Below are 144179 nucleotides of genomic sequence, written 5' to 3'. Positions count from 1 at the left end.
TGCTTTTAGGTGGATGTGAAAGATCCAATTGCAATATTTGAAGAAAAGCAGAAGAGGTGTCCTGGCCAAAATATAAATCCCTGAATCAATAACATTAAAGTTTCTTATCGGATTGTTTATCTCAATGCAGATTGCTGGATCTTGCAGGGCACAAATTGACTGCTACATTTGTCTCTTCAAGGAGAGGAAACTACCTCAAGAGGTAGAAAACATTTGCAGGCAGTGGGAGAGATAATTATAAAGTACCTCTTGATGGAACTGGAGAAGTATCTCAGTAGCAGAGAAACCCCAAACTTTAGAAAATAACCCTTTGTTTTGTCAATGATTCAGGAAATCTTAACACTTCAAATACTAGCTTTTAAACTGGGGTGGCACAGTGGCCCAGTATTTAGCACTGTTGCCTCACAGCATTAGGGACTTGGGTTCAATTCCAGCCTTGGGTGACTGCCTGTGTGGAGTTTGTACATACTCCCCCTCTCTGCGTGGGTTTCCTCCAGGTGCTCCAGTTTCCTCCCAAAGTCTAAAGGTACACAAGTTTGGTGGATTGGTTGTGCTAAGTTGCCCCTTAATGTTCCAAGATGAGTAGGTTAGGAGGTTTAGCAGGGTAAATTCATGGGGTTTCAGGGATGAACCTGGGTAAGATGCTCTCTCAAAGAATTGGTGCACATTAATGGGCTGAATGGCCTCCTTCTGCACTTTAAGGATTCTATGATTCTAAGATCTATGAAACATTTGACCTGAACATTTAGAAACATAGAGGTTTGGATCTTATTAATTGGCTCAGATTTTGCATCTTTTTGTAATAACATTCCCATGTAGTGTCCAGAGATGGAGGTAGCACAGTGGTTAGCACTGCTGCCTCACAGCGCCAGGGGCCAGGGTTTGATCTCTGGCTTGGGTCACTTCTGTGTGGAGTCTGCACATTCTCCCTGTGTCTGCATGTGTTTCCTCTGGGTGCTCCAGATTCCTCCCACAGTTTGAAAGGCGTGCTGGTTAGGTGCATTAGCCATGCTAAATTCTCCCTCAGTGTAGCCGAACAGGTGCAGGAGTGTGGTGACTAGGGGATTTTCACAGTAACTTCATTGCACTGTTAATGTAAGCCTACTTGTGACTAATAAATAAAGTTTTTAAAAACTTAGACTAGATCAAAGCCACTACATAAATACAGGTTTTTGTTGTCACCTCATTTTTTTTAACCTTTTACTCTTCCAGGCTTTTGCTTTTCTTCATTTTTTTCTGGCCTTATTCTATTTAAACAAGGATGTACAAGGGAGTTACGCTGTCGTACAACAAAAGCTTGCAAATAGCTTCTGAAGCCTTATCACAGTTCCCCTCCAGGTATAATGGCCAGGGTTTTACCAGTAGATTCTGAAGCCTTATCACAGTTCCCCTCCAGGTATAATGGCCAGGGTTTTACAAGTAGATTCTGAAGCCTTATCACAATTCCCCTCCAGGTATAATGGCCAGGATTTTACAACCTTGTTCAGGCGAGCCTTGTAAAATCCTGCCCGAGGCCAAGGGAGAATTCCATTCTGTGAACCTCACCTGTCCTGATTCCAGAATCAGGGTGAGCAAGGAAGTGAAGTTCTGGCCAACATCTCCGAATACAGCAAGGCCTGGACAACATTCAGGCTCGGGCAGATAAGTGACAAGTAACATTTGAACCACACAAGTTCCAGATACTGACCATCTCCGACAAGAGAGAATTTAACTATCTCCCTTTGACATTCAATGGCATTGCCATCACTGAGTCCCCCACTATTAATACGCTATGGGTTATCAATGACCAGAAACTGAACTGAGCTAACTATATGAATGCTGTGGCAATAAGAGCAGGTCAGAGACCGAGAATTATGCAAAGAGTAACTCACCGTCTGATTCCCCAAAGCCTGTCCACCATCTGTAAGGCACAAGTTAGGAGTGTAATGGAATATGCTCCATTTGCCTGCATGAGTGGAGCTCCAACAACATTTCAGAATCTCAACAGCATCCAGGACAAAATAACTACACCACTCCACCACTGACGCACAGTAGATGCCATGTTTACCATGTACAAGATTCACAGCAGAAACTCATGAATGGTCCTTCGACAGCACCTTTGAAACCCATGACTTCTACCATCTCAAAGGACAAGGGCAGCAGATGCATGGGGATATTGTCACCTGCAAGTTCCCTCCAAATGTATGGGATTGGGGGTAATCTAGGTAATTGGAGCAGGAACTGGCTAGCAGATAGGAGACAGAGGGTGGTGGTTGATGGTAAGTATTCGTCATGGAGTTCAGTTATGAGTGGTGTGCCTCAGGGATCTGTTTTGGGGCCACTGCTGTTTGTAATTTTTATTAATGATCTGGATGAGGGTATAGTTGGGTGGATTAGTAAATTTGCTGATGACACCAAAGTCGGAGGTGTGGTAGATAGTGAGGAAGGGTGTCATAGTTTGCAGGGAGACTTGGACAGGTTGCAGAGCTGGGCGGAGAGGTGGCGGATGGAGTTTAATACGGAGAAGTGTGAAGTAATTCACTTTGGCAGGAATAACAGATGTGTAGAGTATAGGGCTAATGGGAGGACTCTGAATAGTGTGGATGAACAGAGGGATCTCGGTGTATGTGTACATAGATCCCTGAAAGTTGGGAATCAAGTAGATAAGGTTGTTAAGAAGGCATACGGTGTCTTGGCGTTTATTGGTAGGGGGATTGAATTTAGGAGTCGCAGCATCATGTTGCAACTGTACACAACTCTGGTGCAGCCGCACTTGGAGTATTGTGTGCAGTTCTGGTCCCCATATTATAGGAAGGATGTGGAGGCTTTGGAGAGGGTGCAGAGGAGGTTTACCAGGATGTTGCCTGGTATGGAGGGGAGGTCCTATGAGGAGAGACTGAGGGATTTGGGGTTGTTTTCGTTAGAAAGAAGGCGGCTAAGAGGAGATATTATTGAAACATATAAGGTGATTAGAGGTTTAGATAAGGTGGACAGTGCTAGCCCTTTTCCTCAGATGGAGAAAGCTAGCACGAGGGGGCATGGCTTTAAATTAAGGGGGGGTAGTTATAGGACGGATGTCAGGGGTAGGTTCTTTACCCAGAGGGTGGTGAGGGATTGGAATGCCCTGCCTGCTGCAGTTGTAAATGCGCCTAGTTTGGGGGCGTTTAAGAGATCCGTGGATAGGTTTATGGATGGAAAGGGACTGGTTTAGGTTAGAGGGTCATTGTTTTTTAACTGGTCGGCGCAACATCATGGGCCGAAGGGCCTGTTCTGCGCTGTAATGTTCTATGATCTATGTTCCAAGTCACTCCCAGCCTGACTTGGAAATATATCAGCGTTCCTCCACTGTTGCTGTTTCAACATTGTGGAACATTGTGGAACCTCCTTATTAACAGCTCTGTGAAGCTACATGGGCTGCAGTGGTTAAAGAAGGTAGCTCAATAACCACCCTCTTAAGGGCAATAAATGTTGCCCAAGCATTTGACAAACATTGAAAAGTTTTGAAAAATATTTTTTAAAAGGTTTTGCAGCTAAATCGAGGGATCTAAAATGAAAGATATGTTACCAAAAGAATTTAGTACAGAATTTGTAATGCATTTCAAAATATAGGCTGGAACTCTCCGGCCGTTCACACCCTGCCATCGCAGTGAGGACAGAGAATTTGGCGCTCAACCAAATCTCCATTCACTGCAGCGAGTCCGGCCTGAGAATCCCATCCATAGCATTATCATCTGCCTATTGAATTTAATATGCCACCGGTTAATTCTCATGGTGTCGCAAAGGACTAAAAATATTAAAATATTAAGATCAGGCAGGATTACCTTGCTGTGAATAATCGAACTCCAAAAGAAGAGGGCAAATTGTAGAAGGAGATGAAATGGGAGGAGGACTAATGGCAGACTTTGAGGATGAGAGAGGGAGAGGGAAAGCAGAGAAGTGGAAAGTTGTCAAACCGGTCTCAGCATGGTTATAGTGTGTTAACACTGCCGCCGCGCAGCATCGGGGAGCCGACTTCGGTTCCAGCCTCAAGCCACTGTCTGTGTGGAGTTTGCACGTTCTCCCTGCCACTGCGTGGATTTCCTCTGGGTGCTCCGGTTTCCTCCCACAATTCAAAGATGTGCAGGTTAGGTAGATTGACCATGCTAAATCGCCCCTTCATATCAGGGAGACTAGCAGGATAAATATAGAATCCCTACAGTGCAGAAAAAGGCCATTCGGCCCATCGTGCCTGCACCAGCAACAATCCCATCCAGACCCTATCCCTCATGTATTTACCTTGCTCATTCCCCCTGATATTAAGGGGCAATTTACCATAGCCAATCAACCTGACTCGCACATCTTTGGAATGTGGGAGGAAACTGGAGGAAACCCATATAGACAGGATGAGAATGTGCAAACTCCACACAGACAGTCACTCAAGGTTGGAATTGAACCCAGGTCCCTGGCGTTGTGAGGCAGCAGTGCTAACCACTTTGCCACCATGCTGCCCGGTGTGTGGTTACAGGGATAGGGCCTGGATGGGGTTGTTGTCTGTGCAGGCTCGATGAGCCAAATTTGTCTCCTCCTGCACTGTAGGGATTCTTTGATTTATATAGTGTCTGATTTAAGTTCAGTGAGAAACATGGAGAGTGCATTAACTTCCCCTTAGCGCTACTTTCTGATGAATATGAAGCTTACATTCCCACAGGTGTGACCAGCTTCTCAGTAAAACATTATCATGCTATTTCCCCACAAGCTGAAATAAGAATGGGTATTTATGTTGACCTGGTTACATTCTTCACAAATTGTCTTCTCAATGGAGGCTGACAAGCTTTACTCCCCAGTCTGCTTGATGAGGGACTAGGGGAGGTTACATTCTTCCAGACCTGATTATTCTTTCATTAATGCTAGGGAGGGGAAATAGGTTGGGATTGCTTACTCTATTATCTACTCATAGAAAGTGAGCAGTCTGTAATTGGTGACTAATTGATAAATGGGTCTTACTTAATTGGGGATTGACACAGCACAAAATGATTTCTTTTTCAAGATTGTCAGCATGACAAGGTTAAATTGGTTTTGGATTATTTCAAGCTGGTTTAGGGGAAATTATCTCATCTTTGTGATGTATGATTCTTTTCTGTCTAGAAGCAATGATTTGCTGCATCAAATGGTGGATGCCACAATGATGACAACATAGGTTGATAGATGAGAATGCGTTTTATGACGAATACTTTCATTCAAGTTTTTGCAGTGATAAAGTTTTACTTGCAACAATTATACTTCCAAGGAAAGACATTGGACATGACACATCATAGTCTACAAGGCACAAGTCAGGAGTGTGATGGAATACACCCCACTTGCCTGGACGGGTGCAGTTCCAACAACACTCAAGAAGCTTGACACCATCCAGGACAAAGCAGCCTGCTTGAATGGCACCACATCTATAAATATTCAATCCCTCCGCCACCAATGCTCAGTAGAGTAGTATGTATTATCTCAATACAGCAATTCACCAAAGATTCTTAGACAGCACCTTCCAAATCCACGACTGCTTCCATCTAAGTCAGGGATACCAGATAAATGGGATCACCACCACGTGCAAGTTCCCCTCCAAGCCACTCAGCATCCTGACTTGGAAATATATCGCCGTTCCTTCGCAATCGCTGGGTCAAAAACATGGTATTGCCCCCCCCTAACAGCATTGTGGGTCAACTCACAGAATATGAACTGCAGTGATTCAAGAAGGCAGCTCACCACCACCTTCTCAAGGGCAACTAGGGATGGGCAATAAATGCTGGCCAGCCAGTGATGCCCATGTCCCACGAATGAATAAAAAAAAGTACCGTTAACCCAAGGTAAAACCGAGAATTTCAGATTAACACCTCAACTCCGAGCCAAGCCAAAGTGATCTGATTGCAAAAAAACTCAAATAGAAACTCATTGAAGTGTCAAGCGTCATTTTTACCACTTTTTCATAAATCTCTTGGGGAAAGGACTGCTATTTTGAGAGACAGAAATGCAGGAGTGACTGCAGTGGGAAAACTGGATGAACTGTTTTGTGTTAACAACCAGGTTGGATGCCTTTGAGAATTCAGTTTCTGTTCAGAAGAAAGAGAGCAGATCACATAAGGTTCATGAAGATTTAAGGAATGGGAAGTTGTTGAGCTGTGTCTTGCCTGTGGCAGTCAGATCTCCAAAAATCAAGCAGGAACAATTGTTGAAGGACAGGCAGGGCAGTGAACCTATGCAGGTAAACTGGGTGCAACTTTGGGACTGTTTCTTTAATACTACATACCTACCAAAAGTGTGGCATTCTGTAAAAGGGTATTGTAAGGCATATTTCAGTTGTGCAAGTTAGTTACTACAAAATTTATCTTTTACTGTAGTATGACATGTTTATTGCCTCATTAATTGATGTTTGATAGACGTTGATTCTAGTTTGGTTGTTACAGTAAAAATCTTAAAGTGTGAAATCTTGTTCTTTCCATCAATAATTGAGAAATTTATCATTGGTCCAAGGGGATCTCAACTAAAGTTGGACAATCCAGCTTGGGACCAAAAATTGCAACCCATATATCTTTTAATAAATCTATATGCAATGTATTATAACAATTTCTTTAAAGGTTTGGCATTTGATGTAACAAATGTAATTTAACATATGCACAAGACCAGCCGACTTCTACATGCATAGAATGGGAGACGTGGGCTTTAGAGCTAAAACTGCAGAAGCCATTTACATTTTATTGATTCCTATTTCTAATTTACAGTTATTTTAGATTTACTAATGAGGCTCCGGTGTCATTGATAGAGATAAGCTGAAGGGCACAATGTTTTATTAGGACAGTACCATTATATTAAGGAGTCTATAAATATTATTTTATTTCTCATATAGTTCATATAGTAAGCTACATTATCTAATTCCTGCTACTATATCCTGAGGTCAGCTAAACCTGGTAATAATTTACTTAAATTTCCCAGAATCTTCCCTAACTCAGAAAAAACACCAACAGATACCTAATTTTATTTTTGAATGTATTGTTTTGAAGAGAATTTAGTACCCAAAGTATGATAAATGTGAGCTAACTGCTAGACTTTCATAGAATCATAGCCACTTGGCCCATCGAGTCTGCACCGACTCTCCAACAGAGCATCCCACCCAAACCTTAATCCTGTAATCCCACATATTTACTCCACTAATGTCCCCCTGGGACATTATTGGGCAATTTAGCTTGGTCAATCAACACCTTTGGACTGTGGGAGGAAACCAGAGCACCCAAAGGAAACCCACACAGACACGGGGAGAATGTGCAAATTCCACACAGACATTCACCCAAGGCTGGAATCAAACCCCAGGTCCGTGGCACTATGAGGAAGAAGTGTGAACAACTGTGCCACCATCCACCCTTGATATAATACATTAAAAATTGTACACATGCATGTATCTCTCCTGCTTAACTTATATAAATTGTTCATGGGATGACAGCATCACAGGCTAGACCAGCATTTATTGCCCATCCCTAATTGCCCTGAAGAAGATGGCAGTGAGCTGCCTTGTTGAACTATTGCAGTTCATGTGGCATAGTTATATCCACAGTGCTGTTAGGAACCGATTTCTCATCTCTCCATGTGTTATAAGCTGCTAGAGTGAATCATCTTGCATTGTATCTAATCAACCTTGGAGGATACACTAGCCATAGACCAAGCTGGATTCCAAAAGGACTGTAGTATGGAGGACCAGGCATTTACCTCAACACCCACATTGAAAATGGCTTTCAAAAGCATTTAAAAACTGGAATCATCTACCGCGATCCCACTGCAGCCTATGACACTGTTTAGCACAAAGACTACTGATCACCTTTCTAGGGTCCTACCACCCTGAATTGTTGACACCATCATTTCTTATCTTCAAAACAGACCATTTCAAGTCCATATAGGGCATAAAGACAGCACATGGAAGAGGTAGTGAAATGATTTACCTCAAGAATCACTACTTGCTCCAACCCTGTTCAGGTTGAACATAAATGACCTGCCAGTCACGTGCAGCTGCAAGTTCATCTTTGCAGATGACATCTGCATGCTTACCAAGCGCAAGATTTCATGGACGTTAATAATACTTTTAATGACGACCTTAGTAAACTCTCTATGGTCAAAACTGATGGCTCAAACCAAGGGCTGCTAACACTGCGTCTTGTGCCTATCACCTTGACAACGCAAAAGGTCACTAAGATCTTGTGGTTAAGTTCTTCCTAATACCTCTACCTAAACAGCAGTCATATCAAACACCACCCTACACCCACCTATCCTGGTGTCATTTTGGACTGCACTTCAACCCTCAAGCCAAACCTCCAAAGCTGAAGACTCACAACAATCACATCAGCAAACTAGCAGGAATCTCTTCAGCAACTAGCACCAGAACTTTAAGAGTTTCCTCTTTGATTCTCTGCTGCTCAATAGTTGAGTACTGCACTTCTGTCTGGGAAAACTCTGCACACTGCAAACTGGTAGGTGACCAGCTGATTAAGACAATGAGGAACACCTCAGGAGCAAACTAATCAACAAACACAAACTGGCTATCTTTGCTCTGTAACATTGCACTGCCACCAATCCTCCGTCAAGCCAGTACAGAACAATTGTTAAAAAGTGTGCACAAAAATCCGGACCTGCCACCGATAGAAAACATCACCCACCCAGCAAACGTCTCACCTCAAGGTGACTGGTCTGGACCAACCTGCCTGAGCCAGGCAGTTGTGCTGCAGACCTGTGGAAGGATCGGTGGCATAACACCAACAACACAGCCCTGAATCAGCACCTGGTTGATGACCCCAGGTTTCGACCTCCTGCATGGCGAATGGTGTCAAACTGAAAAGGCTTTACACTGGAGTCAGACCCTGTTGTCGCAACCTCTTCCATTGGGAACACTGTGACTCATCCTTGTGTAACTGTGGCAAAGTGCAATCCAAGGTGCAGGTAATCGACTAGTGCTCCGACCTGTGCTTCAGTGGCGATCACACAGCCCAACACCAGGCAGATTAGGAGGCTGCCAACTGAATGAAGAATTTTAAATTTGACATCTAGCTGTTCATTAGTGCATCTGATAGCAGTAGCAGCAATGGTCTTAGGGAGTGAGTTTGAAGACTTCGATCCAGTAATGATAAAGGATCTGCGATATATTTCCAAGTCAGGATGGTGTGTGGTGCAGAGTGAATCTTGCAGCTGGTGATGAACCCATGTGTCTGTTGTACATGCCCTTCTAGGTGATAGAGAACCCTAGTTTGGACAGTGCTGTCAAAGGATGCTTGATGTGTTGCTGCTGTGCATCTTGTATTTGGTATGCACCACTGCTTATTACCAGTGATGAACCGAGTGAATGTTTAAGGTGTGAATGGGGTGCCAATCATCCGGATTGCTTTGTCCTAGATGATGTGGGGCATTTTTGAGTGTTATTGGAGCCTCACATCCAGACAAGTTGAGAGTATTTTATCAAACTCCTGACTTGTAGTTGGTGGACAGGCTTTGGGGAGTAAAATGGTAAGTTCCTCACTGTAGAATTCCCAGCCTCTGACCTGCTCTTAATGTTAATGTAACTCGTCCAGTTCAGTTTCTGGTAATTCCCAGGATGTTGACAGTGAGGGGTTCAGTAATGGTAATGGGAGATGATTAGTTTCTCTCTTGTTGGAGATAGTCATTGCCTGGCACTTGTGTGGCATGTATGTCACTTGATGCTTATCATCCCAAGCCTGAAGGTTGGCCAGGTTTTGCTGCATGTGGGCATGGACTGTTTCAGGACCTGAGGACTTGTGAATGTTACTCAATAATGTGTACTCATCAGTAAACATTTTCACTTCTGATCTTATGATGGAGGGAAGGTAATTGATAAAGGAGCTGAAAATGGTTGGGCCTAGGACGGTACCCTGAGAAACTCCTGCAGTGATGTCCAGAGACTGAGATAACAGACCTCCAACAACCACAACCATATTCCTTTGTGCCAGGTATATTTCTAACCAGTAGAGAGCTTTCCCCCTGATTTCTATTGACTCAGTTTTTCTACGGCCTCTTGATGCCACACTTGGCCAAATGCTGCCTTAATTTCAAAGGCAGTCAATTTCACTGAATTCAGCTCTTTTGCCTCTATTTGGACTAAGGCAGTAATGAGATCAGGAGCTGTGTGACCCTGGCACAATCAAAATTGAGCATTGTTGGGGAAGTTATTACTGAGTAAGTGCTGTTTGATTACACTGCCGATGGCAACTTCCATTGCTTTACTGATGATTGAGAGTAAACTAATGGGCACTAAGTGGCTGAGTGGGATTTTTACTGCTTTTGTGAACAGCAAATACTGAAGTGATTCTCCAAGTGGTTGGGTAGTTTCTGATGCTGTAGCTACACAGGAAATGCTTGGCTAGGGATATAGCTAATCCTGGAACCAATTCTTCAGAGCTATTGCCAGAATGTCATCAGGGCCCATAGACTTTGCAATATCCAGTGCCTTCAGCCATTCGTTGATATCATGTGGAGTGAATCAAATTGGCCAAAGATTGGAATCCGTGGGCTTGCTTGTACAGGGAGTTAATTGGCTGTTAATAGACAAAAGATGGGGTTGACAGCCAGTCAATGCCATCGGAAACTTTGGCCAATATTGGTACTGTGCTTCAGGCTTGGAAAAATATTCAGCATTTGTTTGGGACTTGGTAAGTGTTTGGAAGTTTTGCTGGAGCCAGGTTGGCTGACTCCAGTGGGGGAAGTGGATGGGGGGGTGGGAGGAGAGGTAGGGAGAAGCTCACAAGGGCCTGGCAATTTTAGAGGGCATGGGGAGAGGGACCAAGGATAGAAACCGTCTCACCTATCCTCCAATAGGAAATTTACCGGACTGGGCATTTGGTATGGACCTCTCCCACCGTTGGTTAAATGCCAACAATGATGGGATACGGCCCTCAAGTGGGAATTGATTTGCCACTTAAGGGACTTAATTGATCCAATGATCATCAGGATGCCCAATGCTAGCCTTGCCATTGGTTAAATTGCAATTAGAGCAGGGGCAGTATGGTGGATGGATGTAGGCCACCCACTGGATTTTATGTGTCCGCAAGCATCAAGTCTATCAACAGGGTGGCTGTTATAAAATCTACCCGCTTTGGTGCTTGGGTCTCAGGAAAGAATTGTCTTGCTACTGCATGACAGGGATCATGAAATGAAGGGTAAATGGTTTCTCCCCATTTAATCTATTCAAATTCCTTATGATTTGAAGGAACTCCATCAAATCTCCTTGCCACCATCCCCTCTCTAAGGAGAAAGAACAGTCTCAATAACTCCAATCTAACAATGTACTTGGAATTCCTCACATCCAGAAACATTCTGCTGAATCCTTCCTGCACTCTTTCAAATACCTTCACATCCTTCCAAAGGGTGATGCCCAGAATTTGATGCAATACTCCAGCGGAGGCTAAACCAGTATTTTAAAAAGATTCACCATAACTTTCACAAACGGTCATCTGAACTTGAATCATCAGCTCTTTTCCCTCCTTACAGACCTGCTGAGATTTTACAGCATTTTCTCTTTTGGTTTCACCATAACTTTTGTACTCTGTGCCTCTTTATTTATTAAAGATTCCTGGTGGGTCACTGGAATCTACCTGGAGTGATACACCTTATTGCTCACCCCTGTCAAATTCAAATGTAAAAGCTTAGATCTAGGTTAACTTCATAAAACACCATGGAGTTTCTGATCTGGGTCTTAACACAGCTTACCTTCAAGCCCATGGCATCTGTTGATTTAAAACTACGACACTACATCATGGCTTTTGCTACTGCCAAGAAAGTGACATAGTTGCTGCTGGGTTACTGACCAACTTGAATTAAGACAAAGGGATCATCTAATTTTGTTGGGCTCAGGGGACCTTAATTCTATTCTTCTGCATGGTTACATATGATGCTGAAATGTAACGTGAATTCCAGTGTGTGGCTGTCATAACAGATTCTACCAGTAATTAATAAGAACTGTACAAGCAAAGAGGGCATCTAGCTTCAATATTACATCCGACTGAACTAAGGACAACCATACGACCATGCAAAATATGCAGTACTGGTTAGTAGACAGTGTTATACTTTGCTACCATCTATTTGGATTGAATCCACTGGCAAGAAAAATTACTATTCCATATAAACAAAACTTGGACTGATATCAAACAGAACTGTAGCTCAATGGCTCTCAAGTTTTCTTCATTGAAGAATCCCTTCCAAGTTAATTAGTATTCATGAAATCACCACCTAAATTATAATATGACATGACACTCATAACAGTAAAGTGTTGCATGTACAGTGTGTTTAGTAAAGCTTTTAGGAAAACCGAGGTGGGGCTTTCAATCAGAAGCCAGATGCTCGAATTATTTCCGTGTTCCAGTCCTGCACTGCTTTTCCACCTTTTCGCTAAGATCAAGCCCAAGATCAGGCAATATGCCTTTTCTTGTCAGCTTGGATCTTGTATGTCTCCCTCATGGGTACCATAAATTGGGTTCAATTTGAATTGCTTTTTGGAGCAGGTAAGGAGGTGGATTAAGGGTTTGCTCTGTCCACTCTGCACATTGATGTTGTACCTTTAAGAATGGAGTAGAATTTTTTAAAAGGTCCCAATCCTGCACCGTGTCAACGTCAATGATACAATATGATTTTCTTATTGGCCCAAAGGTGAGTTCGGCATCCAATTGATGGAGCTGGTTGCTGTCTGGAGACAGAAACTAGCTTTGGAGGGTGATTCTCAAAGGTAATGGCAGCTATCATTGCGATTGCTATTACCTGGATGATTGGAGCAGGGAGGAGAGTAGAGAGTCAGCAGCCTCAATATCTAAACAAGTGCAAAACTATTCACACATGAAGTACTTAGTCCACTCTGCTTAAACAATGTGGTCATGATGTGTTGCCATGGCATGAGTATCTCAATTTGACTATTTGATCTTTCAAGATTTTTGACCTTCAAAGGTCAAGAATTTGGCCTTTCAAGATTTTTTGATTTTATTTGATTTATTACAGTCCCATGTATTAGTATACAGTGAAAAGTATTGTTTCTTGCACGCTATAAAGAATATCACGTGGAGAAGGAAATGAGAGAGTGCACAATGTAGTGTTACAGTCATAACTAAGGGATAGAGAAAGATCAACTTAGTGCAAGATAAGTCCAGTCAAAAGTCACAGCAGCAGGGAAGAGCTGTTCTTGAATTGTTCTTGTAGTGACCTCAGACTTTTGTATCATTTTCCAATGAAAGAAGGTGGAAGAGAGAATGTCCACAGTGTGCGGGGTCCTTGTTTATGCTGGCTGCTTTGCCAAGGCAGTGGGAATCAATGGATGGGAGGCGGGTTTAAATCACCAGCCAAAATAAATAATGGTTCCCCATAACGATCCTATCAGCGGTGCATTCGCCTTTCCCACTATTATCTGTGAAAATTTACTTCTGTCCCTCTCCAACTCAATCACAAGCTCTTCAAAGAGCTTACAGCTAGTAAAGTGGAGTTGTGCAGGTTGCTGGGTCCCTGCCAACCACCTTACATTTCCTTTGAAAATTGCAACACATCATGGACGACACCATGCATCCAAGAACACTACTTTCAAAACAGGCCCACACATGATCTAACCCCACTGCACAAGCAACCGAAAAGCCAACCTCAGGTATTTACTTCGGGATATTGGTGGGTGGGTCTACTTCTCACTTCAGACTTTGTTTATCATTTGCCACATTTCAGTCCCGCCTCCCAACTCACACCAAGCCTGCCTCATTACAATTTTACACATTATTTTCACAGACAACTGCTCTAGATAAATATCCAAAAGTGGTCACATGAAGGAACCTTCACAAGTACAATGAGTGGCTACCGTTATTAGTCTGCACTTTAGTAGATCCACTCAGTTAAGCACAGGGCCTGGCACATGCCTTTTACATCCTGTAAACAAAAGCTTGGAAGAAATACCCCAATACATACTGAGTGAAAAATAAAAATCATTAAATGCCTTTGTTGTATTAGTTATCAGTCGTAGAATTAAATTCTCTTCCATTCTTCCTATTTTTCTTCTTTACTTTTTCTGGGAAAATTTTCACAACTTCAGTGTGCTCAGTTTAATGTTTATGTTGTTTCTTTTATCGCACATTTTCATCATCCTGTTCACACCATTGGTTTTGTTGTACGGTTCAGTTCTCACTTCCCCTTTTGAGATTCACCAAAGTTCAGTCCTAGCCCACAAACATACTGCCTGCAATGACAAGCTCCACAATTACCATTCTGCCAGGAAAATACAATCGCTGTTGGATAATGTGCTAAATCTGCTGTCAGGAGGTAATATAAATGTGGGTAAAGACAACAGCATGGAGACAATGTGATAAGGAAAGAAAGGAAAGAGACAGAGAAAAATTGAAATACTAGGATGTTTGACATGAAGAGAGAAAAATGATCTCTAGGTTCCACTGAAATAACATCCTTCACCTAACTCCTTTAAAGTGTGGAAATGAACTAATGCATGAAGGTTTGCAATTATACAGTGTGAATATTAATTTACATAAAGGTTAACACCAAAGGAATTTGATAGAACTGTATTAAACACATGCACCCTTATAGTCACACAACATAATTTCAAAAACAACAAAGAAAGAACGCTGATAATAGGATGAATTTTCGGTGCCAACACACGGGTTTCAGCAGTGGGTGAGGGGGGAGAGGGGATCAGCTAAATGTGCTAAAATTGACATCTCAGGAAGCTGCCTCCAACCCACTGGCTTCTGCTTTTAAACACAGTAAAAAGTCTGACAACACCAGGTTTTAGTCCAACCGATTTATCAGTAATCTCTAAACTGTCAGTGCTTTATATGCTCTGTCTGAGGCCAGAACTCTCCATTCACCTGACGAAGGGGCTAACCCGAAAGCTTGTGAGTTTACTATCAAATAAATCGGTTGGACTAAAACCTGGTGTTGTCAGACTTTTTACTGTGTTTACTCCAGTCCAACGCTGGCATATCCACATCGTTCTGCTTTTAACTGAGACATGTGAAAATGGTTGTTAGTAATCCCCTTTAGAGTGGCAATTTGTTAATTTCAATATGTTAATAACTTATTAAGAGCAATTTTAAAATGGATTTGGGGTGGCATAGTGGCACAATGGTTAGCAATACTGCTTCACAGCGCCAGACCTGGGTTCAATTCTGGTCTCGGGTCACTGTCTGTGTGGAGTTTGCACGTTCTCTCCATGTCTGCGTGGTTTTCCTCTGGGTGCTCCGGTTTCCTCCCAAGGTCCAAAGATAGGTTAGGTTGATTGGTCACGACAAATTGCCATTTAGTGTTGGGGGAAATATGTGGGTTTATGGGGATGGGATGTGGGTAGGATTGTTGTCAGTGCAGCCTCGATGGGCCAAATGACCTCCTTCTGCACTGTAGGTTCTATGATGATTCTATGATTCTATGACTTAACCATTGGTGCACAGGTTTCCCTATGCACCAAAACAGAGTAAGAGCATGGTGGCAATTGAGGGGGCTGGAGGAACAACCAGTCAAAAATTCCCATAAGTACTGAAACCTCACAGTTTGGGGGTGATCTTGCCAGAATTTGATTAAGTGTCAGATTTGGTGAGAAAATGCGTGGAGCTGTCCAGTTGCATGGATCAGTTTCACTGCAGATTTCCAGCCTGTTTAAAGAAACAAAACAAAACGACTGTAGTTTATACCATCACTCTGGCAGAGTGGGCCCTATTTTCTGGCACAAGGCTGACTATGCTTAAAAATAGGGCCTGGGAAAGTCACGATCACCTGGACAGCAGTTGTGACTCTTCCTACAGCCCCTCAACTAACATTTCCCTGCCCAGGTTCATGTCCGTTGCAGGCATGAACCTGATTACGTCGCTGGCAATCTCGTCAGTGAGATTCGCAATTTTAGGTTCTCTCCGGATTTTGTCCCCCTGCTGGTGACCTGATTGTGGAACGTCGAAGCTCAAGGTCCAGTCCTTTATTTCTTGAAAGGCTTTTTGCTTACTCGTTCTGGGAGGTAACCTATACTATTTTGGAGGCTTGTGCCTCCAATCTCCAGTTTGCAATTCTGACGAGGTCGGTGTGGGTGATGTTTAGGCTGCATTCACTTGGACCTCAGATGAGGAGAAAGATGTCCAGCCATCTTAACAGCACCAGCAGGAGTCCCAGCAGCAGGAGCAGCACCAGCCTCTCCTCACCACCTTGCCCAGGTTTGCTGACCTATTCAGTTGAACTAGTGCAATGACAACACACATGAGTCAGTTTATTGTTCTAATGTTGCCATTAACAAACTGATCCATCCCAGGTTCGATTCCTGGCTTGGGTCATTGTCTGCACGTTCTCCCCATGTTTGCGTGGGTTTCCTCCAGGTGCTCCAGTTTCCTCCCACAGTCCAAAAAATTTGCTGGTTAGGTGCATTGGTTATGCTAAATTTTCCCTCAGTGCACCCGAACAGGCACCAGAGTGTGACAACTAGGGGATTTTCACAGGAACTTCATTGCAGTGTTGGTGTAAGCTTACTTGTGACAGTAATAAATAAAAAAAAGCAGAGAGGGTCAGTTTATCAGTGACGACACAGGATGTATGGGTAGAGAGAGGATCAGCTTCTTGGACATTCAGAACATCAATGTCTCATTTGCAGCCCATTGGAACAATAAACTGACTCATGCACATTGTCATTGCACTTGTTCAACACAATAGGTCAGGAAACCTGTTACTCAACTGCAAAGTAAAAAGTCTGACAACACCAGGTTTTAGTCCAACCGATTTATTTGGTAGTAAACGCACAAGCTTTCGAGGTTTCCCTCTTCGTCAGGTGAATGGAGAGTTCTGGCCTCGGACAGAGCATATAAAGCACAGACAGTTTAGAGATTACTGATTAGAATGTCTAATCAGTAATCTCTAAACTGTCTGTGGCCAGAGCTCTCCATTCACCTGACGAAGAGGGAAACCTCAAAAGCTTGTGCGTTTACTATCAATTAAATTGCTTGGACTAAAACCTGGTGTTGTCAGACTTTTTACTGTGTTTACCCCAGTCCAACGCCGGCACATCCACATCATGACTCAACTGCAAAAGCAGTGGTTTAAAGAGCCACTGATAGATGTGCTGCATTTACATCTGCATTTTCCCCATGTGCTAACAGACATACCCCCTACCCCTCACGCCAAGTTAAAATTCTCTGTGACATTTCTGTGCACCACATTTTTTTGTCCCATTTGAAACCCAGCAGACTGAGAAAGTAAAACTACTTTGGACTTTGAAAAACATAAATTCTCAGGTAGACGATTTAATTTGAAATAGTGTTTACATTATACACAAGGCATCACGTTCAGTTCCAGTTTTAGCAGCTCACAATATCAAAGTCCATACCAAATAAAAAGTTTTACATTTTCCAAACTAATCACACTTTCCAAACCATTAGAATCTCTGTAAGACTGTATCTGAGTCCATGAAATAGCTGTCAGAGTGATATGAAATGTTATCCTTTCCAATGATTTAGCCATTACCTCATGGCAATAAAGAAATTCCTAGCTGTTATGCAGAAACAGAGTGCAGAGAAATATCCCCAAAGGAGTTCCATTAAACAGTTTAAATATGCTGCTTCCTTAATAGTGCTGATCTTAGTGGCAAAATGATTGCACTGGGAGCTCAGTCCATGAAAAGAACCCAGCAAGGGCTATCCTTTGAGAATTAATAGATTGAAAACAGGAAACATCTAAATGGCTAGATATGAAGCAGAAGTCTGAAGAGCAGACTGAGCTTGTGCTGTTTCCAGGAAATGGTGACTGGATTATTTTTACGTCGCTAAGAAAGTCTTGAATCTGCACGCATTTATAGCAATAACTCACACTCTGGGTTCCTAACTATCTTCATTCACTTCCAAAATCCTGACTCTACCCTGATGTGCTTTCAAACGATAGATCATTATAGCAGGAGATATACGTGAAAATGTAGAAACTATCGAGTGATTTTCATTTCCCATCAAAAAAATGAATGGACCACGGTTTTATTATTGTCATGCGACACCAATTATTTTATCAGTTTCTGTTAGCACAGCTAAATCAGATAGTGGGTACTTTGTTCCAGATTACATATTAATGACCTGGAGCAGACGCAATGTCAAATAAATAATTATAGATAATTTTCTTCACTTTCTTCCTCAGTCTGATACCTGACCTTTAGCCCCACTTACATAGCTCACCAAACAGAATCCTTTCTAATCAATCATTCTGAGCTTCACTCTTAAATAAATGAAGTGGGGCTATAAATCATGAACTAAATTGGAAATTAACACTGCACTAGGTCTGGACCTGAACATACACTGCACAGAAAAAAAGCATCTTTAGCTATAGATGCCTCCAATCTTTCACGTCGATTTTCAGAATTCTTAAATCAACCCTTTGTGGTTGAAAATAAATGTTTAAAAATTCAATAGCTAAAATATTCCTTTAAGTGGTAGTGGAATTCTAGTGAAATTCATTCAGTTGAAGGAGGTATTTATTGAAAGCGATCTTTGCTGACTGAATTATTGTCCATCCTTCTCTGGAGTGAAGTGTCTCCCCTCTTTATCTTATTCATTTACAGGATGTGGGAGTGGCTGGCTAGGCCAGCATTTATTGCCCAACCCTAATTGTCCCTGAGCAGATGGAAATCAGCTAGCTCCTGGAATCGTCGCAATCCATGTCATAGAGTCATAGAGACATACAGCACAGAAAAGGCCTTTCGGCCCATCAAGTCTGCATCAACAATAAGTGTGATGTGGATGTGCCGGCGTTGGACTGGGGTAAACACAGTAAAAAGTCTGACAACACCAGGTTTAAGTCCAACCGGTTTATTTGATAGTAAACTCACTAGCTTTCGGGGTTAGCCCCTTTGTCAGGTGAATGGAGAGTTCTGGCCTCGGACAGAGCATATAAAGCACAGACAGTTTACAGATTACTGACTAGAATGCGAATCTTTACTCCTTTCTTGCAACGTATCAGGTAGACAATGTTGGCCGAGTTGCAAGAGTATTTACCGTGTACCTGGTGGATGGTATTCTCACGTGTGATGATGGTATCCGTGTCGATGATCCGGCATGTCTTGCAGAGGTTGCTGTGGCAAGGTTGTGTGGTGTTGTGGTCACTGTTCTCCTGAAGGCTGGGTAGTTTGCTGCGAACAATGGTCTGTTTGAGGTTGTGCAGTTGCGTGAAAGCAAGAAATGGGGGTGTGGGAATAGCCCTGGCGAGATGTTCATCTTCATCAATGATATGTTGAAGACCCCGGAGAAGATGTCGTAGCTTCTCTGCTCCGGGGAAGTACTGGACGACGAAGGGTACTCTGTCCACTGTGTCCCGTGTTTGTCTTCTGAGAAGATCGGTGCGGTTTTTTTGCTGTGGCGCACCTGATACGTTGCAAGAAAGGATGTCCCGAAGCATGGTACACTGGGGAGACCATGCAGACGCTATGACAACGGATGAATGAACATCACTCGACAATCACCAGGTAAGACTGTTCCCTTCCTGTTGGCGAACACTTCAGTGGTCACGGGCATTCAGCCTCTGACCTTCGGGTAAGCATTCTCCAAGGCAGCCTTCACGACACACGACAGCGCAGAGTCGCTGAACAGAGACTGATAGCCAAGTTCTACACACATGAGGACGGTCTCAACAGGGATCTTGGGTTCATGTCGCACTCTCTGTAACCCCCGTGACTTGTCTGGGTTTGCAAAACCTCACTTACTGTACCGTCTGGAGACAATACACATCTCTTTAATCTGTGATCAGTGCTCCTTCCACTCACATTGTCGGCCACTTTAGGACTTGAACAGCAGGTTAGGTGTAAAGATTCGCATTCTAATCAGTAATCTGTAAACTATCTGTGCTTTATATTCCCTGTCTGAGGCCAGAACTCTCCATTCACCTGATGAAGGGGCTAACCCAAAAGCTAGTGAGTTTACTATCAAATAAATCGGTTGGACTTAAACCTGGTGTTGTCAGACTTTTTACTCTGTCGACAATAACTACCACTTACGTCACACTAATCCCATTGTCCCATATCCTTGAATGTTATGATATTTCAAGTGCTCATCCAAATATTTTTTGAAAGGTTGCAAGGTTTCTGGCCTCCACTACCTCCCCAGGCAGTGTATTCCAGATTCCCACCACCTGCTGAATGAAAAAGTTATTTTTCAAACTCCCACTGGATCTCCTGCTGTTCACCCTGAAACTATGTCCCTTCGTGATTGACCCCTCAACCAAGGGGGACAGCTGCTCCCTGCTCACCATGTCCATACCCTGCTCACCTTGTCCATGTGTGGCTGGGAAACCCAAATGCTGCAAGGGAGGGATGTGTAGTCTGGCACTGAAGGCAAGATGAGAATCCATGTGCCAAATCAGACTCACAGTCCCAACTCCAATCAAAGCTGTGCAGCATTAAATCGCCACACTAACATGCTGTGTCATTGCCTTAAATTGCATGTCTTAAATTTGAATATTCTGATTTGATTATGCATCATCTTGTTCAGGTATACGTGGTACAGAATTAATGCATCATTTCATTTTAACAAGTTCAATAACAAGTTGAATAACAAATAGGGAGTGGGATACCTTGATCTTGGGTTCAGACGTAGCTCGGCACAACATTGAGGCCGAGGGCCTGTACTGTGCTGTACTGTTCTATGTTCTATATTCTATGTTCTAAGTAACAGGATGAGGGGAAAGTTCCTTATTCATTTGCATTGCTTCAAATTGCAAATGCATCTCACCACATTTGGAGTCTTGTGTGCAGTTCTGGTCGCCACACTATCAGAAGGACATGGAAGCTTTGGAGACAGTACAAAGAAGGTTCACCAGGATGTTGCCTGGTCTCGAGGGCGTTGGCTATGAGGAGAGGTTGAGTAAATGAGGATTGTTTTCACTGGAAAGACGGAGGATGAGGCAAGACATGATAGAGGTCTACGAAATTATGAGAGGCATAGACAGGGTGGATTGTTAGAGGCTTTTTCCCAGGGTGGAAGTGTCAATTACCAGGGGGCACAGGTTCAAGGTGAGAGGGGAAAAGTTTAAAGTAGATGTGCGGGGGAAGCTTTTTCATTCAGAGAGTGGTGGGTGCTTGGATCGTGCTGCCAAAGGAGGTGGTTGATGCAGGCATATTAGCAACATGTAAGAAGCATCTGGATGGGTACATGAATAAGGAGGGAATAGAGGGATACAGACTGAGTTAGGCAGAAGGATATTTTTTAGTTTAGTTAGAGCATCATGATGAGTACAGGCTTGGAGAGCTGAAGGGCCTGTTCCTGGGCTGTACTTTGTTGTTTGTTCTTTGTTCAATGTAAATGCAAATTAATTGAGTTATTGAGGATTCTTAATTTACCTGATGTGGCATATCCATTGGTATTAACACCAAACAGTACTCTATTAATTTTAAGATGATTTAATGTCATCAGGTGTCCAATGTAGAAAATCATCTTTTTTATTTTTAACATCAGAGGTGCTCTCATTGGTTTTTATATTACATAAAAGAAATTATCTCAGACTTTTATGATGAACTGTATGAAGCAATTTCCTCCCCCAAATTCTTACATAATTCTGCAATGCTGGTAAAACAAAATAATGGGTTAACATTTGAGTGATTAACATTCAAGCATGGCTATGAAACAGCACTTCAATCTGATGAATAGAATAAGCAAAATAATCTCGAAAGTGCAGCAACTTTCTCAATGCCAATGATCACCTCAACTGTGCAGCTCAACACCACGTCCTGCGACTGAGCAAATTTTAAAATGTAACTTTTCCAATGCTCTGTGCAGCTATTTTTGATCAGAAGCTTTTTTTCTGGAGATTTCCTTGTTTTGGATGTAATTCTTTTCTCTAATTTTCTTCCCTTATTCCCCTCTTCTCTACATTGATGACTTATAGAGTGCAGCTCCAGAGACACTGGCTGTCCTCCAATGCCTCATTCGAGCAGCTATTTATCTGCACAGTCCTAGAAAATGAGTGCCAGTAAGCTGGTTGGTGCTGAGAAATGCCCTTTCTCAGCAGGGGTCATTGATCAACGTCAAGATTTCCTCTCTGTAGCCCAGGGACACAAGCCGATTTTAGCAACCACACAGATGGTGTAGCTCAGATCAGCACAGACCGAGGATGCTTCGATCCTTTTCATATTTTTCTTTCCCTTTCTCTCTTGTGTTATGAATGAGGCCAGAAACTCCAAAGTGTCTTATGAAGCCCACCAGGATCATAAGTTTTGCATCTTGAATTTGGCTAGGATAAGCACGATATGTTTCACTTCAGATATGATTCAAGTGACCCACTAGGGAGTTTTATCAAACAAAGTTTATTTAAAAATATAGTCAACATGTAGAGTAAGAAAAATAGCAAGAATGTTTATCAATTACAAACAAGAAACAAAACAACCACAATAACATATAACCCTTAATGAATATCTCTAATGTGTTCCAATTAAAATCAAAACCCACAGACAACAAAAAATCCTTTTCACAGGTTTAACACAGAATGGATTAATGCTCACTTGATATTGATATCAAGGCCATTAGTTGAATTCTGCAGTCCAATGTTCTTGAGACTCAGAACAGTGTGAAGGCAAGACAACTTTCTAAATTACCAGCCCTCAACAATAGGTTTTCTATTCCAGGAAGGCTCTGAGCTAAACAGCAGAGTTTCCCAAAACCAGGGAAAGAGAGAAGAGACCCTGCTTTCGATCTGATGCCCACTCCCTCCAAAACTAAAACTCAAACCTGCAGCTCAGAACTGAAAATGAAAAAAACAACCTTTCTTGTTACCTGACCTGCAAATCAGTTGTTTTCCTCTCCTAACAATGCAGAGTCATAAAACAAAACAAAATAAAAACAAGCAACCCTGTGAAGTCACAATAAGAGGACATCAGATAGACAAGCCGGTAACAATGACACCACTGAAACTGTGAGCTAAGAAACCACTGAAATTCTGAGGTGCAGAAATCATGTTTTTTCAAAAAACACTTTCTTAAAAGGATACTAATGTCACACTTGCCTTACCTGCTCCCTCACCCTTCATTTTTCCTCCATAAGCTGCACTTCAACAATATCATCCAAACGTATGCTTGTTTTCACAGGTATGCTGACAGCCACCTCACCACCATCTCTCTCGACTCCTCCACTGTCTCCACGTTATCAGGCTGCCTATTTAACATCCAGTCCTGGAGAAGCAGAATTTACTCTATTTAATGATTGGGAAGGCCAAAACAATTGTCTTCATTCCCCATCACAAATTTCTGTACAAAGTCACTCCAACTCTCTCCAAGCCTGTGCCAATCAACTGTTTAAGATTAGGGGTCGCCTTTACAGGACAGAGATGAGGAGAAATCTTTTCTCTCTGAGGGTTGTGTGACTTTGAAACTCACTGCTTCAGGAATCAGTGGAAGTGGGGTCACTGAATATTTTTGAGGCAGAGATATATTCTTGTTGGACAAGTGAATCGATGCTGATTGGTGGGAGATGGGAGAATGTGGAACTCAACACAAACAGATTAACCATGATCTTATTGAGAGGTAGAGCAGCCTCAGGCAGCCGAATGGTCTACATCTGCTCCAAGTGTGTAACTTTGTATGTTCATATATCTGATGCTGAATCAACCACTTCACAGCCTTTACGCCATGTTTCACTTTTTCAATCTTTTCCATCACATATCCTCACTGTCGCTAAGACCACCTATTTCCACGTCCATAACATCGCCCAACTCAGACTTGACCATGCTAACGTACTGCTAGCCCACCTGTCCTGTCCTGATCCCCCCATGCTGATACTATAGTAAAGAAAGCCCACAAAAAAAATCATGGCTGACCTTTTACTGTAATTCATTTTCCTGCGCTCTTCCCATATCCCTTGGTATTTTTAATATCACAAATTCTATTCACCTTTGACTTGAACGTACTCAATAACAGAGCTTCCAAAGCCCTCTGGGATAGAGAATTCCAAACAATCATCTCATAGAACATAGAACATAGAACATTACAGTGCAGAACAGGCCCTTCGGCCCACGATGTTGCGCTGACCAGTTAAAAAACAATGACCCACTAACCTAAACCAATCCCTTTTCGTCCATAAACCTATCCACGGATCTCTTAAACGCCCCCAAACTAGGCGCATTTACAACTGCAGCAGGCAGGGCATTCCAATCCCTCACCACCCTCTGGGTAAAGAACCTACCCCTGACATCCGTCCTATAACTACCCCCCTCTGAGTAGGATTACCAACATTCCAGAACTAGTCTGGAGTCTTCAGCCTGAATGCAATCCTGGAGAAAAATGGTCATTTTCTTTGAATAATTCTCTTTACTAGACATAAAAATATTGGGAAAAACGGCTGTTTGGCTAACAGTCAAGCTTCATCCAATTGGTTCAGTCTTGTATTGGCAGGCTGTGACTAGTGGAGCTCTGCAAGGCTCAGTACATTGGTTTCCAGTTGTAGGAAGACAATGAGCCTCAAGGATTGTTATGTTGGCACATTAATGGCTAGAGTGCGGAGGCAAAGTTGTGATGAACCTCCAGGAATACATTTTGTCACAGTTGGCAATCCTACCACTGAGTAATGAACTTCCTTCTTACCTCAATGCTTAATGCCCGATCCCTTATTCTGAGATTGTTCCCTTCCAGTCAAGGAAGACGCTCTTCCCTGTTGAACCCTACAGAATTTTGGATGTTTCAATGACGTCATCATTCATTTTTCTAAAATCCAATGAATACAGGGTCTGCTTCCTCAGTGTTTCCCCACTGGACACTCCGCCATCCCAGGAATTAACTTGGTGAACCTTCATTTCACTCCCTCTGTGACAAGTATGTCCTTCCTTATGTAAGGAGGCCAAAACTGTACAAGATATACCAGGTGCACTCTCACTAAGGTTCTATACAATTGCAGCAAGATATCTTTACTCCTGTACTCCAATTCTATTACAATAAAGGCCAACATAATTTGGTTCCCAAATTCCTGCTCTTGCATGTTGGCTTTCAGTGATTGGTGAACAAGGACACCCAGGTCTCTTTAGAAATCAACATTTACCAGCTTCTCCCCAATTAATAAATACCCAGAATTTCAGCTTTTCCCACATTGTTATACATTATATTCCATCTGCCCAATCAGTTCGTCTGTTGCATCCTCCTGATGACTCCCATTCCAATCTTGTCTTGTCTCATTGACAATCTTGGAAATGTTGCATTTGGTCCCCACACCCAAATCATTATATAGATGTGAATATTTGTTACCCAAGTACTGATTCTTGCAGTACACTACTAGTCACAGCCTGCAATGTGAAAATGACCCATTTTCCTATTGTTTTCTGTCTATTAACTAACCCTTAATCCATGCCAGTATATTATGCCAATTCTATGTGTTCTAATTTTATTTGCTAACTTCCTGTGTAGGACCTGATTGAAGACTTCTGAACAGGGGATTTGCACAGTGGTTTCATTGTAAGCCTACTTGTGACTAATAAATAAAATTTACTTTACATCCAAATGCATCAAATTCACTTGCTCCCCCTTACCTATTCTGTTAGTTACATCCTCAAAATGTTATAACAGGATTGTCAAACATAATTCCTTTTCATAAATCCATGTTGATTTTGCCTAATCCTACCATTATTTTCTAAGTGTCCATATATCATATCCTTTATAATAGATTCTAGCATTTTCCTACTATTGGTGTCAGGCGAACAGATTAGTAGTTTCCTGTTTTCTCTCTCCCTCCATCCTTAAACAGTAAGGTTACATTTACTACCTTCCAATCTGCAGAGGCCAGTCCAGAATCTACAGACTTTTAGAAGATGACCTCCAAAGCATTCACTCAAAGGAATGTTTGTTGTAAACCATGTACAATAGGCACAAAGAATTGAGCACTGCAGATAGCCTGGACAAATATAAGGAGTCATGATGTGGAGATGTCAGCATTGGACTAGGTTAAACACAGTAAGAAGTCTCACAACACCAGGTTAAAGTCCAACAGGTGTATTTGGTAGCAAAAGCCACAAGCTTTCAGAGTGCTCGCTGCTCCTTCGTCAGGTGGGCTGGAGTTCTATTTACAAACAGGGCATATAAAGACACAAACTCAATTTACAACATAATGGTTGGGATGCGAGTCTGCACAGGTAATCAAGTCTCAAAAGTACAGACAATGCGAGTGGAGAGAGCTTTAAACTCAGGATAAAGAGATGTGTATTGTCTCCAAACAGGACAGTTAGTGAGATCGTGCAAGCCCATGGGAGTTACAGTTAGTGTGACATGAACCCAAGATCCCATTTGAGGCCATCCTCATGTGTGCAGAACTTGCCTATCAGTCTCTGCTCAGTGACTCTATGTTGTCATGTATTGTGAAGGCCACCATGGAGAACGCTTACCCGAAGATCAGAGGCCGAATGCCCATGACCAGTCCCAGGCATTGTCTGTACCTTTGAGACTTGATTACTCTTAAAGACTCGCATTTCAACCATTATGTTGTAAATTGAGTTTGTGTCTTTATATGTCCTGTTTGTGAATAGAACTCCCACTTACCTGACAAAGGAGCAGCAAGCGCTCTGAAAGCCAGTGTCTTTTGCTACCAAATAAACCTGTTGAACATTAACTTGGTGTTATGAGAGATCTTACCAAATATAAGGAGTGCAGGGATGAAGTAAAAAGGAAATAGGGAAATCAAAGAGAGTGCATGAAAACGGATTAGCAAGTGAAATTGAAGAAAACCCAGTATATTAATGGTAAAAGGTTAGTTTAGGATAAAGTGGCATCTGTCAGATGAAGAGAGAACTTGTGTGTAGATACAAAGGCTGTGGGAAGGGTTTTAAATTAATATTCTCTCTCCATGTTTACAATAGAAAGGGATGATGCAACTTTAGTAGTCCAGGAAGAACACTGAGATATTGGTCGGGATAATCATAAAGAGAGAATAAGTACTTGAAGGATTGGAATATGGGCGGCATAGTGGCACAGTAGTTAGCACTGCTGCCTCATAGTGCCAGGGACTTGGGTTTGATTCCCGGCTTGGGTCACTGTCTGTGTGGAGTTTGCACATTCTCCCCATACCTGTGTGGGTTTCCTCCCACAATCTGAAAGGAATGCTGGTTAGGTGAATTAACCCGGACAGATGCCAGACTGTGGCAACTTGGGGAATTTCACTGTAACTTCATTGCCGTAACTTCATTGCACAAGTAAGGCATTGTAAGCCTTACTTGTGACTAATAAATAAACTTTAACTTTAGGAACTCTTGAGTTAATAAGTCGTCAGCGTCAAATGGATTGTTTCCGAAGCTGCTGAAGGAGGTCAGGGAGGCCTTATATTTTGGCCTTGGAGGGAGTGCAGAGGAGGTTTACTAGGCTGATACCGGAGTTGAGGGGGTTGAGCTATGAGGAGAGGCTGAATAAACTGGGCTTGTACTCATTAGAGTTTAGAAGAATGAGGGGAGATCTCATTGAGACGTATAAGATGATGAATGGGATGGATAGGATAGAGGTGGAGAGACTCTTCCCGCTCAAAAAAGACAGTAGGACTAGGGGGCACAGCCTCAAGATAAAAGGGGGGCGGTTTAGAACGGAGTTGAGGAGGAACTTCTTCACTCAAAGGGTGGTGAATCTCTGGAATTCTCTGCCCGTTGAAGTGGTGGAGGCTGCCTCGCTAAATATTTTTAAGACGCGGGTTGATGGGTTTTTGGTAAGAGAGGGGATTAAGGGTTATGGGGAGAGGGCGGGAAAGTGGAACTGAGCAGCGACAGATCAGCCATGATCTTATTGAATGGCGGGGCAGGCTCGAAGGGCTAGATGGCCTACTCCTGCTCCTATTTCTTATGTTCTTATGTTCTTATGTTCTTATGAGGCGATAGCAGATGCTATGAGGATGATTTTCCAATCCTCTCTAGATATAAGGGAAGACTGGAGAAATGCAGATGTAGTTCCATTGTTCAAAAAGGGATTGAAGGAAATGCCAAACAGTTAAAGACCAGTTAGTCTTACATCGGTAGTGGGCAAATTAGTAGATTCAATCCTGAAAGATAGAATTAACATCATGTAGAAAGGCATGGACCAGTCAGGAATGGTCGACGTGGATTTGTTAAAGAAAGGTTTTGTCTCACAAACTTGATTGAATATTTTGAGGATGTAAAAGGTAGGGTTGGTGAAGGTAGTGCAGCGGATGTTGTCTACATGGATTTTAGCAAGGCATTTAACAAGGTCCCGCATGGCAGATTAGTCAAAAACATAAAAGCTCATGGAATACAGGGTATTGTGGCAAACTGGATGAAATGTTGGCTTGGTAACAGAAAACAAAGGACAATTGTCAATGGATACCCATGAGAATGGAAAGATGTTTCATCCACTGTGCTCAGTGTTGGAACACTTACAGTTTGTATTGTATACTAATGAATTGGACACAAATGTAGGGGCCACATTAGATATGACAATGCCTAAGCATTGTGTTGTAAAGAAGCCCCTAGGGAAGAGTGACCATCTATTATAGTATGGTCGCTCTTCCCTCGGGGCTTCTCCACAACACAGTTCTTAATTAGCTCTTTCTCATTATACAACACTGGTTCTAACAGAGCCCTTGTTAGTTCCTGAATACTGTTGTAGAAAACCATTCTGCATACATTCCAGGAATTTCTCCTCCTCAGCATTAGTGTGAATTAAGTTTACCCAGTCTGTATGTCGATTGAAGTCCCCCATGATTACTCTGTTACCCTTGTTACATGCACCTTTAATTTCTTGGCTTATTCTGTGCCCTATATTACCACCGTTGTCTGGTGGCCAATAAACAGCTCTCACCAATGATTGCCACCCCTTGGTGTTTCTTAACTCCATCCAAACTGATATTACATCTCGATCTTCCAACCTAGGGTCCCGTCTCAATAATGTCCTTTATTAACTGCACTACCTTACCTCCTTTTCCTTTTATTCCTAAATGTTGAATGTCCTTAAACATTCTATTGCCAGCCTTGGTCACTCTGTCGGCACGTTTCCGTAATGGCAATTAGATCTGTAATGACTTCAATCAGGCCATTGATGTTAGCCTATTGAAATATGAACTCCCTGATTAAGGAGTCAATTGATGGGCAAATCAGGGTGCCTTTCCCTTGTATTTAACCAGGAGGGTCAGTTCTTCTGGGACTCTTGAAGGTAGACTGTTGACTGATAGCACTCTGTGTGTGTAGCTATTGGAATTGTTAATACAGGGATCTTGGTGAAGGGATATCTGCCTCCAAAGATTTATTACAAGTTCTTAGCTGTTTACTTTGAATTGTGTCATCACTTCATCTACCTTGTTGTGAATGCTGTATGCATTTGGATAGAGTGTGTTTAATTCTGTTTTTATTAGTTTAGCAACCTGTAGCCTTACCTTAAGTTTGTACACTCTGCTGCTTCCTCCATACTCAAATTATCAATTTCCTTATTGCTATCTTACTGTCTTGCCTTTTTTCTTTCTTTAATTTAATTTATCTTGTCTATTCTCACTTGATTCCCTGCAGCTACTATCTAGTTGAAAACCCTCTCTATTTATATGACTCACCATAACACTAGTTGCAACACACTTCAGGTGAAGACAGTCCCACATGTATAGTTCCACATTTCCCAGTACCAGTGTCAGTGGCCCAGAATTGAAACTCATGTCTCCCATACCAATGTTTGAGCCACTCATTTAACATCCTAATCTTATTAATGCTATTTCAATTTGCTCATGGCTTGGGCAAGCATCCAGAGGTAATTAACCTTAAGACTCTGCCTTTTCATTTAGCTCCAGCTGCTCATACTCTTCAAGCTGAACCTCTTCACTATTCCTACCTCCTCTTTCCTGTTTTTTTAAGGTGCTCCTGCCTGTCACTGGGTTCTCCTCTCTCCCACTCTTTTAGTTGCTGCTATCTGTCTCTGGGTCCTCCTCTCTCTCACTCTTTTAGTTGCTGCTATCTGTCTCTGTGTCCTTCTCTCCCCTACTCTTTCGGTTGCTACTGTCTGTCTCTGGGTCCTCCTATCTCCCACTCTATTAGTTGTTATTGTCTGTCTCTTGGTCCTCCTTTCGCCCACTCTTTTAATTACAGCTGCCTGTCTGCATCCTCTTCTCACGCACATCTTTTTCTCACTCTGCCATTATTTCTTCATTCCTCTTTAATTTTAGATTACTATGCAAGTGTAAATGCCACGTAAGCATCATAATTCCATATTCATGTAGGACTGAGGAGCAGTGAAGTACTCTAAGCTCTCAGGTATCATATGTATGAAGGCACATTGTGAACTAGAGTCCAGTTCACAGATCAAAACACTGATGATGAAACTGAAGCCAAGCTTGAATCCTCAAATGTGCAAGGAAGAAATTAGGAGATTGCAAGTTTAAGTTTTGGGACATTTTTGAGATTTTTTGGGACATTTTTGAGATTCCTCATTTGTTTTCCATTTTTTACATCAACAATGTGCCGAAGTGATTCTACAACGACTCTAAAAGTTATTGTTGAGGTTGAACTCGTTTGAATCCCGCCACAGCAGATGGTGGAATTTGAATTCAATAAAAACTATCTGATATTAAGAATCTACTGATGACCATAAAACCACTGTCGATCGTCAGAAAAACCCATCTGGTTCACTAATGTCCTTTACGGAAGGAAATCTACCGTCCTTACCCAGTCCGGCCTACATGTGACTCCAGAGCCACAGCAATGTGGTTGATTTTTATCTGCCCTCTGAAATGGCTTAACAAGACACTCAGTTCAAGGGCAACTAGGGATGGGTAATAAATGTTGGCTCAGCCTGCGACACCCATGCCCCATGAATGAATAAAAAAAGAGGAACACCCAAGCTTGAACCAACAAGTGACAGGTAACACTCATGCCACATAAGTGTCAGGCACTAATCATCTCCAATAAAAATACAGCCAGCCATTATGCCTTGATCCTCAACAGCATTGCCATTCCCAGGTGATCGCAGGGAGCTCTACTAGCCAAAAGCTGAAGTGAACCAGCTTAACAGAAATGTGGTGACAAGAACCAGGCTGAGACCAAGTATTGATCAATGTGTGATTCATCTCTTGACAGAATTTCAATCATACTAACAACATGATTGAAATTCTACCTATCTCCCAATAACCTGACTACTGAATACTTAAGTCAAGTATTCCTATAGTATAAAGGAGTACCATAAACTCTGTGGGGTTCTACATTATCTTGTAGATATCTTGTAGAATGGTATCCACAAGGCACAAGTCAAAAATGTACTGGAATACTCACGTGAATGGGTGCAGCTGCCACTATACAGAGAGATCTCAACACCTTCTAGGGCAATGCAGTGTTGACACTCCTGTCATTGGACCTAATATACATCTCCTCAACCACAGGCACACTGTGGATGGACTAACTCATGTTGCAATGAAGCAATCATCAAGCTTACCTCAAAAGCATCTCCTAACCCTAAAACATCTGTGCTGGGAAACAATCACTTCCAAATCCCCCTTCAAGTCACTCATTATCCTGAGATGGACAAATATTAGCATCCCCCACTATCAAAATGCTGGAATTTTCTATGTAACATCATTATGGTGTGCAGCAAAAGGAGGCCCATCAGCACATTCTCAGGGTAATTAGAAAGAACAATGAAAGCAGCCTAATGTGCAACCCAATTCCTAGGACAAATTAAAAAAACAAATGCTTTCTAATTGGCTGCTTTATTGTGAAAATAATACTAAAACGTTTCATGTCTGATGGATTAATTCATTATTTCTATATCTAACAGATATGCATCCAGATGCAAAATCCAATTTATTTTGGTAATATTGAATGTGTAATTAGTATCTTGAATACATTTTTGTTATACAAAGCTCTTGAGACATTCAATATCGCTGCTAACCTTTTTTGAAAAATTTCTGTATTCCTCCGAGAGTTCTTCTATTCCTAGGAAGATTTGTCTGCTGAGACATTAATCCAAGGCCCCATCCATCCTCTCAGGCAGACAAATATGATCCCATGGCCCTACTTCACAGGAGAGTGGAGAATTTCTCCACAGTGTCAGCCACACAGGTGAACCGCTTGTTGTCACATTTCTGTTCGTGGGATCTTGCTATGTGAAAATCAACCGTCACGTTTCCTACATTAGAATGGTAACTGCCCTTCAAAAGTATTTCATTGGCTGTTAAGCACTTTGGAATGTCCAAAGGTCATGAAAAACATTAGATAAATACATTGCTCTTTCATGATTTTTCTTTCTTTATTGGTCTCAGCTTAACACCGGATCCATTTTGTCAACTCATAGAATTATAGAATTCCTACATTGCAGAAGGAAAGCATTCAGCCCATTGGGCCTGTGCCAATAATAATCTTATCCAGGCCCTATGCCTGCAACCCCATGTATTTACCCTGCTAATCCCCCTGACATTAAGGGGTAATTTAGCATAGCCAATCAACCTAACCTGCACATCTTTTGAGTGTGGGACAAAACCGGAGCACCTGGAGGAAACACATGCAGACACAGGGAGTCCATGCAAACTCCACACAGGCTTCACCCGAGGCCAGAATTGAACCTGGGTCACTGGTGCTATGAGGCAGCAATGTTAACCACTATGCCAACATATCCTAACGTTCCTCCCTGGTTCCCCGATCTCTCATTGTAAGTCTGGTGAAGACGTTCAGAACTCTACCCCTCTGCCACCGTTACTCCTCCCCCACCATCCAGGAGATACCTGCCAACTACACCATTTCTCCCAGTCTCCTGCCAAATTATAAAGGGAGTTGGAAAAACCCCTGCAAATTTCAATACATATAGCTTAGTTTTGCTTGTATTTATCTTGAATATTCAATGTACAATTTTAAAAATGGTTCAAATCTGTTCAACTAAGATAATTTCCAACAATAAGATCCCATTATTTTCTATTAGTGCATTATTGATACCTTTGAATTTTTTCTTTAACAAGGTATAAGACCTGGATTCCACAGGGTCATTTATGTTATTGTTATGTAACTCAGCCAGAATGTTCATTTGCTGATGCTTTCCAATACTGCAAGCAAATCAGGAAACAGTTATGCTTAGACAGCAGAGGAAGCTACAGATGCCAACAAAGACAAATCCTATTTGCAGTTAACAGAAGTGACACAATGTTTTCTGCTGCATGATGAACTTATCCTACTTGGAAATATGAAGGTCATACCACACCACCACAGCAATTGCTTTGAAATAACTCATGGTCCATTTGGCTCACAGACAATACACAAAAAGCATTACCATCGCAGATAGTCCATTCAGATATTCCAACATCCATTGGGCAACCTGGATACCCATTAAAGATATGACGAGGAAGAAGCTGGAGCACAAATTGATCTGTAAACACAACATAGTTAAACCATTCCGTATTGATAGAGGCACAGCAACGTGAGGAATCACCTCATCACAAAAATTACAATGATCACTTGACTTCAAAACATCTTATATGACACATGCTTCCAAGAATTCAAGATATTTTTAATTCTTGCACAACTTTGCAACATCGTTAGTTAGGCCAGCATTTTTCACTCATTTTTAATTGCCCTTGTGAAGGTAGTGTTGAGCTGTCTATTTAAACCATTGCAGTTCCTGTGGTTAGTACTGCTGCCCCACATCGCCAGGGACCTGGGTTTGATTCCAGCCCTGGGTGACTGTCTGTGTGGAGATTGCATGTTCTCCCCGTGTCTGCACTGCTTGGGTTTTCCCCGGGTGCTCCAGTTTCCTCCCACACTCCAAAGATATGTGCGTGAGGTTGGTTAGCTATGCTAAATTGCCCCTTAATGTTCCAAGATGTGTAGGTTAAGGGTATTGGTGGGGTAAATGCATGATATTGGGCCTGGGTGGGATGCTCTGATGAAGAGGCAGTGCAGACCCGATGGGCCAAATGATCTCCTTCTACATTGTAGGTAATTATACCCACACTGCTGTTAGGCAGGAAGTTCCAGAATTTTGACTCAGCCACAATAAAGGAATGGTGTTATATTTCAAGATGGTGAGTGACTTGGAAGGGAACTTGCAGTTGCTGGTGTTCCCATCTATCTGCCACTCTTATCCTTCTAGACAGCAGTGGTTGTGGGTTTGGAAGGTACTGTTGAAGGAGCCTTAATGAATTTCTGCAGTGCATCTTGTTGATGGTGCATACTGCTGTCAAATAGGTTGTTTTGTCCTGAATAATGTCAAGCTTCTTGAGTGTTGATGCTGCACTCATCCAGACATATGGAGGATGTTGTTTCACACTCCTTATATCTGCCTTGGAGATAATGGACAGGTTTTGGGGAGTCAGGAAGTGAGTTCCTTACTATAGAATTCCAAGCCTCTGACCTGTTCTTGCAGACACAATGGGCGGGATTTTCAGGCCGTTCCCACCAGCAGGATCTTCCAATCCCACTGACGGTGACTTCTTGTCAGAGATTCCCCAGTGGTGGAGGGTCTGAACAATGAGAAACCCATTGACCGCGGTGGGACTCGAAGATCCTGCCACAGGCCAATGGCAGCCCACCTCCACAAAACACACAGTGGGAAGGAAAATCCCACCCAATATTTATGCAGCTGGTGCAGTTGAGCTTCTTGTCAATGATAATCTCCACGATGTTGATGGTGAGGGAGTTGATGATGGAAATGCTATTGAATGTCAAGAGGAGATGATCAGATTCTTTCTTGTTAGAGAGAGTCATTGCATGGCATCTGTGTGGCATGAATGTTACTCACCACTTATCAGACCAAGATTGGATATTGTCCAGATCTTGCTGCATATGGACACAGGCTTCTTCAGTATCTGAGGCGTCATGGGTGGTACTGAATATAATGCAATCATCAGTGAACATCCCCACTTTTGACCTTAGGATGGAGGGAAGGTCACTGATGAAGCAGTTGAGCCCAGTACACCATCCTGAGGAACTCTTGCCATGATGATTGACCTCCAACAACGATAACCATCTTTATTTGTGCTGTGTGTGACTTTAAACGCTGGAGGGTTTCCCCCAATTCCCATTGACTCCAGTTTGCTAGGGCTCCTTGATGCCACACTTGGTGAAATGCTGCCTTGGTTTCAAGGGCAGCCATTCTCACCTTAGAGAGAGTTCAGCTCTGTTGTGCATGTTCAGAACAATGTTGTAATGAGGTCAGCAACTAACATTTGTCAACAAGCACTCTCGCCATTCCAAACAATACTGATGGACTTGGCAGACCACCAGACATCACACAATCAGTTTAGACAGCAATATGAGCAGTGATCTGAAAAGCCACAAACATCTTCAAGGGACTGAATGCCACAAGAAATGTCCATTACTGATCCTGCTGTGAACAACAGGATCAGCTCATTGACATGTTTCCTGATGATGCGTTATTGCTCATTTTGTGTAATGTGAGAGTACTGTCTGGGGGGAGCTTGGAAATTACGAGTGCAGCTTTTGACAAGTCAGGAATGGCTTAATATTGCAGAAGCAGCCTGAAGGAACTAAGTAACAAACTATCTGCCAAACTGTGGTAAAGGTATATGTTATAAGAGGCTCATGTGAACATGAGCATGGTTTCAAGCATAGAATTTGGCACAGAAACATTATGAAGAGAACATGGTGTTGCAAAGAGGCACAGACGAAGAGCCAGATATTCAAAGAGCGGAACTTACAGCCCCCTTAGGCAAAATGCAGCCAAAAAAAGGCAGATTGCTGCGTGCCCATGGGAGAAACCAGCTTAGAATACCTTGTGGTGGGAGGTAATGGTGGTGTTGTGTGCTAACTTGGTCCCAGAACTTCAGATCATTGAAAGAAAGGCTTCCATTCATTTAGTGTCTTTCATTACCTCAGGGCGTACCAAAGCATTTTACAGCCAGTGAAATGTTTTTGAAATGTAGTCACCGTTGTGGGAAACGTGGCAGCCGATTTTTGCACAGCAAGGAACATTAAACAGCAGTGGCAATGAACAGATAGTCAATTGGCTTTATAATGATGCAGGGTATGGGATAAACACTAACCAGAAGAATGGCCCTGTTCTACCTTAAATAGTGTGAGAGAATGGCTTCAGGTTAATGTGTCATCCATAAAATAGCTCACCTAACCATGCAGCACTCCTTCTCCACAGCACTGAAGTTTCATACTTCAAGATGTTTTAATTTAAGCCTCTGCAGTAGGACTCTAACACACATCTTTCTGACTCAGAGGCAAGGGTGGTATTACTAAGACAAAGGCTAACACTTTCCTAGATCAAGTTTGATGACCTGTTTAGGGCAAGCTGTGTAGCATACCAATCATATCAACATCAAACTCAGCGGTCTGGCAGAATCTGTTGAGAAATAAACAAGAGTTTTATGTTTCAGATCAACAACCTTTCATCAGAACTTAGTTCATTAGGACATTGTGTTATGATGGAAGCTCAATGATCTAAAACATTCACTCTGTTTTTTTCTCCACAGATGCTGCCAGACCTGCTGAGTATTTGCAACATTTGGGTGGAGATTCTCCCATTCCACTGTGCTATAAAATCAGTGCAGCAGGCCGGGAGATTTAAGCGGGGCCCAATCCGCAGACTCCATGCTGGACGTCCCACCCCAATAGCATCACCCAGCATCAGATTTTCGGCAGCATCAGCCGAGGGGAGGCACATAAGTTATTTAAATAGGCCTAATTATATTTTAAATATAATTAGCAGGCCAGGGACTGAAACCTCTCCCCCTCACCAGTCTCAGCATTTTGACAACCTGCTTGAAAGTGCTATTTTCTAAATAGCCCATCTCAGGATGAGGACATGCCTTTCCCTCCTTTTCCCCAAGACAGTTGGGCAGCGTAGGGAATTTTTCCAACTTCTCCTACCTACCTCAGGGACAGAAATCCAGTCCAATATGCCAGTGAGGGAAGTGGTGGATATCAGGTGCGTGGATCAGGTGCTGATTGAATCAACTGTTTTGTCCTTAATGATGTCAACTTGTTGTCGCAATGCATCCAAGCCAGCAGAATGTTTTCAACGCACTCCTCACTTGTTGGAGAGACTTTGGAAAGTCACGTGTGAGCACACAACACCCACCCAGGCCCTGTTCCTGTCACCGCACAAATTTATCCTGTCAATCCCCCTAACCTACACATCCTGGGACACTAAGGGGCGTTTTATTATGGCCAATCAACCTAACCCACATATCTTTGGAGTGTGGAAGTAAACCGGAGCACCTCGAGGAAACCCATGCAGACACAGGGACACTCCGCACAGTGATCCAAGCAGGGAATTGAACCGGGTCCCTGGCGCTGTGAGGCAGCAGTGTTAGCCACTGTGCCACCACTTTGCTGATTACTGGGAGATGGTTGATAGGCTGGTCATTGGCTAAGTTGAGTTTGGCTTGCTTTTTGTGGATAATGCATGCTTGGACAATTTTCCAGATGCAAGTTTTTGCCAGTCTTATAGTTATACTTTAACAGCTGAGTCAAGGGTACTGCCAACTCTACAGCCAAGGTGTGTAGGAGGCAATAGCCTTAATACACAGTCACACAGTGGACAGGCAGTGTGAGTCAGAGGGGGTGAATCAAAATGGCTGAAGATTAGCATCTGTGACGGTGGGGACCTCAGGAGGAGGCGGAGAGCAATCATTCATGTGATGTTTCTGCCTGAAGATGGTTGCAAACTCTTCAGCCTTAGCTTTGCAATCACAGATTGCATCCCACCTATTTTTCAAGATAAGGGTATTCATGGAACTTTCTCTGTCCATTTCTGTTTAATTTTCCACCGCTATTCACAACTGGATGTGGAAGAAGTTGCAGAGTTTTTGCCAGTTCCCTGGGTTGTGAGATCACTGACCTCTGTCTATAGTATGCTGCTTCTGCTGTTTAGCATACTCTCTGTATTGTAACTTGGCACTTCATTTTTCAGTATTTCTGCTTCTGATTCCAGCATGGTCGCCTGCATTTTCCGTTGAACCATGATTTGTCCCCTGGCACAATGATGATAGACTGAGGGATGTATCAGGCCATGAAGTTACAGATTGTAGTACCGTGCAATTCTCCTGACGGTGATGCTCCGCAGCATCTCACGGATGCTCAGTTTTCTGCAGTAAACCTCCTTTTTAGTGTATTTCAATTGGTAGTGCTACATGCCCCAGTGGAGAATATCCTCAGTGTGAAGACAGGACTTGGCCGCTCCTGCCAATGCTGTCACAGGCAGAAGCATGGGTGACAGGTAGATGGATGATGATGAGCTCAAGCAAGTAATTCCCTCATTGGTTCTTTCACCTACCAATCTGGCAGCTACGCCCTTCAGAGCTTAGTAGTGTTACTGCTGAACCCTCTTGACGCTGGATATTTTAGTTACTCACGCAGAGTAACATAAAGCAAAGTTATTTATTTGTCACAAGTAGGTTTACGTTAACACTGCAATGCAGTTACTGTGAAAATCCCTTAGTTGCCACACTTCAGCGCCCTTTCAGGTACACTGAGGGAGAATTTAGCATGGCCAATGCACCTAACTAACACGTCTTTCAGAGGAGAAAACCGGAGCACCTGGAGGAAACCCATGCAGACACTGGGAGAATGTGCACTCAGTCTGTCCACACAAACAGTGACCCAAGCCAGGAATCAAACCCAGGTTCCTGGCGCTGTGAGGCAGCAGTGCTAACACTGGGTGGCTTTACTTCCTAAAAATGATGTTCAAAATGGAGGAGCACTGGGTCGGGTAGGTGATAAATAGATGGCTTCCTTGCATGTGTTTCACCTGATGCTAGTCACCATTGACAACTCCCATGACTACTCCCTCCCAGTTGTATATCAGTGTACCCCCATTCTGGGGTGGTGCCCATACAGAAGAAATATGCAGGGACGGTGATGGTGGAATTTGGGCATTGGCTAATGGGTATGATTTTGTGATTATGTAAGGTTATTTTATGACTAGTCTGTTAGACAACTCTCCTCATTTTAGCTACTAGACAGCAGTCAAGATTGTAGCGACCAGGGCTTTGCAGGATCATATGGGCGAGGTGTGTCTATGTCATGCCATGATCTGATGCCGAGTTCACAGTATTCAATTGGATCCATCCACCCCCACTCTTGCCTCTGTTTTTGTGCACATTGATACACCTCACAAAGCAGCTAAGAGTCAACTGTGGGATTGTGAAACCTGAGTCATATACAGGCGGGGCTCGGCAAGGAGAGAGGTTTCTTTCCTTGAAGAGCATTAATGAACCAAGTGAATTTATTACAACCCAACAGCTTTCTGGCTACTTTCCAACATCAGATTTCCAGATTTATTTATTTTTTCTAAAACTGAACTCAAATTCTCAAACAACTTTGGTAGGATTTGAACTCATTCTCCCTGGGGTATTAGTAACACTGCTCTACTGTAAATGTGATTTTTACGGCTTGTACATTTTCTAGGCCAGTGATAAACAAAAATGTGCAAACAGTGCGAATGAAAACCAGAAATATTTTAATAAGACCTACAGCATTGAAAAAGAGAATAAATATGTGAGTTTTTCAGTAATAGCTTCTTTAGAAATCTGAGTGTGACAAATGGCCAGCTTCCAATAAACTAGTCCTCTTTTTTTCTGACGCTGATGAACCTGTTATGCATTTCCAATGTAATTTCAGTTCTTTGTGTCATAATTACTCAAAAGGCTTTTCTATTGAACATACTAAGATTAAAGTGTCCGATCTCTATAATAAGCAGACAGTGTATGAACATACTGTCAGTATGAGGATGCAAGTCGAAGCTGCAAACCTGACTATCATTCAAACTGGAGCACCCGGAGGAAACCCACACAGATCGTCACCCAAGGCTGGAATCGAACTCGGGTCCCTGGCGCTGGGAGGCAGCAATGTTAATCACTGTGCCTAAGAGGCATAACTGAAAAGTTGTTCTCTTGTTGTAAACTATTCCCAGCATGCATCAGTCTGGTCAATTAGAAAATTACTTTCCATTGAGAAAACTAAGTGAAAGATTGTTCTTAAGTATATGTCCATCAAGCAGATGGAAAAAACATGGGGGAGAAGATGAAATAAATCAACCAGAATGATCAGATTGATGCCAAGCATAGGAGTCTATGGATTGTGAGAAGAAGAGATAGAGATAGAGCAAGTTCTCCCATAATTTGTCAGAATTTCAGGCTCTAATTGATAATCTGCTTGTATCTCTCCAGATACACTGCCAAGTTTTCAGACCAAATCTTGAGCCATTCTGACAAAAGAAATTGGGGATATGGTTTATGCCATTAGTCTGGAGGCTGACAGAGCCGGCAAAGCCGACTTCACAGAAATAGGGCTCCATCTTTAACGGGCAACCCGATCAGCGCTGAAGTTAAACCTTCAACCATCACATTGCCCCTTCGCGCAGGTTGACACTGCCAGCTTGATTCTGTCAGTGCTAACCTGGCAGTGCCAACCTGTGCCAAAGGGCAAAGCCAGGGGCAGTGCAAGGACACTGCCTGGACATGTCCCTCCCTCCCCCCAGGAGCTATACTTATCTTCGCACTGCTAGGAGTTTCTACTCGACTGATTCACGTTTTTAATTAGTTTTAAATCTCACCAACATGACCGGCAAGGTTTGAATATTAATAGTGAGGTGGGGGGGATCCTGTGGTGGGGGTCTGGGTAAAAACATGAAAATGAGGTTCTCACTGTTTGCAAGTGTGATACACCAGCAAGGGGTGTGGAAAATCAGGAAACACCATTTCACATTTTGAATCATATTTCCCAATCGTCACTGTATTGTCAGCTCACATTGCTATTCTCACTGGCGTGTAACATGGGCTGAAAATCACTCCCTTAGGATAAGTTGTGGTATAATTCCCATCTTTATCTCATTCACCCTTCATAGGATAATCAAAACTAGACTGTGGCCATTTGAGACAATGCCTGAAGACATTTTCAGCAAGATAATTCTGTGTTCGTTACAAATAATTCCACAGTTTTTAGTTTTCAGCGAAGAAAGAATTAAAGCTGGTGGAATGTATCTTAATTCAGCAAAATGGGATGCAGGAAGGAGGAAAGCAGACATTGGGCAGGATTCTCCAATCTCATCTGTGCCCATTGCCATTACAAGTGATAATGGAGAATTTGGCATTCCAGCAGCATCAGCAGCACCGGGGAATCCCAGTCATGGACGAGGACAGAGAGTTACAGCAATTGTCTCCTACAAAAGCTATGTTTTTATTATCTGCCATTAATAGTTTCTCATTGTGCTTGAACTAGCTTAGTTCAGATCGCACAATGATATGCAATCATGGTAGGTCACTTACTGTAAATTATATGGTATACCCTCCAGCTTATCCCTATTTCCCCTGATGGCAGGAAAACAACACACTGCTGGACCACAATTTCTCTCAGAGAGTCACTTGTCTCTGGAATTCTCTTCCTCACCCCTTTGATGTAGTTAGAATTATAGAATCATAGAATTTTTACAGTGCAGGAGGCCATTGAGCCCATCGAGTCTGCACCAACCATAATCCCACCCAGGCCCTATTCCTGTAATTCCACATATTTACCCTGCTAAGCCTCTGACACTAAGGGGCAATTTAGCATGGGCAATCAACCTAACCTACACATCTTGTGGGCGGAAAGCAGAACATCCAGAGGAAACCCACGCACAGACAGTCACCCGAGGCCAGGATTGAACCCAGGTCCGTGGCGTCTTGAGGTAGCAGTGCTAACCACAGCGCCATCATGCCACCCCCAGGGGCAGAGTTAGATGGATTCTTGACTGGCAAGGGAGTCAAATGGTATCAGAGGCAGACAGGAAGCCAAATGGGGGACAGGCTCAAGAATCCATCTAACTCTGCCCCTGGGGGTGGCATGATGGCGCTGTGGTTAGCACTGCTACCTCAAGACGCCACGGACCTGGGTTCAATCCTGGCCAAGGGGCCAAATGGTCTATTCCTGTCCCTAATAGGCTACAAACTATCAGTCAAGAGTTATTTACTATTGAAACCAATATAATACAACAAGATATGATAACACTTAAGGCACGAATGAAAACTAGTCTGCAAGTTACCATGCCCTCATTTGATAGCCAATTCTCCAGCAAGCAGTGACAGCTTTGAATGAAACAGATGGCTCTTTTCCCTGCCTTTGAAATGTCACAATCGCACGTGTCCTTGGAACCAGGAAATATTTTGCCACAGTTAAAACCCAAAAATTGGAACTGTGATTATATCCTAGGAACTTCTTTCATTCAGACTCATTTATTTCAAAGTAAACAAACAACGATGATGCCCTGGCAAAGTGGGGACCAATTTGCAATTGCTGGCCTCTTTCACAAACTACCACTAGATTGAGTTTCACATGAGGTCTGTTCATTAAACTGCTCACAGCAACATTTCAATTAGACCTTTCCAGTTACCAACGCAACATATTTTGCTTATTTCTGAACATTGCCCCACTATTAGCACACTGACCACTTCCTGTCTTCTATTCTTGAAACTTAGCAGAAATAAAGTTGCCCCTTTAACTCCAGTTATTTTCAAAAAGCTCTACAAGCTAAAGACAAATGAGAACTTCCTCAGGATTCTCCCAATTGGCTTCAGCAACTTTGGTGAAAGTTTGATGGAATTTCCAGATAAACTAAATACCTGAGGTTTTCATTAATCATCTTCTAAGCTGACCAATCAGGGGAACCTCCCCCTCCCCCACTCCCTCCTCCACCTAACCCCACCCCCCCCCCCCCCCCCACCCCCACATCCCCCCACCCCGACCATCCCAAGAATATTGCCAGTGGGAAATTCTTATATTCATTACAAACAATGTCAAAGCTTTCAAAAAAGTAAAAAGTTTATTTATTCATCACAAGTGAGGCTTACATTAACACTGCATTGAAGTCACTGTGAAATTCCCCTAGCCGCCACAGTCGGGTCAATGCATCTATCCAGCATAGAATATGGGAGGAAACCAGAGCACCTGGAGGAAGCCCCCCCAGACAACATGCAAATTCCACACAAACGGTGACCCAAGCCAGGAATCGAACTCAGATCCCTGGCACTGAGAAGCAGCAGTGCTAACCACTGTGCTACCATGCTGCCCAAGTTCTCAAAAAGAATGAAGAAGAGTTGGAGAAAATGGAATGAACCTAAAATTCAACAAAGTGAAAGGCAAGAAGATAGAAAACTGAAGTTGGCATATAATTAAATACCATGCAACATTTCTGGAGCTTAAGTGGAACTTAAGAAGAAAATGCAGGGTCAGTATCTAGAACAAAGAACAATACAGCACAGGAAACAGGCTCTTTGGCCCTCCAAGCCTGTGCCGCGCATTGGTACAACTAGATCATTCGTTTGTATCCCTCCATTCCCAGGCTGCTCATGTGACTATCCAGGTAATTCTTAAACGATGCCAGCGTGTCTGCCTCCACCACCCTATTTGGCAGCGCATTCCAGGCCCCCACCACTCTCTGCGTAAAAAACGTCCCTCTGAAATCGGAGTTATACCTCACCGCTCTCACCTTGAGCCTGTGACCTCTCGTGATGATCACATCCGACCTGGGAAAAAGCTTCCCACTGTTCACCCTATCTATATCCTTCATAATTTTGTACACCTCTGTTAGGTCTCCCCTCATTCTCTGTCTCTCCAGGGAGAACAACCCCAGTTTACCCAATCTCTCCTCATAGCTAAGACCCTCCATACCAGGCAACATCCTGGTAAACCTTCTCTGCATCCTCTCTAAAGCCTCCACGTCCTTCTGGTAGTGCAGCAACCAGAACTGGACATGGTACTCCAAATGTGGCCTAACCAGCGTTCTATACAGCTGCAACATCAGACTCCAGCTTTTAAACTCTATACCCCTTCCTATGAAGGCAAGCATAACCATATGCCTTCTTCACCACCTTCTCCACCTGTGCTGCCACCTTCAGGGATTTGTGGACTTGCACACCTAGGTCCCTCTGTGTTTCTATACTCTTGATGGCCCTGCCATTTATTGTATAGCTCCGCCCTATATTAACTCTTCCAAAATGCATCACCTCGCATTTATCTGGATTAAGTTCCTTCTGCCATTTCTCCGCCCAATTTTCCAGCCTATCTATATCCTGCTGTATTGTTCGACAATGTTCATAGCTATCTGCAAATCCAGCCATCGTCGTGTCATCTGCAAACTTGCTGATAACACCTTCTTCCAGATCATTTATATATATCACAAATAGCAGAGGTCCCAGTACAGAGCCCTGCGGAACACCACTGGTCACAGACCTCCAGCCAGAAAAAGACCCTTTGACTGCTACCCTCTGTCTCCTATGGCCAAGCCAGTTCTCTACCCATCTAGCCACCTCTCCTTGTATCCCATGAGTCTTAACCTTCTTGACCAACCTGCCATGAGGGACTTTGCCAAACGCCTTACTGAAATCCATATAGACGACATCCACGACCCTTCCTTTGTCAACCATTTTTGTCACCTTCTCAAAAATCGCTACCAAATTTGTAAGGCACGACTTCCCTCTTACAAAGCCATGCTGTCTGTCACTAATGAGATTGTTCCGTTCTAAACGGGCATACATCCTATCGCTAAGAATCCTCTCCAACAACTTCCCTACCACGGACATCAAGCTCACCGGCCTATAATTACCCAGGTTATCCCTGCTACCCTTCTTAAATAATGGTACGACATTCGCTATCCTCCAATCCTCAGGGACGTCACCTGTGTCCAGTGAACAGACAAAGATTTCTGTCAGAGGCCCAGCAATTTCATCTTTTGTCTCCCTGAGCAGTCCAGGTTAGATGCCATCAGGGCCTGGGGATTTGTCAGTTTTAATGTTCTCTAAAAAACCTAACAATTGCTCCCTTGTAATGGAGATTCTCTCTAATGGGTCAACACCTCCCTCTGAGACACCCCCAGTCAACACGTCCCTCTCCTTTGTGAATACTGATGCAAAGTATTCATTTAGGATCTCCCCTATTCCCTATTCTAAGCATCTAAGCATATCTTCCCTATTCTAAGCATAATTCTCCTCCTTCGTCCCTGAGAGATCCGATTTTTTCCCTGACAACTCTTTTGTTCCTAACATATGAATAAAATGCCTTAGGATTCTCCTTAATCCTGTCTGCCAAGAACATTTCGTGACCTCTTCTTGCCCTTCTAACTCCCCGTTTGAGTTTTTTCCTACTCTCTCTGTATTCCTCCAGACACCGTTTGTTTTCAGTTGCCTGGACCTAACGTATGCCTGTCTTTTCTTTTTGATCAGCTCCTCAATTTCCCTGGTTATCCATGGCTCTCGAATCCTACCTTTCCTATCCTTCCTTTTTACAGGCACATGCCTGTCCTGTAGCCTTATCAACTGTTCCTTAAAAAACTCCCATATGCCAGACGTGGACTTACCCTCGAACAGCCTCTCCCAATCAATGGCCTCCAATTCCTGCCTAATCCGGCAATAGTTAGCCTTCCCCCAATTTAGCACACTACCTGTAGGACAACATTCATCCTTGTCTATTACTATCCTAAAGTTAACAGAATTGTGGTCACTATTTGCCACATGTTCTCCTACTGAAACTTTGACGACCTGACCGGGCTCATTTCCCAGAACTAGGTCCAGTATAGCTCCCTCTCTAGTTGGGCTGTCAACATACTGTTCCGATGAACCTTCCAGTATGCATTTTACAAATTCCTCCCCATCCAGGCCGCCAGCCCTAAGCACTTTCCACTCTATACCAGGGAAATTAAAGTCTCCCACTACAACAACTCTATTTTTTCTGCACCTGTCCAGAATCTCCTTACACATCTGTTCCTCCACTTCCCACGGGCTGTTGGGTGGCCTGTAGTACACCCCCAGCATAGTGATTGCACCCTTCCTGTTTCTGAGCTCCACCCACAGCGACTCATTACATGACCCCTCTAAATTGTCCACCCTCTGCACTGCTGTAATACGCTACCTAACTAATATCGCTACTCCCCCACCTCTTTTAGCCCCTCCTCTGTCTCACCTAAAACACTTATACCCCGGAATATTCAGCTGCCAGTCCTGTCCTTTTTTAACCAAGTCTCCGTCACTGCAACCACATCCAAATTCCACGTAAGCATTAAGGCCCTGCTCAAAGACAGCAAATACAGCATCTTGACAGCATAGCAACTAGGAAAGGTCACTGAGCAACCAGGAGTTTGACGAATAGGTAATCATGAAAGCAAATCTCACAGAAGTGGCAAGCTTCAAGGGCCAGATACTGCAGTGAAAAATAATAGAATTGATGCACTTCCATTGATGGTGCTGGCACAGGCTGGAAACCTGTGATAACCCCCATGAAATCCATGGAGAATCATTGATTGATTTCCCTGTGGAGTCACTGAGTATGCATTCCTCTGATATCAGGCAATGGCTTGCCCAGCTAAAACTCATTACCTGAGCCTTTTATAAGGCAGGCCCAGGACTAGGCTTACTGAATTTCTTGTCCCAGGCAGGTATATCATGATGGTGGGTTTACTTCACATTCTGTAAATAAACAATGTTCCTTTCCAGTCAGCTTCCTGAGTTATTACAGAACCCATTATTAAATGGAGAGAGATTGCAGAACTCTGAGGTACAGAGGGATCTGAATGTCCTGGTCATGAGTCAGGAAAGGTTAGTCTATAGGTACAACAAGTGGAATGTTGTTGTTTAAGGCAAGAACAATGGAATATAAAAGTAGAGATATTTTACTACAGTTGTACAGGATGTTGGTGAAGCACATCTCATGGGGAATGACCCTGGTTAGGTGGTTAACATTTCAGTAGGGAAATAGTTAGGGAACAGTGATTGCAATTCAGTAAGCTTTTGTGGTACTGATAGATAAAGATAAGCATAGTCCTCAACTGAAGGTGCTAAATTGGGGGAAGGCGAATTACAACAATATTAGGCAGGAACTGAAGAATGTAGATTGGGGCCTGATGTTTGAGGGCAAATCAATATCTGACATGTGGAAAGCTTTAAGGTGTAAGTCGATAGGAATTCAAGACCAGCACATTCCTGTAAGGATGAACGATAAGTATGGTAAGTTTCATGAACCTGGGATAAGGAGAGATATTGTAAGCCTAGTCAAACAGAAAATGAAAACATCTCATCAAGGTTAGGAGGCTGGGAGCACACAAAGCAAGCGTGGAATTCAAGGAAAGTAGAAAGAAACTTAAGCAAGGAGTAAAGAGCACTAAAAGGGGTCACAAAAATCATTGGCCAGCAGGATTAAGGAAAATCCTAAGGCTTTTTATACATCTATAAAGAGCAAGAGGGTAGCCAGGGAGAGGTTGGCCCACTCAAGGATGGGGGTGGAGGAAGGGGTGGAGGGTGGGGGGGGTGGTGGAGGAATCTATGCGTGGAGCCAGAGGAAATGGGTGAGGTATTAAGATTGCTTCATGTCATTATTCACCAAACAGGAGGACTTGGTGGATGATGAGTCTTGGGAAAGTGTGAGGATGGTTGAGTCATGTTGAAATCAAAAAGGAAGTATTGGGGGGTCTTGAGAAACATTAAGGTAGACAAGTTCCCAGGGCCTGATGGGATATACCCCAAAATACTGAGAGAGGCAAGGGAGGAAATTGCTGGAACCTTGAAAGAAATCTTTGTATCCTCATTGGCTACAGGGGAGGTCCCAGAGGATTGGAGAATAGCCAGTGTTGTTCCTTTGCTTAAGAAAGGTAGCAAGAATAATCCAGCTAATTACAGGCTGGTGAGTTTTTATCAGTGGTAGGGAAATTACTGGAGAGGATTCTTTGAGACAGGATTTACTCCCACTTGGAAATAAGTAGATGCATTAGTGAGAGGCAACATGGTTTTGTGAAAGGGAGGTCGTGTCTCTCTAACTTAATCGAGTTTTTTGAGGAAAATGACAAAGACGATTGCGAGTAGGGCAGTGGATGTTGTCTACACGGACTTCAGTAAAGCCTTTGTTAAGGCTCATCGTGGCAGATTGGTACAGAAGATAAAGTCACATGGGATCAGAGGTGAGCTAGCAAGATGGTTACATAAGTGGCTCGGTCATAGAAAACAGAGGGGAGGATGCATTTCTGAGTGAGGGCTGTGACGAATGGTGTTCCTCAGGGATCAGTGGTAGGACCTTTACTGTTTCAATATATATAAAAGATTTGGAGGAAAATGTAACGAGTTTGATTAGTAAGTTTGCACACAAGTTGGTGATTTGCAGATAGTGATGAGGACCATCAGAGGATACAGCAGGATATAGATTGGTTGGAGGCTTGGGTGGAGAGATGGCAGAAGGACAAATATGATGTAATGCATTTTGGAAGGCCTGATAAAGATAGAAAATATACAGAAAATGGCAGAACCCTTAAGATAGGCAAAGGGATCTGTGTGTACAGGTACACAGGTCACAAAGTGGCAATGCAGGTGGAGAAGGTAGTCACAACGGCATTTGGCATGCTTGCCTTCATTGGCCGTGGCATTGAGTTTAAAAATTGGCAAGTAATGTTGCAGCTTTATAGAACCTTAGTTAGACCACACTTGGAATATAGTGTTCAATTCTGGTTGCCACACCAACAGAAGGATGTGGAGGCTTTGGAGAAGGTACAGAGAAGCTTTAACAGGATGTTAAAGCCATAAGGGCTTTAGCGATGAGGAAAGGTTGGAGAAACTTGGTTTGTTCTCATGGAATGATAGAGATGAGGGGTAACCTGATAGAAGCCTACAAAATTGAGGGGCATGGACAGAATGGATAGTCAGAAGCTTTTTTCCAAAGTGGAAGAGTCACTTATTAGGAGACATAAGATTAAGGGGCAAGGTTTAAAGGAGATGTACGAGGTAAGTTTTTTACATAGAGGGTGGTGGGTGCATGGAACGTGCTGCCCAGGAAGGTAGTGGAAGCAGATACGATATGAATTTTAAGGGGTGTCTGGACAAATACATGAATGGATGGGAATAGAGGGATATGGTCCCTGGAAGAGTAGGGAGTTTTAGTTCAGATGGGCAGCATGGTTGGTACAGGCTTGGAGGGCCAAAGGGCCTGTTCCTGTGCTGTAATTTTCTTTGTTCTTTGTTCTAGAGTACTGTGTACAATTTTGGTTTCATTAAGAAAGGATATAAACTTGTTAGAAGCAGTTCAGAGAAGGTTCACTTGGTTGATATCTAGAATGGGGGGATTATTTTACCAGGAAAAATTGAACAGTTTAGGATTGTTTCCATTTTCAGTTTAGAAGGTTGAGAGGTGATTTTTATTGCAACATATAAGACCTTGAGCGACTTGACAGAGTGAATACTGGAATGATGTTTCCTGTTGTCAGAGACTAAAACTTGGGGGCACAATCAAAAATAAGGGGCTCCTGTTTAAGGTCGAGATGAGGAGAAATGTTTTCTCTTAGAGGGTTGTGAATCTTTGGAACTCTTTTCCTCGAGCATGGTAGAAGCAGGTTCCTTGAATTTCTTTAAGGCAGAAGTAGATTGATTCTTGACTGGAAAGGGAGTCGAAGGTCACTAGGGAAAGGTGGAATGTAAATTATTCTCCAAAAGTGAGTTAGTTTGTGGGAGAGGGGTTTCATGACCTTTATCAATCCTAACCTTTCAATACTAGACCATTGACTAGATCAAGGACCCATTGTTCCCTCTATTCTTGTAAACTGCTTTGAGTGCCTTTCTGTACATAGGAAGCAACATAAAATTGTAATGGACAGTGAACCCTGACCAGCTCTTCCCTAGGGGCGCTAACTTCACTTATTGTTCCACAATGCTGTTACACCTCAGCAGATTCAGAAACCCTAGTTTCCTATCTGTACCAGACCAGGATTTACATAGGTAAATACCTGGTATGGTGCAGATTAGGAAACCTAAGGAGTACCCTAGCTCCTATGATGTTTTTAAAATGGCATATCGCTATATATTAATAAAAAAGAAGTTTTAAGTTGTAAAGGTTGAATCGGTTACTCTATGCATTTTTCCTTGATTATTTATTAATCGAAGAATAATATCCATTAGTATTACACAGGATGCAATAGTAATAATATACACTCCCTTAACATAAGATTGTACTTCAAATGTTATTTATATATAAAGCTTCTGACCAATTTGTTGAAATTAAATGAAGGCAGAGAACATTTTTGTGGCCAGCAATTTCAAAATTTCTTACTGTTAAATTATTTTCATCTTATAAATTCACCAAAGAGCAATTCCATTGTAGGAATTAAAAACAGCATGCATTAAAGTGGAGGGATTATTGTTTAAAACAATCTAATTGACCATTTTGAGGCCACTATTAATAACATTGACAATACAGAACAAATAGTATAGCACAGGAACAGGCCCTTGTGCCACCAAGTCTGTGTCAACACAGATGCCCCTCTAACATAATATTTTCTTGCCTCTACAAGGTCCATATCCCACTATTCCCTATCAATTCATGTATCTATCCAGATGCCTCTTGAATGTTGTTATAGAATCTGCTTCCACTATCTCCTCTGGCAGCGCGTTCAGGCATTCACCACCCTCTTGCCCCTTACATCTCATTTAAACTTTCCCACTCTCATTTTCAACTTATGCCCCCATGTAATTGACCTTTTGACCCTGGGAAAAAGACTATCCATTCTATCCAAGCCTGTCATAATCTTATAAACCTCTATCAGGTTTCCTCCTCATCCTCCAATGCTCTGATGAAAACAATCCAAATTGCAACATTGTTTCGATGGTATACAATTCCTTATAGGTTTTCTTTGTAGCCTTAGTACCTAGGCTCTTAGCTGTTTCATTAAATGCATGAGAGAAAATAGTGTTACACGGAAAACTATTTCATTGTTTGCCGAAGTGCTATTTGCTGTATAAGTGTTTGCAATGGTTCAATTAAATAAATTATAGATTTATACAAATAAAGCAATAATTAGTGCTGGTGATGACATTTCCCAGCATCGTGCCAACAGGCGCTATGGTTTTGTTCAGTCTCTTTCAAAACAAAGTCACTGTGATTTTTCTCAGCTTCCTTGTTTTATCATCATGCTCAATCTTATTGCCCCCAAAGCTTTTCCACGGTCCTGCTAAATCTGCTTTCACCTAAATTCTGCCACCAATTATCCCGATAAAATGTTCCATTTAGTGGGTTGTAAATGAACAATCATTTTTTAAAAAATTATTTCAAAGGATGTGGGTAACATTGGCTGGGCAAGAATTTATTGTCCATCCGTAATTGCCCTTGAGAAGGTGGTGGTGAGCTGCCTCCTTGAGCCACTACAGTTCACGTGGTGTGGATATAACCACCCACACCATAGGTGCTATGCTTGATTTTTCTAGCTATTGTTTACTTTATTTACAAATTCTTCATTTCCTGCTTTCAGCCTCTCTGATTTCCACTGTTTTCTATGTATTCCATCTGGATCTTCTTCAGCTGGAATACTGTCTCCATTTTCACAAGGTTATGTTCTAAGTCAGTATCAAATCCCAGCTGACCCTTCGAGTTCCTAACACTAACTCCCATATCTTTGTTGCACCGTCATGTAGTCCAATTGAATTATTCCCGTATTGGCATACATTTTCTCCATATATTGCCGCCTTTTATGATGTCTAACCTCTATCTACTGTTGCGAGTCCTGTCCTTCTGCAAATCTTTTGGTCAAGATCATATGGTTCTACTTTTTGTTATATCGTCCTCCTCCAACAATCCTGTTCCAATCTCCCATCACAATCCCAGAGCTTTCTGCACTTTCTTGTCCAATTAGTTTTTCAATTCTATCATACATTTTATTAGATCCACTTAACCGACACATCTTTGGACATCGGCAATTTGCCATGGCCAATCCACCTAACCTACAAATCTTTGGATGCCAAGGGGCAATTTAGCATGGCCAATCCTCCTAACCTGCACATCTTTGGATGCCAAGGGGCAATTTATCATGACTGATCCATCTAACCTACATACTTTGGACGCAAGGGGTGATTTAGCATGGCCAATCCACCTAACTTGCACATCTTTGGATTGTGGGAGGAAACCAGAGCACCAGGAGGAAGACATGGGGACAATGTGCAAACTCCACAAAGACAGTTAAGGCTAGAATTGAACCTGCATGCCTGGTTGTGTGAGGCAGTAGTACTACTCACTGTGCTATTGTGCTTTCTAAGAATTGGATCAGCTTGGAAGATTAGACTTTTTGACTCCAAAAGCAAAGGAAATCAGTGGTACTTAGCATGAAGGATAGAAAACAACAGCAATAAAGAGCAAGAAAGGTGTTTTATTAACAAATCCTGAAGACATAATAAAAAGATGGAAAGAGATATTGAAGAACCAAATGCAAAAAATGAAAAACTTGAAATGATTGAGCTAGAAGAATTCTATTGACATCGATTTTATTGGAACAGAAAGGAAACTTCACAGTAACTTCATTGCAGTGTTAATGTAAGACTTACTTGTGACTAATAAACTTTTGCTTTAGAAAAACTAGAGAGTGAGAGAAAAGTAGTAATAAATAAGAAGAGAAACAGGAAACATAGCTGGGATAGGTAAATATCAGCAGAGTTTATTAAGAACATGGGAATAAACTTAGCATCAATGTTTACTAAATTGTGCAAAGATATTTATTTATCAGGAGAATTGGCCAAGGACTACAGACAGTGAGGATCACCCAAAGAAAGAAGTAAAAGGTATGCCTGTCTTCTGATGTCTTTACAATTAGTCTGGCTGACTGTGTATCAGAGGTTTTGTTGAGAATTGTAACAAAGAGAATGGGTGGGAAGGCACAAAATTAAATCAGAGATGACCAGTTTGGATTCCAGAGAGGAAGAGGGACAAGAGAACCAATCAGCATTATTAATGAGTGAACACAGTTTAAACTTTGCATAGGAATTGTATGTTTCTAGTTGTTTAGCAGTACAGAACTCGAATATTATTGAATAAAGAACCAACCATATAAACTTTTTGTCTTGCACTCATCAGGAAAGATCATTATAAATTACCAAACTGTAATGGGGGACACCAATTTAAACTGTAAGAGAATAGAGTGCAGATTGGTTGATGGCAAGTGACGTCTGAGTGGTGAGGCACCTCCACATCATGATGAGACATTGTCATAGGGAATGCAGCATGGAGCAGTTAGTGACCAACTTTGGTCAAATTTAAGCTGGGCAGGTTGACTCTGATTGGACATGGCATTCCATGAACCAGGGAATGACTGTCTCTAATCTTTTGTTTAGCTGAAAAAAGCACACAGCATAGACATGCTCTGCCTGTCTGTAAAGATGTGGGTATGCCGGCGTTGGACTGGCGTAAACACAGTAAAAAGTCTGACAACACCAGGTTTTAGTCCAACCTATTTATTTGATAATATACTCACAAGCTTTCGAGGGACACCCTCTTCGTCAGGTGAATGGAGAGTTCTGGCCTCAGACAGAGCATATAAAGCACAGACAGTTTAGAGATTACTGATTAGAATGCGAATCTTTACACCTAACCTGCTGTTCAAGACCTGAAGTGGCTGATAATGTGAGTGGAAGGAGCACTGATCACAGTTTAAAGAGATGTGTATTGTCTCCAGACAGTACAGTAAGTGAGGTTTTGCAAACCCAGGCAAGTCACGGGGGTTACAGATAGTGCGACATGAACCCAAGATCCCTGTTGAGACCGTCCTCATGTGTGCGGAACTTGGCTATCAGTCTCTGCTCAGCGACTCTGCGCTGTCGTGTGTCATGAAGGCCGCCTTGGAGAATGCTTACCCGAAGGTCAGAGGCTGAATGCCCGTGACCACTGAAGTGTTCGCCAACAGGAAGGGAACAGTCTTGCCTGGTGACTGTCGAGCGATGTTCATTCATCCGTTGTCGTAGCGTCTGCATGGTCTCCCCAATGTACCATGCTTCGGGACATCCTTTCTTGCAACGTATCAGGTAGACAATGTTGGCCGAGTTGCAAGAGTATTTACCATGTACCTGGTGGACGGTATTCTCACGTGTGATGATGGTATCCATGTCGATGATCCAGCATGTCTTGCAGAGGTTGCTGTGGCAGGGTTGTGTGGTGTTGTGGTCACTGTTCTCCTGAAGGCTGGGTAGTTTGCTGCGAACAATGGTCTGTTTGAGGTGTGTGGTTGTCTGAAAGCAAGAAGTGGGGGTGTGGGGATAGCCCTGGCGAGATGTTCGTCTTCATCAATGATATGTTGAAGACTCCGGAGAAGATGTCGTAGCTTCTCCGCTCCGGGGAAGTACTGGACGACGAAGGGTACTCTGTCCACTGTGTCCTGTGTTTGCCTTCTGAGGAGATCGGTGCAGTTTTTCGCTGTGGCGCATCGGAACTGCCGATCTATGAGTCGAGCACCATATCCTGTTCTTATGAGGGCATCTTTCAGGGTCTGGAGGTGTCTGTCACGATCCTCCTCATCTGAGCAAATCCTGTGTATACGGAGGGCTTGTCCATAGGGAATAGCTTCTTTAACATGTTTAGGGTGGAAACTGGAGAAGTGGAGCATTGTGAGATTGTCTGTGGGCTTGCGGTACAGTGAGGTGCTGAGGTGACCGTCCTTAATGGAGATGCGTGTGTCCAAGAATGCAACTGATTCTGGGGAGTAGTCCATGGTGAGTCTGAAGGTGGGGTGGAATTTGTTGATATCATCATATAGTTGTTTCAGTGATTGTTCACCATGAGGCCAAAGGAAGAAAATGTCATCGATGTATCTAGTGTACAGCATCGGTTGAAGATTCTGTGCAGTGAAGAAGTCTTGTTCGAACCTGTGCATGAAGATGTTGGCATATTGAGGTGCAAATTTGGTCCCCATGGCTGTTCCATGTGTCTGGATGAAAAACTGGTTGTTGAAGGTGAAGACATTGTGGTCCAGGATAAAGCGGATGAGTTGTAAAATTGCATCTGGAAACTGGCAGTTGTCAGCATTGAGTACTGAGGCAGTCGCAGCAATGCCATCGTTGTGGGGGATGTTGGTGTAGAGCGCCGAGACATCCATTGTGACGAGGAGTGTCCCTGGTTCAACTGCTCCGTGTGTGCTGAGTTTCAGTAGGAAGTCCGTAGTGTCGCGACAAAAGCTGGGGGTTCTTTGTACAATGGGTTTCAGGATGCCCTCGACGTAGCCGGAGAGGTTCTCACACAGAGTTCCATTGCCCGATACGATGGGACGGCCAGGTGTGTTTGCCTTGTGTATCTTTGGGAGGCAGTAGAGATCTCCAATGCGGGGAGTACGTGGAATGAGAGCACGGAGGGTGCTCTGAAGGTCCGGATCAAAGGTCTTGATCAGATTGTTGAGTTGACGAGTGTGTTATCCCCACACCCCCACTTCTTGCTTTCAGACAACCACACAACCTCAAACAGACCATTGTTCGCAGCAAACTACCCAGCCTTCAGGAGAACAGTGACCACAATACCACACAACCCTGCCACAGCAACCTCTGCAAGACATGCCGGATCATCGACATGGATACCATCATCACACGTGAGAATACCGTCCACCAGGTACATGGTAAATACTCTTGCAACTCGGCCAACATTGTCTACCTGATACGTTGCAAGAAAGGATGTCCCGAAGCATGGTACATTGGGGAGACCATGCAGACGCTACGACAACGGATGAATGAACATCGCTCGACAGTCACCAGGCAAGACTGTTCCCTTCCTGTTGGCGAACACTTCAGTGGTCACGGGCATTCAGCCTCTGACCTTCGGGTAAGCATTCTCCAAGGCGGCCTTCATGACACACGACAGCGCAGAGTCGCTGAACAGAGACTGATAGCCAAGTTCCGCACACATGAGGACGGTCTCAACAGGGATCTTGGGTTCATGTCGCACTATCTGTAACCCCCGTGACTTGCCTGGGTTTGCAAAACCTCACTTACTGTACTGTCTGGAGACAATACACATCTCTTTAAACTGTGATCAGTGCTCCTTCCACTCACATTATCAGCCACTTCAGGTCTTGAACAGCAGGTTAGGTGTAAAGATTCGCATTCTAATCAGTAATCTCTAAACTGTCTGTGCTTTATATGCTCTGTCTGAGGCCAGAACTCTCCATTCACCTGACGAAGAGGGTGTCCCTCGACAGCTTGTGAGTATGTTATCAAATAAATAGGTTGGACTAAAACCTGGTGTTGTCAGACTTTTTACTGTGTCTGTAAAGGACAGAGCTGTGTGTTTGAATGTATGTGGCTTTAGCTCTGTGTAAGTGAGTCACAGTAAGGGCATGACTGATAACCTTAAATTGGTTTTCAGTGTAATTTTTAACACAATCAGGATTGTTTATCAGGTGTTGTCCAATCATGGAATCATATCTAATGTTGGACACGATGAGCCAAATTTTACATTCCTCCCAGGTGGGTTCTGAAGAGTTGGGGGGAGCAAAAGTTGCATGGATGGAATTTTCCCTCCCCAAGGATCCCACCTGTCCGACTCAGATGCAATTTCATGGTTAGGCAGGCAGGGCCTCAGGTGAGAAACCCACCCACATCACTATTAAGGCCCTTAATTGGGCACTTAATGGAATTCACACAACTCAATCAGCAAGAGATATACATTCATATCAAGGAAACATCAGTTGGTCCACAAGTTTCCAGCCAAATTAGTTTGATAGCTAAGATGTAATCAGGCACCAAGATGGTGCCTGATTACATATTTATTTATTTGGACTGCATGGAGCTCCTAATATTTATCTTGATGTAGTATGGAAATTGAAATCAGCAAACCCAATTGGCACCAATGTTTACTAACAATGGAACAAAGCAAAATTCAAAGTTCCTAACATTGATCTGCCAGAAATTATATTTCAGAAATATTTGTTAAATGGGCACACAGGGTGGCATGGTGACAGAGCAGTTAGCACTGCTGCCTCACAGCACCAGGGTTTGATTCCCGGCTTGGGTCAGCCCCGTCTGTGTGGATTCTGCACACTCTCCCACACTCTGCATGGGTTTCCTCCGGGTGCTTCAGTTTCCTCCCACAGTCCAAATATGTGCTGGTTAGATGCATTGACCATGCTAAATTCTCCCTCAGTGTATCCGAACAGGTGCCGGAGTGTGGCGACTAGGGTATTTTCACAGTAACTTCATTGTAGTGTTAATGTAAGTCTATTTGTGATACTAATAAATAAACTTTAACTTTACTTTAACACTTTCAAGGAAAGAGAACAACAATTTATGAACAAAAGGAGAAAAGAACAATATGAATATCAAAAGTGGGACAAGAAAATGTTAATCATATGTGATGTAACCAGCATAAGACCATTAGGTTGAAAGTAATCAAGCCATGAATATTCTTCCCAGAACCGGAAGTAAACTAAGAAAAAGATCAATAGCTAACACCTACTGTTTCTAAAAATAGTTGGTGATGGAAAACAAATTCATCAACTTGGCCCAGTTAGCATCTTTACTTCTGAGTCAGAAGACCATGCATGGATTCAAGCAGTGATCCAGGGTTTAAGCACAGAAACTAGTTGCCATTTCAGTGCAGCAATGGAAGAATACTGGATTGTTTGAAATGCCACCTTTTCAGGGCACCACATTTTAGGAAGGATGCCAAGGTCTTAGAGAGGGCGCAGAAGAAATATAATGGAATAACACCAGAGGTAAGGCACATTGGTTATGCGAAGAGACTGGGGAAGTTGGGGTTGCTCTTCCTAGGGCAAAGAAAGGATAAGGATGTCCATTACTGATGGAGAAAATAAGGAGAATCTATTTCTAGTGGCAGAATGGTCATAACCAGAATTCACAGATTTAAGCTGATTGGCAAAAGAACCAGACTCAATGAGAGGAAGCATTTCACGCACAGGGAGTTGCTGTGATCTGGAATGAACTGCCTGAAGCTAGCGTGACAGCAGCAACTTTCAAAGAAAATTGGATAAATATTTTGAAGGGAAAGAAATTACTGGTTTCGTTTGAAGGAGCAGTGGAGCAGGACTAATTCCAAAATTGCAGCATTGACATGACGGGCCAAATGGCCTCCGTTTAGGCTGTGTTATTCTACGATTTTAGCTGACCCATTAAACTGTCGACCCTACTCAAGTAATCATAAATGCCACCCACCACTGCACTATTCAAAGAAGTGCAGAACATTTTCTTGGACTAGAAGTTCACTACCGACTAACATGAGCAAAATAAAATTAACTGGTCATCGCATTGCTATTTGCTCCACGTAATTAGCTGCCTACACAACAAAAGAATCTGTTCTTTTAAAAAAAGTAACGAGGAAATGATAAGGTATTATATAAATGTTTGCTTTCTGCCTTTTGTATGCATATCAAAACAATATAAAAGGTGGAAATTCGCCTCGAGCAATGTTGCAGAACAAGCAGTATCAGATCAGACCCCCTCGGAAACACGGCCAATCCAATATCGCCCGTTCTGCTCCACGGACTGAGACCAATTTCCATCCCGAATTAGATACGTCTATAAAAAACACAATGCTCAGCAAAGTCTGGCTGAAATTTATTATTTTAGGACAAGAAAATTGTAGGAAAGTAGGGAGACGAGAAAGGCCTATATTAAAACTGACAGACGAAAAGACATTCTCTGGGAATAATCACGTTACCTGCACACCATTATAGTGATTTGATTTCTGGGGATCTGCAGTGCCTTAAAACTCACTGTCAGGCAACAACCATCCAAGTGGATTTTAGTTGGTACTTTCCACATTCACCCTTACAGTGAGCAGAAATGAACTTCCTGGTCCAACATTAATTATATTTTGCATGTGGGGTTCTACTCCATGAACAATAAGCATAAAATAGTGACGAATCGTTGAGACATAACACATGAATAGCAAAGCTATTCAGCGTCAAAATGTACAGTAGTTGCTGCAGTTGGTTCAAAGCCAAAACATTTAATTTTAATATCTAAAATGTTATCACGCATTCCACTGGATTACTTTGAAAGTGTAACGTCAGCAGAGGTAGCCCAGTTCGTCAGTAATGTTTAAATATTGGCAGCATTTTTGGGATGCTGGTTAACACAGTCCTGACACTGGATTAGCATGGACTTGGTTTATCTAAAGTAATAACAGTGAGGGGCCGGCAGTGCGAGGAAGCCGCTGGTTCAGGTTGCTTCGAGCAGGTGCTGGGATATACAACCTGCAGAATAAAAGCTCAACCACTGTGGAGCAACCTGACATGGCTTGGTGGTGAAAACAGTAAGGTGCAACAAGGTGAAGACGGGACATGTCTCTTAGCGCTAACGCGGAATTGTTACGACGAAGTAGGAGGCCTTTCGGTCCATCGTGCCTGTACTGTCCCACTGAATGCCCATTTCACCGTCCCTGCACATTGTTTCTTTTCAAATAATCACCTAATTCCCTTTTGAGCATCCCGATTGAATCTGCTTACAACACACTAAGGAGGTGCATCGTCTTAATGAATACAAAGCAGACGTAATTCGTCGATGTAATGGGTACAAAATACGGATATTAAAGCCATGAAAAAACAGTGTCATTATCCTGGTACACTGGCCCTTTAAATGGCCATGCACATGCGCAGAGTGAAGGGTCCCAGCCTGTCAATGATGTCTGGAGTACGTCGCCAATACGTGCTGAATGCTGCATGGCATTCGCACTGCCCCATGGGAGTTGTAGTCACATCCAGCCGCAGTCTCCCTGCATCAAAAGGGTTAATGTGAGAGGCGTGGACTACAATTCCCAAGATGCCCCTGGTGGGCGGCCGGACCGGAAACAGCGCAGGGCCCCCGTCGCTGTGCGATCAGCCTTCTCCCCGTGCGCCATATTGGCTCTGAGGCAGAAACATGACAGGACGAGCGGCTGGACTGGGATCGTCCTGAGGGGAAACAAGAATGAGAACTCAGCTCGGTCACCTTTCCGGAATATGAAAGGGACGGCGTAGAGTTCCTGATTGTGTCAGTATTTAAAGTGTCGACTTCACTGTGAACCGCCTGTGTGCATTTTTTGAAAAAAAAGGATATCCCTGTCTACTCTTCACCCTGCCCCCTCCGCCTCTCTCTAACTTAACGGTGGGAGCAAGTTGGTGCTCGGCTTGCTTCGCAGTTGAGACGATTCGGCACATTTTACAACTTAAACGAGACTCCGCTTCTCCTCACCGGGCATCTCTCCCACCTTTTTCCTCAGCCCTTTTGGCTTTGCCTCTTAACTGTGAGCTGAGCTGCCACTGTCAAGAAGGTTGCGGTTGCCTGAAGAACAGAACTCGTGTGGCTGGCTCCGAGTTTCTGTTTGTTTATTATTTTCCCCTTTTCTGGATTGAATTCCGCCCCGTTGCTGTGAGGGAGCTTGGAAACTGACAGGAGGGAGGCTGCGGATATCCCTGATAGTGGTTGTCAAATAGATAGACGGATACAATTAAAGATGTCAAGTTGTATACCGGCGGACATGGTAAGAAACATGACGCGGATTTTATATATATATATATATTCTTCTGACTGTTTGTTCCACTGAGTTCATTAACCGCAACCCTACATCCCACCTCCACAATAGTGGAGGCATTGCAAAACAGAGGCAGTTACTAAATGGTGGTCGCAAAGGAAACGTCTGCATTACATCTGAGGGAGATTTAACTGAAATAAAACAAAAACTCTTTGTAGCTTCTGTAATGACTATCGTTACTTTTCAACTGCTAAAAGAGCTAGTTTAATTAAAAGTTAACCGTAAACATGTTAAAGGGCTATGTTTATGAATGGGAGCTCTCATTTCAAATATTCCGGATCTTATCTAACAGGAGATTAAACTAGCAGTAAACAGGGTTTCCCGGGGGCAGTTATTTGCGGGATGCACATTTTTATTTGTTCCTGTACTTTTGATGGGTGTCGGATAATAATCAGTGAGTGTTTGGCTGAGTTGTGTTTCTTAAAAATTCATAATGTATTCCTAATGCACAAATAGATTTTAGGTACGAATGGTATCGGGATGGCTCCATGCTATGTATGTTTGGTTAAGCCAGCGTTGAGTAAAATGTAACAGAACCGGTTTTCCTGTGTTCCTCGCCTTTGATAACGTAAATTCAGTCTAATTTATCAACCATAACAAGTATGTTTGTTTCATGCACCATTGCAATGACGTTGCAGTTGCCCACACAATAATGGCCCGCTGGTTAAAAGATAATTTAAAAATGGATTTTATTGTATGTTGAAGCAACATTTTAATGAAGTGAAACCTATGAAGAAATGAACCATCACTAAGAGTTTCTGAATAATATTTGGCTGCAAACAGAATCAGTCTCAACTGGCTGCATTTGATGTTTCTTTGAAGAAATGAAATAAAGATGTATAACGCTAAACTTCCAATTTTCTAAAACAGTAATCACAAGTAATATAGGTGATGGTAATATTTTTAATTGAATATTATTTCATTAATTTTAACCAGTAACTCTGGTAGTACAGAATTTGAGTGTTGCTGGAAAAGGTATGTCAAAGCACCAGTTGGTGGTGACTGACAGTACACACATTGCGCATGTTTCAACTAAACAAAATTAGTGATAGCCGTGTGTTGACTCATTCCTAAGGACAATGCCTTGACCAACCAGGATAAGAGCCTGGTGTAAATTTCAAACCATGCTTGGAAATTAACTGTCGGGCTTGAAGCAGGCTCAAAGGGCCAAATGGCCTACTGCACCTAGTTTGATTTTTTTTAAATGTAAGTCACCGTGCATTCTCCATGGCAATGCATCTACCAATCAGAGTCCATTTGCCAACTAATTAACACGGTGTTCTTGGGCAGTATAAATTGTTGTTTTCCCCTTGATATTGAAATTTAGCAATATTTAATGCTTTTCCCAAGCTGCTTCCTGTGCTATATAATGTTTTCACAGCTATCTAATATTCTATCCATAACAATGCTCTAGCAGGAATAAATAGCATGTACAAAGCCAGAACAATACATATTTGTGCATGTTTACTAGAACAGTTAATTTCACCTACAGCAGTAGAGTAAGCTTTAACTCTTGACATGTTACTAGTGAGTGGCATAGTTAGGGAAGAATCTAGTGAGCAGTGCAGATAAGGGAAGGTGCCTTTAAAGAAGTATGAATAATTTGGCAAGGGTTACTGTCCTTATGAAGAAATATTTGGTACATCCTTTTGTTTGAGAAGATTACAAAATGTATATGAGCACTTTAGTAACAATCTTGTTTGTATGTAATTTGTGCCAACTTTTGATGTGTTTGGGTGTAATTAACACTGCACTGTAAAGTAAATGGTTTGTCCTTTTGTTACTGACAGAAAATGCAGCCTATGCCATTTTAAGCCAAAGTGGCTAAAGAGGGTGACATACTAAAAATGTTACATTTTTGAACAGACTACATAAAATTTGGAAATGGAAATAAGAAGTAGTCATGTTTGTTACATTTCTATTTCCTGTGTGGAAAAACAACTTGCATTTGAATAATGTCTTTCAATATCTTTGGACAGCCCAAGTGCTTTACAGCCAATTAAGTACTTTTTGGTGTGTAGTCAATTTTATCATGTAGGAAATGTGCTAGCCAATTTCTGAGCAGCAAGGTCTTGCAAGCAGAATGGCAATAATCTGTTTCAGTTATGCTGATCACACAATTAAATATTGGCTAGCACACCATGGTTAATAACTAATAGTGCCTTGAGAGTTTTTAGGTCAACCTAAGAGGGCAGACAGGGCCTCAGTTTGTGAAAGTCAGCACCTCTGGTGGTGGAGTGTACTCAATATGTACTGAACTGAGAGTCTGGATATTGTGTGTTCACGTCTCTGGTTAAGACTTGAATTGCTAACTTTTTGACTCAGGCAAGAGTGCTTACCAGGGTTTCAAGGGCGATGCCCAGTAATTCTACAGTGCTGTACTGCGCTCAAAGATGTAGCAAGTGGCCCCTTTAAATTGCAGGGTGGTTTCTCCAGCAGCCAGATGCACGTTAAAATCACTGCAGGATCTTCAAGTTACTGTTTGTAACCATTTGCCAAGAGACATGCCATAAAAAAATCAATTCTGTTTCAGTGATGTTCTAAAGAACTTTTAAATCAATTGAATTGTAAAGGCAGTGAAATACAGTTTTAGTTTTTGAGACCTGACAATAATTTCTTACCCCAACCTCATTTAATATGTAAATTTATTGATTATTAAAATATTTTGATTCACTTAAATCATTTTTTGAAGTTCTCTCTTTGGTACAGTGTGGAGATGGGGACGAGAGCGAGGAAAATTTGTCAACAGCGCTAAATGCCTTTCAATAAGGCAGCAGAAAACTTGACATGAATTCGAACATTGTTTTTTAGGAGCTAAGGTTGAATGCAGCCTCTAGACAAGAGATTCAAGTGTCTTTCTGATATCTGTGACAATCCTGTTTTAATTAAGACTGGGCAATTGGAGTCTTTGCTGTGTACTTAGCTGATCCTAATATTATGTCTCCCGACCAATCCAAATTGTGGATCTTTGGGGCCCTTCCCCTTACAGCACTGGTAACTGGAAGACTCAGTGGTATGAGGATCAGGCTAAACTATTATATATACAGAGCAAGAAAAGAATTCATTAGTAAATGAAAAATCAGTTTTTTGGTGTCTTTTACGGTAGGAAATCTGTAATCCTTACCTGATCTAGCTTAAATGTGACTCAAGCCACATTTGTGGTTGACTCTTAACTGCCTCTGCAATGGTCTGGCAAGCCACTCAGTTCAAGGGAAAATAGGGACGGACAATAAATGCTGGCTTTGCCAGTAAAACCCACATTCATGAAAGAATACATTTTTAAAAAGTGACAAAACACTCAGAATATGGCTTACTGGAGAAGGAATTGTCTGCCCGTTGAAGTGGTGGAGGCTGCCTCGCTAAATATTTTTAAGACGCGGGTTGATGGGTTTTTGATAAGAGAGGGGATTAAGGGTTATGGGGAGAGGGCGGGAAAGTGGAACTGAGCAGCGACAGATCAGCCATGATCTTATTGAATGGCGGGGCAGGCTCGAAGGGCTAGATGGCCTACTCCTGCTCCTATTTCTTATGTTCTTAAATCTTTATAAGAACTGTACTAAATGTGTTAAATGTATATGCAATGGATGCTCAATTATATTGGTATGGCAGAAAGTTATTGGAAACTCAGCTGTGCTCATCTTAAAGTAGGTCAACTAGTTTGTGAAGGTTGGAAATATTGTTGAGCATCTCATCCTATTTGTGCTTCTGTTATTTTGTTATAAGAACATAACATAAGAACATAAGAAATAGGAGCAGGAGTAGGCCATCTAGCCCTTCAAGCCTGCCCCGCCATTCAATAAGATCATGGCTGATCTGTCGCTGCTCAGTTCCACTTTCCCGCCCTCTCCCCATAACCCTTAATCCCCTCTCTTATCAAAAACCCATCAACCCGCGTCTTAAAAATATTTAGCGAGGCAGCCTCCACCACTTCAACGGGCAGAGAATTCCAGAGATTCACCACCCTTTGAGTGAAGAAGTTCCTCCTCAACTCCGTTCTAAACTGCCCCCCTTTTATCTTGAGGCTGTGCCCCCTAGTCCTACTGTCTTTTTTGAGCGGGAAGAGTCTCTCCACCTCTATCCTATCCATCCCATTCATCATCTTATACGTCTCAATGAGATCTCCCCTCATTCTTCTAAACTCTAACGAGTACAAGCCCAGTTTATTCAGCCTCTCCTCATAGCTCAACCCCCTCAACTCCAGTATCAGCCTAGTAAACCTCCTCTGCACTCCCTCCAAGGCCAAAATATCTTTGCGCAGGTGCGGCGCCCAAAACTGCACACAGTACTCCAGCTGTGGCCTCACCAATGCCCTATACAGCTGCAGCAAGACCTCCCTACTTTTATATTCAATCCCCCTCGCTATGAAGGTCAGCATCCCATTCGCCTTCCTGACCATCTGCTGCACCTGCAAGCTGGGTTTTTGCGACTCATGCACAAGGAGCCCGAGGTCCCTCTGCACCGTCGCCTGCTGCAGTTTTTCGCCCCGTAAGTAATAGTCCTTCCTACCATTCTTCGTACCAAAGTGGACCACCTCACACTTGCCAACATTAAATTCCATTTGCCATTTCCTGGCCCATTCGCCATAATTTACTAAGTGAATGAGAACTTACTTAAATTTCAGTGTCTTCTATATAATGGGTACTTAACATGTTCTGGGAGTGTATTAAAATCAATAACTTACATGGGTGACTTAATGCTACATATTAAATATCTGATCTTGGTTTTACCTTTGTGGATTGTGTGTCACTTTGAGTCACACATGAGGGGACGAATTTGTAAGCTAAGTGATATTCAAGTGCGACATCGAAGGAGAGCTATATTATATTGTTGGGTTGCCAACTTTAAGATAAGATATCAAACCAAACTTCTAAGTGGGTATTAAAGATACTATGGCATTTTGAAGAGGGAGGACTTTTTTTAATGTGCTGGCTGCCATCCATGATTTTTTTTTGAATGGCAGGGAAGGCTTGTGGAACCGAGTGGCTTGCTTCTGATCCTAATTCGTATGTTGGTATCATTGCTCCCTCAGTTGAAATTACTAAAAATATAACAGTAATTTTATGCATGGCACATAATCCTGTGTTTTCCTACATAAGCCACTGTGCTTAAGAGTTAATTAATTGTGTGTTTAGATCTATAAAATATTTTATGGAAAAACAAGTGCTTTTTTTTATCATGCAACCTAGATTATATTTGAAGTATTTTTATGACAACCACTTCAGTGTCTTAGTTTCTGCCTATTTGGCATCTTTTTAATCAGTTTTCCATCAAGGTGTAATGAAACTAGGTTCACTGGGAAAGGAAATGTTTTCTTTAATTACTTGACAGGAAACAGTAGCACAGTGGTTAGCACTGCTGCTTCACAGCTCCAGGGTTCGATTCCAGGCTTGGGTCACTGTCTTTGTGAAGTTTGCACATTCTCCTTGTGTCTGCATGGGTTTCCTCCGGGTACTCTGGTTTCCTCCCACAGTCATGATGTGGGTATGCCGGCGTTGGACTGGCGTAAACACAGTAAAAAGTCTGACAACACCAGGTTTTAGTCCAACCTATTTATTTGATAACATACTCACTAGCTTTCGGGGTTACCCCCTTCGTCAGGTGAATGGAGAGTTCTCTCCATTCACCTGACGAAGGGGGTAACCCCGAAAGCTAGTGAGTATATTATCAAATAAATAGGTTGGACTAAAACCTGGTGTTGTCAGACTTTTTACTGTGTTCCTCCCACAGTCCAAAGATGTGTGGGTTAGGTTGATTGGCCATGCTAAGAAATTGCACCTTAGTGTCTAGGGATGCGTAGGTTAGAGGGGTTAGTGGGTATAATATGTAGGGATATGGGAGTAGGGCCTGGGTGGGATTGTGTTCGGTGCAGACTCGATGGGCTGAAGGGCCTCTTTCTGCACTGTAGGGTTCTATGATTCTAGAAAATGCAATGCATTATTTTCTAAAGGGTAATGATACACTTCTTTGTGCACATTGTCTTAACTGATGACAAGTAATGAAACTTTGTGCAATTTTTTTGTGTAATTGAGATTCACCAGGCTTTTCAGTTTTATTGTACAGCTTTATTTACCAGTATTAGCACTGGCCTAGAGTATTGCCACTTGACTAATAATCCATAGACCCAGGGCTCTGGGGACCTGGATTCAAATCCCACCATGGCAGGTGGTGAAATCTGAATTCAATTAAAAACATCTGGAATTCAAAGTCTAATGAGAACCATGAAAATCGTTTTTGAATGTTGTAAAAACCATCAGGTGCACTAACATCCTTTGTAACCATTTGCCAAGAGATGTGCCACACAAAAAAAATTTCTGTTTCAGTGATATTTCGGGAAGGAAATCTGCAATCCTTACCCGGTATGGCCTAAACGTGATACCAAACGCATAGCAATGTAGCTGATTCTTAACTGTGCCCACATCCCATAAAATAATTTCAAAAAACCTTATGGAAACCTGTTTACATATAATCGTGCACATATTTTCATTAAAATTGCTTGCGACTCCTGTCCCCTTGTTTCCTGCAACCCCCTTATAAAATGCAAATTTTATAGGACCTTGCAATATTATACACTTGTGCATATTCTTCCTTTCTCACTGCTTTCTTTTTTAGACAATTCTGTATCAACTCTTTGTCAATATCTTAATTGATTCCTCCAGAATAACAATTAGCATTTCTTTTGTTCATTTTGATGTAGCAAAACAACACTGAGCAATTCAAAAAAATGCTAGGATTGGGCACTGATTTGGAGACTTGCTGCAGGAGAGATTTAGAATGGGAGAGGAAATACCATGGTTAAACACAAGCTATGGTAATTCTGCCTTTGGTACAATGCATCAATAACTTACATGGGTAACATAATAAAGCAACATTTTAATTTCTCTAACTTTGATTTTGCTTTTATGGACAGTAAACCAGAGTTAGAGGGGAGACAATGTAATGCGACTTTGGGCTGGAGAGGGTTGCAGGGGTGGGATGGACCTTGGCCACAAAGGAATTTGTTTTGATGTCATAACTTTGGAAGAGTTGGAGGGTGATAAAAGAGAGTGCCATTAGCATTGACAGGTGAAGGGAATTTAGTAAGTGTGACCTCAGATGATTCTCTCCTGTTATTTTTATATTTCACAAGAAGGATTTTCTTCCATTATGCAGCAGCTTTCAATATTTTGATTAGGTCAGAAAGCCAATGTGTTTCTCTCAATGTAAGCCTTATGCTGCATTCTCAGGCATCTGTCAGTTTTACTTGAAGGAATTACTGAAACTGAAGCCAACTCAAATCCACTTTTGATCGTCATAGCCAGATTAAGCACAGCCAAGAACACTGCTGCATATAATACTTTTTATTCATTAAACTGCTTAATTAAATGTTTTGTCAAATTTTAAGCAGAATTATGCATTGTGAACATCTGTCCCGTCGGGTTTTACTTTACTGGAATGTTGTGCCCATCAAGGGGTAGAATCAAGAACTGGTCCGGCTCACTGCGGTGTTTCCCGCTGAAGACAGAGTCAAAGTTTTAACTTAGTGAGTTCAATTGATTTCTATAAAAAAAAGAGGTGTTTCTAGATTTATTTTTTCTCCCTTAATCTTCACCCACTCTCTCCAGAGAGGTGGATACTGAACAGCTTAGAGCCCCTCTCATAACAGGTCACAGGACTTGTAACTGACGCACAAGCTTTTATTCCTTTCTTCCCCAGGGATCCAGCTGAAACTAGCTAGTATACAACTTTTATAGAAAGTCATATTGGACTATCAATGCAAGTGTGAAATTGTACGCTTTTGTTCCTTGGTATGATTTGTGCTTTCAAAACAATTCATTTAATGAGTAAGAATAGAAATAGCAATATATAAAATAAAACTAGAACTAATTTAGCTGCAATTTGTTGAGGTCTTGAGTCTGAGTTCCACACAGTATGTCCATGGAGTTCCACACTGTCACTATCTGTAGAACATACTTTGAGCTTACTGTCCCAAAACACTAATCAATCATTTGTTAATATGAAGCAAATTGTTCAGAAAAATAACAGTAGATTGAGTTGGGAAAATTAATGCAAAATATTTTGATGAAGTCCTCTTGGTGAATGAAATATCGAAAGTTAATGGGCATTAATTACTTTGTAGTAAAGCAGTGAAATGTATTTTCAGTATTTTGTGTCTCTAAAGATGCCCTACCGTGTCACCTGCAGAAATTACTTGCACTACAACTGAAGATTCCAAAATGAACACATTTTAATACCAACATCTGCACCAATATGTTGGTATTAAAGTGTGTTCATTTTGGAATCTTTAGTTGTAGTGCAAGTAATTTCTGACTGAAACATTAAAGGACACGTTATTTGGAAAACACTGAAATGTGACCGGTAGAGGAACATTGCTTCTGAATCTTGGCCATTGTTTAGTGCAAAAAATAGGCAATGACTTCAGTTAAAGATGGTGAGAGTTTGCTGTGTTCCAGGTTTTCTGGAATGCTGATGAGACAGAACAGTGGCTGGTCAAAGATGAGAGCTCTGCAGAATCTCATTGTTTGAGAAGTTATGTTTATTAGATTAGGTTGCCCAGGTTACGATTTTCTTGTTCACCTCATTGTTTTGTGTAGAGAGTAGAATTGCAAAAGCATTCTAATTTTTAACTGTGGTGGTTGTCTTCAGCTATGCAGCTCCAACTGCTGGAAGGTGGGAAGCCTGCTCCCAGCTGAATTAGCACAATTTCAGCAATTATATCACATCTCTTTCACCTATGGTACAGATACTGACAGATAGAAATGGACTATTGTCCTTGAATTTAAGCTGTGTAAGTTGTCGTGTTGATTGGCATGCTGAAAAAGGAGATTCTTTGCTTAATAAAATACAAGTTAAAAGGGTCACTGTGCAACTATTTTGATAACTGGAACTTTCCAGTCTGTATTTTGATATTTTCATCGATCATAGAAACTACAGTGCAGAAGGAGGCCCTTTGGCCCATCGAGACTGCACTGACCACAATCCCACCCAGGCTCTACCCCCATATCGCTACACATTTTACCTGCTAATCCCTCTAACCTAAGCATCCCAGGATACTAAGGGGCAATTTTAGCATGGCCAATCAACCTAACCTGCACATTTTTGGACTGTGGGAGGAAACTAGAGCACCCAGAGGAAACCCACGCAGACACGAGGAGAATGTGCAAACTCCTCACAGACAGTGACCCGAGCTGGGAATTGAACCCAGGTCCCTGGAGCTGTGAAGCAGCAGTGCTAACCACTGTGCTACCATGCCGCCCATTTTGACCATTTCTAATTTGCTAGAACTGAATTATTTGTTTGAATGTGTGGCTATGCATGGGCGATCTTAAACAAGAAATTGACTATTTATTTTGATTTGTACGCCACGGATAGCCATAAAATAGCCAATGACCTTCTGGCTCCCCAGAGTTGGATTTCAAGAGTACCCCAAAGGTGCACTGAGTAATCCCTCTCAGAAGACCCAAAGTAAGACTTTACATCGCAGTTGTCCAGAAATGCTTTGATTTGATTTGACTTATTATCATCACATGTATTAGGGTACAGTTAAAAGCATTGTTTCTTGCATGCTATACAGACAGAGCATACTGTTCATAGAGAAGGAAATGAGAGAGTGCAGAATGTAGTGTTAGAGTCATAGCTAGTCTGTAGAAAAAGGTCAACTTAATGCAAGATAGGTCCATTCAAAAGTCTGGCAGCACGGAAGAAGCTGTTCTTGAGTTGGTTGGTATGTGACCTCAGACTTTATCTTTTTCCCAACAGAAGAAGGTGGAGGACAGAATGTCCGGGGGTATAGGGTTCTTAATTATGTTGACTGCTTTGCCGAGGCAGTGGGAAGTGTAGACAAAGTCAATAGATGGGAGGCTGGTTTGCATGATGGATTGAGCTGCATTCATGGCTTGTTGTAGTTCCTTGCTGTCTTGGGCAGTGCAGGAGCCATACCAAGCTCTGATGCAGCCAGAAAGAATGCTTTCTATGGTGCATTTGTAAACGTTCATGAGAACCTAACCCCTCCTGGACAATTGTGCTGCACTGCACAATCATCTGACAAAGCGATTTAAATTGCTAACTTTGGATGGCTTCTGCCAGTTTTATGCTAATAGTAATTCAGTAAGAAGATTCTCAACACCAGGTTAAAGTCCAGCAAGTTTACTTGATAGTAAACCCACTAGCTTTTGGGGTTTGCCCCTTTGTCAGGGGCAACAGCTCTAGCTGTTGGAGGTTTGAACAAAGTTTTCCAAAACAATTTAAGTGCACTGTAAACTTTTATAATTCCAGTGGGACAGGACTTTACACTGCTGGGTGGATGGTATGGCCCAATATGTTTATACAGCAGATGATTGAGGTAAAATAATAAAGTTGTTCCTAAACATCAAATTAGTCTAATATTCAGACACAATTTTATTGAAGCCTTTTTTACTGCCATCAAATACCTGTAACCATGATTCTTTCTGACTTCAGTATATTTATGACTAACTTATTTTCAACCAATTCTGATATTTAAAAATGTTTTTACTTTGAAAGTAGCCTGTGCTTAGCTACACCTGTAGATAGTTTATCCAAGTAATCAGCTTTATGAACTTAGTTGGTATATGTTAATAAGTGACTTGAAAAGGGAGACAATGCGGTTGACTTGAACCTGTAATCATCCAGCATTCAATTTCTAAGCTCTCACTGCTATCCAAAATTAAAACTTGACTGCCTCTGTATAGCTTAGTGCAGTAACATATAGTATTTGTTTGTGTACGTTAGCTCCAGTTATACTATTTGAAAATCTGTTCTGCAGTCATTGCCTCCTTTTTGATTGGTCCATGCCCATCATGGTGAAGCAAGCTGCTGATCTTGTCTGAGAAACATATGACCAATTAACTGCCTGCATCATTTCCAAAACTATGTTCTTTGGAAAACTGATTTGTAGGAATTCGGCATGAATTGGAGTACGTAGAACTTTTGTGAAATAATGATGACTCATCATTGGTTTACTTAAAGACTTTATGGTAAAATAGTGGTGATCTAGATATAAAAATCAATCAATAAAAATGACCATAAAGCTGTCGGGTAGTTGTGCAAAACCAACTTGTTCACTAAATGCTTGTAAAGGAAGCATACTTGCAATCCTTACCCATGTAGTCTTGCCTATATGTGACCCCAATCTACATTGTGATCCACTGGTGACCTCAAGTCCTTCAATCAGGAAAACTAGACAGGGGTAGTAAATGCTGATTTTGATCTTAATGTTTTTAGTTCAAAGATTTGAGTCTCCAAATCTTCATATATGGTGGTTTCTGGCCAAATGTTCAGATTCTGAGCTGTCCTGAATCTAACTTTACCCAATTATGGCTTTCCTTCTGGATACAAGTCCCCTTGCTACTGCCAACTTTTGCTCCCACATCCTGTTCCTTCTTGGTACAAGCCTACCTTTGTCCACCCCAAGGAGATCCTTTTTCTGCTATCCATAATATGCATCTTTTCCTCTCCAATTCGTTCCAGCTCTGGCCACATCCTAATTTTTTTTCTCACTCATTTGGCAGCAACTACTGGATTTCTTCTTTTCTCCTGACCTGTTCTGTTCTGTCCCAGAAACCACTGCCAACTGACCTCTTATTTTGATATATATACACAATGGGGCTAGGGTTGGAATTAAAAATACACATGAATTGGAGACATGAGGAAAATAGACAATTAAAGGTTGAGATCCTTAGAGAAAAAAAAACCTTTTTACGTTCCACGACCACATGTTCAACAACAGAGCTTATTGAAACAAAGCCGTTGGATTTCTTTTTTAACTCGGTGGCCAAAATTTTTTAACTGCTTCTCTGATAGCAGCAATGTGTATTAGTGATGGTGTCAATGCAATATATTGTGGGAGCATAGCTAGTTAGCTCAGACTTTTGCAATGTCCAGATTGCATTATAACAGCTCTGGGTGGGATTGAGGCCAGTACACACTTGATGGGCCAAATAGCCTCCTTCAGCACTAAGGATTCTATAATAAAAGGAAGAGCCAACAATATGAAGAGAAAGGAAAGAGCTTGCATTTATAAAATGCTTTTCACCTCAGCACCTTTCTGTAAAGTGAGTTAACTGCATTATTATCCTATATTTTCTTTCTGGCAATCGACTAGTCTTCTTGTAAACCAGGTACATCTTTCGGAACAGTCATTCCATGCATACACAGATTGTTCATAACGTTTACATCTAATGAAGTATTTTTGAAGTGTATTCACTGTTGTAGGAAAAGTGGCAGCCAATTTGCACACTACAAGATCCTAAAAGCAGCATTGTGACAAAGAATGGATAACCAATATTGCATAAAGTAGATTAAGGAAAAAATGTTGGGTGGGACTCAAAGGAGAACTCCCTTGTTCTTCAAGTAGTGTCATAGGATCTGCCCAAGGCAGTTCTTCAGGATTTCAAGAAATTGGTCTCTTAATAAACCTTTACCTTTAAACCACAAAAAATGCTGCATTAGATTGTTTTTCACATAACCCAGATACGGTGCTATTCTGTCTGTAGTGGAATCATGGTTTTTCTACTCTGCCCCCAATCATTAAACAGAATGCCATGAATAGTCTGTGCCTGACTGGAATGGATGTAGCTGGTTTACAGGAAGACCAATTCAATGTTAGAGAATATGGCACAATTGTGCAATTAATTCACTTTCCCAAGAGCTGGCTGCACTGTAAAAGCAAGTTTGGGTCAGTTTCTTTAATGAAACTACAGTTGAACTACAGTGAGCAGGGCTATGAAATCAAGCTACAAACTACAGAACTAGGTGCGCCCTCGTCACTCTTGCTAAGGGATAGGGTCCAGCATTTTTGATGAGTGGCACACTTTGAAGAGCGGCAACTTAACAGCCCAAAGTAACATATCTGTTACAGAACTCATTGTTCAAGCTTCCTAACAAAATCAAGCAAATGAGAGACATTGAACTTGAGAGCATGCCCCAAACCTGTAGGGTTTCACCCCTGGAAGGACCCCTGGCAAGTACATCACCTCCAACATTCCTCCAAGCCATAAACATCCTTACTTGGCCATATAATGCCATTATCATCGCTGATCAAAATGATGGACCATCCAACCTGACAACACAATAGTATCTTCACCTCACAGACTGTAGTGGTTCAAGAAAACAGTGCATCCCTTACCATACCATCATCTGAAGGTCGACTAGTGATGTACCACTAATGGCCACGTTTGGTGAATGAATGAAAACAAAATTGATGTTTTAAAACAATGTTCCCTCAGATCTAATTATAGTTATAAATGACCCTAGCTTATACTCATCTCGACCCATTCACTGATTCTAAATTGTCAGACTTCTTATCTGATGTTCAATACTGGTTGAGCAGAAACATCATCAAAATAAGTATGGGGAAGGTAGGGTCTTGCCACAACCTTAATTCCCTGGCCACTGCCTTCATCCCTATTCCTGATCATTGAGTTTAAATCAGACAGTTTGCAACCTTGATGTTATATTTGACCACGTGCTGATCTACAGTCTACATATCCATACCATCACTAGGCCCTCCTCTTCCATCTCTCTAATACTACCCAACTCCACCGCTGCCTCAGCTCATCTGTTGTAACATAAAGGTGTCAATTTGTTCTTTAAATTTACTTGGTGTGCTATAATTTTTCTTTATTTAATTGCACCTTTCATAAAGTTTTTAATTGGAAATCAAGCATGTGACCTACCCCTATAATGTCAGATAATAAAGTTTGATTTAATGACACCTGCCTTTTTCTCAAACTTTTGATAGTTTAGAAGCATATATAATTTTTAAAAAAAATTTTTCTAGTTGTATGCGGAGATTTGATTTAGATTGGAAATCTTTTTAGGATTTTCATTTAAATGACTCCGTGGATGAAATTCTACAGAAGAATCAATATTCCTCAGGGCTTCTAAAGGTAAAAGGGATAAGAAGGAAAGTTGAGAAGGAGTGAATTTCTGATTTATTATGAGAATATTCTAATCCCAGAGGATCTGACTTTCAATCTCTCTACCGATTTTGGTGTGATTTATCTGCAGGATATTGGTGCCATGCTATGACTTCATTCCTCTTTTATGACTTCCAATTTGAGCAAATTTATTAAGTAGTGCTCTAATGAAATAAAGTAGTAACTAGGTAGATTTGATGGAAAATTTAATTTACATCATTAAGTGGATTTTAAATTGAAGTTATTGTTTTTTGATTACTTGAAGTAGGCATTTCATGGTTACCAAGCTTTTAATATTACATTTTTAAATATGTGCTAACACTGACATTGTTATAGCTAACTTCTTGCAGCACAAGTTGTCCAATCAATGTGAGATAGCTGCCACTCTCAGGTTAATGTAATGTTTTTAAGAAATAAACTTGCAGGACTACAGAGATACAGCGAGAAAAACCTGACCGACTAGATCCTCTACAAGGACTTGATAGGCTGAATGGACTCCTGTGCATAATGACTGTAAGCAGCCCACACTGGCATCGATTTGAAATTTCTACTTTTAGTGACTTTGAATTTAATTTTTTGAACAGAGGTTTTGAACTTAATTTTTAGAAAAGCATAGAGAAATCTTGCTTGAAGTGATTTAAGCTAAACCAAGCATAAGTAATTCAACTAATATTTATATAGTACTTTTCACTACTTCAATGATGCCACCCTTACTGCTTTCTGGGGTAGAGAATTCCAAATACCATTGACCCTCTTAGAGAATATGTTCCTTCTCATTGCGATCAAAAAAGTGAGACCTCTTATTTTTAAACTGTGCCCCTGGTTCTAGATTTCCCCCCTTTGGGGAAACATTCTCTCAGCACCTATCGTTTCAAGGCCCCTTAGAATCACCTCTCATTTTCTAAATTCCAATGAGTATAGGCCCAACCTTCTCAACATTTCCTCATAAGACAACCCTTTATTCCAGGAATCAGCATGATGAATCTTCTCTGAACTGATTCCAATGTAAGTATATCCCTCCTTAAGCAAGGAGACCTAAACCGTAGGTATTATGCTAGGTGTCCTCTCACCAGGCAGTTGTAGTAAGACCCTTACTTTTATACTCCATCCTTCTTGCAATAATAGCTAAAATTCCATTTGCCTTCCAAGTTCTTTGGTGTACTTGTATGTTAACCCTTTGTGATTAATGTTCAAGGATACCCAGATCTCTCTGTGCCTCAGTATTCTGCAGTGTCTCTCCACGTGGATATTCTGTTCCTTTATTCTACCTTCCAAAGTCGACAATTTCACATTTTCTCACACAATACTCCATTTGCCATTTAAGTTATCTGTATCTCATTGCAGACTCTGTGTCCTCATACATGATTTCCCACCTATTTTTGTATTGACAGTAGAATTGGCTATAATACACTGACCCCTTTCATCCAAATAATTAATATAGTTTGTAAGTAGCTGAGGTCCCAGTACTGATCCCTGTGTTACTCCTCTAGTTGCAATTTGCCAATCTAAAATTGACTGATTTATCTTGACTGTTTCCTGTTAGTTAGCTAATCCTCCATCCACATTAATATATCATCCCTAATACCATGACTTGCTACCTTGTTCAGTAGCCTTTTATATGGCACCTTACCAAATATCTTTTGGAAATCCAGATGCACTACATCATCTGATTTTCCCCTTATCCACCCTCCTAGTTACATCCTCAAAAAACTCATAATCAATCTTTTGAACATCATTTCCCTTTTGCAAAACTATTTTGACTCCACTTGATTGCATCATGACTTTCTAACCGTCCTGCCACTACTCCCCTAATAATGGATTCTCATATTTCCCACTGACAGATGTTAGACTAACTGACCTATAGTTTCTGCTTTCTGTTTTCCCTCCCTTCTTAAATAGTGGTATTACATTTGCAATTTTCCAATCCAGTAGGATCTTTGCAGAATCTAGGGAATTTTGGAAGATTACAACCAATGCATCCATTATCTCTGCATCATCTCCTTTTAAGACCCTACAGTGCAGTTCAGCAGGTCCAGGGGAAATGTCAGCCATTAATCCCTCTTCCCAGTATTTTTTTCTCTAGTGATCGTTTAAAGTCCCATCTTCTCTGTTATCTCTTGATTTTCTATTCTCCTTGGGATTTCTTTTGTGCTTTCTACTGTGAAGACAGATACAAGCCCATGGGCAGGATTCTCTGGCCTCTCCCAGTGTCTTTCTCATGGCAGGAGGCAGCATGCAGTCGGACCAAAAGATCCTAGCGGGAAAGTTCCAGTCCATGTTAGTGAATGCAGGATTTCCTCAGGTTTGTGTACTGTCATGTTTACTTTTTATACGAATGATTGTCGATCAGAGTATGACAATAGCAATCCTGAAGTATGCAGATGATATGGTCCTTGTGGCTCTCATAAACTATAACAAAGGAAACTATAGGATCCCAACGGAAATGATGTGAAAATAATTTCTTAAACTGAAAAATCAAGACAAAAGAACTTATGGACTAAGGAAAAAGCCAGTTAATGGTATTGCTGCTGTGAAGATTCATGATGTGGTCATTGAATTAGTTAATAACTACAAGTATCTAGATGTCAAAGTAGATGATGAGCTAAACTGAAGGGAAATGTGGTAGCCACGGGGCATGCACGATTATACTACTTCAGAAAATTAAAACCTTTTTGCTCAGAACTGACAATTATGAAACTCTTGTATGTTACTGTAGCTGAATGTGTCATTATTTTTATATATCTTGTCTGGTATGTCTCAGGAAAACACTAAGAAATTTCTCAACATAAAATCCAGCAGGTTTACTTGGTAGCACAACCCACTAGCTTACGGAGCACTGCCCCTTCATCAGGTGAGTGCTACATCATGTCTGAGGAAAGCAGAGTAAAGGTACAGACAAATATATGTCACGAACAGCTGGGCCCCAAGCACTGATCCCTGTGGTATCCCATTAGTCACTGCCTGCCACTTAAAAGAAAAAGATCTGTTTATTCCTCCTCTTTGTTTTCTATCTGTTCATCATTTTTAATCCATGCCAGTACATTAACCCTATTCCGTGTATTTTTTTGTCCACTAACTTCTTACGAGAGACCTTATCAAAAGCCTTTTGAAAGTCCGATTCTCCCTTATCTGTACTACTGGTTAAATCCTCAAAAAATGCGAGTAGATTTGTTAAGGATTTTTCAAGAGTTATGAAATATCTCCATAAAAGTCTGCCACTGTTTCTCCGTTGTTTTTATCATTATCCCTATTTACCCAGTTCACTTTAGCGAATTGTCTTCATTTCCTTGAAATTGCTTTTATTTATGTTTGGCTATAGTTTCGTTCCCACATTCCTCGCCCTCAAACTGAATGTGAAATTCCAGCATGTTATGACTACTCTTACCTAAAGATCCTTTATTATGAGGTCATTAATTTACCCTGCATAATGACCCATTACCAAGTCTAAAATCTGTTTCCAGGTGGTTCCAGATGTATTTGAAGAAACTGTCTCAAAAAAGGAAACCAGATATCATAGAGCACAGTATGGTTGGGGGGATTGGTACAATTCTCTGTAGTCATGATTAAAAGCCCTGAAGGCTCTGTTGCCTTTATTTCATTTTAAGACTGTAGTTTCAGACCCATGTTTCTCACCTTCAAATTGAATGTGAAATTCTAGTTTGTTATGATTACTCATATCTAATGATCCTTTCTTATGAAGTCATTAATTTATCCTTTCTCATCACACATTACCACCTAAAATAAGCTGTTCCCTGGGCGGTTCCAGAGGAAATTGTTTGAAGAAACTGTCTCAAATGCAGTCTATAAAACTTATCCTTCAGGCTACCTTTTCTAATATAATTCATCCAAACTATATGAAAATTAATATCACCTGCACTTATTGGAGTACTTTTCCTCCAAGCTACCTTTATTTTTTGATATGTATTCTTTTCTGCAGGTTGGCTACGGTTGGAGGCTATAAACTACTCCCACCAATGACTTCTTTGCTTTTTCTTATGTTCAGTCAAGCTGATTCTACATCTTGATCAGATCATTTCTCACTACTGCACTGATCTTGCTGTTATTACCAGAGCCATCTCGGCTCCTTGTCCGTTCTTCCCGTCTTTCCAAAATGTCAAATACGCTTGAATATTTAGGTTACAGCAGTGGTCACTTAGCAACCATGTCCCTGCAAATGCTATCACAATCATACTTGTTTATTTCTAATTGTGCTGCCTATTCATCCATCTTGTTACAAATGCTGCAAGCACTCAGATAAAGAGCTTTTAATTCTGTCTTTTTATCATTCTCCTGCTGCAGTTTTACTGATGGTGCAAGTTTGTATGCTATAGACCTTTTTGTCACACTCTGGTTACAATTTACCATTTTGCCACCTTTCTCTATTGCCTTGTCCTTTCTCATTGACTTACCCAATCTCTCCTAACATGAATCCTCCCTACTGCTATTTAGTTTTGAGGCCTCTCTGTAGCCCTATTTATAAGATTCATCAGGACACTGGTCCCAGCATGATCCATGTGAAGGTTGTTGCAATGGTACAACTCTCTCTCTTTCTCCTGTACTCTCAGGTAGTAATCCAGAGATTATTACCTTTGTGGTTCTGTCTTTTAATTTAGTTGTTAACTGCTCATCATCCCTCAGCAGAGCTTCATTCTTAGTCCTACTTATGCCATTAGTACCCACATGGATCTGACAATTGGATCCATCCTCTCCCATTGAAAGTTCCTCTCCAACCCCAAGGAAATGTTCTTAACCCTGATACTTGGCAGGCAACACAGCCTTCAGAACTCATGATTTCAACCACAGAGAACACTATCTGCCCCTAACTATATTGCTGTTATCTGTTTTTCATCCATTTGTTAAATGCTACTTTAGCCAGTGACACCCAAATCCAGTGAAATAATGTTCTAAAAAATCCTCCCTGGAGTCTGTGCTCTCATCCAGACAAACTGCAAGAACATTGAACCTGTCGAGCAATTGAAAGGGCTGAGCCTTTTCCATTGGTACCTTCTGGATCCCCATACCTACCCCTCTTGCAGTCGTACCCTACTATCCTTCACCACTGACCAACTCAGAAGTACCTATCCTAAGAGATGTGTGACCACCTTCTACAGCAAAGTGTTCAGGTAACTTCCACAACCTGATGCATTTCAGTGTCTGAAATTTGGATTCCAGCTCAGCAACTCTGAGCCAAAGCTCCTTGAGCTATAGACATTTACTGCAGAGGTCACACTGTCACACTGGTGTACACCAGCTCCTGTGCTATAGCTGTAACATATCATCTCCCCGCCATCTTCATTATGTTTTATTTAACTAAGTAGGTTTTAAGTTTAGAAATATTTCTGATCTTCCCTAGTTATATTATGGAGTTTAACTTGCTAATATATTTAATACAATGTTTCTTTCTCCTCAGTGCCAGTTTAGACTTCTACTTCAGTTTCGAGGGGGAAAAAAACTAGCAAACTACCTGCTCATTAAGTTAATGTCTCGAGCTTGCAGTTCTCAGGTCTTTCTGTTACCAGCTCCCTCTCTTGGACCACTCCTTTTTTGTAAAAGCCCAGATTAGCACATCCTCCTTCACTGCACTGCACTGAATTCTCTCATTTACCAAATTCCCAGAGTTAAGCACTCCCCTCTCGTTGTACTTAGTCAAGCTCCATCTTTATGCTGCTTAATTTGTGCAACTGAAAAGCCTTCTGTATTTATATGAGCTGAAAGTCTAGAGACCAGTTCTAAATTGTATCTCATTAGATTGTGCCTGACCTGGAATGAGACACAGCCACACACATGTAACATACTCAGTTATGCAATCAAATGTTTGGTTAATTTCTACAACCTTTTCATTTATTTTTCCTTTATTGACATGCAAATAATTAGAACAGGTACTGTAATGTGAACCTCTAACTCGTCTTTGCACATTTTGATTTATAACTCATTAATGTGCTGTTCTCTTAATACATTGATACAAAAATAATGGCTTCACAATTATCAAAACAATTGTCAACACTTATATGCCTGTATAATTCAAGATCAGTCTCTAAGTAAATCCTGGGATTGTGAAGGGTGTGATATAAATGCAAGTTTCTTATTTGAATGTTATTGCAGTGCCACCTCAGGAAGATCAGCTTTAAGTGCTTGCTCAAATTGCATCGCACACTTAATTTCTCAGGAACCTGCAGTATATTTTTGCCATATAAGTACTATGTATATAAGCTAGAGGGAATTAGAGCTGCAGTGCAGAATACATCTTGGGGGAAAAACACTAATGTAGAGCTAATAGCACAACTTTTAACTGCTAACATTAAATGAATAGTGACGATTTTTTTCAGAGCCCAGTCTTGGATCCTAGTGAGATGTAACTATAAAGACGAGATTGGTTTGTTAATTCTGAAAATGTTACATTTGTATCATCAGTGTGTTTATCAGTTATGAATACAAATTTGCAAAATTAAACTTTGCAGATTCACATCGCACATGCTCCAATTGTAGTCATGTCCAAATGAATAAAGGGGAAAATAAATGCGAAAAGTTGTAAAAATTAACAAAAGCATTTGATGTGTGACAATTCCAGGTACTATCTTTAAATTATCTGGGATAGTCAGCATTTATTGCTTATCTGGTCAACCATATAATGCATTTTTATTGCCTAATTAAAGATGGTGTGCCTGATTCCCATGACGTCCAGATTATTTTATCACTGCTTTCTTACTGACACAATGTTTTCAAGTAGCTGTTATTTCAGTTGAAAGGACCTGTGATTAATCTCATACTGAGTATGTTCATTAGGTGCAGATTATGAAACTTTTCAGTCTTTAGGTGAACCAGCATGGGGCACGGGTTAAAAAATCCACTGTGTACTGCAGTAATTAAGCTCAGAGCTTGATATATCTAAGATATTGTAAGATTAGTGTTTGAAATTGAATTTATGCGTAATGAAGAAATGTACTTTGTTAATTGGATAGTATTTCCTGCTATAATTAGGATTTCCAGAATGAATTTGATTTTGTTGCATTTTTGTCTGTTGTCGATCTACTTAGATATGTTAAAATGTACATTCCATGGCTCAAGATCGTTTACAAGGGTTGTGTGAAGGTGGAATTGAGGGAGACGGCTGAATGGCCTAATTCACCTGTTGCTTATGTTCTTAAAGCCATGCAGGTAAACTGAAAGGAGATGATGATGTCCCCCTCTTTCCCTTTCAACCCTCCTCAAATCCTCATGTTAACCCCGTAACTAGCTTCAATTGAGCAGTGTATGGGTGAGTTCATGGGGAGAAAATAATTGAAATAGCTGACATTGTGTGCATATACAAAAACATTAAATACATATGTTTAGATATTCCATTGATATAGCATTTTTAATGTAAAGAAAAGTCTCGAGGTGCTTCATAAAAGCATAATCGGGCAAAAGCCATATACTATTTTACAACCCTAGTTTACTTGAGACCCAAAGTGCTCATTAATAAAGGATAAGATTAATTTTATGGCTTTGCTGCTGAGCTTAGTTAAAAATCTGTAGGTTAGCAAAAATATCTAATTTGTATGCTGATGTATTTTTTTTGCTTAGATATTTAGTGCATGAATTTCTTCTCATTCAGTTATTGGTTTGGTTTCCCACATGGTTCTTACAGCTGTGTTGCGTCTGTGGTGAAATCACATTGACCAGAAGCTAAAGATTAATTTAGTATGCCATTGAAAAGCTGGTTGCACTGTAATGATATTGTTCATTTGCAAATGTAATGATTTGTGCACTGCTTAACTAGATTATGGAAATGTAAGAGGTTCAGAGCTATGATCGTTTGAAATGATGAGCATATCTTGTAATTTCAACTTCAACTGTACACATCAGCAACTAGCTTTAGTTTGTGTTTTGGGTGAGACTTGAGGTTCAACGACTTAAATTTGATATTCCTGTTGTCATTCTGGGTGGCGTTAGTTACATTTATCTTTTGACAGCCAAACTACCATTGTGATCATGTCCATATTTCAGTGCTTTGTTTGTTCTAACTGCTTGGTATATTCTTGGTTAAACAGCAAGTGCTGATCATTGGGGAAATTGGATGGTGTGAGATGCTGAGTACATGATGCAAGGAATATGATTAATATTCATCACTTCAGGATAGTTCAGTAAACATGTCAATTTGGTGATGACACTCCATCGTGCAATCTGGCAAGAACTCTATACCAGTTCTCAAAATGACACCAATAACAGGATTGCAACACTTTTTGTGAACGTGTCAACAGAAGACCAGAAATATAATCAGAATTCTTTCACTGTCTTAACTCCTACGGCGAACTTGGTGGCTAGCTGCTGGATTTATCTAATTTGAATTTTATGGTTTTTGTTAACGTATTTTACAGCTTTAAAGAGATCAATAAACAATAGATTTCTTCCAGTAGTTTGAGAAATCTGGACAGGATACTCAAGGTGACATTATTATGTATTTTATAATGACTTCATCAGATATTGGAGAGCTCCCTTTTTGGATCAAAGTTTGGGAGAAGTTTAGATGTGTAAACCCAACATTACTTCCTTGGTTATAATTTTACACTGCTGTTACCATTAATCTGTAATATTACTGCTTTAATTCTGACTGGAATATCAACTTGACTCCGTGGAGCACTCTTACCCCTTGAGTCAGAAAAATTCTGATTCAAACCACACTTTGCTTTCCCCTCCATACTACAGACTTGAAAAATGCTGTATTGAGGAATTCCTGTGGATACTTGGGATCTGAAACCAAAAGAGAAAATGCTGGAAAATCTCAGCAGGTTCGGCAGCATCTAGGGTCTTCTGGACTCAAAATGTCAGGTCTTTTCTCTCCTTAAGATGCTGCCAAACCAACTGAGATTTTCCAGCATTTTCTCTTTTGGTACCATTGCCCAAATGTTGAACCAAGGCCTATTCATGTGACCTTGAAAAATATCATGGCACTGTTTGAAGAACAAGTAATGGTTCATTTGTCCAGTAATTATCCTCAAAAAATACCATCAAAACCGGTTAAATAGATTTTTACTGTCCGTGGGTATTATTTGTATTTTTACCGCGAGAAATTTCCCTCTTAACATTGACTCACTTAAATTTCACTTTAACTTTGTTAATAAAGTAATGACAAAATATCCATTTAATGTTGCCAGTTTCACTTTAATATTGTTTGCCACAGACTTCCTCTTCTGTGACCTGTTTGCTCATGTCACCTTGCCTCTGTCCCTCTTTCTCCTACTCCCAGCCTTGCTAGCATTCGGACTCACCTTTGCTACAAGGTGGTGCTTGGTCAATCTGTAAGTATTGTACTGGAGGTGTGTTTTTTTTTAAAAATCCCACATAACGGGAAATAGGAGCATGAGTATGCCATTCAGTCCCTCAAGCAGGCTCTGCCATTCACTACATTGCAGTGTATATTGTATTTCTTTTATATTTAGTGATGTATTTTATTTTGCAAGTTATTTCAGCTAGAAATGCACAATGCTACAAATGTATCGCAACTTGTACGTTTTTTTCCCAGCACGAACCTAACTCTGGTTTTAACATTGTCAATGGTAGTTTATGATTCACTTCGAGTTGTTTCACTTAAAGTTGCAATTTTCAGGAAAACAGCCACATCTTTGAGCTACTGCATTATGGTTGTAAAAGCAGCACTCTGCAGAAGTCTGATTTTTCTCCCTTGTGCCTAGTGTCTCTGTTAATTTCATGTTGTTGGGTGCTAGCATTTTGACAGTAGGTAAAAATAGCCATTCCAGTGCATTTCCAGTTTAAATTAAAAAAAATCATTCATTAATGAATTAAGTTTCAGGGGAGAGTTTAACCATACAATGTGGTGTGTGTGTGTGTGGCAGAGACCATTACGGTCTTTATAGTAGTCTGACACAAATTCATTTCTTCACAGTAGTCGGATTGCGAGTTTAGATTCCACTATGGCAGTTTTAGAATTCAAATTTGGTTGCTTAGAAAAAAAAGTAGCATAAAGAACTGCCATCAGTAAAAGTGACTACAGAACTGAAATGTCGTAAATTAACTGATCAATATTAATGTTTCAGGAAGGAAATCTGCAGTCCTTGACCTGAGCTGACTTGGCATGCAATAGTCTCCAGTCCCACATCAGCATTTATCTGCCATTGCAAGTTGCCTAGTACAGGAATAAAAATTATATAAGTTTACACATTCTTACAACACTCTGACTGTAGTGCTGAAGACCTATGGACCGAAACTATCAGTATCCCCAACAAAGATGCTCCAGTCTAGCTGTACCACTGTCATATATCCAACAAGATGAAGATATGCTCAAAAATACTAGGTAATAGGACAGCACAGTGGTTAGCACTGCTGCCTCTCAGCACCAAAGACCTGGGTTCAAATCTGGCCTTGGGTGTCTGTCTGTGTGGAGTTTGCACATTCTCCCTGTGTCTCCATGGATTTACTCTGGCTGCCCCAGTTTCCTCCCACACTCCAAAGATGTGTGGGTTAGGTTGGTTGCCCCTATTGTCCCAAGATGTGTAGGGGGATAAGTGGCGTAATACATTGGGTTATGGGAATAGGGCCTGGGTAAGATACTCATTGTTAGCCTACTCACCGATGCCAAGGCTTCTACCAGGATCACTCGGCTTCAGACCCAGATCCAAACATGATTCGGAAGGGCTCTGAGTGTGAAGGTCTTTGACGTTAAGGCAGGATCTAACAGAATATGCTGCCAAGGATCTCTAGTAAAACTGAAGCTAATTGGCTTTAAGGAAATACCTTCTTGTAGCTGAGTCATGTTTGATGCAAGCAGTAATGGTTATGGCTATTGGAAGCTAATTATTTTGCCCTTAGATATCACTGCAGATGTTTGTCAGGGTGATGTCCTAAGACCAGGCATCTTCAGTTGCTTCATCAACCACCTTCCCTCCATTGTAAGGTCGTATGTACAGCTTTTTGTTAATGATTGCGTAGAGTATGACGCAGTTTGTGCTTGCATACAACTGGATCTGGGCAACATCCAGATTTAAATCAATAAGTGATGATTAAGAATTGAGCCCGTAAGTGATCATCATCTCTAACTATAAAGAGCTGAACCACCTCTTCTTTCATCCAATGGCATTATCATTGTGAAATCACATGGTATCAGCTTCCTAAGGTCAGCATTGACTAAAGATTCAATAGGATCAGCCTCTTAAATGATATGACTATTGGAACAAGTGAAAGGCTGGGTATTCTACTACAGCTAGCTCACCTCCTGACTTCACAAAGCTGCTGCAATATCTGCAGAATGCAAGTCAATAATGTGGTGGGATACCCACTATTTGTTTGAATGGGTACATCAGCTGCAACATAAGTAGTTCGTCATCATTTAGGGCAAAGCAGGTTATTTGGCTAGCCTAAACATCCACCTTTTCGTCGCTGCCATACCATGATTGCAACGTTCCTATCTGTAGGATGTACTGCGGCAACAGAACTTCCCATATCCAGGATTTCCACTATACAGGGTGACCATGGTAATAGATACTGGGAGACACCAAGTTCCCCCTCCAAATCTTACTATTCTGACTTGGACATGTATTGCTAGGTCAAAATCCTGGAACTCCCTACATAACAATGTTATGGGATCAACCTCTTGAACACTGCTATCTGGTCAGAGATTGGCAATTGATGCTGGTCTTGTGTTGATAAACACATCCTAAAAATGATTATTGTTTTTAAAGCTGTCCTGAGTTTGTGTAGAACTGAGCAAGGAATGAAATAGCAAAGAGTTAGTATGCAGCCCCAAATTAGGAATGCAAACAGAAAGAAATACTTGCACTAAAAGCACTTTCCAGAACCTCCAAATGCCTCAAGTGTTCTACAGCCAGCGAAGCACTTGAAATATAAATTGCTGTAATATAGAAAATGCAGCAGCTAATATTTGCACAGCATGATCCCACAAACAGCAATATTACAATGACCAGATTTCTCTTTGTGTGATGTTGATTGAGAGTTAAACATAGTCTAGATCATTAGGGATAACTCCCCACATAATCTTCAAAGTAGTACCGTGGGACAGGAGACAGATGGAGTCTTTAATGTCTCATCTGAAAGATGCCACTTTCGACAGTGCAGCACTTCTTGTTACTACACTGAAGTGTCAGTCTTGAAGCAGGACTTGAATCCAACATTATGACTCAGAAGCGAGAGTACTACTAACCAAGTCACAGCTGACTTCATTAATATCTTTATCTTTTTTCTGTGAACAAATGGGCACACTGGCAAGGCTGGTTGAAATGTTAACAAATAAATCTTATCTCTACTTCATTGGTTCAGGTTGAGATGACTCCTGTGGCACAATTGAAAAAGAAACAGAGTTCCATTGTCTATGCTGCTTCCTCACTCAGCATTCAACTGATTAGATTCACCAGGACGATATTAAGGATGCCAGACTTATAGTTATGGGAAGAAACCTGAGATGCTAAGGCTGTTGGAATAAAGGCTAAGGGAAGCTACTTAAAATTGTGAGGAGTTTTTCTGTGGCAATGTCTTTATGGCCAGGACATTGGTGATGTTAGGTCAGCAGTTTAAGCTTGTGACTAAGGAGAGAAGTTGAAAAGTTTATTTTTACAGAGCATTGTTGGAACATAATTCTTTGTTTCAGAGACCTTTGTATCTTTTTAAGAGAAATTTTGAAACTTATTTACATCAGAAAAAGATACAAAACTTTGAGGGAGGAGCAGAGCAGCAAGATTAATTTTGGACTGCTGTAAACAAAAACATCATAACCAACTTGATTCAATTGATTTCTGGTGTTGCAAACATCTATAATCAATTTCTGTTACACAGAATGACTTTGGCATTTGCCTGGTGAGAATAAGTTGTTGCACATCAAAGGCTTATTTTTAAAAATTGGTTCATGGGATGTGGACATAACTGACATAACCAGCATTAACCATCCCGAGATGCCCTTAGGTGAAGGTGAGTCGCTGCTTTGAATCACTGCTGTCTTTGTATATCTGCACTCACAGTATTATTGTGGAGGGAGTTTGGCATTTTGACTGGGCAGCAGCGAAGAAGTCACAATATTTTTCCAAGTTAGGATGCAGTGGAGGGAAACTTGTAGGTGATGATCCCATGGATCACCTGCCCTTGATCTTCCAGGTGGTTGAGTTGCAGATCTGGAGCACTTCGAACCATGTAACTATGGCAAGTTCTTATGTTTTGCCATTTCACTTCATTCCTATTCTGCATCCTTTTCCTAAGGACAACCAGGCATTTTAAGATGACTTCATACCAGTTAGAAGTTTCAAGAGGTGGAATTAGAGAGAAAAGCTATGATGCTTTCTGGTGGTTGCTACTCAGTGACATTTGAAATGGACCAGGCAATTTATTCCAAGTTGCAACAGGTCAAGAGAGGCAGCACACTCACTGTTAGAAAACAAAGGCACCTGTGTATTCTCCTGCAAATGCTGTATTATGCTACATGGTGATTTTGGTGAACTATGTCTAACAGTCACAAGTTAGAGCGATACAGCTCTAATTTGAATGCTGCACCTTATCTCACTTTAAGCAGTGACTGCTGATGCATAGAATTGGATCTAACAGTCTCTAAACTGTGCTGATGGGTTTTATAAAGAAATGATATATTTTGCTGAATTGTTACATATTACTTAGCATTACAAAAGCACTTATTGATTGCTGCCCCTGTTTTGCATTTTGCAGTTGCTGACCAGCCTGAAATGGACATTTTGTTTGCAGATTTTGAATATAATATGGAACTCCCTCCCAATGACACCATAGGAAGGGTGTTGCCATCAGTATTTGATGAAACTCTACATAAAATCTTTGTCCAGCATAATAAACATTGCTATCTGCACCAAATGTCTTTTAATATTTTTTTCCTACTTGAGGAAAATAAAGATCATAATTATAAAATTGTTCCTTTCCTTTCCTTTTGAAACCTGTTAGTTGCATTAGGAACTAACAAAGTTTACCCAAAAATGATCACCTCTTCCCATTTTTTACATCCGTGACGGTCAGTTCTGACAGTGGATTTTAGTAACTTTCAGTTGACCCCTGCAACAATCCTTTTGACACTGAAATTTGCACAGGCCTGCTGCTGGCTGCATGGATTTAATTTGATTATTGTCACATACATTAGTGTACAGTGAAAAGTATTGTTTCTTGCATGTTATACAGACAAAGCACATCATTCATAGAGAAGGAGAGAGTGTAGAATGTACTTTTACAGCCATAGATAGAGTGTAGAGAAAGATCAAATGAGTGTGATGTAGGTTAATTCAAAAGTTTGGCAGCAGGGAAGAAGCTATTCTTGAGTCGGTTGGAATGCAACCACAGACTTTTGTATCTTTTTTCTGACAGAAGAAGGTGGAAGAGAATGTCCGGGGTGCGTGGAGTCCTTGATTATGCAGGCTTCTTTACCAAGACTGTAGAAGTGTAAGCAGAGTTAATAAATGAGAGGTTGGTTTGCATGATGGACTGGTCTTCGTTCACATTGCAATTTGTGACTCTAATAGTACTGACTTCAAGTGACTAGTCGCTTTTGAGATGCCAGTGTTCTGTGGTTCAGCTGCCCTGCTTCCTTTTCAGCTGTGTGCTGACTCAGCTTGCTTCAGCAGAGAGAGGGTTGCCTGTGAATCTTGTATACAGCTCTACTGCTGTCTTTCCTCCTATGTCGCACGTTAGCATACCCAGTACTAGTCTTTTGCAGCTGGCCTTTCTCCCAGATTTTGTATATTCCTGCAAGGTGAAAATCCACAAACCAGTCTGGAGCGTTGCTAACAGGTTATGATTTTTGCTGAGTTGATAATCAGATCCCATTACCTCCACAGGAGATTGCAGTTAATTTCTGCATGGCTTTTGTACTTTTGATGTATCCTTGTATGGAAGCAGGGTGTGATTCCATTGCCTCTCCTTAATATCACCCACTAACAGTTCAACGAGTGACTGAATTTAAACTGTCAGCCATCTTTGACTTATGTGTCCATTTTTAAAACCACAGGTCTTAATTCAAAGTTCAATATGTCCACATGTAATTGTTTTTCCAGCATCTTGATCCCTGTGAGGAAATTCAGCATTTGTTACACTAGTTCATTGAGGAGGCTGAGCTGGGACATTTTATCAATGTCCTCTTTTCAAACTTTCTGAAAACTATTTTGTATGGGCAAATAATATTCTCCAACATGTAATTGTTAAAATCAAAAAATGATATGCTGGATAGTTGTCTCAAATTCTGGAATTCCTCCTTTCCAGAGCCCAACTGGTCTGAATGGATGAAGTATTGTTCCGTGAGATATTTTGTTACACCAGTCCCTTGAACACTGCCTACAGAATACTACTGTTTTTCATAAATTTAGTAGAGGTATTTTATCATTGAATATCCCTTTCTCACTGGAACATCTTTTGCTAATACTATAAAACCTAGAAAAGAAGCCAGTTTGGACATCATCAATAGTTTTGATAACATCCTTATTACATGTAATGCATCATTCTTCTATTTTGAACAAATCATGATATTTTAAAATTCATTCTTGGGATGAGTGTCACAAGATGACCTCTATTGCCCTTATTGTCCTTGAGAAAATGGTGGTGAGCCGCTGCCTTTAACTGCTGCGTATATATTTCCAAGCCAGGCTGGCGGTTGGCTTGGCGGGGAACTTCCGGGTGTTGATGTTCCCATGTGTCCACTGCTGGGCGGCACAGTAGTTAGCACTGCTGGCTCATAGCGCCAGGGACCTGGGTTCGATTCTCGGCTTGGATCACTGCATTGACTGTGCGAATCTGCACATTCTCCCCGTATCTGTGAGTTTCCTCCAGGTGCACCAGTTTCCCCTCTCAGTCCAAAGATGTGCAAGTTAGGTGCATTGCCCATGGTAAATTCTCCCTCAGTGTATCCAAATGGCACCAGAGTAGGGCAGTTAGGGGATTTTCACAGTGTTAATGTAAGCCTACTTGTGACACTAATAAATAAACTTTAAAAATTTAGTGGGTTTGGAAACTGCTGTCTAAGGACCCTTTGTCAGATTCTACAGTGCATCTTGTAGATGACACACACTGTTGTCACTGAATTGATTATAAGGGAGTGAATGTTTGTGGATCGGGTACCAAACTTTGTCCTGGATGGTGTGAAACTCCTTGGATATTGTTGGAGCTGCATTCATCCAGGCAGTAGCGAGTACTCCATCACATTCCTGTCTTGTACCTTGTAGATGGCAGTACAAACTTTGGGGAGTCAGGAGGTGGGTTACTTGCCACAGGATTGCTAGCCTCTGACTTGCTCTTGAAGCCACGTGGCTAGGCCAATTCAGTTTCTGGTTAATGGTAACCCCAGGGTGTTAGCAGGGGATTCAGCAGTGGTCATGGGATTAAACGTCAGGAGGCGTTGGTTAGATTCTCTGTTGTTAGAGATGGTCATTTCCTGGACTTGCGCGGCACGAGCATTACTTGCCACTTGGTCAGCCTTGGGTATTGTCAAAACCCTGCTGAATTTGGACATGGACTGCTCCAGCATTTGCAGAGTCATGAATGATGCTGACCATAGTGCAATCGTCAGTGAATATCCCCACTTGTGTCCTTATGATGGAAGTAAGGTCATTGATGAAGCAGCTGAAGATGGTTGAACCAAGGACACTAGGAACTTTATTCTTTTGGTACACGGTGAGATTGCGGTTAAGCCCTAGGGAGTTGAAGCATTCATTTGAACATACTTATGTCTGAGGGAATGAACATTTAAAACTATTTTGATTTCCTCTTTGGAACTGCTGACTTGCACCTTAGTCAGGTCAATGCCTTGAATGGATGTAAATCCTATCTTGCAGTTCTTTGTGTGTTCTGTTTGTACCAGATATTTGATAAGAAGAAATAATTTGTATATAGTTATGAGAAGTGCAAAATGCATCCGACAACACTGAATTCCTTTCTTGTATTTCTTTTGTTTTCTGACTGTAAAAACAAAACTGTTTAATTAGCAGTTTTGGTTAATGTTCTGGTTTGATCAGATGGAATGTATATACTCCTGTTTTCCTTAATTATTAATAAGCTGTTACTGCTGTGAAATATTATGGGAAGAATGAGAAATAGTTGAGTAGTCATGCACATTTTTGGAATCTTTGCCAGAAGAGAAACTGTTTGGTTTGTAGGTAATAGAAAAGTGATTACATATATTTTCTACACTTCTACATTTGGTGCCCCAATTTTTATGGTAATAGTTTGAAAATATTTCCTTACAATTCATGTACTGTGCAACCCCAGTGGCCATTCCTGGAGCTTGGTGTGTGTGGAGCACTGATGACCTTGTCTCCTTTCAAATGGCTGTTGCATCTTATATTACACTGTAGTCTGTGATCAGGAAGTTACACTGATTTGAAATTTGATCTCAAGATTTTGTGGCTATTACAGGCACAGCATCTTTCTTAGGAAAATGAAGCTAGAGGAGAAAATAATTTGGCAGGTTCAAGGCTAGGACCCCCATCTCCACACAGCAGTTTAGGATTTTTGCTTCCCACTTTCTGGGTTTCTTGTACAGAAGTTGTCTCACTGTTGATATTGTCAGAGAACAAAGGTACTTGGATTTTAACTATAAATTAGTTTAAAATCTTTGTTTTGTATCTTATGTACTTTATAATGGCACCACCCAAACACAAAATGGTGGAACATGACTTCAAACCCACATACTGTTCAATTCCCTTCAACTTACTGTATTCTACTTCGCTGTATATAAAATTATGTAAATGTATATTCTGATTTTGTGTCATAAGACTGTTATACCTCACAACACAATAAGGAGACCAGTTCAAGGTGCCCCTGTGTTGTGCAGGTAACAAAACTAAAGAATGGTGTGTTCCATGTTTTCAAGTCAATAGAATAAATATGCAGTTCTTTTTAAGAGAGATTTCTGATCAGTTTTGTGATCACACTTGCTTTGTACCTTTTTGAAGTGTACATGTGGGTAGAGAATATCTAGAGCACTTTGGAACCTGACTTTCGTTGCATACAAGTACAAAATTAAAGGTTGTCTAAAAATTAGGTAACACATGATCGATAAGAGAATTAAGGGTTATAGGGAGCAGGTGGGTAAGTGGAACTGATCCACTTCAGATCAGCCATGATCTTATTGAATGGCGGGGCAGGCTCGAAGAGCTGGATGGCCTACTCCAGCTCGTATTTCTTATGTTCTTATGAACCTTGGGGAAAAAATAAGCAGAATAAAATGATTGGGTAGCCATGTAAATTAAAATTGTCTGGTGTTGTGCATATGTAATTATCTTGCGATGGGCATCGGATTAATATCAATTTGGCAGCTTGCAGTTGGGCATTTGAAATTCGGAGGATCTGAATCTATGGTAAAGAAAATAAAGCGTGGTTCTGTTTTCATCAGCTCATTAAAAACTGACTTATTTGCCATCAATGAGGAGTTAATAATTCGCAAAATTAAACTTGAAGCATTTTCATCAGCTGAATACAAGTTCTGTTTTAGTATTCTGAAAAAATCTTAGGGCATGATCTTACCAAGAAAATTCTAAATTTATTTATTAGTGTCACAAGCAGGCTTAGATTAATACTGCAGTGAAGTTACTGTGAAAATCCTCCAGTTATCACATTCCGGTGCCTGTTTGGGTACACTGAGGAGGAATTTAGCATAGCCAGTGCACCTAACTAGCACGCCTTTTAGACTGCGGGAGGAAGCCAGAGCACCCAGAGGGAAAATATGCAGGCTGTGCACAATGACCCAAACTGGGAATCGATCTGGGTCCCTGGTGCAGTGAGGCAGCAGTCTAACCACTCTACCACCCCATCAAAAAAGTCTGAAAATGGGTGTGTTTCACGCAAGTTGTTTTGGGCGAGTTTGGCACTGCAATCTTACCGCACTCTCTGTTATAGCAGGGAGATTCGCATCATTTGGGGGGAGGGAACCTAAACTTACCACGGAAACCAGCTTCAGAGCATTGCACACTGCGCCCCAACCTCTTAGTGAACTGGGAGACCTCCTGCCACCTGGGACATCGGACCCCCTCCCCCACATCTGCAACGACATGTTCTTTCCCCCACTAACATGGCTCGCCAGCTTTGGGGCATCAGGAGCCTCCACATAAGCCCCTGGTGGGCCCCCTCCAAGCCCCTCCCTTGGGTAGCATTGCCTGCAACCACCTCCTCACATAGCCCACCTCCATTGCATAAACTCACTCCATTCCCTCTTGCATAGTCTAACCTGTACTCACTTTGCATAGCCCCCCCCCTCCCTTTGCATAACCACCCGTGCACCACCCTTGCATAGCCTCCTCTTCTTAAACCCCCTGTTTATTGTGCATATCCTGCCCGGTCACAGCCACAGCTCCACTCAGGCCACATTCACGGCACATTTCTGTTGCACAACTGGATACTGCCAAGGTGCCATGTGGACACTCTGGCCATGCGCCAACCATCTGGGGGCTTCATTGCCTCTGATTTCCCCCCAGCGTGGCTATCACGCCTGGTCTCCACTGGTGAAGACCAGTAGTGATTCTTGCTGGCGTGAGCTCACATCATGATATTGATGTGCAAATCAGCTTTGCTCTCTTTCTGGATGCAAAGCTGTCCCCCCTCCTCCCCCAGCAGAACAGGGCTGGGAGTTATGTATGCAGTGCCAAACCAGCTGTGAACCTGATTTCTGGTATAGCCACGCAATCTTACCGGCTTGCCTCATCGATTGACTCTTAAGCTGGTAGGAATAGTAGGGCTTAGTATCCTGTACAGATGTGTTTGCCATATTATAAAACATGCAGTAGAGGCATAAAGTGCTGGAAGTACTCAGCTGGTCAGGCAGTGTCTGTAGAGAGAGAAAGAGTTCTCATTTTGGGTCAGCTTTTCACCTAGAACATGCCTGTTGCTATGCATGTTTCAGTTCCTCAATACTATTTGAAATAGCGAGGGGCACTTATGTGTGAACAATAATATATCACTGCAGCAATTAAAAATACATGACCAGATTTTAGTTAAATCTCGAGTGTTTTTTCCTTGTCTGGTTTGCTTTTTGAAGTGGGCATGCTCAGGATTGTTGCTGAGTGTCTCATAACATGTAAGGAGCAATATATGGTATCAAATTTGAACACACTTACCTCTTCAAAGTTTCTGGAAATCTATAAACTACAAATTAATGCCTCTTGGTGTATTTTTGAAATAATTTTGGTGGCATAAAATCCATAATTGAAAATGCTTCACTAAAGTACATTTCTACCTATTGTGCAATGTCTCTCTTTGCAGTGTCTTTGCCGAGCCTGATTAGTCATTGTGACTGGCATTTTCATGATTGATTTGCACAAGCTTCCAAACAACAAATATATAATGAACGATGTTTTGCATTTTTATCAAATTCAAAATAAACCTTGATTACCAGCTAAAAACTTTAGTATCCTGACAAATCCAAAAATACAATTTTGTAATGTAGCACATTTTAAGAAAACAATGAGCGCTATTTGTTTTTCAGCGCCTGTAAAATTTAAAGCTGATTTATTTTGCATTATAAATTATTATTGATTAGAATAAAATAGATTTTTTTGGGGAGGGAAGTAAATTTTGGTGAAATTATTCATTTTCCTACATTTTCTAATTGCTTTATGCTTCTCTAGTCAGTGAGTACTTAGGTAATTTGATAAGCGCACTGTTGTGATTTCATTTCCACAAGAGTAACAACTTGAACTTTATATTGTGTGCCTAATGTAGCAAAACTAAATTAATTAGACACCAGAGTGCACAAATAGATATTAGAACAAATGACCAAAAACTTGTTTTTATGGACCATCCTTAAAAGAACAAGGGAGGAAAATGAATGTTTACAGAGGGAATTCCAAAGCATAAGGCCTTGGCAACTAAAGTAATGGTTATTGTTGGTAGAGTCATAGAGAGGGCAGATGAGGGGATGATTGCAGTGCTGCAGGTGGGGGGCATGGATAAAAGGAATAAATGCAAGCTTAGGGGATTGAGTTGTGGAATTTTCTTCGCTTGCCTAAATGAACAATTCATAAGCTTGACATCATCATCCATGAATATGCAACTGATTTGATTGGCACTCCATCCACCGCCTTTAAATATTTCATGTCATTGGCACACCATGACTGTTGTGTATTCCTACAAGATATGCTGTAGTAACTCTCCGTGGCTCCTATGACAACACCTTTCAAATCTATGAACACCATTTCGAAAGGCACGGACACAAACACATGGGAGTGCCAACATCTGCAATTCCTACTACAATTTAGTCACTCTCACTGGGTCAAAACCTGGACCTCCCTCCCTAACAGAATTGTAGGCATAGCAACACTATATCGATTGCAGTAGTTCAAAAAGGCCACTTACCACCACCACCACCTTGAGGGCAATTAGGGATGAGTAATAGCTGTCGTCTTTGTCAGTGATGATCATAACCCGTGAACAAGTATTTTAGATGACCAATATTGGATTTGAGGATTTCTCTTGTCAATTGATATCATCAGCAAGCTTTCTAAACAGAATCTAGAACCTTCTCCAGTGGTTTATCATTTGGCATTGTCACATTAGAAAAGCACCAACCTTGAATATAGTCTCCCTACCACCTTTGGTGATGAGAGGCAAAATGTAATACCCTGCCTCTCTCCTTTAGACTATTCTCATTTGTTCAACATTTTTTAGGAATTATACTGAATTCTCACTGAGGAGGTTGCTCACTGTTGTCTCAGGGTGAGCAGAATGACTGATAGTGGCATTGTGTCTTCTCCAAATGTATCAACATGCTGCTTGGAAAACTGTATAAGATTGTAGATGGGAGAAAATATGCAGCTACTTGTTTCTCAGTTGAATGTATTTCACAGGATATTGATGTCAAGATAGTAAATTCTGCTCTATCAGTTCTATGGTTAGATGGCAATCACAGTAAATATCTTTGGTTATACAAACATAACATATAAAATGGGAGCAGGAATATGCCTCAAGCTTGTTCCGCCATGTAGTGTGATCATGGCTGATCTACCTCAACTCCACTTTCTCTCCCACCCCTCATATCTCATGGTTCCCTTGGATATCTAAAATACATCTATCGCAGCCTCAAATATATTCAATTATGGACTATCTTTCAGATAGACAATTCTGAAGATCCACAATCCCCTGAGTGAAGAAATTTCTCCTCAACCTTTTGTGGGTTGTGCATGAACCTTAAAAGACAACATATTATGTCACTCACACAAAGACACACAAGGTTATCATTCAAGGAATAATAAACTTTTACAAACTGTAAATGAACAAATAGTTCATAACCTCATGTCTGGAAATGCCAGGCAAAAGTGGTGTTTTCACTCCAAAAGGGTAGATAACATAGTTTCTATAACTGTAGTTGTATGTTAGGGATTATTGCAGAATCCTCTCAAAGATTTAGATATAGGTCGCAAAGTTAGTCCCTTTGTATTTTCTTCTTACCAGGAGGTCAATTTTCTTTACAGGTGGACTTGGAATAGGCTGGGAGACCTTTTAGATGTAATAGTTCTCAGGTTTAAAAAGGCGAAGGTCTGCAGCCTTTTCTGCTGCTGATGTTCAGCAGCTGGTGACCAGTAGTCTAACCAAATTTCTGAGTCTTGAGGTTAAGTGCAATTTGTTTTCTGAAGATAGTTTTGGTCACATGATCAAGTTCTGTTGTCCACCCAGAATGATCTGGAAACCCAAAGCCATGGCTACACATTGGTGTAATGGATGAGTTCTTCAGGCTTACTCAGGTTGAATTGGTTTCTGCTCAGCTCTCATTGTGGCAGTTCAAACCTGAAAATATGGGATGGAATTTTCCTAACCCGGCGCCATGGGAATCATAACAGGCAGGACATGGACCATGCAAAGGTCCACTAACCCCAGGCAAGCATGGCTGGAAAATCTCATCCATGGAGTTTAGACTTGGGTTTTTGGTAAATTGCAAACAATGGCAAGTGTAAATTCTCTAGATAGAAATTGTCTGCAAAGGAGGCAGTTGTGCAAGTGAACTACCTATTATGTTTAGATTAGGCTCCAAATGAGAGGTCAGCCATACAGTGAATATATTGTAAATTTTCACATGTACAGTGAGAGGCAAGCTTAGTGCTTGTGAAACAATAATATAAAATTGAGAGACTGAGAGAAACATAGAAACTGGGAGCAGGAGTAGGCCATTTGGCCCTTCCAGCCTGCTCCACCATTCAGTATAATCATGTTTGATCCTCTGTCTCAATACTGTGTTGCTGCTTTCTCTCCATACATATCCCTTGGTGCCAATAAAATCTTTTTAAGAATCAATGTCTTTCATGAATGCATTCAGTGACTTGGCTTCATAGCCTTCTGTGGTAGAGAATTTCTCAGGTTCGCTACTTGTTGATTGAAGAAATATTTCCTCATCTCAGCCAGAAATTCTCTTGCCCGTGTGTGAGTCCCATTGTTCCAAATTGCCCAACCAAGGAGAACATCCTCGCTGCATCTAGTCTGTCCATCCCTGTTAGAATTTCAATCAGATTCCGTCTCAACTTTCTAAATTCCAGTGAATACAGGCCCTATTGAATCGAACTCTCCTCATAGGACAGTCCTGCTAATGCCAGTATCAGCCAGGTGAGCTTCTGCTGCATTCTGTCTATGGCAAGTATATCCTTCCTTAAACAGGGAGACCAAAACTATTTGCATTACTCCAAATGTTCCTCACCAAGGTACTGTGTAATTGCAGTAAAACATGCCTACTTCTGAACTCAAATCCTCTTGCAATGGAGACCAGTATACTATTCACTTTCTTAGTTGCTTGCTGCATCTGCATCTCCACTTTCATTGACTGGTGTACAAAGACACCCAGATCCCTTTTATATATCTGCACTTCCAATATATCACCACTAAAATAATACACATCTGTTTTTCATACCAAATGGATAACATTTAGCTGCATTGTACCGCAACTGTCATATGTTTGCCCACTCATTTGTCTAAATCAGCTTGGAGCTTCTCTGCATTCTCTTCGTAATTTACAATTCTGCCCAGTTTTGTGTCATCAGCAAACTTGGAAGTGTTAAATGCTCTGATGAAGTGTCATCCAGACTCAAAGTTAGCTCTTTTCTCTTTGCACATATGCTGTCAGACCTGTTGAGACTCTCCTTTTTTTTTGTTTTAGCATCAACAATAATTTGCTTTTGTATATGTGTTGTGTTGGAAATGTTACATTTGGTTCCATATCTATATCAGCTGGGACTAACGCATTGATCCCTGCAGTCATTACCTGCCACTTAAGAAATGACCCATTTATTGCCACTCTGTTTCCTGTCTGTCAACCAATTCTTGTTGTGTGCCAAAACATTACCCCCTATGCCATGTGCTTTAATTTTGCCCAATAACCTCTAATGAGGGATTTTATCAGAAGTCTTCTGAAAGTCCTAATGCACCACATCCACTGGTTCTGTTATCTTTGCCACTAGTTGCATCCTCAAAAACACCAGTAGATTTGTTAAGCATGATTTGCCATTCATAAACCCACGCTGACTTTGCCCAACCCTGTTAATGCTTTCCAAATATTCTGTTGTCATGTCTCTAGCATCTTCTCCACTACTGATGTTGCACCAACTGGTCTGTAATTCTCCCTTTTTTTTCTGTCCCATTTTTAAATAGTGTAATTACATTTGCCACACTACAATCTGTAGGAAGTGCTGCAAAATCTAAAGAATTTTGGAAGATGATCACCAATGCATCCAATATTTCCAGGGCCATTTCCTTTAATACTCTGAAATATAAATGATCAGGCCCTGGAAATTTGTTGGTCTTTAACTCCAGCACCTAATTTACTAATGCTGATTTCCTTCAATTCCGCCCTTTCACTAGATTTTTGTTTCCCTAACATTTTTGAGAGGTTAATTATGCCCTCTGTAAAGACAGTATTAAAGTATGTGTTCAATTGTTCTACCGTTTCTTGTCCCCGTAATTTCCCTGGCTTCTGACTGTAAGGGATCTACATTTGTCTTTACTAATCTTTTTCTCATCACATATGAATACAAGTTTTTATCTTCTCTTTCTATGTTCCCTGCAGTTTTATCCTTGTACTGTATTTTCCATCTCTTGGTCAAATATTTGGTCCTCTTGCTGAATTTCAAAATGCTCCCAATCCTCAGGCTTGCTGCTTTTTCTGGCAATATAATGCACTGCCTCTTTAGGTTTAATATTATTGCTCATTTTTATTTGTAAGTCATGGTTGAGCCATTCCTTTTTTATTTTTGCACCAGACAGGAATGAATAATTGTAATTCATGCACAGGTTCTTTAAATATGAACCATGAAAAGCAATGCAGGGAGGGAGGGGGAACAGCATGGGAGGGGAGGTAAATTTTATGAAAGGGAGAATGGCATGTCTCAAAGTGTGAAATAGTCATGGTGTGGGAGGAATGGGATGGGGCTGATAGGAGAAGGATGAAAGGAATGGCAAAGCATGAACGGTGATTTAAAGTACTGTCACAATAAAGATAATTTTGTCGCTAATATTTTGCAGGTGTCGATTAAAAATAAATATTCACCATGTAAGCTTTTGAAACAACTTTGTAATAAATTATTCAGTTAATCTCACTTTGCCAAGTAATATAAGACTTGTATTTAGATGAATCCATGAAACATAATTGAGTACTATGAGGTATTTTCTAATCCTAAAAAGTACTTGTGTGGATACCTCAGAATAATCAGAAAAGCTAATAATTTATAATGTCTAGTTGCTATTTATCCCCTTCACTGCCCTCCTGTAATTTTTTGTATGAATAACATATATTTCCTCATCTCCAAAAATATCATTTATATTCTGTACTTTGTTTTGATATATCCTGTCCATATTAATTGACGTATATTACATGTGAGAATACCATTACTTGGAAGAAAGACCTTGCTAATACATTGAGGTGTTCCAATGCACTTTGATGCAGTCTGACATTACAGAAAAAGGCCTAAACCATGTCATTACAAGCTTTGTTTAAACAAACAAGAGTCAAATCTAAACACAAGTTTAACTTGCACAACCTGCCTCCTTTGTATTGCAAAATCAGGTCACTAGAAGTTGAATTAGACAGATTTTTGATCAATGGGTTATGTCCGGCAGAGGGGACAGGAAATTGGAGGGAAGGCCACAGTCAAATCAGCTATTCTTTTATTAAAGACGGAACAGGTTCAAGAGGCAAATGGCCTCCTCCTGCTCCTGTTTCTTATTTATATTTTCTATGTGTTAAGTGCTGGCCTCGCCCACATACTTTGCTGACTGACCAATCAAAAAGTGCAGTCAAGCAGAAAGCCTTGTTATTTAAGATTGACGTCTCCCCAACCAGAGGTTTTCAGAAAGTGCAAAATGATTGTTTGTTTCCTCGTCCACAAGTTAATGATGACTCATTCAACTCATTGAAGTGATTTTCTTTCTTGGTATTAACCTCAATATTGTCTATTGGGACTGTAACCTGTTGTGTAGCTAATCGTGCCATTCATACAAGAATTTTGTGCAGTGTTGACATTAATATCTTCCAATTTCTTTTGTAGAGTCAACTTTGTATTTTGTATCCTAATGAAAACCAAACAATTTAGATATCTAAATGACAAATTATGATTTACCTATTTTGTACATTTCAGATTCTACTTGATCAATAATAGAAATTTACAAAGCTAGGGCTGAACATACAGTGAGTTAGTATATTGACTTTTATTCAATCTGAGTTTAAATTTGGCCCAAGGGTCTATCTGGAATGCTACATTCAGTCCTGACCAGGCCTCTGGAAGATTGTATCGGCTTTGGAAGGGTTATTGTGCAGATTCACCGAAATGATAGTGGGGCTAAAAGGATTAAATTGTGAAAACGGGTTGCAAAGATGGCACCGATAACGTTGAATACAGAAGATTGAGCTGTTGAAAATAATTAAGAGATTTGATAGATCAGAAGAACTGAGTCCAGAACATGAAAATTAGAGGTAGGCTAATATCAGGAATGTTATCAGAGAGATTTTCTTCATACAAAGGATTGTGGAAACCAATAAACAACCCATTAAGGCTCAGTTGGTTGTAAATGATAAAACTTTGACCGATGTTTGTTAGGTAACGGTATTAAAAGGGTTATGGAATCAGGGTGATTGGAAAGTGTTGTTATACGCATTTGCTCAGATCTCATTAATGACAGAAGAGGCTCATGTCCCTACGAAATGAGATTGGTTATGTTAAGTTACTTGTAGGTAGGGATTGACATACTAATTTAAATACTTTTTTGAAGCCACAAAAATGCTTGCTGTGGAAAGACACATTGAAGCACATTGTGCTTCATGGATATTTTCCTACATAAAATGTGCTATTAATATGAGTAATTGTAATATTGTTGCTTCAGAAATTGCAATTCAGTTCCAATTTCAGAACAGCAATGTTGAAGCAGACATTTTATACATCGGGAAAGCTACATCTCAGAATCAGGGCTAAGGTTAGAATTTGAATGACTTCTGCACTTTTATATACTTTGCCAGATTACGTGCTGCTTGTATTTAGACTAAACATGGTCATCCTCAGTAAGTTATATTGGGCCATCGGGCCCATTGCAACTAATCTAAATAAAGTTCCTGGTTGTCAAAGGGAGATGATCAAAATCAATGGACCATAACTTCTGGGACACTCAGCATCGGATTTAGGGCAGTACCCTAAAAATGTACTCAAGAATCCCTCTTGGAGCCAGGTCCATATTTGCATGGTAATAGCCCAGAAGCGCTAACTTCCCCTGGACAACTGTGCTGCACTTGAATCTTCCAGAAAAGCAAGTTAGTTACTAAATTTGGATGATTTCGCCAGAGTTGCACTAATAGTTACTCAGAGAAAGTTAGAAGAAATAAAACCTATTTTCTCTGACACTGATTGCCACTCTGAGGAAGTTATGGCCCAATATTATCCCACAGGCAAGGAAAAAAAGTAAGCCCTAAATCATGGTAAGACATTTTATCCATTCCCAGAAGCAGTTGTAGAGTATAAACCTGTCATGCCAGAAGGGAAACACAGCATGGATGTGATGAAATCAAAGAAAAAGTACAATTGAAAAATGACAGGATCCCCAGGCTGAGCATTCTTGGAAATGAACTTTAGAAAGAACTTAAGCCATTCTGCATAAAAAGCTGAAATAAGACAAGCTGTGTTACTTTATTATTTTATAACATCCATTATCTTTCTCAGGTCCCTGAGGGAAGGGTGCCCAAAATCTGAAGGGGCCTTCAGGTCGAGGTGCTACTCGCCACAACCACCATCCCACCCGCTTGAGATAAGAACATAACAACATAAGAAATAGGAGCAGGAGTAGGCCATCTAGCCCTTCGAGCCTGCCCCGCCATTCAATAAGATCATGGCTGATCTGAAGTGGATCAGTTCCACTTTCCCGCTTTCTCCCCATAATCCTTAATTCCCCTATCTATCGTAAACCTATCTATCCATGACTTATATATATTCAGCGAGGTAGCCTCCACCACTTCAATGAGCAGAGAATTCCAGAGATTCACCACCCTTTGAGTGAAGAAGTCCCTCCTCAACTCTGATCTAAACTGCCCCCCTTTATCTTGAGGCTGTGTCCTCTAGTCCTGCTATCCTTTCTAAGCGGGAAGAATCTCTCTACCTCTACCTTATCCATCCCCTTCATTATCTTATACGTCTCTATAAGATCCCCCCTCATCCTTCTAAACTCCAAGTACAGACCCAGTCTATTTAGTCTCTCTTCACAGTCCAACCCTCTTATCTCCGGTATCAGCCTAGTGAACCTCCTCTGCACTCCCTCCAAGGCCAGTATATCCTTCCGCAAGTGCGGCGACTAAAACTGCACACAGTTCTCCAGTTGCGGCCTCACCAGTACCCTGTACAGTTGCAGCAAGACCTCCCTACTTCTATATTCTATCCCCCTCGCTATAAAGGCCAACATTACATTCGCCTTCTTGATCACCTGCTGCACCTGCAGACTGGGTTTTGATATCAAGAGTGACTTCATCCAGACTTGAAACGTTAACTCTTCTCTCTCTACAGATGCTGTCAAACATGCTGACATTTCAGCACGTTTCCAGCATTTACTGTTTCTGTTTCAGATTTCCAGCATGCACAATAATTTGCTTTTATCTTATGAATAGCATAGTTCACCCTGAGATAATACTAAGGGCAGGTGAAGGAATTGGTTGCTAGGAAATAAATTTGAAGTGGGGGTAACAACGATCATTGCATTGCAATTCCAAGGTGAGTTAAACTCATGCTACTCTGCTCCAACATTGCAGTTCAATTCCAATTTCAAAACAGCAATTTCTGAAGCATCAATACAACAACTACTCATCTTAATAGCACTGAATTGTGCCTGAATTCTAAAGCTTTTAATTTACGGTTTTCCAAAATTAAGGTGCATCACTTTTATTCAGATAGATGTTTAATCCTGAATTTTTGATGTTGCATGTACAGTTGCAAGTTTTGGAGAAATCTGAATGGATTACCATTGTTTGAAAAAACAAGAAAAATTAGCATTTTATATGTAGTCTTTTCCCTAATACTAAATGTTCCAGCAGACAGTGCAATAGTACCATGAAATACACCTCAGTGCAGCACTGGAGTGTTAACCTTGATTTTTGTGCTGAAGTAGGATTTGATTTTGAGACCTTGTGACTCAACCAAACCACAGCTAACAAAAGGGCATGTACTGTCATAGCTATTTTGTTGTCAATGGGGAAATGTTAATACGGTATGTCCTGTCAAATCTGGAACTCTGAAATCCACAAATACCAGTTGCCTGAAATTTATTTTGAGTGCACATGCAACTTCAAGGATCAATGGTGGCAATTCCTCCGGACCTGATGGCCCACATCCTAGTGTCTTAAAAGAAGTCCAAAGGTGTGTAGATTAGGTGGATTGGCCATGTTAAATTGCCCCTTAGTATCCCACGGTGTGTAGGTTAGGTGAATTAGCCATGATAAATAACATGGGGTTACAGGATAGGGCAGGGGAGAGGGCCTGGGTATGATACTCTGTCAGAGAGTCGGTGCAGACTCAATGGGCTGAATGGCCTCTTCTGCACTTGTAGGAATTCCACAATTCTGTGTTTCTAATTGGTTGTAATCTTACAAAATTCCCTCGATTCTGGAAAGGACCCAGTTAATATAATCTATTAAAAAAAGGAGTGAGACAGAATGCAGGAATTTACAGACCAGTTAACCTGCCAACTGTCATTGGGGAAATGTTAAAATCTATTGTCAAGGAAGTAGTCATAGCATGTTTAGAAAATCATAATACAATCAAGCAGAGTAAATATTTATGAATGAGAAATCACATTTGTAAAAAATAGAATTCCTTGAGGATATGACAAACAAGATGGATAAAAGGGGGACTAGTAGGTGTAGTAAGGTGCCACAAATATATTACTTCATAACATAAACACAGCAGTCATGACGTTAGAGATAATGTTGATATGGATAGAGGATTGGCTAAATAGAGTTAGAATAAACAGTTGTTCTCAATTTGAATTGTAGTTAGTGGGTTGCCTCAGAGGGTTATGCTGAGACCTCAACTATTTACAACCTATGTTAATGACTTGGATGAAGGGACTGACTATTCTAGCCAAGTTTGCTGTCAATACAAGGGTAGGAAAACAAGTTGAGGAGGACACAGCATCTGCAAAGGGAAATATTTAGGTTAAGTGGGTAAAAATTGGCAGATAATTTCACATTTTTTCACATATACTATCCATTTTGGTAGGAAGAATAGAAAAGCAAATATTATTTAAATGGGGTGCTTACAAAATGCTGCAATACAGAGGGATCCAGGTGTTGTCATACACGAATCAAAAATGTTAACATGCAGGTACAACAAGTATTTAAGAAGACAAATGGAATGTTGGCATTTATGCAAAGGGATTGGTGTGTAAACTTCTTACTGCATTTTACAGAGTGAGACCACACCTAGAGTGTGTACAGATTTGGTCCCTATTTAGGGAGAGATATACTTGCATCGGAAATGGTTCTGAGAAGTTGATTCTTGGGAAGAAGGGATTGGCTTATGAGAAAGGTTTGACTGTTATATAATGAAGAATGCAAGGTGATCTTATTGAAGTATAAGATTCTGAGAAGGCTTGATAGGATGGATGCTGAAAGAGTGTTTCCTCTTGTGACAGATCTAGAACTGGGCACTATTTTAAAACAAGAGATCCCATTTAAGATGAGGAGGAGGATTGTTCTCTGTTTGTGAAACTTTGGAATTCTCTAATCCATAGGGCAGTAGGGGCTGTGATTGAATATATCCAAGGCTAAGAAAGACAGATTCTTGAACTACAGGGGAGGCTATGTGGGGAACTGACAGGAAAGTAGAGTTTAAGCCACAATCAGATCAGTTATGATTATATTGAATGGAGAGTAGATTTGAAGGACTGTATACCCTATTCAAGCCCCTGATTCTTAATTTGTGCCCTTCCACTGTCTTTAAATTGCCTGACTGCTTGCTCTATTTGTAATATTGGAAAAGCATGAATTTTCTCTCATTAAATATTGGGCAAATCAAAAGCACTGTGTTTTGTCCCTGTTACAAACTATTTTCCCTAGGCCTGACTATATCCCTAACCTTTTACAATATTAGTATCATATTTTGTCCCCAAGACAAGCTTTCAAACACCTATCTGCACTATCACTGAGACCGACTGTTTCTAACTCCGTAACATTGCTCAACTTTATTCCTGTCTCAGTTCCTCTGCTGCAGAAATCCTTATCCATACATTTGATACTTCATAAACTTGCAGTCATCCAAAACTCTGCCCGTGCCTTAAATTGCACCAAATCTTTTATGCTATGTCTCAATCCCTCCTTCAACTGAAAATTATGCTTGGTTTTGACTGCCTAAGGAATGCTATAGACGATTCAGTGGTTTTTTTTTATAAATTTTGGACATGACATGTGCATCCTACACACAGTATCTCCCCATGTTACAAAAGTGCAAAAGCCCCATTATATTTCAGAGTAATGCGTTGGTTTGAAATGATTGGTGCTGAATGTACAAATCAGAAGCAAGGTAACTAAGAACTTGATGAACAGCTAGAGCATTTCTACCCATTACTGCACAAGTGCAATTTTCAGAATTTGGGGCATATACCAGTAATTTTGAATTTAATTAATAGCTGGAAGATGGTGAATTTCAATTCTGTTTGTTCCCAGCTCTCAACCAATTTCTAGATTCGTTCTGATTCATCTAATTTATGCAAACAAAATTGCATGATTTCACAAAGAGAATCAAGCAACATTGTTGCCTTTTACGATAAACTATCTTTCCCGTACCTGTGGTAATCATGTGATCTAATCTAATTCATACAGCAAACAGTAGAACCGATTGTAAAACTTTCTCAAATCAGGTCAAGCTTTGTTGGGTAAATTACATAGGCCAGAAGCTAAGCAAATACTGCTTTCACCCCAGATTCCAAACTCCCACCATAAAACACTGCCTAAATTCTACTTCCTAACATCTGCAATTGCTGATCTGAATTTGCAGTTCCACACATTCTTTGAGTTTTGTTGTTCCATAACAAGAAAGAATAAATTTTTTTTTAAAAGCTGTGAACCATCAGGTTTATAAAACTGTTTCAGTAAGTGTTTAATTATTGGAAGTCCTCCTTGTTTTTTGCTACTCCTTCGTTATCAATACTTCTTAACGTTAAATTATTTGAAGACCTGCTTCAATCCGATTGTTACAGACTCAGTTTTTTCTTAGTCCAGAGATATTTCAGTTGATGACGTGGCCAGTTTTAAAGTTATACATCTCGGTGTAAGACATTTCAGAGCAATATCTTTAATTTATTCAATTAGTATTTTCACACTTGTGGATGACTTTTCATAGAAGTCTAAAGGCCAAGCAGCCAAGTGTGTTTTTTGAATCATGTCAATCCTGTATACATTTTTGACCAACTAAATTTTCATTTTTCTGGTCCCAGGTTTAAAGAAAAGCAAAAATAGCCTCAAATACAGATTGAGGAATCTTTATCTGTATCTGTAAATCCAAAACTGAACATGTCCAAAAACTAACTTTTTTGAGCCTCATCCAGCTTTAGCACAGGAAGTCTAGTTGTTCGTCTGCAATGTTTACCTTGTGATTTTTGTGGTGAACAGGTCAAAAAGAAACTTTTTACAGCATCCTGTATTTATTATTCTGTGACGCATCTTACTTTTCTAGCCATTTTATGTCCTTTTGCCTAAGGTTTCCTAAGCTATTGTAATGCAAGTTTATGAGCAGTATACGAAAACTGAAAATATCTGGAACCTGCAGTGTAATTGGCCCTGAGGGTTTTGGCCTGTATACCAGTCAGGAAGCATCTGCATGAGAGAGACAGAGTTAACATTTCAGGTCAATAACCTGATGAAAGGGTATTGATCTGAAACATTAACGTTTTTTTTCCTTCACCAATAATCAGGCTGCTTTTTGTTTCCAGTATTTTCTGTTTTTTTTTCCAGAATATGTAGTATTCTGCTTATATGTTAAAGAAAAATGAACATATTTTGGATTTTAATTTAGTGTTGCATTTTCTAATGTAACTTGCAGTGGCTCTATTTTAATATTATGAAACTGATTAAAAAGGTTGTGCAGTCAGATAATTCAAAATATGTTTTAATTGAAAACCTTAATCTGACCCAATGCTATTTGCCAGAGTATGTTTGCAAGATAATAGATGCATAGTTAATTCCAAATTGTTGTTTTATGCTTTAATCTGATTATTGAAATAATTTTAAATATTACATTAAACACTGAAGCCCCAAAACAAAAATGGATATAAATCTGTAGTATCTGAGCTATAAAATTAAACAAGTGGCCAATTTAGTCTGTGTTCTTTATCTGTACTGCTGTGATAAACACAACCAAAGGTTCTATTTAATTTAAGGATAACCTATTTGTAGATCCGTACAAGGCAAAATCATGGTTCACCTCCTTGCTAATCTCCTGTAAGAAGATTATTGAACCTTGGATAATGTACCTTTTTTCCGTTGGAAGCACAATTGAGTTTTGAAATGCTTTAATCCATTTAAGTATCCTGAAATGGAGAGGAATATGTTTTGGGATAAAAAAAGAGAGCAAATTGTATTTCTGGGAAACTTGGAATGGCTGCAGGAGAAATATCATCTGAAAAGTTTTAATCAATTTTTTTCATATTTATACTTTGAACCTTGTTTCCAATTATGTTGAGTTAAAAGGACAATGCAAGCTTATTACTTTGCAATCTGTGTATATAAATGTTTATAATGTGGGTGGTATGGTGGCACAGTGGTTAGTGCTACTGTCTGATATCTCTAGGGATTCAGATTCAATTCCAATCTTGGGTGTTTGTCTGTGTGGAGTTTGCGTGGGTGCTCCCTGTGCCTGCATGGATTTTTGTCGGGTGCTCTGGTTTCCTCCCACAGTCCAAACATGTGCAAGTTAAGTGGAATGACCTTGCTACCCTAAATTGAAGTGAGCAGTAAAGTGAAGTGTATTCATAATGTACCCATAATGTTTTTAATGTTCAAATAGAATTCCTTGACAATTACAGCACCCACACGTTGTTGCTTATGGCAAACACCCTACGTGTTAATAAGAGGAAATCACTCAACATTCAGGCCTGTTTCAATCGCTAAACAGTTTATTTCACACCAGCAGGAAGACAGCTATTGGCTCACCATGTGGCCTCTTCACTGAACAAAGAAAATCAACATTTACTCCCACCTGGACACAATCTAATCATGACAGTTATTGATTACATACATTACATATAGTTTCAATAAAATTAGGTCCAATAAAATTATTAAGTAGGCTGTGTGAACGGCTGATGTGCAGATGCTGGCGTTGGACTAGGGTAAACACAGCAAGAAGTCTCTCAAAACCAGGTTAACGTCCAACAGATTTATGTCAATGATAGCCATGATGTGGAGATGCTGGCGTTGGACTGGGGTAAACCTGTTGGTCAGGTGGTGTTGAGAGACTTCTTACTGTGAACAGCTCATTGACAGTTCTGGACCGTCCCAAGACATTTACCAAGCACCTTATCAACCATCCTAATGAATCTCTCTTAGGATGTTCTTATCTCTGACTTACCTGTTTTCCAGCAGTGTCTCAAAGTAATTACCTGTGTGCTGATACTAGACGCCCTGCTAGGCAAGTTTAATGGTCTATGACTGTGCCTTTAATGACGGAATGTGGTCGAGTCAACTAAATCCCATGATGCTTAACAGTTAGTAACATTCCATTTTCACATAGTACATATGGATAAATAAGTATAACACCGATGTCTCAGCTCTGGCCCACTCGAACCGTCAGAGTGGTATTAACTGCTGAAATGTAAAGGCACTTGGGTGGTAGAGAGATACTGATGTTTATCCCATTACCAGGTAGCTTAAAATTGTCAGTAAACCCACCAAATTATATCATTCCTTCTATTTTGCATTGTTGAATATAGAATAAAACTAACCAAGTGCACAGCATTTTAATGGCCACCAACAATTGTCCTATGAAATGAAAATGCTGCATTTATACTTGCACTATTTACTGCAGAAGTTTCAAGTAATAGCCAATAACTTGTCACACTGCAGTAGAATAACTGCTGACCTTGCAGTGTGTACAGTAGGGTGTTGTGGAGGATGGTGATGGTCAGACTGATATAGAGGAATTGTTGGGTTCCATTGGTGCATTTTTGCTTGTTGCTAAAGCTTTGTGTTGAATAGAGTTGGCATTCTAAATATGAATAAAATAAATGATTTGAGAAAGTGGCATTAAATATAAGAATTGCACAAGATTCCACAGTCCAAAGATGTACGGGTTAGGTGGATTGGTCATGCTAAATTGCCCCTTAGTGTGAGGGTGACTAGGGTAAATGCATGGGGTTAAGGGGATAGGGCCTGGTTGGGATTGTGGCCAGTGCAGATGATTGGCCAAACGGCCTCCTTCAGCTCTGTAGGATTTTATGATATAGAACTAAATTGGAAATCTGGATGTTTGCCTAAAGCAGATTCAATTCCAGATTTAAAATAATTCTGTACTTCTAAACACAGTCCGGTGAAAAATAAAATCCATTGACACTGATATTCATGTCGGAGCATTTCACAGTACAAAACTGACCCTTCAACATTCCTGCCTCGGCAATGTGCAAGGTTCAGCATCTGCTTGAATTGTTTTGTGTTAGCACAATTATGCAAAGCGGTGGAATCTCCTTGACTTTTCCAATCCTGTGTTACAATTCAGTGTGATATCATTGTGATGTCCCTGCATTAGTTAAATCTGTTTGTTGTAGATTTCCTCTACTGTGAGTTCAATTTGAATTGGCATATTTGGGATACAGTATTCTGAGATTTAAGGTGATGCAACAAATGATCCAGTGAACCTTAAGTCTGAGAAAGGACATGAGTATTTGGGATTTAGCACTTGGACACTATCACTGAATCAATAATTAAGCCACCCTTTCCAGATTATCTGCTCACTCATCAACAAGATTCTTATCTTACAATTTGGACCCGAATTACATAATAAGGTATGCAATTTTGATGATCTTTTTAACAATTGTGGTACTCTGGCTTGTTAATGTCAGAATTTACTTAAAAATGCATGAAGAACACATTTTGTAACAGACATTGTAGATTTATGTCTTGATTTGATTTACTATTGTCACATGTATTAGTATATAGTGAAAACTATTGTTTCTTGTGCACTATACAGACAAAACATACTGTACATAGAGAAGGAAAGAAGAGGGAGTATGTAGTGCTGCAGTCTTAGCTAGGGTGTAGAGAAAGATCAACTTAATGTAAGGTAGGTCTGCTCAAAAATCTGCTGGTAGCAGGAAGATGCTGTTCCTGTGACAGTTATGTGTCACAAAACTTTTGTACTTCTTTCCTGACGGAAGAAGGTAGATGAGATTATGTCCAGGGTGCATGGGTTCCTTGATTGTGCTGGCAGCTTTTTGAGACATTGGAGAAGTTTTTGACAGAGTAAATGGATGGCAGGCTGGTTTCCATGATGGACTGGGCTTTGTTCATGACCCTTTGTAGTTTTCTCTGGTCTTGGACGAAGCAGGACCGTACAAAGCTGTGATACAACCAGAAAGAATGCTTTCTATGTTGCATCTGTAAAAGTTGGTGAGAGCTGTAGTGGGCATGCCAAATTTCCTTAGTCTTCTGAGAAAGTAGCATATCGTCGGCATGGAGGGACCAGGGCAGGCTGTTGGTGATCTGGACACCTAAAAACTAAAAACCACTACATTTCATGAAGCCGATGGCTATCTCCTTCATTTTGTTGACATTGAGGGAGAGATTAGTGTCATTTCACCAGTTCACCAGATTCTCTATCTTTCTTGTACTCCATCTCACCAGTGTTTGAGATCTGATCCACTCCATGGTGTCATCAGCAACTTGAAAATCGGGTTGGAGGGGAATTTGGCCACACAGTCATAGGTGTATAAGGAGTATAGTAAGGGGTTGAGGACTCAGCCTTGTGAGGCATTGGTGTTGATGAAGATCATGGAGGAGTTTTTGTTGCCTATGTTTACTGATTGCAGTCTGTGGGTTAGGAGGTCCAAGATCTATGTAAGAGGTCTCTAATGAATCATGCTGCTTCTCTCTTTTTTTTATCCTCACATCTAATTTACATCCTTAATCCTCAGCCTAAGCCATCAGTGTTCTCTTCCTGAATGCCCTACTGCAGCCATATCCTGAATCTTGTACACATCCACTTTTACCCCTTGCATCTGTTAGCATTTCCCAAAGGATCCATTGAGATGCTTGTTGCAGTTTCTTTACAAGCATCTTGAAGTATTTCATCATTTTTTTTTCTGTCTGAGTGCCTACTGAGGACTTAGCATCAGCTCCCTTCTGTCTCATTCATCCCACTTGTGAGTTACCATTTAGACACTCGGGGTGGGATTTTCCAGCCATGCTCACCCCAAGTCCGGAAATTCCCTCCCGAGGCTAGCAAACCTTTGCTTGATCCACTGAATTTTCTGTCCTCCTGACTACGATTCCTATGGTGGGTCGGAGGGAAAATTCTGCCCTAGCACTGGATAGTTACAGCCAACCACTTCAGATTATCTGTTCACTCTTCAACAAGATCCTTGCCATCTATTGCATTTTGATCAAAATCATGTACTGACATTTTTCTTTGTATTATCTCTGGATTTTATCCCACAGGCACATGGAATTCAGACTCTAACACCTATTTTAAAGGTGGTTTGTTTGGGTGTGCTATAGTTAAGTTGTTCAGCCAAATTGCATTAGAACAGTTTTGAATTTGCTTGCTCATTTTCTTTTAACCAATTTTAAAAAGAGGCAGAAACAATATCTTAACCCAAATTCGAAAATAGCTTGCTGAAATGTCTAGGACAGTTTCCACAGGATAAAAGATAAAGTAATTTATTTGTATAAGGGTTACTACTTAACTAGCTGTGTTTCTATCTAATCAGGAAATGGGAGCACAAATTTGCAAGTAATAAAAGAGTTAACTATTTGTTATGGGTCTGTAGTTAGTGAACTGAGCAGATGGATGTCAGATTAAGTTTAATGTGAGACAATATATTTATATATTACAAACATCACACACACAGGAGGGGTCAGCAACAGTTCTGTAAAGCATCACTTGCTTAGCAAACCCTGCTGTCTACTGTTTGATTTGGGTTCCTACAGAGCAACTCAGTTCTTGACCTCATTAAAGGCTCGTTCAAACATGGACGAAGGAACTGTACTCCAAAGGTGAGATGAGTGACTGCTGTGACATAAAGGCTGTATTTGACCAAGTGTGGCATCAGGGAGCTTTGACAAAAATGGAGTCAATGAAAATCAAGAGAAAAAACTCTGCTGGTTGGAGCCATACCTAGCACAAAGGAAGATGGCTACGGTTGTTGAAGGTCAATCATCTCAGCTACAGGACATTACTGCAGGAGTTCCTCAGGGTAGAATCGAGATCTGAAAATCTTCAGCTGATTCATCAATGATCTACTTTCTGTCATAAGGTCAGAAGTGGGGATTTTGCTGATGACTGCAAAACGTTCAGTATCATTTGTGACTCCTCAGATACTGTAGCAATCCATGTCCAAGTTAGATTAGAACAGGTTTGAATTTGCTTGCTCATTTTCTTTTAACCAATTTTAAAAAGAGGCAGAAACAATATCTTAACCCAAATTTGAAAATAGCCAGCTGAAATGTCTAGGACTTGGGCTGACAAGTAGCAACTGACATTTGCACCATACAAGTGCCAGGCAATGCCCATCTCCATCAACAATTGGCAATCTGGTTGTGAGAAAACCTTTGGGAATGAGTGACCATATTTGTGATATAATTTTTTTATTAAGGTGGATAGTGATGATGTTGATTCTGTGACTAGAATCCTGAATCTTAATAAAGGTAACAATGATGGTATGAGCTATGAGTTGGTTATGATGGACTGGAAAACATTACTGAAAGGAAGGACAGAAGACAGGCAATGGCAGGCATTCAAGGAACAAATAGGTGAGGTGAATTCAAAGTTTACTACAGTTTAGTGCAAGAGTGGAAAGATAACTGGCCAAACACTGACTTACGAAGGAAATTAGAGACAGTATTTGATTCGTAGAAGAAATTGGCAAGAAAAAAACAATAGACCTTAGGACTGGAAGCAGTTTAAAATTCAGCAAAGGCGGACCAATGGATTGATTAAGATAGGGAAAATAGAATATGAAAGTAAGCTAGCAGGGAACATAGAAACTTTTATGGTCAGTTTTTATTGATATGTAAAGAGAAAAAGATTGACAAAAATGAATGTAAGTCCCTTACAGTCAGAAACAGGGGAATTTATAATGGAGAACATAAAAATGGCAAAGGAACTAAATTTGTACTTTGCTTCTGTCTTCACAAAGGAAGACATGAATAATGTACCAGAAGTTCTGGGAAACACAGGAAGCTAAAGGAAATCAGTATTAGTAGAGAAATGATTTGGGGGGAAATTAATGGGCTTGAAGGCAGATAAATCTCCAGGGCTTGATAATCTTCATCCCAGAATACTGAAGGAAGTGGGCCTAGAGTTAGTAAATTCATTGTTGATCATTTCCCAAAATTCTTTGGACTCTGGAATGGTTCTTACAAATTAAGGGTAGCTAATGTAAGCCCGCTATTCAAAAAGGAATGTAGAGAGAAAACAGGGAACTATATAGAAAAGCAGAGAAAACATTGGAAAATCTCAGCAGGTCTGGCAGCATCTGTAAGGAGAGAAAAGAAATGATTTTGAGTCCAGGTGACTCTTTGTCAAAGCTTTGACAAAGGGTCATCTGGACTCGAAACGTCAGCTCTTTTCTCTCCTTACAGATGCTGCCAGACCTGCTGAGATTTTCCAGCATTTTCTTTTTTGGTGTCAGATTCCAGCATCCGCAGTAATTTGCTTTTAACTATAGACCAACATTTGGAAAGCAGTGGTGTAATCGGACAAAGTCAGCATAAATTTACAAAAGGAAAATCATGCTTGACTAATCTTCTCGGATTCTTTGAGATGTCACTAGTAAAGTTGACCAAGGAGAGAGAACTAGTGGGTGTCGTTTATTTAGACTTTCAGAAGGCTTTCAACAAGGTGTCTTAGCAGGTTACTACGTAAAGTTAAAGTGCATGGGATTGCAGGTAGTGTCTTGAGATGGATAGAAAGCTGGTTAGCAAAGAGGAAACAAAGAGTTGGAATAAGTGGATATTTTTCTGGTTATCAGGCAGTGACTAATGGGCTACAGTAGCAATCTGTGCTAGGACCCAAGCCGTTCATGTTATATATTAATCTTTTGGATGATGGAATAAAATGTATTATCTCTACATTTGCAGCTGATACAAAGTTGGATAGGAGGGTGAGCTGTGAGGAGGATGCAGAGAAGCTGCAGCATGATTTGGACAGGCTGAGTGAGCGGGCATGTGCATGGCAGATACAATATAATGTGAATAAGTGTGAGGCTATCCATTTCAGTAGCAAAAATAGGAAGGCAAATTATTATTTGAACGGATATAAGTTGAGAGGAGTGGGCACTCAGCAAACATTGGTATCCTTTGCATCAGTCACTGAAAGTACGTGCAGGGAAAGCAGGCAGTAAAGAAGGCAAGTGGTATGTCGGCCTTCATATAAGAAAATTTGAGAATAGGAATAGGGATATTTTGTTGCAATTTTGTGGCATGTTGGTGAGGCCACACCTGTTGTATTGTGTGCAGTTGTGGTATCCTTATCTGAGGAAAAATGTCCTTATATAGAGGAAGTGCAGCAAAGGTTTACTAGGCTGATTCCAGGGATAGTAGGACCAAGACAGTTAGGATTATATTCATTGGAGTTTACGTTCATTGTATTCATTGGAGGCGATCTCATAGAAACTTAGAAAATTCTAACACAATTATGCAGGGTAGATTCAGAATCATAGAACCCCTATAGTGCAAAAGGAGGCCATTTGATCCATTGATCCTGCACCAATAACATTCCCACCAAGGCCTTATCCCTGGAATCCCAAGCATTTACTCTGCTAGTCTCCCTGACATTAAGGGACAATTTAACTTGGCCAATCAACCTAATTCGCACATCTTTGGACTGTGGGAGGAAATCGGAATGCACGGGGAGAAAATACAAACTCCACCCAGACAATGACCCAATGCTGGAATTGAACCTGGGTTCCTAACGCTGAGAGCAGTGCTAACCACTGTGCCACCATGCTCCCCCAGAAAGAATGTTCTCGATGTTGGGCAAGACCAGAACTAGGACTCAGAGTTTGAAGAAAAGGGATAAACCTTTTAGGACTGAGGTGAGGAGAAATTTCTTCACCCAGAGAGCGGTGATTCTGTGGAATTCACTACCACAGAAAATAGTTGAGGCCAAAATGTTGTGTGATTTCAAAAAGGAATTACTTTTCGTTCTTGGGGCGAAAGGGATCAAGGGGGGGAAGGCAGGATCAGTTTATTGAATTTGGTGATCATCCATAATCATAATGAATGGCGGAGCAGGCTCAAGGGGCTGAATGGCTTATGAACATTTCTATTCTTTATGTATATTTTGATGTAACAGAATCTGATCATCGCCCTTTGATTTTAATGGCATTACCATTGCTAAATTCCCCACTATCAACAGTCTGGTTGTTACCATTGATCAGGAGCTGAACTGGACTAGCCTTATAAATGCCATTGTCAGAGACTAGGAATCCTGTGGCAAGTAACTCACCTCCTGACTCCCCAAAGTCTGCCTACGAGGCATAAGTGTGATGGGAATACTATCCAGTTGCCTGGATTACTGCAGCTTCAACATCACTCAGGATGCTTCACACCTTCCAGGAAAAAGCAACCTGCTTGATTGGCAGCACAAACATTCATTCCATTCACCACTAACACACACTGGCAGCAAGGTGTATCATCTTCAAGGTGCACTGCAGGAGCTCACCAAAGTTCCTTAAACAGCACCTTCCAAACCCTCGACCAATGCATTTAAAAGGACAAGGATAGCAGATACATGAGACACCATCACCTGTAATTTCTACTCTGAGCCACTCACTATCCTGACTTGGAAATATATCACTGTTACTTGTTCATTGTTACTGGATTAAAATCCTGGAACTCCCTCCCAAACAGCACTGTGGATGCATCTATGTCACATGGACTATAGCATTTCAAGAAGGCAGCCTACCACCCCTTCAAGGGCAATTAGAGAGGGATAATAAATGCTGGCCTAGCCAGCAAAACTCAGTGTTCCTGCAGTATATCTTGAAGATGGTACACCTTGCTGCCAGTGGTGGATGGAATGAATGTTTGTGATGCCAATCAAGCACGCTGCTTTTTCCTGGATAGTGTCAAGCATCTTGAAAGATGTTTGAGCTGCAGTAATCCAAACAACTGGAGAGTATTTCCATCACGCTTCTGACTTGTGCCTTGTAGACAGATTTGGGGAGTCAGGAGGCGAGTTACTTGTCACAGGGTTCCTAGCCTCTGATCATGGTATTTATAAGGCTAGTCCAATTCAGCTTCTGGTCAATAATAACAACCATTGAATGACTTAAAAAAAAGGACTCGGAGGTTCCTGCTGAGTCCAGCAGTCTTTCGAGTGTTGATGACCTTGACAGTCTCTTTTTCCACCTGCTGTGGGCCAGAATCGGTGCTAGGCTGCCCAGCTGATATAACCGAGTCTGTTCTGAAGCTAGGTCCCACCGAGGTGTGTGGTCCTGCACTGGTGGAGAAGCAAGCAAATGCACTGACAGCTCTATATTTAGTGCCCTCTGGATCCTCCGAGATGGTCTGAGAGCTGGGGCTGATGGGCTGCCAGTGTGTCTCCTCCTGTTCCTGCTGGTAATAGAGAGAAGAGATGATTAGTGATTGGCTGGATTCACTTACGGTAAAGAGCACTCCGTTTCAGCAGATGGGTGAAGACTAGTGGATGGGGCCTCATTATTGGAAGGTGCTGATTTCTCCATCAGCTGAAGAACGGTCCCTGTTTTCACCAGTCAGCTCTGCCCTGCTCCTGTTACCGGGGCGGTAAGAACCGATGACAGTCCTTGATGCCAAGAGGAATTACGTAAATGCCTTGTTGCTGAACCTGGACGCACAGATTTGTCTCTTCGGGCCATTCTCGTGTTTGCATATCAAGTTTTGGGATGCAGAAAAAGTGTGTGTGAGGGTGCTATTTAAATATGGCACCTGGAAATACAATCCAATAAGGTAACAGAGCAGACGAATCCAGGCCTGTCCCGCCACGAGGTATTATGTGCTGTTCATTCCTCACATACGGATGAACCTGTTGTCGGCAAGGTTTGAAAATATGGCAGTGGGGGAATATATGGCATGGGCCCTGTTAATTAAGATTCCTTTAACTTAGGTTCTTGCCCTATGTGGATATGAACCTCGTGTCATCACTGGCAAGGGCCAGGGAAGATTGCAGAATGCAGTCTCTCCGGAGCGAAGAGCATTTTCTGATTCTCCAGGTTTTCAGCCTGTGTCGCTGTTCTCACTGGCGAAAGCAGATGGAAAATCGCTTCTGTGAGCTTTCTGCAGGTCATAGTTAGTTATTAGTACTCTTATTATCAGGAGATCAGTTACTGTATTTGTGTCTCCAAAATGGAACAGGCTTGGATACCTAATGATTTACAGCTTCTGGTTCTTCAGACATGATTGTTATGGCCCTTTCTGCTGCTGTCTCTTTCTACAGACAGCACTTAAATATTGCAAAGGGACATTAGGGTGGCATGGTGACACAGGGGTTAGCACTCCAGCCTGGTAGCACCAGGGATCCAAGTTCAATTCCAGCCTTGGGTGACTGTGTGGTGTTTGCATGTTCTCCCTGTGTCTGTGTGAGTTTCCTCCAGGTGCTCTGGTTTCCTCCCACAGTCCAAAGGTATGCAGATTAGGTAGATTGGCCATAGTAATTTACTAGTAATAAACAGTAATTTAATATCCAAAACTTGTATAGGGCATGTGGAATAGCTAAGGTGAATGCATGGGGTTGCGAGGAAGTGGGCCTGGGTAAGATGCTTTTCGGAGAGTCAATGCAGATCGGATAGGCCAAATGGCCTCCTTCCGCACTGCAGGGATTCTATGATTCTATATCCATGAAATATTATTGCCTTAGTCTATGGTTCTTCAAAATGACAGTTCATCTTCCAATAAATGGTAGTACTCTTGGCTTGATTTGCTGTATCTTGGTTCATCCTGAGGGGCAGTTAATACGATTCCCTTTCTTTTTAAAAAGACCCCTTCAAGTCAGGAATATCTCTTGAGGATTTCAGATTGAGTGCAGTTAGGGATGTTTAGTCTCGGCACTTGAAGCAAAATATTACTGCCACGGAGGGAACGTAGGAGAAGTTTGCTAAGTTGATGTCATGGGTAAGAAACTCTAGTTATGAAGAGGGACTAGAGTGTGACTCTTTTAATTGGAACCCAGAAGATTGAGTGATTATCTAATAGAGGTGTTCAAAATTGAGAGGTTTTGATTAAATAAATCAGGAAAGGATATTTTCATGATCAGTATTGCCAGTGGGTGTGTTGTGGGAGGTGACTGGGGGGGTGCGGGGGGGCATATTTAAGATGGTTATCAGAAGAACCATGGGAAAAGTGAGAATGTTAACAAAGTTGTTAGGACAACACCCTGTCAGAAACATTGGAATCCATAGTCACTTTTAGAAGGGAAGTGAAGAAATAATTGAAAGATTTGAATTGTATAAATGGTAACAAATAAGACTTGGTAATTAGCTCTGTGAGAGCCTGTGCAAGCGCAACATACCAATTGGCCTCATTATTTTATAATGAACTTGTTAGTAGAAACACTTGGAAGGGGAATGTTCCCGCACACCTGCCACGGGAACCGTGAAGGGCAGTGGGCAGACCTTACAAAGGTCCATTGACTTTTGGTGGGATTTTTCAGTTTTGGGGCAAGTGTGGCCAGAAAATCCTGCCCCTGGTCTCCCAAGTGGGACTTTCAGATCCCAATAGTAATGAGAATATAGTTTTTTTAAGGATTGTTTCAGCAATATGGTTCTTACCTCTTGAGCAATAGCCAGGTTATTTAAATATTAGAGTTTGATGGTATACATACACATATTCAGTGTGTTACTTGAGATATTGTGGTAGTCTGCTACAGTGGAGTTGTAAGGCCAGATAATTGGACAGTTACTGACTGAGATTAATTACTGTAATTACAAGTTGAATGGTGCAAATTTGAGGTTCTTATCAGTGACTGGTAGATGGCTTTGGATTTGTAATGAAGTAATGTTTGATATGTGTTGACTAAATTTGGGTGTTGGACTCTCTTCCACTAGTTTTATGACATTCCTCGTAGTAAATGAGAGCTTTATGCTCTTGCTATTGGGGCTGGATAAGGAAGTGAAGGAGGTCACTGCAGTTACATAAGTATACTTAGAGAAATTTGTAAGAGATTACTTTTGTAAGAGGTGGCAGTGTTTTTCGATTGGTTACTTGAAATATGTTCACTTTTATGCCATCTTCTTTACGAAATACTTCCACCAATTCTTGGAATTAACAAAATATTCCACGAATACGTGTTTAAATCAAAACTTTAATTCAAAGCCCTATGAATTGGCAGCCATGCTGTCGATCATGAAAAGAATCCCTACAGTGCAGAAGGAGACCACTCGGCCCATCACGTCTGCACCAACCACAATCTGCCCAGGCCCTACCCCGCAACCCCACATTTATCCCCTTCATCCCTCTAACCTACACATCCCAGAACACGAAAGGGCAATTTAGCATGGCCGATGCACCTAACCAGAACATCTTTGGATTGTGGGAGGAAACCGGAGCACCCGGAGGAAACCCACGCAGACAGAGAGGACGTGCAAACTCCACACAGACAGTGACCCAAGCCAGGAACCGAACCCAAGTCCCTGGAGCTGTGAGGCAGCAGTACTAACTACTGTGCTGCCCTTAGATTCTAAAGGTTGTATGCTCAGGTTATTGGGTTTAGGTTAGTGCTGTAATTTTCTAGCTTTAGATCCCTTACTTCGCTTGGCAGCCTAGGCTCAGTGATGGCAATCTCATCTCTTAGTCAGTGGGTTATAAATCAAAGCTCCACTCCAAAGACCTCAGCATATAATGCTAGCTGACTCTTTCAGTGCAGTACTGAGGGAATTCAGCATTGACAGAGTTGACATATTTTAGATGAGGTATTAAATTAATTCCTCAGGCGTTCGTAAAACAAAATCCACTGACTTTTCCAAATAGAACCAGGGGAGTTCTATCTGACATCCAGGACAATATTTATTGTCTTGACCAACATCACTAAGAACAGATTATCTTGTTGCTGTTTGTCGAGCCTTGCTGTGCCCAGTTTGGCTGCTGTGTTTTCAATGCAACAGTAACTATGAATTGAAAGTGTTTCATTGCCTGTAAAATGTGTTTGGGACATTGAGGTCATTACAATCACTATACAAATGCAAGTTATTTTCCCTCCCTTTTAAGTGTTCCAGTGGCCAGACAAGCTGACTGTGTATTTTGATTCACAAGCTAGAGGCGTCTTATCTCCTGAATGTTAATTTATAGTTTGTTAATTTGGAATATTCATTGCAATTCTTCGGTAGTGTGGTCTAGTGATTTATCTGCTGTTCTTGGTATCTAATGGTTCAGTAACGTTAATGTTGAGCATTGAATCTTAGCTATAGTTTGCTTCTCAGTGCTGTATTGAAGAGCTGTCTTTTCCTTTTAAACAGATTAACTTGCGACTCATTTTGGTAAGTGGAAAAACGAAGGAATTTCTGTTTTCACCCAATGATTCAGCAGCAGACATTGCCAAACATGTGTATGAAAACTGGCCAATGGGTGAGTAGTTGTTTTGTGATATGACATTTATCTACATTGTAGCCATTGAATCAAAGCTGGCCCCATTTTATAACTCTGCAGCACCATCCCTCACATACTGTCCCAGACTTTTCTGTAAACATGTTTATCAGCAGCAGGTGGTCAGGAAGGCAAATGGGATGCTGGCCTTCATAGCGAGGGGGATTGAATATAAAAGTAGGGAGGTCTTGCTGCAGCTGTATAGGGCATTGGTGAGGCCGCAGCTGGAGTACTGTGTGCAGTTTTGGGCGCCGCACCTGCGCAAAGATATTTTGGCCTTGGAGGGAGTGCGGAGGAGGTTTACTAGGCTGATACCGGAGTTGAGGGGGTTGAGCTATGAGGAGAGGCTGAATAAACTGGGCTTGTACTCGTTAGAGTTTAGAAGAATGAGGGGAGATCTCATTGAGACGTATAAGATGATGAATGGGATGGATAGGATAGAGGTGGAGAGACTCTTCCCGCTCAAAAAAGACAGTAGGACTAGGGGGCACAGCCTCAAGATAAAAGGGGGGCAGTTTAGAACGGAGTTGAGGAGGAACTTCTTCACTCAAAGGGTGGTGAATCTCTGGAATTCTCTGCCCGTTGAAGTGGTGGAGGCTGCCTCGCTAAATATTTTTAAGACGCGGGTTGATGGGTTTTTGATAAGAGAGGGGATTAAGGGTTATGGGGAGAGGGCGGGAAAGTGGAACTGAGCAGCGACAGATCAGCCATGATCTTATTGAATGGCGGGGCAAGCTCGAAGGGCTAGATGGCCTACTCCTGCTCCTATTTCTTATGTTCTTATGTTCACACTTCAGTGAAATCTATTTTCAGGAGGGTGATATCTCTGCATCTTACCATCGCTTTTGTGAGGTAAACCAATATTTCGCTCTAGGTACTCTGGGTTCTGTTTTAATATGGGAGTTGCTGATAGCAAACTCCTGAGATTGACTTTCTTATCTCTAACCTGCACTACTGTTGACCCATATTTTCACACCTTTTGGGATGTGGAAACCAGGTTGTGAACACTAAGGAAGTGAGGAATGAAATCTGTTTTTCTTCAACTATATTCATAGAGTGAAAAACTATTTGTGTGTATTTAACCCTGTTGTAATATTTATCCTACCAGGGCAGATCTTAAATAGGTGAAAAATAAGATATCACATCTATGATTTGAAGACAATAGACATATTTGTGTTATTATGAAAAAGATTTGATTCTGTATATTTCTGTAGGTGATGGCAGTCTTGTACAAGTTATTTATAGCCTGCAGATGTTTTTAATGTAATAGGCAGATTGAGTTCTTAAAAGGCTACTCATATTTCTAAAGATTCAGTTTTACAGTACATCACTGTTTTATTATTTATAATAAAACATGAAAATACATTGTGGAAGGGTCAAAAGAACAATGACACCATGGTGCATTAGAGCTATAAAATGAATCAAAACCTCAGCTGGTAGCATCAGGAGGTTTTGTTTCCCTTTTCCTGTAGGTCAAAGTTAATCTCCAGTAGCAATATAATTTTTCATTTGTATTTGATGTGCATCGCTGACTCAAATTCCATCCACATGGAAGAATTGCTCTTATGAAGTACCTACAACAAGAAGTATTTCTAAATTGCTTTACCTGCTCTTCAGAGCCAATGCTCCCACAGGTAAACTAAGTGCTCACCTACGGCAGCAAGATTTGGGATTAGTGGGGTGGTTGGTGAAAATCTGCTGGCTTTTTTAAAGCTCAGAATTGAAATCCAGCATTCTAAACAAATCAGTGCCATATTTTGTCATCAGCACCCAAGGGAGGAGAAAACTCCAACTCCAGTCATCATAAGATGTTGCCACACAGCGATAGCACATCCAACATCGCTACCAAGTCAAATTCGAACCTCGCCAAACTGAAATCCCAGCTAAGAGGACTCTGACTAGGATTTTGGCAGGCTGGGGTGCAATGTGATGTTTGGGGCTTGAATTTCATTGAGATACTGAGCATGAGTGGGGATTCAGATCACTTCACTTCTGATCTGGTCAGTGATTTGTTTTTAAGGTGTACTGCAAATGTTCTCACATTATTTCTATAAATGACTGACAAAAAGCTAGACAACAGAGCTTTATCCATAGCCAGCTCATTATTCAGGTGTGTTCACACAACTGCGTGTTTGGTTTTCTAATGTGTATACCCATGTTAACCTGCTCCCCAAGACTCTGACAAAGGATCATCCAGACTCGAAACGTTGGCTCTGTTCTCTCTCCACAGATGCTGTCAGATCTGTAGAGATCCTCCAGCTTTCTGTGATGTCACTTCCATCGATGTTTCTCAGAATATTAGGGAGAATGGTTGTTATTATGAAGGTTTGCCTAGGGTGGGAAATACCCTCCCATTAGCCCTGTTCTTCAGATAATGTAGCAAAGTTCTCATCAACTTTGATATGTTAGGAAAGTCAGTAACTTAGTCCTTGCCAGTGAATCAGAACAAACTATATCTAGGTAGCATTAGACTCCTTTTATATACGTTTTAATAATAACTATAAAGATCTGGGATGGGATCTATTTTGAAAAATTTTATTAATCGCTCAGTAAAATTTGTTGTATAATATGTAAATTTCATAACAATGAGAATGTTATACTATTCTCGCAGGATATGTTCAGTGAAAGGCTTAACGTATGCTAAGGCTGCAAACCGTAACAGCTGTATTAGATAGCCGCATCTGCACATATTGGGAGGAACAATTCATTTTTTAATTTTCCGCATTAGCAGAGTGCCTCAATGACTGAAGAGGTCAACAATACATTGGCATAATGTTCCAGACCGGAAAGCAATGTGCATTCATAGTTATGAAAAGAATCTGTAAGCAAAAAATAAGTTTGTGATGGTTTCGTCTTAACCAAATCCTTTTGGTACAGAGACGATGACCAGTTGCAAAAGTCATGTCATCATATAAAATCAAATTTCGATAAACATAGTGTGACTGCCTTAATGAAATGGTTGAACAATGTTAGTACTATCACAGTAGTTATAAGAAAACACATCTTTTGAAGAGCTTTAAGAAATATGATAAACTATAGAGCCAATTGAAAAGCTGTGAACTCTGTTCTACTTATTAGTAACTTTTTTTACTGTAGCTTCATGTCTGTCGCATAATTTGTTTTAAACTATTTTAGAGCCAATGTTTCCTCACAGATCTAGCAGAACCTGCTATTTTTTTTCTCCCCATTTAGGATCATAGAATCCCTACAGTGCAGAAGGGGGCAATACAGCCCTTCGAGTCTGCACCAGTTTTCTTAGAGAACATCTTACCCAGCTCATCCTCATCCGCCACACATTTACTTCACTAATCCCTCTAACCTACACATCTTTGGACGTTAACAGACAATTCAGCATGTCCAATGCACCTAACCTTCCCCTGTTTGAAATATGGGAGGAAACCGAAGCACCCAGAGGAAACCCTCTCAGGCACAGGGAGAACGTCAAATTTCACACACATTCACCCAAGGCTGGAATTGAAACCGGGTCCCTGGTGCTGTGAGGCAACAGTGCTAACCATCGCGCCACCCATAAATGTGGATTTCCATATTGGGAGCCAAATCCAGACCACCTGGATGAAAACCAGAAATTCCAACCTCTAAACCATATGGGACCATTTGGCAACTTAGAATTTAAGTATGTCCTATACACTCAATTCAGTTTACTTTTTCATTATATCTGAGTGTTGAAGAGATCTGTAATTTGACAGCGTCAGGCATTGTGATGTCTTTTTTTAAAACCCCTGCTAAACTGAAAAATAAAAAGCCATAACTGTACATAATCATATGGTATTAGATTGCCTCAAATGGGAGTAATCATGACAGCATATTTTCCATCTTCACTGTATATACTGAACAAAAAAAAGTGAATTATGAATATAAACATTTGGAAATAGGTCAGACAGGGTGTGGATGGGGTAACATACATTTCAGGCCAGTGATCTTTCATCTGAACTGGAAAATGTTTCTGATGTGTAACAGGTTTTAAGCAGTCCTGGAGGCAGGGAGAGAAAAACTAAAGAAAAAGCATGTGATAGGGTGAAAGGCAGAAGTAGTAAAATGAATAGCCGGACCATCTGTCCAAAAAAGTGGGAAAGTGGTTATGATCTGAAATTGTAGAATTTTTTTAATTCATTTGTGGGACATGGTTGTCACTGGCTGGCCAACATTTATTGTCCGTCCCCAGTTGCCTTTGAGAGGGTGGTGTTAAGCTGCCTTCTTGAATCGCTGCGGTCCGTGTGCTGTAGGTTGACCCACAATGCCTTAAGAGAGGGAATTCCAGGATTTGAAGGAACAGTGATATATTTCCAAGTCAGAATGGAGTGTGGCTTGCAGGGAAACTTGCAGGTGGTGGTGTTCCCAGGTACCTGCTGTCCTTGTCCTTAGTGGAAGTGGTCGTGGGTTTGGAAGGTGCTGTCTAAGGATCTTTCGTGAATTGTTGCAGTGCATCTTGTAGATAGTACACACTGCTGCTACTGTTGAGTCCTGAAGATTGGGGGATGCTTAATGGAAGGATGAGGTGCTACTTCTCAAGTTTTCTTTGACCATCATTAGAACGGTATAAGAAGACAGAGAGGTCAGTGTAGGAGCTCAATGGAAAATTAAAGTGCAAGCAAGTAGGAGCTCCAGGCTTACAAACTGAACAGATGTTCAGCAAAATGATTATACAATCCGCATTTGGTTCCTGTCCACAATGTGTGGGGGAGATTGTATTGTGAGCAATGACTGTGGTATAAAATTGAAAGACTTGCAAGTAAATTGCTGCCACACATGGAAGGAGAATTTGGGAAGGGAGGAGGAAATGGGATGATGCATCTGCTGCACTGTATAGGAAGTGGGTGATGGTAGAGTGGACTTGGGTGTACTGGCCCATTTTGAATTCTTAGGGAGGGAAGGTGAAAATGTGTTTGTGGCATCACATTGGAGATAAGTGACCTGTTGAATGTGAGACTGGTGGAATGAATGGAAGGCCAAGACAATAGAAAGCATTCTTTTTGTGTTCTGAGGGGGAGGCGAAGGTGGCCCCGGCAAAAGTGTGGAAAATGAGATGAGTGTGGCTGAGGGGCTTGTCAATGGTGGAGGGGAATTTTTAGCTGAAGAGAAAGGGAAATGAATAACAAGCAGTGGTGTGGAAGATGGCATCATCAGGACAATGGCAATGAAAAAAACTTGAAGTTCTTGTACTAAGGGATGTGGGAGGAAATATAATCAAATTGGCTGTAGGGGTCTGTGAACTTGTGGTAGACATATATATTGTAAAAGCATTGCAATCATATTTTGCAGCAAAAGCCATAAAGAACAGAGAGGATATTTCTCCCCCATTGCTTATCACATTTTTAAGCTCCTCGCGAGGCAAGCCTACATTCACAACAGATAATAACAATAAAATATATGTGGTGTATTGCTGCTGGAGTGCAGAATTATTTTCAAGAATTATATATTAGAGTCAACAGATTCAGTGATTTGTAGGGAAGCCTGACCTCAGAAATGGCTTCCTCCAGCCTCTTCCCAACGGCAATGTGAAACACATTAGCCTTGCACCCAGGTAAAAATGCTAATTAACTGAGAGACTGACCCTCTCATTTTAGAAGTAACCTTAGATAGGCAGCAGTTCTATGTGGTCAGTTGAAAGAAAGGCTGCTTGGTTTTATGATAAATAGTAAGCTTTCGGCTTTGGAAGAGCTTTAGGAAAGAATGGACAAGAAATCGGTAGAGAAAATAGAATCTATGATTAAACTAGCATGAAAGACAAAACAGATTGTAAGAGCTGTTAGAACTATGTAAAATGGAAGAGATTGATGAGAGTGAATGTGAATCCCAGGAGAAATTATAATGGGAAATAAAGAAAATTGCAGAACCTATTGTTGAGATTGTAATGACAGGGCATTTGAGATATCACTTATGATTAGATAGTATAAACGCAGACTTATGAAAGGAAAACTGACAAATCTGTTAGAACATTTTGAGAATGTAATTCAAGGAGGTAAAAGGCAACCAATGGATGTAGTGTTTTTTGGATTTTCAAGGTGTTCAATAAGGTGCCACACAAGCAGCTGTTGTACAAGATTAAGCTGCATGGGATTAGGGACAATGTGGATTGAATAGGCTTGTACTCTGATGTTTAGAAGAAGTGATTTCATTGAAATCTGAAATTCTGACCTCTTGAAAGGACAAAAGCTGAAAGACTGTTATCTTTTGTTGGAAAGCATAGAACTTATGGTGGGATCTTCATATCCTCTAGATAAAGGGTTGGAAATTTAGGACTCAGATCAGAAATGTCTTCATTTGGAATTTTTGGAATTCTTTACTTGTGGATGTGGCAGTGGGAGCTCAGTTGAAGAGCAAATTCACAGAATCACAGAATGGTAATAGCACAGAAGGAGGCCATTAGCCCATCTTGTTCATGCTGTCTCTTCAAAGGAACATTTTACCTAGTATCACACTTGCCTTCACACTGTAGACCAGCATGTTGTTCTTTATCAAATAATCGTCCAATTCCCTCTTGAATGCCATGATTGAATCTGTCTCTTCCCCCCCCCCCCATCCCCCCACAGTTAACCACTTGCTGTGTGAAACCATTTTTCCTCATCGCTTCATGGCCCTGAATTGGCAAAAGAAGCTATAATTGCTACATTTTGGAAAATTGACGGAATTGGGGAATATGGGGATAGAGCAGGAAAGTGGATTTGAGACAGATCAGCCATGAACAACTTGTTGAATGGTCTCGCAGGATCAAGGGGCACTATGGCCTACTCCTCTGATTTCTTAGATTCTTTCACAAATAGCTATATAGCAATGATGGATACTATATTTGTGGTTCTCAAAATTTGATTGAGTTTTTGGCAGGGGTAACCAGGAAGGTTAGATGAGGGCAGTGCAGTCAACGTTGTCTACATAGACATTAGCAAGGCCATTGACAAGTACCGCATGGTAAGTTGTTGCATAAGGTTAAATCTGTCAGGATCCAGGGTGAGGTAACCAATTGGATACAAAACAGGCTTGATGACAGAAGACAGAGGATGTTGTAGAGGGTTGTTTTTCAAACTGTAGACCTGTGGCCAGTGGTGTGCCTCAGGGATCAGTGCTGGGTCCACTGTTATTTGCTATTTATATTAATGATTTGGATGAGAATTTAGGAGGCATAGTTATTAAGTTTGCAGATGACACCAAGATTGGTGGTATAGCAGACAATGAAGGTTATCTAGGATTGCAACGGGATCTTAATCAATTGGGCCAGTGGGCTGATGAATGGCAGATGGAGTTTAATTTGGATAAGTGCAAGGTGATGCATTTTGGTAGATTGAACCAGGGCAGGACTTAGTCAGTTAATGGTAATGCATTGGGGAGAGTTATAGAATAAAGAGTTCATAGCTCCTTGAAAGGGGAATCACAGGTAGACAAGGTGGTGAAGAAGGCATTTGGCATGCTTGGTTTCATTGGTCAGAACATTGAATGCAGGAGTTGGGATGTCTTGTTGAATTGTACAAGACATTGGTACGGCCACACTTGGAATACTGTGTGCAATTCTGGTCACCCTATTATGGAAAGGATATTATTAAACTAGCAAAAGTGCAGAAAAGACTTAGTAGGATGCTACTGGGACATGATGGTTTGAGTTATAAGGAGAGGCGAGATAGGATGGGATTTTTTTCCCTGGAGAATAGGAGGCTTGGGGTGATCTTGTAGAGGTCTGTAAAATAATGAGGGCATAGATCAGGTAGTGAGTCAAATCTTTTCCTGGAGGTAAGAGAGTCTAAAACTGGAAGGCATAGGTTTATGGTGAGAGGGGAGAGATTTGGTGAGAGCACCAGGGAGCAAATTTTTCACAGAGTGGGAGTGTCTGGAACAAGCTGCCAGAGGTAGTAGAGGCGAGCACAGTTTTGTCTCTTAAAAAGCATTTAGACAGTTATGTAGATAAGATGGATATAGAGGGATATGGGCCAAACGCCAGCAACTGGGAATAACTTAGTGGTAAAAACTGGGCGGCATAGTCAAGTTGGGCCAAAGGGCCTGTGTCTATGTTGTAAACCTCTATAACTCTAAAATGTTCTCTACATAAATGCACATTGTACTTTAATAACTAAGAAAGAAAGAACATTGTGATTTTAGAGTGTCAATGGGTTTAGTTAGGATATAGTTCAGTTTCAGACATAAATATCAGTGTTATTTTCCTTGAGTTCCTTTTGGTGCAGGTGAACTTGTTTTGCTGCAGAAGCAAAGCTAATAATCTACTTTTCTATTCTCAGTCAAATGAGATTTATAGGGCTCATCAAGAAGCTGGTAAGATTGTCAGTTGTTTATTAAAATCCAATCACCTAGGAAAGAGGACATTAACTTCTCTTTCAAACGTCAGAGAACTACTGTCCAGTATTTGCTGTATTTTTTACTGTTTGAAATAACTGAATAAAATACAGAATTAATTCCATTATACATTACATTGGAATGAGTTAGTCATCTGGTAATGTTTTGGTTATAATTATACAGTTACATTAAACTGTTTCAGGAAGAAGATCTTCAGTCCATAGAGTCAACCTACATGTAATTTTCCCTTGTTGGATCTCTAATTCTAAATTCCATTTACTGATGAGAACCTGTCTGGTTGTTTTTCAAACCCATTTAGATTTTTTGTTTCATTATGCATGCCAGTGTGTTCATCACCTCTTTAGAACAACCAGAACTTCTGCATGCCTTTCTTTTTATGTTGTGTTGTCCTCAATTTAAAAGTGCCACTTTGTATTGGTTCTTTAGATTGGGAAGATGAATTGGTCAGCAGTCCAAGCATTCTTAGGCTTATCTACCAAGGGAGATTTCTACATGGAAACGTAACCCTAGGAGGTAAGAAAATTAATCTGTATATGGCATTTGAGAAAGTTAGAAATTAATGTAAGTCAGGTGGAATTGATCATTCTTCAGTATTTTAAATACTAACTGTCAGCATGAAGTTATCAAGTCTTTGTGAAGTTAATCAAATAAAATATTTTTAATTCCATACTTTCATCAACTGTTCTTTTTTGTGACATTCTGATGCCCCCTACCACCACTCATAATTTTTCTTTAACCTTCTCAAAGCCTTCAATATGGTTGGTTCTTTCCCCTTTCCCCTCTGCAATCTAATTCCATGGCATTATTTAATGCTTTCCAGTGCATCTGCAATGGCTTCTCTGGCCCCTCAGTCCTTCCCATTACTTGTACATATGCTGCCTCATAAACATCACCTCCAGCAATGGGATAAGATTTCATGTGTGTTGTACTACCTAGCTGTTTCCACCACCTCCAGCAACTTGTTGTGCAGGTATCTGGCATTGTCATGAATCAACTAAAACTTCCTCCTGATAAATATTGAGTATGATTAAAGCCATAAGAGTTCTGTTCTCACTAAAAACTGGTCAGAATAGTTCCTGCTTCCTTAGCCCTTCCTAATTGCTCTAAGGTAACCCTTAACCTGTTCGACTTCTGTCTTAATCATCCCTGAGCTTCAAACCCTTCCATTCTTATTACCAACAGCTTATTTCTCTCTTTCTTCCTTAATTACTCCATACTTAACTACTTTGATCTTTGCAAAGCCCTGCTGATCTCCGCTCTACACAAACATTAAATCATCCAGAATACCTGTTTGCATTTTACCCGTGTCAAGTTGAAGCTGTGTATTGCCACTTACGTTACCATCCATCACACCATCAGTGAATTGATTTCAAATTTCCCTTCCTCCTTCCTTTTGCCATCTCACTGCATCCTATTTTCCTAGGGGAATTTCACAGTTACTTCCTGGCAGTGTTAATGTAAGCCTTATCGTGACTAATAAATAAACTTTAAAAAACTTTAAAACTATCTTTTTCCTCTCCTTAACCCCAGCTCGTGTTCCAAGTTTAAACTGATGTTCATTTTTCCATCCCTCTCCTCTCCAACGCCATAACTGAAAATGATGGAGCATTTAGCCATTATTGCCCTGTGCTTGGGAATTCTCCCCTAGTCTTCCCCAAGGCAAAAGCCTTGCTTCATTTTTTCCAACTTCAAAGGACAGCTCAATTCCTATATATGTAACCTTGGGTGGGATTTTCTTCCCCCTCCACGGTGTGTTTTCGCGCTAGCAGGAGGCAGTGTGTGGCATGCTTGCAGTGGGATCTTCTAGTCCCACCATTGTCAATAGGGTTTCTTGTTAAACACGCTTTTCGCCTGGGGGTGTGCCATCGGCAGGACTGTAAGATCCATGCCGATGTAAATGCCAAAAAGGTATTAGTGCTTAACTTTGCACACCGTTCATAACACTGGCAGACTTCATGTTTGAATTGCCCCTTCTCTTATGAAATGTATTGAAATATTATGCTGCGTTAAAGGCATTTTTTTTAAAGTTTGCATTTATTACCCATTGAGCAGGTGGAAATAGGCCTTTTTCAACAGTTGAAGTTAAGTAGAGCAAAAAGAATCAACAGTGGAAAAGGAATCAGCAGGATATATGGGCAGAGTGAGGGCTTTTTGATATATATTTTGGAATATAGAATAAAATATCAAAATTTATTGATGGTATCAAACTTGGAGGAGTGACAGACAGTGAGGATGATACCAATCGACTGCAACGCAGGATAGTAGAGTGGGTAGGTAAGTGGCGGGTGGAATTTAATGCAGAGTAGTGTAAGGTAATGCATTCTGGCAGAAGGGACAGGGAAACCAGGCCACAAGGCTGTGCTCCTGCTTCTGGCTTACAGGCAAAAACTGAAACAGCAGAATCCATTTAAAGAAAATCATGCAATGTTGGTGTGAAGATTGGGATGATCTCTTATGGGACTGCTTAAAGTCATTAGACTGGTCAGTATTTAAAAACTGTGCGACCAGCCTGAACCAGTACGCCACTGCAGTAACTGACTTCATTAGTGTGTGGAAGTCTGTATGCCAAAGAAGCAAATCCATGTTTCCCAACAGGAAACCATAGATGAACAGGGATATCCACTGCTTGCTGAAGCCCAGGTCTGACGCGTACCAAGTCAGACGATCCTGACCTATACAAGAAAGCCAAATATGATCTACGGAGATCCATCAAAAATGCCAGAAGACAGTACAGCACCTAGCTAGAGTCACAGGCCACAAGGTAAAGGCATGTAAAATCGCCAGCACCAATGCACCCCTCCCCAGTGAGCTTAATGCATTCTATGCTCGTTTTGAGCAAGAGGTCAGCGAGAGCCCTCCACCCCAGAAGCATCAGGTGAACCTATATCCGAGGTCACCATTACAGACATCAAAGCAGCCTTCTCGAAGGTCAACCCACGGAAAGCGACTGGCCCGGATGGGTACCTGGAAGAGCACTCAGGTCCTGCGCGAATCAGCTGGCGGGGATACTTGCAGACATCTTCAACCTCTATTTACTCAAATCTGAGGTCCCTATGTGCTTCAGATAGATGGGGCTAATGGGAACCAAGGATATGGGAGAAGGGGGATCATATTGAATTCAATGATCAGCCATAATGAAAATGAATGGCAGAGCTGGCTCGAAGGGCCAAATGGCCCTCACTTGTTTCTGGTTTCTATGTTTTTAAGAAGAAGACCATCTTCCCAGTACCAAAGAAAAGCCAAGCAGTGTGCCTTAATGGCTATCATCATGTGACTCTGACGTCCATAATTATGAAGTGCTTTGAAAGATTAGTCATGACATGAATCAATTCCAGCCTCCCAGACTGCCTGGATCCAGTACAGGTCGCCTACTGCTGCAACAGGTCCACAGCAGGTGCCATCTCTCTGGCCCTGCACTCAACTCTGAAGCATCTAGATAACAAAGGCACCAACGTCAGATTCCTATTCATCGACTACAGTTCCCCTGCAGCACCATTATTCCTAAGAAACCTACCTCCATGGCCTGGGGCTCAGCTCCTCCCTTTGCAACTGGACCCTGAACTTCCTGACCCACAGACCCTAATCAGTAAGGTTAGGCAGCAGCACCACCTCCACGATCACCCTCAACACTGGTGCCCCACAAGGCTGTGTTCTCGGCCCTTCATCCAAGACTGTGTAGCCAAATTCTGCTCCGAGTCGATTTTCGAGTTTGCTAATGACACCACAATAGTGAGTTAGATCTCAAACGATGATGAGACGGTGTACAGGAAAGAGATAGAGAATCTGGTGAACTGGTGCAATGACAATCTCTCCCTCAATGTCAACAAAATAAAGGAGATTGTCATCGACTTCAGGAAGTGTAGTGGAGAACAAGATATTATTCTTCAAGAGGCTCTGCTGGAATAGTGTAGGAGGCCAAGATCAGAGGGACTGAAGTGGAATAGAATACAAAAATGACAACTGATGGAAACAAAGAACCCAATGTGTGAGTTGTGGTCAAGTCTGTATTTGTTGCCTCCTTTCCACTCAACTTCCTGAAAAGATTCCACTCCCTTCTCCCAATCTAACTACATCTCAGACGGCACTGAGTCTCACCCAGGTGAGATCTTTCCAAGGTTACAGCAACAATAAGAGAATCGATATCACTTAAGATTCAACAATATCTAGAGGAGCCATTGTGGTTCTAGAAAACTAATCAAGTATCAGGGAGATGGGGACAATTAATGTCACATCTGCTTTGACAACATAATATTCCACACCAGAAATTCTGAAATATTTTCAGCTGTGGATTTCCACCACCTTCAACATAGGCACCTCAACCACATTCATCCTATTTTCTGCACCTGTGCCCTTCTTTCTCAGAATCATGATGGGATCCTGACCTTCTGTATTCCCAGCCTCCATTAGTGTCACTTTTTTGATCCCATAATCGAAAACCCCTTTCAGCATTCTGAAGGCATCAAATCCTACTCCAGGGTCACCCTTTCTAAGTTGATGTTTGACTGCTACATTGACTGCAGCAATTTTTCAAATGAGAGGTTTAACTTGGGTTTATTCATCTTTCAGGTGTCATTGGCTGCCATATTTTTTAGGTTTCAACAGCGACATCATCACTATCTGTGAAAGTGAGCGAGCTGCAACACTTGCCCACTCTCACCATTCCATATTCCTGTCTAGGGCCACAGAAGCTTGTGCTTGTACTGGATTCATTCCAAAAGAATCTCATTGTGCATCTAATATGCTATGCTCATGAATCGTATCAAGGGGTGGAATTTACCCAAAATTACAGTGTGTTAGATCAAGCGAGAAACTTGCCAGTTTCACAGAAAACCTTCCTCGCCTAATTTAGAATCATAAGATCATTGAATCCCTATAGTGCAGAGAGAAGCCATTCGGTCCATTGAGTTTGCAGCAACAACAATCCCAGCATGGCTCTATCCCCATGTATTAACCCTGCTAATCTTCATGAGACTTAATGTACAATTGAGCATGGCCAATCACCCTAACCTGCACATTTTTAGGAGGAAACCAGCACACCCAGAGGAAACCCACAAGAGCACTGAGAATGTGCTAACTCCATACAGTCACCCAAGACCAGAATTGAACCAAGGTCCCTGGTGCTGTGATGCAGCAGCACTAATCATTGTGCTACAGTGTCACCCTCAGCAGCATCTGTGCAATTTCATAGCACTGGCAAAGATCACATAGGGACAGTGCCTAAACATGTTGGCAAACCCAAAGTTGCATATAATGTCCCGCCACCCATGGAGGTCAGACCCTCTGCCCCTTACATAACCAAATTTGTGGCACACTCTCTCATAGTCATTGGGGCACTACCCCTACCCACCCTCCCCACTCAAAGTGCAGTCTTCAGAGCTTTCCCCTTTTCTTCCCCAACCAAAGAGTAATTTAATTGTAACTTTCACAGTAACTTTGTTGCAATGTGAATGTAAGCCTATTTGTGATCAATAAATAAACTTTAAAAAAGGAGGGTTACTCCACTACTGGAAGAGGGTTACGCCCCACCCTCCTCTTTGACAGAACCCCCTTAATACTGCCCCTTCATGTGTCCACTTGGACATTTTGAAAAAATTTTACTCCATTCTGAAAGTTACAAAGTCAACACTCAGAATGGACTGGGCAAACCCAAATCCATTCCTTGCTTGCTCCAAAATCCAAATTCAAAGCCAAATCTAACTCATGGTCCCCAGAAGAGAGACAAACAAGATCCAAGCTGACAAGATAAAGCATTGCACCCCATCTTGGGCTTGATCTGATCCTTGATCTTAGCCAAAAGCGATCTGCTCGCTTGGCACTGCCTGCAGGAGACAATGCCTAGACTTATCCCTCAATCCACGGGTGTCCTGGCACTTCCACATCCTTGGTATGGTCATTGTGACTGGTTTTTGCTGTTGAAAACCAGTAGTGCTTTGCCAGTGTGAAGATATGTCGTGGGCAGACGCTTTAATTGTATTGAAATTTATTTAAGTTAATGAAAATCAGGTTCACCCTGATCATATCACCAGCAGGGATGGGGAAAGTCTCAAACCAAGATCTTGCCAGCACAAATCCTTTTCTGGCCCTCCCCTGAGATTTAGTGGCTGTTATGGGATTTCCGTCTACGGTGAATAGGGGCTATACATCATGCCCAAGTTCTCCTTTACGTCAGAGAGACCAAATGCAAAGTGTATAGTTACCAGACAGTATTCCTTCTAAGCTGCTTAACAGTCCATTAAGTTCCACAAATAAAATTATTACAGCCCCACATATCCCAATAATTAAATGAGGTTCAGTGTCACTCTAGCTCACAAGCAAGCTGATACGCTCGCCCACGACAGGAAATTGATAGGAGAGAGCCAAAACTAACATGATTAATCAGGTTGAATTGACAGTCGAAATTTGCTAATGTCAGTTTCTGAATCCTGAAGTACTTATGTTTCCCATGATCCATTCACGAACCCTCCCATTCCCCTTGACCCTTTCACTCACCTCTTCCCCCTGATCCTCCTGCTCACTTCTTCCTCCCCCTCACTGACTCTCCTGCTCGGTACTGCCCTCCCTGACCCTCCCCACTTGTATGTTTTTGCAGAAATAAATTGCAATAATCTGTCAGTATTTTAAAAATTCAAGTCACAGCCTGATTAAAGTTTTCCAATACCCCAATTTTCCCTCACTATTCTCTGAGTGAATATCACTGTTCTAACCAGTGGATATCTGCAAGTTTGGAACCCATATTTTCCTTTGATTGAGGCCCTGAGAAGTGCTGTCGAAACCGTGAATTCATTTGAGTAGACAGAGTGAAATCCCAGTTAAGACATTAGTTATTTTTTTTAAGTGCCAACATTCTGCATTAAAATGCAGAACACAAGAAATACAAGATTGAGCTAGTTACAAAGCAGACGGACAGAGCATGACTGGGAATAGATTCCTTAATAATGCCAATTAACAATAATAGCATTAATTGTGCATCAATAAAGCAAAGTCAGTAACTCCATGTTGCAGTAAATACATTTCCAAAAAGCAGAGAAATTTCTTGAAAACAATGGCAAACAATTGTGAATTTAGATCAAGGGCAACATAGTTCTCAAAGTCCTATCGAAGCCCCTCCACCATTCCAAAAACTGTTCAGGAAACATACATAGATATGTACTGTATGGACTGAGCTTGTACCAATTCAAACTTATTAGTCATTAAAATCATTATTTGTAATAGTAACTCTGCAATATACAGTTTATTGTACTTTTGCTGGCATGAATCCTCTTCGTCTGACTCTAAATGTAGTCATACATTCCAGTCTGGATGAAATCATACAATTGAACCATTAATGGGAGTAATCTGAAGATTTTTTTTTTACAAACCTGCTCAGAATTTTTATAAGACATACTTAAAGCCAAAGCTGTCATTTTCAAAACAGGACAAAAAGAAACATTTCTAAACAGCAAGTTTGCAACTGCTTCCAATTTAGGATTGGTGTAGCTTCCTCACAAATCCGGGTAATGTCAGAAGCAACTTTACTTGGTCAGTCTCAATCACTGATCAACAGGGTTCCGCTGTTCATTAAACTCTCTCTTAATATGTTGTTATGTTTTACCCCTAACATTATTTAGCACCCTCGGTCGCAGACTGTTCATCCCTGAACATTTATTGATCTTGAATAGTAGAGAAGTAGAGCTTCAAGTTGGGAAGACCAAACAGATTGGATAATCACTTTGTGACCAATGTTCCCTGTCACAAAGCAAAATCTTAAGTGTTATCTTTATCAAGGTTTTCTCATCCATGAATTTTGTTAGGTGCAACAATATCAAGGTAATGAGCAGATGTATGCCACCAGTAGAACCAAAAAAAAACTGCATGTAACATAACCAAAAGAGAAAATGCTGAAAAATCTTTGACAAAGGGCCATCTGGACTTAAAATGTCAGCTCTTTCCTCTCCTTACAGATGCTGCCAGACCCGCGTTTTCTCTTTTGGTTTCAGACTCCAGTACCCGCAGTAATCAGCCATTGACACAGTCCAATGTTAAATTTATCACGGTATCATTTGAACCCACAACCTCTTTAATAAAGTTTTAAGTTCAGTATCATTACCACTAAACTACATGCATGAGAGATTTGTTAGTTTTTTGTTTGTATTTTCGTCATTTGAAATTAAGTTACAAGCTCAAAATAGAGCAATGGAGAATTATTGAACAATGTACAACTTTTCTTTTCAGCTTGTTGAGTGTTTTCTTAAAACTGCTATAAATAGTGAGGAAAATAGCCAGATAATTTCTTGACATGGGATATAATCAGGCAGAGGTAACACGTCTCTGAATTTAGAAATAGGTTGACTCTGGGGGATGAAGGTCAAAGAAATACTGCCCATATAAATTAATTGAATATTGAAGTGGGAAACTACATCAAGGAACTGTGGGAGAGATCACTGATGAGGAGGGAATGGAACAGGGAGGTGGCGGTGAGCAGGGGAAGGAGTAGGCGAGCGAGAAGGAAGAAGGCGGCGGAATTTCATTATGCAGGAGAGGGTCAGTGAAGACAGAGGTGCTGGCAAGTGGGAGGGAAGCAGGAGAACAGACAGCTGTGGGCTGCTTTATGAATGTTATTGGGTTAGAAGGTGTGTGCGCTGCGGTAAAAGGAAGGGAATGAAGAATTGCCCCATAACTATACAAACCAAATTAATCAATTATTTTTCATTTTCATTTGTTCTCACTCACGCTTTCTCTTCCCCTCACTTCAGTGTCTCAATCATTCCTTTACTGTCTGCTGAAGTATTACTAGAAATGTTAGACTTCTAATGGGGTGCCACAGCGTGTTACTGTCCATACTATCATATGGCTGATTTACAGCATGTGCATTAGTGTCAATACTTTCAATAGTGTCAATAGAGTCTCTGATCTCAGCTGTGTCCCTACAGGAAAGAACACCACAAAAAAAATGGAATTATGCTTTGATCTTTTTATTGTACGTTGGACGTTTTTCCAGTAATACAGTGGCAGGAGGTCCCTTAAAAGAATCTAAATTAAAACCCCTTAATGATGTAAAAGAAATTGAAACTGAGGATGAACCAAAAATATTTAATGTAATTAGTTGCCTAGAAGTATTCAGTAGAAAAATAATATTGATAGCTTCATATTTGTACTTCACTGATTTAATTGATATGCTATCATGCTAAAATTGAATAGGCTTTTCATCAGGTCTAACTTTTAATAAGTACTGTGTTCAGTTCTGAATGATAAGGTGCAAGAGAAACATCCAGCTTTAAAAAACTTGGTGTCAGAGGACTGAGTTACAAAATGAAGGTTAGAACAATAGACATTGCTATTATACCTGTACCCATCCAGGCAAATGGTGAATCATTTCCTGGCTCTTGAGTCTTGCAAATGGTGAAAAGGCTATGAGGAATTGGGAGATGAGATACCCATTGTAGTAATGACTGGTACACTTCAGTTTCTGTGACTAACACCCAGGTTGCTGGTGGTGCCATCGAAGGCCAGCAAGATGTGACTGGGAGTCTGTGGCACAAATTAACCTGCCACTTATTACACGAAGTATGTATGTCATCCAGGTCCTGTTGGAGACTGAAATGTACAGCTTAAGCATCTGATGATGAATTAGTCACAGTGAGGAATGATGGGGCAGGATGAAAAATGTTACAGAAGTGAAACAAAGCAGTCTTGGTATATAGTGAAATTACTGGAAATCACTTGGTTTGTCATGTTTGACAAGTTCAAATCTATTTTGCTATTTTTTTGCACCAGCCATAGGTTGGAAGGCAAATTAGATGAATAATTGATTTTAGAATGTTTGATTATCAGTGTTTTCCTTACAGCATTAAAGCTTCCTCTTGGTAAAACTACTGTGATGCATTTGGTTGCAAGAGAGACATTGCCAGAGCCAAACTCCCAGGGTAAGTAGTGTAAAACTGGACTTTTTGTTTTTAAAGAATTTGTGTATAATTTACAAATGTATTTATGTAGGGAAAAGGGTATACAGGCCCCTTCTGTCCTCAAGTTGCACATGACAGTTCCCACTTTTGAACAAGAGCAGGGAGATATCGCAGGACCCTGTGCAACATTTGTCCTTTGACCTACATCTCTCGAACAGATTATCTGATCATTTGAACTCACGGTTGTGTTCATAAGTTGGTCACCACATTTCGTTTCTGACACTTAGTGTGAAATGTTAAGTACCTGAAATTCTATATATAAAAAAAAGACACACCATTGTTTTAGTTGATACTTCATATTAAAAGTACTGCATATGACATGCACAAGGTAGCTTATGTGTCAGTGTCCTGCCATTTGCATTGTAGGCATTGTAAGGCATGGATTCAAACTATGATTATGCATAGAGATTTATCTCAACTGTGAAGATACCAAGTGCAACATGGGTACTTCAACTTGGAAAGAGACTGCCAGTCAAAGCTGTTGTTTAATATGTTCTCAATAAAAAATGTCTGAGGATTGCATACCTGTTCTTACCTGTTTTTAAAGAAAGGATACATAAATTTTTGAACAGTAGAGGAATGAAAGGTTATGGTCAGTGGGCAGGTAAGTGGAGCCGAGTCCACAAAAAGATCGGCCATGATCTTATTGAATGGCGGAGCAGGCTCAAGGGGCCAGATGGCCTACTCCTGCTCCTAGTTCTTATGTTCTAATGTAGCTAGTGGGGATTGTATAGAAATCAAAGCCTTTCCAGAAAAATTGAGAGGATATTTTTCATGATTTTGATTCTCACCAAAACTTTTCTTTAATATCTGTAGGTCAAAGGAACCGTGAAAAGACTGGAGAGAGCAATTGTTGCGTGATTCTGTAAATACTTCCACTAACTGCTAACCGTGATGTAATATAGTCCTTGTCATTCATGCTGCTGGTATAGAAGAGAAGTAATGTTGCTTCAACGACCTTTTTTAAAAACAAACCTGATTGTTCATGAAAACAAAATTAAAAACTGGAGCATAACTGTTTTGATTTATTTTAAAGCTGCTCTCTGTTATCGTGTTCATTTATTTTTTTCATTTTCTGAGGTATGCCTTCGACAGTTTCTGTGTGTGTATATATATATATAAAAAATATATATATATGTATATACACATACAGGCAAAATTAAACAGAACAATTTCACACTATGAATCCATTCTGTTATCACCGTGCTTTGTAGAATTGAAAGATGTACATCATGCTTTTTTCAAAAAAAAGGATCTTTTTTAAACCCAGCCACTTCCTGGAGGAATGTCACATGTTAATTGCAGTGTCAATGTTGCTTTGTTTAACCGGATGATGAAGCCAGAATTACTAAAAGATTAAATTATATTAAAGACTTGGTAGATAATTGTGAAATGATTTTCATTCTTCTAACCCTCTTGCAAGTTCCATTGCCATTAAAGTACGAAAATGTCCACTGTTTAAATGAAGTGGATGTGCCTGTATTTTGATAGTTTGTAGATTTACTTTCAAAGATTCTCTTTCTCTTTATGCACTGTTTTAACGTGGCATTACCTGTATCAGCTTAATTTGTTGTACCAAGTGAATACTGCAGCATACACCAGTGCATTTTGTAGCCTTAATGAGAGAGGGGGAAGCTTTGAAGCACTTCTTTCTCACTTCTGTGTACCATTTACTGTATTTGTGGTAGGAAGTCCGATTAATCATCTCATCTATATCATTTCTGATCTTATAACCTTCCTGTTAACTATTGGGCTTATTTTTAAGTGCAAATTTTAAATCTAATATGAGGAAGTCGCTCATTAATCATAAGCACATTATGTTCATTTTCTGTACCACAATTAACTATTTTAGTACTTGTAATAATTTGCTTTTCTGTATTTAGTGCTTGCAATTGTACAAAAGATAGGGAAAGCGAATTATCGGAAGGACCTAATTTGTTGTGTAGGTTGACCTTCCCTTTCCTTTTGTACAAATTACAAATGATATGCTAATTAAAATCTAGAGAATTTTGCACAGCACTGAAGCATGAGCTACTTTCATCTGAACCTGTAAAAAAAAAAGTTTTTATATTTTTCAGTTGGGGGGGTGTTTCTTCCCAGCTGAATTACAGATGTGTAGAATATATTTAATAAGAATCTTATACAGTACATGAGTATAGAACTTATTAACAAGTATAGATTTGCTTGTAGCATAATAGAATATACCATGTAAGTAACATTAGCAAATTTAAAAACGTCACAGGTTGACATTGTGTTCTGTATCTAATAAAAGCATCTGCCCAGATTGAACTCAATGGTATATGTCATAGTTAGGTGGACATGATATACCCAGTAATGTTTTTTTCTTTTACCTGTGTTTATTGCTTTTAAAATGCTTTACATGCTATAGTTCTTACGAAATATTGTTCATATTGATCAGGATCAAATTTGTATAGAGCTGAGTTTTGCAATGATTGTAAATATCACTGAACATTTTCTTTCTGCAACCTGTACTGATAGATACTTCTGTAAACTAAATAAAAGAATATTGCAGTTCATGTTGTGATTCTCACTGGCTATTATTTCCATCCACAAACTACCAATATCTTTTGAATAAGCTGCCTTCAAAAATTTCTTAGAAAAATCTAACTTGATTCCAGCCAGCTTATTGATTTGTTTACAGTTTTGAAAATTTTTATGCTCAAAACGTCATTGTTGACAAATGAAATAATTTTGCACCATGTCACAAAGCAACTGCAGACAGGTACATAGTAAAGGTCCACATCCCATCCCTGCCATACCATTCAATATCACTTATCCTCAACTTTTGAATGCCACCAGTCTCATCCATTAAGTGTGGCCTTGTTATTTCTTTTGTCAGCTATTCTTAATGATTCTACATTGAGCCAGTCAGTGCCTTGCCCATGAAGATATAGATTACCCAATTATTTCACATATTGTTCCAGATTCATATTGTTTATGAACACACTCCTATTAGGCTATTAATAGCAGAGTGCCAGTGTCCATTTCTATTTCATCAATCTGTTATTCTGGATTATTAATCAATACAGAGTATATATTTTTTATTTGAGATCATTAATGACATATCATTGTCATCAAGGTGAACTATCCCTCCTAATCCTTCTCAACCTGTCTGCAACAATTGACATGGTTGACCATTCCACCCTCAGCAATTCCCTGTATAATTGAACCAAAACCCCTCTACTTTCATATTGCATTCCCCTCACAATAAATCATAATCTATTAGTTTTCCTAATTACTTCCTGTACCTGCATACTATTTGCAATTTATGCACTCGGACACCCGGATCCCTCTGCATCTCAGCTCTACAATCTCAATATAGAAAATATGCTTCCTGCCAAAAGGGACAATTACACATTTTCCCACAGTGTACTCCATTTGCCAGATTTTTGTCCACTCGTTTAACCTATCTTTATCTCTTTGTCACCTCCTTATTATGTCCTCTTCACAACTCATTCCCTACCTATTTTGTGGCATCAGCAGATTTGATTTGAACCTTTGGTCACTTCATCCAAGCCTTTTATATAAAATGTAAAAGATGGAAGGGCCCAGCACTGATCCCTGTAAAATGCCACTCACTACATCTTCCCAAATAGAAACTAACCCATTTATGCCTAGCCTGTTTTCTGTTAGTTAGCCAATCTTCTATCCATGTCAAAATATTACGCCGTACACTGTGAGCTTTTATTTTCCACATTAACCTTTGATGTGGCACCTCAGCAAATGTCTCCTGGAAATCTAAGTACAGGACATTCACCAGTTCCACTTTATCCACTTCACATGTTACTTCTTCAAGGAATTGCAATAAATCGGTTAAACATGATATCCCTTCCATATAACCACATTGACTCTGCATGATTGTGTTGAATTTTTTCTAAGTCATCTGCTATAATGTCTTTAATAATAGCTTCTAACGTTTTCCCTATGACAGATGTTAGGCTAACCGGTCTGAAATTTATTGCTTTGTCTCCCTTTTTGAATAATTGGCTAGTTTCCAATCTAATGAAACCTTCTTGAATCTAGGGAATTTTGCAAAATTAACACAACACATGCCTATCTCACTAGCCACTTAAGATTGGATGAAGTTGGGACTTGTCAGCCTGTAAGTTCAAGTTGCTCAGTATCCCTTATCTTTTGTTCCTTTCTCCCTTCAATTTCCTGATGTATGGTTATTTCTGGGAAGTTATTTCATGGATTCATTGAATCATAGAATCCCTACAGTGCAGAAAGAGGCCATTTGGCCCATCAAGCCTGTACCGACAACAATCCCACCCAGGCCCTAACCCCATGCATTTACCTTGCTAATCTCTCGACACCTGGGAGCAATTAAGCATAGCTAATCAACCTAACCTGCACATCTGGACTGAGAGAAGAAACTAGAGCATCCAGAGGAAACCCATGCAGATACGGCAAGAACATGCAAACTCCACACAGTCACCTGAAGCCGGATTGAACCCAAGTCCCCGGTGTTGAGAGGCAGTAGTGCCTGTTGAACTAATCTGCATCTTATTTTCCATTATTAATTTCCTGTTACTGACTTTCAAAAACTAATACTATCTGACTTTATATTTCTAGTTAGATTTTGCTTGTACTGTAATTTTGGCCTCAATATTGATCTTTTACTCATTC

The 144179-nt window shown here is 40.9% G+C and overlaps 1 protein-coding gene across 1 annotated transcript; it reads left to right on the top strand.

Annotated features, from left to right (window-relative positions):
* Positions 1–59440: 59440 nt before the first annotated feature.
* Positions 59441–142066, top strand: ubl3a (ubiquitin-like 3a). The gene is made up of 5 exons (XM_080197419.1): positions 59441–60081; positions 121143–121251; positions 130015–130101; positions 139413–139490; positions 140346–142066. The coding sequence occupies exons 1-5, from the start codon at positions 60055–60057 to the stop codon at positions 140396–140398; spliced, it is 354 nt and encodes a 117-aa protein (XP_080053545.1). The 5' UTR covers positions 59441–60054; the 3' UTR covers positions 140399–142066.
* Positions 142067–144179: the final 2113 nt, after the last annotated feature.

Source organism: Carcharhinus amblyrhynchos, chromosome 10 (genome assembly GCF_965287045.1).
Source record: "Carcharhinus amblyrhynchos chromosome 10, sCarAmb.v2.hapA, whole genome shotgun sequence".
NCBI lineage: Eukaryota > Metazoa > Chordata > Chondrichthyes > Carcharhiniformes > Carcharhinidae > Carcharhinus > Carcharhinus amblyrhynchos.
The sequence above is the reverse complement of the archived record's forward strand: the minus strand, read 5'-3'. Positions and strand labels throughout refer to the sequence as shown.

Bases quoted from the DNA above. Each gene is read 5' to 3' on its own strand.
- ubl3a (XM_080197419.1), top strand. From the start codon at position 60,055: ATGTCAAGTTGTATACCGGCGGACATG. The intron at 60,082-121,142 runs GTAAGAAACATG...CCTTTTAAACAG, and splicing joins GTTGTATACCGGCGGACATG to ATTAACTTGCGACTCATTTT. The intron at 121,252-130,014 runs GTGAGTAGTTGT...TTGGTTCTTTAG, and splicing joins GTATGAAAACTGGCCAATGG to ATTGGGAAGATGAATTGGTC.